Consider the following 102,109-nt stretch of genomic DNA (forward strand, 5'->3'; position numbering starts at 1 on the left):
GGCCATAGCAGAGAGCTGGCCTGGAAGAGGGGCAACCGGGACAGGATCGGTGCCCCGACCGGGACTAGAACCCGGTGTGCCGGGGCCGCAAGGCGGAGGATTAGCCTGTTGAGCCACGGCGCCAGCCTATGGCCTTTATTCTTAACACAATTCACTGCATCATAGCTCTCCATAACTTAATTTTTACTCAGGTCTGGGTAACACCTGGCTGGTACAGTTTATAAAAAGTAGCATTCCCTGGCCACAGGCTTCCCCAGCCTGGCATCCCTTCGGCCAGCACCCACCAGGGGCTCGCAGCCCACCTGTGCACCCGGCCAGCAGTCAACCAGGGGACACTGAGTGCAAACCTGGGCAGACGACCCTGAGGTGAGCGGCGCTGCTTAGCCCACCCTGGAGGCCCCCTGATGCCATCACACCTGTCCGGTATAGGAGGTGGAAGCTCCCTCCTCCTCCACCCCCCCCCCCCCGCAGGGCACTCCAGGGGTCCCTGGGCCAAGGCCAGACAGGCCAGACAGGCCAGCACCCAGGGGTTGCCAGCAGGAACCAGGGCAGAAGGGGAGCTACTGGCCACTCTGCTGTCAGAGGCTAGAGTGGGGTCCTGCTTCCTAGAAGCTAAGGAAAGCTGGCAGGGGGCATTTACCAGAGCTAAAAATCTGTGAATCGGCTTCCCGTAACAGCAATACTGGCAATGCCTGCTCCAGGAGCAAATGGCAGAAGTAGAGCCACAGTGCCCTCTGCTGGTCCATCTGGAAGAGGTCAGAGGGCAGGCTCTGCCCCCAGCAGCGACCAGGGGCCAAGTGCGCGCGCGCGGACACACACACACACACACACACTCACACACGGGCTCCTGAGGCACAGCGTCTGTGCTGTCATCCCGTGGAGGGTCACTGTGCTGAGCAGGCCCCGGAGGTGCAGGAGCTGGAGGAGCTCCCTGCGGGAAACGGAGCTTTTCCCAGGGCCCCAGCCTGGGGCACACGCGGTGTAGGTGTCACAAAGCTCCCGAGAGCCCCTCCTTGGGCTCCAGCCCTGACACCACAAGGGCTCTGCACACAGCAGTGTGTCCGAGGCAGTAGGATGTGCACTAGAGGGCCCTGGGGCTGATGCCAGAACAGGGAGGAAGACCCAGCCCCTCCAGTGAGTGGATCACTCAATCCCCACCCGCCACGCACTCGCTGGAATGTTGGGTCTCTCCTGCGCCACCTCCCCACTCTGAGCCTATTTCCATCCCTGCCAGGTGAGACCCCCCCCACACACACACACACAGGGGCCAGGAAGGCGGGATTTTACAGCATGCCCCAAGTGTCCTGTGTTAGGAGAAGCTCACCCAGCATCCCCTGCACGGCAGGTTCAAGAGGCTGGGGCAACGGGAGTGGCCCTGAAATGCAACAAATTCCCTGCCTCCTTGGACCATGCCACCCCTGGGTGATCTGTTAGTTCACTTCTTCCTGGAGACAAAACATGACTCCACCGGGATATAGCTCAGTGGTAGAGCATCTGACTGCAAACAGGACTCCTGTCCCAGGCCCCTAAGACGTCTGCCCTCCCCACTTCTGGATTTGATGTCACAAGCAGGAAGAGGGAAGGGAGGCGAGTACCTCTCATTTTAAATCACAAGCAGCCAGGGACTTTGGTGCAACGGCTGACAGTGCTTGGGATGCCCGCCTCCCATATCCAAGCACCTGGGCTTGGTTCCAGCTTCCTGCTGATGCACACCCTGGCGGGCCACAGAGGAGGCTCAAATACCCAAGTCACCTCCAAGCGTGTGCTAGCCCCAGGATAAGTTCTGGGCTCCTGGCTTTGGCTTGGCCCAGCCCTAGCTGTGGCAGGCATCTGGGGAGTGAACAAGTGAATGAAAAATCTCTGCTTTTCTGCCTGTGTGTCTCAAATAAATCAAAATGAATAAATAAAACACAAGTTACAGGCACTGAAAGCTAGGGTGTGGTTAGCATTGTTGTCTTTCCCTAGCTGTTACCCTTCATGTCCTGAGCCAAAACATGACAAATCTCTGGGAGGAAACACTGTCGATTTCCTGGAAGGTTCTGGAAGCCCCAGGGCAGAGCCCCCTGCCCTTTCCTGTAAAGGGGGTCCCTGGTAACACTGGCCGCACTGACACCTGCTCTGAAATCCTCCCTGTTGGGCTCCCTCCACCACAGCAAAGGCTGCGGGTCCTACCCCAGGCCCAGGACGCTGTTGGTCAAAGTCCAGAAAGCTACAGAAAGCTCTGCAGCTGCTGCTGTTTGGGCCACAGTTGCTCCTGGGATTCTAGACACTGTCCCTGTTCACCTTTGACATTCCACCCTAAGCCTGTGGGTCTGGGAAAAACCCGGCCCCCCACCCTCCTTCCCCTCCCCCCTACCCCATCACACACCTGTGCCAAGGTAAATACTAGAGTCCAGGGGCTGCTGGGTGCCAACCCCTGCACCCTCCTTCTTCCATCCTCTCTCGGGCACCTGCGTACCCAGGGCCAGTGCCCCAGCCTGTCCTCTTGGCTTCACGTCCCAGAACTTGGGGCCTGCCCCGGGCAGCCTGAAGGCTGCCACGGCCAGGACCGTGGCCAGGAAGACCCCCTATGGAGACGGCAGTGCTGTGAAACTCCTGGGAGCTGGCTGGTTAGCCCGTCGGGAACCACCAGGTGTGGCAAGGAGAGGAGGTGACAACAACAGAGCTCGGACCTGGACCATGTCAGATCAGGGGAGGGGAGGAAGACAGGGTGGTGGTCCCCAGTGAGGGGGAAAGCCCAGAACTGCTTTCTGGAAGGAAAAGAACTGGGAGAGGGCGTGGCCAGTGGGACACGGAGGCAGAGCCGAAGGGCTGCCGGGTATCGGTGTGAAGAGCTTTCAGAGATACTGTGAACTGTGCTGCACTGAACCTGGGGACAGATCACTCTTCCTTATACTGATTTCACTTCCCCTGGATAAACTCCCAGGAGAGGGATGGCTGGGTCGCATGGCAGCTCTGATTTCCGCTTCCTGAGGTATCTCCACACTGTCTTCCACAGTGGCTACAGTCTGTATTCCCACCAACAGTGGATGAAGGTCCCCTTCTCCCCACATCCTCGCCAGCATTTGTGGTTTGTCTATTTCTGTATGAGAGCCATTCTAATGGGGGTGAAGTGAAGCCATTGTGGCTTTGATCTGCATTTCCCTGATGGCTAGTGATCCTGAGCACTTTTTCATGTCTGTTGGCCATCTGAATTTCCCCTCTTGAAAAATGTCTCAACCCAGGTATCATCAACTGAAGACTGCATAAAGAAATTATGGTATATATACACTATGGAATTCTACACAGAAGAAAAAAAATGAAATCCTATCATTTGCAACAAAATGGAATGCAACTGGAAACTGTTATACTTAGTGAAATAAGCCAGTCCCAAAAAGACAAATACTATGTGGTCCTCTGATCCACGGTAACTAACAGAGTAGCTACAATGTCATCTATAGCAGCCAACTGATGCTCTGAGATGCGATGATTTTGAACAGCCCTTGCCTTGACTGACAAGGAACAATGTTTTTCTTGTTTGTTTGTTTATTTGGTTTTGTTCTTTTTTTATCTCTTCTTCATACTAATTGGTGAACTCTCTACTTAGTGGGGGGTGAATCTTATGAGTATAAAAATGAACTGAAAATTGACCTCTGTAAAAAATCAAAATGGGAAAGAAAGAGGGAGGAGGAAGACAGGCGGGAGTATGGCTGGCAAGGAGGTGAGGGGGAGAATCGTTACGTTCTCAAATCTGTATATATTAAACACAGGAAGTTTGAGGCTGGTCAGTGGGGCTGCGGGGCTGTAGCCCTCGGACAGGGAGAATGTCCATCACGAGCTGCTGTCACGGGGCCGGAAGGCGGTCTCCAGCTAACGGGGCATCTCCCGCACTCCCAGCTCCGGGTGCTGCAGGTGTGACCTGGTGGCTTTAAATCACCCCCTCAGAGCCGGCAGGGGAAGGAGCTGGGCCCTGCGGAGGCCGCCCGGGCTCCGGGGTCCAGGCCACCTTGTGTGACCTGAGGCTTTGAATCGCAGCTCAGGGTGGGTGCAGTCTTCCGACCAGAGCTCGCAGAGGAGGGGGTCTGAGCCCCTAAGGAGACCCTCACTATCTCCATGAGCCCCAAGCCAACCAACATCCATATGTGCAACCTCCTGTCCAATGGGCACCCCCAGTAGGATGACCCAGTGAACGGACAAAGCCAGTGTCCTGCTCAGGCACTCTGCCTGGGCTCCTCTCGGACCAGACACTTTCTGTCGCTCGCCAATCGAATGAACGTTTCTGCCTCTTTGCAAATTGTTTCCTGGCTTTTTATTTCTATACTAAGCCAAGGAAAAGAATGCACAAGACTCACTCCGCCCTCCCCCCCACGACTGGTAACAAAGTTGTAGTTCTTAAACAAATAATAAAATAAATAAATAATTTTTAAAAAAAGAGCTTTCAGAGACGGGCTTCCAAGCAGGACCCCAGAGCAGGGCCCTAGGGGAAGGAATTTGGCTTGGGGCTCCAGGGCCCAAGCTGACACAGAGGCTGCAGGGGCACACAGGCGGGGAGTGAGCGCCGCCCAGCCCATGGCCCACTCTGCAGCTCTGACTCCCGTGGGTGCACCTGCACAGGGATCCTCCCACCACCACCCCCCAAAGGCAGGGGCTTTGACCTGTGTCTGTTTTATCCGCTGTGTGCAGACACACAGTAGTCCTTCAGCAAGTCAGCACCGAGTGAGTGAATGAGTAAAGGAAGCATCCAGACTCCGCTGGCCTTGGAGAGGGTCTCAACAAGGGGCCCGAGGACCCAGGGCTGGCGCCTGGCCCAGGCTCGGTGACCCATGCCGACTGTACCCCCACGGCCATTGGCCTGGCCCCAGTCTCAGTGGGAAGGCATAAGATGGCTCTGCAGATGTTTCCTCACCCACACCCACACCCACACCAAGGCCCCCGGCTCTCACCGGACAGAGAAGACGCTGGGCTGGATAGGCACGCAAAAAGAATCGGAGCTGCCTGCAGCCCCAGGGCCCTGCGCAGACCTGGGTGTGAGTTTGCTGCCGTTACCACCAGGAGAAACAGTATTGTCATGACTGTCTCAGTGTGCGGACAAGAGCAGCAGAACAGAGCCCCATTCCCAGAGCGCCGACGGCCTGCACCAGCAAGGGTCCGAGGAGGCTGAACGGACAGGACTTTATTTCTCTCTCAACAGCTCTAAGAGGTGAGGATCAACATTTTTATTTCACAGATGCACAGCACAGGTTGTGAACTCCCAAAGGGTCAGGGGTCAAGTCCACCTGCCTCCCAGGCCAGAACGCTCTTGATCACACCCTACACGGGAGCCTTGAGGAAAGACAGGAACTGGGTCAAGTCCAATGCGTGTGGCCTGGCATACAGTGGGCGCTCTGTCGTCGCAGTGGAACAGGAGGCCAGCAGAAACAAGCGAGTGCTGGGCATCAGGGGCCCCGCGGGCAGTGGGGGTCTCAGGGAGACCCCTTCCCCGGGCTCTTCTTCCCTGCAGGGGGGTCCAGCAGCTGGATGGGTCCCAGGACGACGTCCACCCTTTCCTGGTAGGAGCCCACGTCTCTCTTGGAGCGCACCACGCAGCCCCGGTAGCAGCGGGAGGAGTAGTCGTAGGCCCGGCACACCACCATCTTACACCGCAGGTACACGGCGGGGAAGCGGTTCAGGAAGTGGAAGGAATTGAACCTGAAGCGCACGACGCGGGGCGATGGCTGGGCGTAGGATCGGTAGGTTTCATCCCTCACGCACCTGGAAGGAGAGATGAGCCACCGTTGGCTTTCAGCAAGGCCTGCTCCTGTCGTGACTGCGCTGCACCAGGTGTGGGCCCCCCCCCACCCCCCCACCCCCGCTGCACTGCCTGGCCTCCCCTTTCCTTGCAGAACGAGTGGATGGCGTAGCGCTGTGAGGCGTGCACACAACCCCGCGCGGCTCAGCGGGTCATTACATTTCCAGGTAGACGAGCAGGCCCCATGATGCACAGCAGGTCCGCCGGATCCCACCGTGACCGTGGGCTAAGGGCCCCTAGGGACCAGGTGAGTCGGGGAGGAAGCCTAGGAGTAAGGCCCAGAGACAGGGCAGGCTGCTTTCTGGTCTCAGGACCCGGCTCGGTGACATCTGCACACTGGGCACCCTGTGTCCCCTGTGCTCCTGGCACTCTCTCCCAAGCCTCTCTCTGCTGAGCCACCCCAGCCGGCCATAAGCCCTGTGCTTCCCAATGCTGATGACCCTTGATGACCCTTTGGGACCCTGACTGCAATACTGACCACCTCGCCCTCCCCTCGGCCGGTGTGGAGGAGGCTGCACCTCCCACCGCCCACAGCCACTCCCTACGCTTATGATGGCGGGATTTCCAGTGAGTGGCAGAGGGGACGGAGAGAGCGGCTGTGTCCTGGGCAGATGGCCCAGGACAGCCTGGCTCTGCCTGGATCGGCCCTGACCCTGCCTCCACCTCACTCCCGAACTCCCAGGCTTCCTCGTTCATGGCAGAGGCTAAGCGGGCGTTTGTGAAGGAGGCCCACAGCCTGCTGCCTGCCAGGGGCCCTGCCTGGGCCTGAGCAGCACAGACCCCCCTGGGAGATGGGGAGAACCAGAGGATCCCGAGCCCCCACGGGCAGAGGAAGGGAAGGGGGCTGGGTCAAGGGCTCTTCGACACCCCAGGTTATCCAAGGGGCCTCTGGGCCGGGGACCTGGCTGGTGGCCAGGTGCAGCCAATGCGTCTCTGTGCTCCGGGTACAGTGGAGACTCGTCTACACCGCGTGTACACTCCCTGCCCTCAGCAAACAGCACGATCCTACTTACGGCAAAGCTTAACAGAAACAAGTGTTTGGCAGGGGAGCTCTGCCACTCACTCTGTGTCATGTCCATCACTGCACACAACCACAGCCGGCACCTCGTCACCGGTGTCCTGAGGGATCTGGTCAAGCTCTCTTCCCAACCTTACTGCCTAGCGGCTACTGTGAACGGAACCAACCCCACAGTCTGGGGACCACAGCAGCCTCCACCCTGCCCGCTGGCCTGACACACATTCAAACGGTGACGAGAAGGACGCTGCCTTATGGTGATGGTGGGCCCCCCGGGAGATGTGAAATCCAATGACGACCTTCAACTTCAGGCAGAGCCCCTACCCTGTTACTGGAACTTCTGGAGGCAGTGGCTACTGCGATGCACGTGCCGGGAACACCATCAGCAGAGCCTACAGATGGGGATGAGACCTGTGCACCCTGGTGTCCCAGGGCCCCTTCAGGAGTGCAAAACAGGGCAACCACCTCACCAGAGGGCTTCCTCCAGGGAGGCGGGGCAATGGAGGGCAGCCCAGTCTGGGCACCATCGGCGCCCAGCCCACACCACTGGCCTGACCGGAACCAGGGGCCAGTCCCAGGGGATGGAGGTCACGGGCACCTGCAGCCCTGGTGCAGAGCACTGCAGTGCGTGCCCCCTGCCCGGCAGCCCTTCTTGTCCTCCAGCAGCCTCACAGAGTGCGCATCGGCGCCCCCAGCTGACAGCTGAGAGGCAATGCAGCCAGCACACGTCGAAGCCGGCATTTCCGCCTGGGTTTGCTCCAAAATCAGTGCCTCTCCTACTTCACGTGGGTCTGTTCAACCATAAGCTGCAGCATGGTCACCTGAAGTCTAATCCAGTTTAAGCTGGTAAGCCAATGTACGGGGTGAGCCCTGGTGAGGCACCGAAATCTCCAGACACCCTTCCCGCCCCATGTGTTCACTCGAGAAGACACGCAGGCCGTGCTGCCCTTCTAATCACAGATGTGGTCCAGGACCCAGAGAAAGTGCCTCGCAGGAGGTGGCTCTGCACAGCAAGGAAGCCGGCCAGGCCTCAACACCTAGGAGCTTCAGTGACCCAAAACCTGCACCCCTCAAGCCTTCTGAATCACTCCCACTCACACTCTCAGGGAAAGGCTTGCGTCCATCACATACAGGCAGCCCTTACCCACTCCGGATTAGGTCGTAGGTCAAAGAGGTGAAGTCGTTGGGGTCTGGTGATGCCACACAGGTGTCCACAAATAAGGCAAGGGAGGCGTCAGAATGCAGGATTTCAGCCTGAAGGTACAAATTCTGGTCCAGGTCCACGTAGTAGGGGCTGCTGGTCACGGGGTAGGAGAAGGAGGAGGATGTGTAAAAGGAGATGTTCACGTTGAAGTTGCTGTACTGGACCTCGTTGACCTCGACGGTGTCGTTGGCAATGTACATGGTGTGCACCCAGGAGTCCTGTAGCATCCTGCAGCTCACGTGGATGTGCAGGTCCTTCTTCCTCTTGATGACCCCACTCGAAACAGCGGCTTTGAGGAAATTGGAGTAGCTGATGGTGTCGTTGTCCACCTAGGAGAGGCCGCAGGAGAGCAGTCAGGCAAACGTCACCTGCTAAGGGAGTCCCATTGTCGACTGGGTCAGAATGAGAGGCAGTTGACCCAACAGGACTTCAAGACCCCCTATAACCACACAGTGAGGGCTGATGCCTGCTCCCATGGCTGCCATGACCCAGCAGGACATACAGCTGAACAAGCAAGACCCCCTCCTTCCCCACTCCCTCACTTCCTCTACCAGAGAACGGGACCAGTAAGGACTGGTTGTTGGGCCTCTTGTGGAAGATGGGTGTGTCTGCATGGCCTTGGGCTTGCCACACGACTAGCGGACTTTGGTGTCTACACTGACAGCCTTTCTTTCTGGTTTCATTCCCACTGTTGTTGGGAGCCCTATGGGAGAAAGTCTCATAACTGTTGTGAATGTGTGTGGGCTGGAATCAGTAACCACTGTTTTGTGTTGATTGATGGGTAGCTACTGCAGCTCAGTGGCTGAAGCTGTGGAGCTGGAAGCCGTGGAGATCCAGTTACACCTGCAGCTGGTCTTGTCCACTGGGGAAGAGACTGCTCTCGCCATGGCCTGCAGGAGCAGTTCCCGTGCATCCTCACGCCCCCGTTCAGTGGAACCACCTGCTTCTGTGCCTTTCACCAAGCAGCAAAGTCCGAAGAATGCTGCTGTCTCATGCCTTCTGTCGTGTACACCACAACTTGAGAGTGGCCTGTCCAGGGATGACAGCCTTACACCTGGGGGTATGGGACTGTCCCAAGGAGAGGATGGTGACCACAAGAAGGCCAAGGCGCTGTCCATCAGCTAATGCTGGCCCTTGACCCTCTTCCTGCCCACCCAGCGTTCCAGGGCCACTGCTCCTGGCCCCTTTCAGCAGGAAATCGAGCCCTGGTGACCCACAGGGCTGCTCTACTTCCTTATTCCACAACCACAGGACAGCCGAGCACCAGAAGGCTGAGTGATGTCCCCACTGCCACCCGTGCACCCTCTCAAGGGACTCACTGGTGCTGTCATTGGAGGGGAGGGGAGATCTCCGCCTGGAACCCCCTCCTCGTGACTGGGTCTCAGATGTCAGCATCCCCAGGACACACGCAGAACAAGAGCGAACATCATCTAGGGCGGACTGACTTCCACTGATGGAATTCATGACAACCTCTCTCTCTCTTTGTAACTCTGACTTTCAAAAAGTAAATCTTTTAAAAAAATCTGCAACATCCCAAGCACACTAGGATGCTTGGTCAACCTGGGTGGCGATAGTTCAAAATGCTAACTGCAAGGGGTGACTTACTACGATGCTTACGAAACAAACGTGAGGGGCCTCCCGGGACACAGGCCTCCTCCAAGGCTGAGCACTGTGTTTGCAGTCATATGTTTTGTCAAACTTGCACACGTTGGCCTGTTGATGCTCCTATGTTCTTACCTACCCCAGAAACAAAACATACAAGCTTTGGATTCCACAGAACCCAGAGCTGCCCCAGGGAGCTGCTGTGATGTGAGTGGCAGCCTGCAAGCTCCCTCACTCCGGACACAGCTGGAGGAACTCTGCCTGCTCAGCCTCCTTCTCCTCCTCCCTCCTGTTTGGAGCGGCTGCAGCTGTCACGGCACCACAGATTTGTATCCTGATCACAGTATCATTGCAACTTCGATCCGAGAGGCCCAGATCCCTGGGAGGAAGCTGGGTCAATGGGAAACAGAGCGCAGGAAACCCCAGCTTACCTGTTTGACGGTGCCACAGCCCGAGTAGGGAATCGTGAATATCACCTGGCTTGGCGTTATCTGGCGCTGACACTGGTAGCTCCCATTCCAGCCAGAGACGACGAGGTCCCAGGCAGAGAAGCCCAGGGATTGCAGGTAGGCCCTGCTCACGCTGGCTTGCATGTGGTTCACCAGACAAAGGAGGTCTGATGGACAAGAGCAGACAACACACTTAGCCAGCGACCCCAAGCCCTGCAAACCCACTGGGAGCTCCTCCCGCATAAAGGTGCACATGAAAGACAGCTGAGTGGGATGGAGGCACAGACTCCACTTCGCTGCAACCCTGAGGTACCCCGAGGCTCAGGTCAGCCCCAGTCTCATGCAAGCCCAGAGGGGGCACATGAACTCTCTCCAATGGAGAATTAGAGACAAGATTTTAAATAACTGAAATGCTCTGCCAACTTAACGTTTATCTGCAAAGTAAAGGAACTCTACACTCATATTGTGGAAGATGTCAAGAAATAAGGTTGTTTAAAGCCAGTACTTCAAATCCTGACTGCATAAGAGACCTCGGCCGCCACCCTGCCCAGCCCTTGACCAGTCTACACTCAGTCCACAGTCCACACGACTACTTAAATCATGCCCACGGCTTCCACTGGAAGAGCCTGAGGGTCCCACTCTGCCCATCTTCAGATGGAAGCCAAGGATGCTGGGCCTCAGAACACGGCCAGTGTCTTACACTCCAGAAAGTCCACGGGGCCAAGGCGCTGTCCATCAGCCAGCGCTGGCCCTTGGCCCTCTTCCTGCCCACCCAGCATTTCAGGGCCACTGCTCCTGGCCCCTTTCAGCAGGAAATCGAGCCCTGGTGACCCACAGGGCTGCTCTACTTCCTTATTCCACAACCACAGGACAGCCGAGCACCAGAAGGCTGAGTGATGTCCCCACTGCCACCCGTGCACCCTCTCAAGGGACTCACTGGTGCTGTCATTGGAGGGGAGGGAGTAGAACTCAGCCTGGAACCCTCTCCTTGTGACGCTGCTGTCACTGACAAAGCGAACCGACAGGAAGTTTGAGGAAGAGGTGAAGGAGCCCTGAGCCCCGTCGCAGACCCGAGCGATGAGGGGGGAGCTGTGGTAGGGGCCGTCGAAGACTTCGATATAATCATAGTGGCAGCCGCCTTCCAGCCTGTGGAGACAGAACACGCGGTTTCAGCCTCACACAGTCAACTGTGCCCACAGGGTTTCGTGAGCTTGAAGTGCAGTCCTTGTACTACAATGCCAAGGAGATCAAAATCAGGTGTCCTTTGCAAAAACCAAGTAAATGACTACGGCAAAGACTCCTGGGGCCACCGCAGACACAAATCAAGAGAGAAAATCTTGCTCGGCAACGGCTGTTAGAGAAGGAATCGTGGTCCCCCTCCCCTCTGCAACCCCACTCGTCGTCCAGGACATTGGAAACCCTGGGGTCTCTTCACGGTCAGGGTGGCCACCCGCCCTCTTGGCTTTGGGTGACAGTTTCCACTTGTCACAGGAGGAGGAATGGATAACCTAACCCCGCACTAGACATTCCCTCCCTCCATGGGCAGCCTCTGTGCTAGGCCAAAAATCACTCCATAATGAAGAAGTGTCCCCGGACACACGCCCATCTTCCCCTCCCTGATGGCGGTGCGGCCCCCGTGTGTGCAGTCCTGCACCTGCACACTTACTGGACATCACTGAAGGTCACGGTCACTTGGTAGTTGTTTTGGACCTCAATGTCCCACACACATCTGGCGTTGTTGGGATAGTTCCCAGGATAGAAGGGACTGGAAAAGCGTCCTGACGGTTGGGACAGGAAGCCTCCACAGGAATAACTTGCTGTCGGGACAAAATGGAGATGTGGATACCCCCAAGCTCACAGCATGGCGATTCCCAAGGCAGAAGCCCAACACGCCGCAGCCTGCGCCTGGACCACCCACAGAGGGTGGGGGTTACCCTTCCAGGGATGTTGTGCCTAGGGGATCCAGGTCCTTGCCTCTCTGGCCACCCCTCTGCATCACCAGTGTCACCGAGGACACCCCGTCACCCTGTCACAGGGACAGGGGCCCCAGGAATCTCTGCCACAGGCTCAGCAAGGGCCTGGAACTTACCATTTGAGATGGAGACATTGGGAACAGAAGCTGTTGGCAAAGAAAAGACCAGTCAGTTTTCCTGCATTCTCAGCACCATTGTTGAGGGCTGGCTCACCTGTGCCGGGCTTGGGGCCAGCCCTGAGTTCACAGGAGGGGCTGGGCAGGGGCCTTGCCCTCAGGGAGCTCACAGCTGGAGGACAGAGGGAAAAGCATGACTCCCAACACCCTGGGATGATGCTGAGGGCAAGGACCTCCAGGGAGGGCCAGAGCAAGAGGTCTGGTTCCTGACCCAGACGGCGTGGAGAAGAGAGAGGGAGTTCCGGCAAAGGAACAGCGCCTGCAAAGGGGCCAGGGACGGCTGTGGCAGTGCAGGCACCAGGCAGACAGAGGAAGTGAGTCACGAAGGCCTGGAGGGCTCGCTTCAAGGGCACTAAGGCCAACCTCACATGCGCACTTGGTCACGACACCCCTGGCTGCCCGTGGAGAATGGGCGGGAGAGGCAAGCCTGCACTTGTGCTGCAGCAAGCCAGGGAAGATGAGGAGGCGAGGGTGGGCACAAGGAAAGGCCCTGAGGAGCCAGGCTGTGCTGGGAACGCCAGGTAGGCAGAGGAGCCATTGTCTGCGACTCCTTGAGCTGGGCTGCCAAGTGGGCTGCACTTGGCCTACAATGACCATGATCTGGCATGGGGGGTGGGAGGCACAGGAAGACCTGATGGTGATTTGAGAGACAAATCCCAGGTTGGGGTGACCACCAAAGGACAAAGAGGTGCAAACTGTCCTGGGCCTGGGGAGGCCCAGCCCTGCAGGTGTCCTGGGGTGTCTCAATGAGGACAGCATGGGTATCCCTAGAAAACTCTATCCTCAAAAACAGATTGGCAGATGACAACATCAAGGTCATAAAGAAGAGGGAGCACTAGAAGGAAAAAGATCAGAGATTATTGACAACAAGATCACCATGCTGAACCTGCAAGAGTGTCAAGTAGAGAGCTTCCCTCTAAGTTAGTGACAATCCAGATGGAGAGATGACAGGACAGGCGCCGTGGGAATCCTCATGTCCGGTCAAGAAGCCCTTGCGGGAGTCCCAGGCTTCAGAGCGAGGGAAAGTAACAAACCCCGCAGTGTCAGCCAAGATGGAGGAGGTGGTGCCCGTGGGGAAGACGGGCAGGGACGCAGCAGACAAGCACACGGAGGGCTCACTGACAAGCTGGGCACAAGCCGGAGATCTGTGACTGCAGAGGGAGGGGCACACCGAGCACAGAAGCCCCCAGGATGCCCGGTCCAGGAGTCTCAGCAAATTGACCCCCTGAGCTGATGGTCTCCCTGCCCCACTGTGTGCACACTGCCACTGTCCACCTGAACTCTTCAACCTCCAGCAAGCTGACCCTGCATCCCTCTGCCATGCCTGATCCTCTGGCTGAGGTCACCTCTCCAACAGGATAACGTCACCCCCTGGCCCAGGACAGGCCACCGAGGCCTGGGCAGTCACACCCAGCAGACCTGTACACGGCCACCCCAAGCACTGAGCTGATGAGGACCACAACTCCCCGATCCCTGGGAGTACTATTCTGAGGCTCTATGTGCTTCCTAAACATAGCCTCGGCCAGTAGGCTCCATCCCCGAGGTCCAATCACGCTCCTAACAAGCCACTTTCTCCTCCCTGCCAGTCCTATGCCCACCCTCCCATCCCAGCCTCAGCTCTCCAGAATCCTAAGAGACCACTGACCCGAGAATCTGTTCCAAGTAGAGGCTGCCCACAGCACCCAGGGTCACAGTCACCCAGGAGAGGAGAGGCTTGAACAGCCACCACTCTGAAAGTGTCTGACCATGACCAGGATGCCTGGGACCACTGCGGGTGGGGATCCAGGGAAAATGAAAGGCCTCTGAGCTTCTGCCCCCAGGAGGATGGAGACTGAGCCCAACACTGCTGGCCAAGTCAGCTGCAAGCCAATGCTGCCCTCAGCAGGTGGACTGGACACGCACTGACCAGGCCATGCTGCCTACGGGGAGCCCGACACTGTACTCTGCAGTCGGTTAACCAAGGAAACCCCAGATCCTCCAGAAACCAAGAGGTGCTGGCGCGGCTGCCCTGAGAAGCCTCTCCCTCTGCACACGGTCCTGTCTCAGGGCAGCAGACACAGCCCTGACACCAGGTTTAAGTCGTTGTCATGGCGCATTTCCCGGGAGGGAGCCAGCAGACTGGGCACCCACATGAGCAGACGACCCCCGCGTCCTCGTGGTGTCCACAGTTATGGGAGAGCCAGCCACGGTGGGAACAGCTCCACAGGTTGGGCTCGCTGCCTGAGCAGCTCACGTCATCCAGGACAATCGACCCCGAGCCCTGACCGAACCGGGCACTGGCTGGGGCGGACAGGGCCGTGCCACAGCCCAGCTGTCTGCACACCACGTGAGCGTCATTGAGGTCCCAGCTGTCGTCACACACGGTGCCCCAGGAACCCTGGTACAGGACCTCCACCCGGCCCTCACACCGGTCACTTCCATTCACCAGTCTCAGTTGCAAACCGGATATATCCACTAGAGGAAAGCAAAGGACAGGTCATCCATCCCTGTCTTGAGCATAAGGATCCACGTCATGCTTCACACCTAGAAGACTCTTCTAGATCCAAGGCACCTGAGCTGGTGTCGCCATCAAATGTACACAGAGATTGAACTTTTCAAGTAAAAAGAGCAAGGACAATCTAGTGTCCCAGGACCAAGGAAGCTCCAGTTTTGGGGAGCACAGTTAGGGGGCACATGATCAATGTGGAAGAGACTGCACGTCCTCTCCACTCCCAGCCCTTGGCACCTTCACAGGGAGAGCTGCACAGGGAGAGACGGCAGCTTCAGACCCACCCCATGTTCAACAGCTTGTTGGCATCAGCACTGGCCTGTAGGGGTTCTGGAAAGGGTCAGAGGAGAGCAGGACCATGGTCAGACCCCTCACCCACTCTATTCAGTTCATTCGTCCTCTACTGCAGACAAGGAAACATGTCCTGGCAGGCCCAGCAAGGGCCCCAGGCTTGTCCTTAACTCTTGGACCAGAGGCATTCTTGTGCATATGAGCCAAACCCAAATGGACTTGAGGACCAACACCCAGGCTACGTCAGGCTCTAGTAAGAGCCTTGGGGCTCCACTTTCCACTCCACTAACACAGGGAGACGGAATGGCAGGGCAAAGGCAGCCTCACCATGTCAGTGGCAAGTCCACTGTTTACCCGGAGCTGGAGGGCTAGCACCTGGGTAGCTGAAGGGATGGTTTACCTGTGGTGGATACAGGTGGCGCTGTGGTTGTCAATCCATCTGGAATCGGCAACAAGGAAAAAAGCCAACATTAGACTGGCACAGAAAAGGACTGGAAGAAGAAGCTCTCTTGGTCAGGCAGGTATCATGACAGCACTTGCGTCCTGGTTCCTGCCCACTCACTCCCCATCCATCACCTGGGCAAGGCTCCACCCAAGCTTATCCATGGGCAATGGCTAGGCTGAAGCACACGCTCACCCCATCCCCTCTCTCGGCGAGCAATGTTCAAAACTAGCACACCGGGGCTGCTGTGGGGGTGCAGTCAGTTAAACCACCTCTTGGGTCGCAGGTGTCACCCTTGGAATTCAGGTCCAAATACTAGCTACCCCACGTCGGATCCTGTATGCTGATAATGTGCCTGGGAAGCAGCAGGCAATGCCCCAAGTACGTGAGAGCCTGTCACTCTAGTGGGGCACCAAGATGAGGTTTCCTTCCGGCTTGGGCTCGGTCCACTGCAGCCTGTTGTGGTTGTTTATTTCGTGTACTAGCATATGAAAGATTTTCCAGTGCTCTCTCTGTATTTCTCTGTCACTTCGTCATTCAGATACAAAATTACAATTTTTTTTAAAAAAATCTGCACAACATTTCCTGCTTCCCCACACGGCCTATCGGCCACATAGTGATCTGGCACATGCTCCAGACTCTGAACTGGAGCCACTCGGTAAGGGAAGTGGGAGGCCTGCGGGAGAGACCTGGATTCACTTCTTCCTAACACAGCAGAGCAATTCATTTCTCCAAACATACAGGCGGCAGGACCTCTGCCCCTCATGGGTGGAGATATCAAGTGCGGCACCTGCAGGCGGCTCACAGAGGTGGACAGAGGTACCCAGACTGTCCTGATCTATGAGCAGAAGCTCAGAAGTGGCAGAACAGTCTCAGACACTTCAAGTCAGCATTCGCCACAAAAGGCTCAACATTCCCGGAAGACAGGTCACTTTTGTGAACGTGCCAGGGATGCCAACTAGGAGAGCAGCAATCTAGGGAGTTCAATCCAGATGGAGAGATGACAGGACAGGCGCCGTGGGAATCCTCATGTCCGGTCAAGAAGCCCTTGTGGGAGTCCCAGGCTTCAGAGCGAGGGAAAGTAACAAACCCCGCAGTGTCAGCCAAGATGGAGGAGGTGGTGCCCTTGGGGAAGACGGGCAGGGACGCAGCAGACAAGCACACGGAGGGCTCACTGACAAGCTGGGCACAAGCCGGAGATCTGTGACTGCAGAGGGAGGGGCACACCGAGCACAGAAGCCCCCAGGATGCCCGGTCCAGGAGTCTCAGCAAATTGACCCCCTGAGCTGATGGTCTCCCTGCCCCACTGTGTGCACACTGCCACTGTCCACCTGAACTCTTCAACCTCCAGCAAGCTGACCCTGCATCCCTCTGCCATGCCTGATCCTCTGGCTGAGGTCACCTCTCCAACAGGATAACGTCACCCCCTGGCCCAGGACAGGCCACCGAGGCCTGGGCAGTCACACCCAGCAGACCTGTACACGGCCACCCCAAGCACTGAGCTGATGAGGACCACAACTCCCCGATCCCTGGGAGTACTATTCTGAGGCTCTATGTGCTTCCTAAACATAGCCTCGGCCAGTAGGCTCCATCCCCGAGGTCCAATCACACTCCTAACAAGCCACTTTCTCCTCCCCGCCAGTCCTATGCCCACCCTCCCATCCCAGCCTCAGCTCTCCAGAATCCTAAGAGACCACTGACCCGAGAATCTGTTCCAAGTAGAGGCTGCCCACAGCACCCAGGGTCGCAGTCACCCAGGAGAGGAGAGGCTTGAACAGCCACCACTCTGAAAGTGTCTGACCATGACCAGGATGCCTGGGACCACTGCGGGTGGGGATCCAGGGAAAATGAAAGGCCTCTGAGCTTCTGCCCCCAGGAGGATGGAGACTGAGCCCAACACTGCCGGCCAAGTCAGCTGCAAGCCAATGCTGCCCTCAGCAGGTGGACTGGACACGCACTGACCAGGCCATGCTGCCTACGGGGAGCCCGACACTGTACTCTGCAGTCGGTTAACCAAGGAAACCCCAGATCCTCCAGAAACCAAGAGGTGCTGGCGCGGCTGCCCTGAGAAGCCTCTCCCTCTGCACACGGTCCTGTCTCAGGGCAGCAGACACAGCCCTGACACCAGGTTTAAGTCGTTGTCACGGCGCATTTCCCGGGAGGGAGCCAGCAGACTGGGCACCCACCTGAGCAGATGACTCCTGCGTCCTCGTGGTGGCCACAGTTGTGGGAGATCCAGCCACGGTGTGAGCAGTTCCACAGGTACGGCTCTTGGCCCGAGCAGGACACGTCATCCAAGAAAATGGATCCCGAACCCTGCCCGAAGCTGGCACTTCCTGGGGCTGACACAGCCCAGCCACAGCCCAGCTGCCTGCAGACCACGCTGGCGTCGTTGATGTCCCAGCTGTCGTCACACACGGTGCCCCAGGAGCCCTGGTACAGGACCTCCACCCGGCCCTGGCACTGGTTTCCTCCATTCACCAGTCTCACAGCCAAACGCGAATCTGGTCCTAGAGGACACAAAATGATTGGTGTCTGAATCCTTCTTACAGTGTGGAAGTCAAGACGGTGTAGCTTGTGGGTGGCCCAGTCCACACACCAACAAAGAAGGCCCCTCGTAATGTTGTGAGCCAGGGGCATGGAGGCAGCCTCCTGCCCTCGCGGTCACTGCACTCTCCTCACAAGTGCATCCCGGGGACAGACCCTGCTGGATGCCATATTGGATCCTCCTCGTCCCTCTGTCTGGAATGTTCATTACAACAGGCTTTTCCCTCCACACTCTGACCATTTATGGAAGGCTGCCTTGGACACCAAGGTAGACACTGAGGCTTGGTATCAAAACCTCAACCGGGTCAGGGAGCCAACCGGGGCTGACCACATTTACTGAGAGCTGGAAGAACAGGTGCAGTAACCAACCCCCACCAGCACCCTGCGCCACAGGAGCACCACTCTGTCTCTACCATGACGCCAGCATCCTGGACTAGGTTTGGGGAGCAGCAGAACACAGATCGAGGCCAAGTGCAGCCAGTCATCAGGTGCACAGCTGCAAGCACACATAGCCAGGCTGAGCGACAGCACAGATAAACGCTGCTGTCCATACAGACTATGGGTGTGACCTCTTGGGACAATAACCAGCTCAGAAAAGATCTGCCAGAGGGGGGCTCTGCTGCTCGGCCTGGACACCAGGGCCTGCTGAGACGTCACAGCTCCCTCTCAGAGATGACTGAAGGTGACATAAAGCACCACCTAGGGCAGGACACAAGGTGCACAGAGCATAGAGCTGGCAACGGAATGGTCAGCAGCCCAGACCTGCTACACGTGCCCATGCTCTGCTAGTGTGGGAAGACCCACGGACACCACCGTCAGGGCACCGCGGCGACTCTCCTTAGAAGACCATCCTTGGCCTCCTGCATCCATGCCCACATCGAAGCGTATGAGGATTCCCCTTCTCCCGCACGAGGACCTCTCCACCATGCACTGAGATGAGCAGAACCAGGAACAGACCCGCCTTCCACCTCGGCTGCTCTGAGTGTCTGCGGGGGTCCCGTCTGCCCACAGAAGGGGCTAAGCAGATCTTTCAGCTAAATTATCATCTAGTCAAACTGAGTCAACTGGAGCCAGTGTCGTTCCAGAACCACCAGGAAAACTTGGCTGAGACCAGGGTTATGCTGTGTCTGCAGGAGAAAGTGCAATTTCCCCAAGAGAAGGACCCAGCAAAGCCCGTGGGGCCAGGACCCGACGAGGAGGGGAGGAGAGCAGGCATTGGACCGGAGGAGGTGCAGAGCAGCCATCAGAGTGGGGGGTTAGTGACGAATCTCGGCAGGTGCAGCCCATGTGCCAGAGCATCTCTGAACTTCCTAGGGAGGGACTGCATGGCAGCTGCACCCTAGAGCCTGAAGGCAATGCCATGGCCCTGAGATTCCATGGAGCATGAGCCCAGATGTGGATCCCAATCGGTGAGCCACACAACACCCATCCCAGAGCCACGGCGTGTCTGCCTAAGGGCAGAAGCAGCTTCCACACATACAAGCACAGTTCTGGAAGTGATGCCGGGGACCAGGACAAAGCTTTCTCCATTCCAGGAAAGAAGCCATGGGATGAGGAGACCCACCTGAGCAGACGACCCCCGCGTCCTCGTGGTGTCCACAGTTATGGGAGAGCCAGCCACGGTGGGAACAGCTCCACAGGTTGGGCTCGCTGCCTGAGCAGCTCACGTCATCCAGGACAATCGACCCCGAGCCCTGACCGAACCGGGCACTGGCTGGGGCGGACAGGGCCGTGCCACAGCCCAGCTGTCTGCACACCACGTGAGCGTCATTGAGGTCCCAGCTGTCGTCACACACGGTGCCCCAGGAACCCTGGTACAGGACCTCCACCCGGCCCTCACACCGGTCACTTCCATTCACCAGTCTCAGTTGCAAACCGGATATATCCACTAGAGGAAAGCAAAGGACAGGTCATCCATCCCTGTCTTGAGCATAAGGATCCACGTCATGCTTCACACCTAGAAGACTCTTCTAGATCCAAGGCACCTGAGCTGGTGTCGCCATCAAATGTACACAGAGATTGAACTTTTCAAGTAAAAAGAGCAAGGACAATCTAGTGTCCCAGGACCAAGGAAGCTCCAGTTTTGGGGAGCACAGTTAGGGGGCACATGATCAATGTGGAAGAGACTGCACGTCCTCTCCACTCCCAGCCCTTGGCACCTTCACAGGGAGAGCTGCACAGGGAGAGACGGCAGCTTCAGACCCACCCCATGTTCAACAGCTTGTTGGCATCAGCACTGGCCTGTAGGGGTTCTGGAAAGGGTCAGAGGAGAGCAGGACCATGGTCAGACCCCTCACCCACTCTATTCAGTTCATTCGTCCTCTACTGCAGACGAGGAAACATGTCCTGGCAGGCCCAGCAAGGGCCCCAGGCTTGTCCTTAACTCTTGGACCAGAGGCATTCTTGTGCATATGAGCCAAACCCAAATGGACTTGAGGACCAACACCCAGGCTACGTCAGGCTCTAGTAAGAGCCTTGGGGCTCCACTTTCCACTCCACTAACACAGGGAGACGGAATGGCAGGGCAAAGGCAGCCTCACCATGTCAGTGGCAAGTCCACTGTTTACCCGGAGCTGGAGGGCTAGCACCTGGGTAGCTGAAGGGATGGTTTACCTGTGGTGGATACAGGTGGCGCTGTGGTTGTCAATCCATCTGGAATCGGCAACAAGGAAAAAAGCCAACATTAGACTGGCACAGAAAAGGACTGGAAGAAGAAGCTCTCTTGGTCAGGCAGGTATCATGACAGCACTTGCGTCCTGGTTCCTGCCCACTCACTCCCCATCCATCACCTGGGCAAGGCTCCACCCAAGCTTATCCATGGGCAATGGCTAGGCTGAAGCACACGCTCACCCCATCCCCTCTCTCGGCGAGCAATGTTCAAAACTAGCACACCGGGGCTGCTGTGGGGGTGCAGTCAGTTAAACCACCTCTTGGGTCGCAGGTGTCACCCTTGGAATTCAGGTCCAAATACTAGCTACCCCACGTCGGATCCTGTATGCTGATAATGTGCCTGGGAAGCAGCAGGCAATGCCCCAAGTACGTGAGAGCCTGTCACTCTAGTGGGGCACCAAGATGAGGTTTCCTTCCGGCTTGGGCTCGGTCCACTGCAGCCTGTTGTGGTTGTTTATTTCGTGTACCAGCATATGAAAGATTTTCCAGTGCTCTCTCTGTATTTCTCTGTCACTTCGTCATTCAGATACAAAATTACAATTTTTTAAAAAAAAAATCTGCACAACATTTCCTGCTTCCCCACACGGCCTATCGGCCACATAGTGATCTGGCACATGCTCCAGACTCTGAACTGGAGCCACTCGGTAAGGGAAGTGGGAGGCCTGCGGGAGAGACCTGGATTCACTTCTTCCTAACACAGCAGAGCAATTCATTTCTCCAAACATACAGGCGGCAGGACCTCTGCCCCTCATGGGTGGAGATATCAAGTGCGGCACCTGCAGGCGGCTCACAGAGGTGGACAGAGGTACCCAGACTGTCCTGATCTATGAGCAGAAGCTCAGAAGTGGCAGAACAGTCTCAGACACTTCAAGTCAGCATTCGCCACAAAAGGCTCAACATTCCCGGAAGACAGGTCACTTTTGTGAACGTGCCAGGGATGCCAACTAGGAGAGCAGCAATCTAGGGAGTTCAATCCAGATGGAGAGATGACAGGACAGGCGCCGTGGGAATCCTCATGTCCGGTCAAGAAGCCCTTGTGGGAGTCCCAGGCTTCAGAGCGAGGGAAAGTAACAAACCCCGCAGTGTCAGCCAAGATGGAGGAGGTGGTGCCCTTGGGGAAGACGGGCAGGGACGCAGCAGACAAGCACACGGAGGGCTCACTGACAAGCTGGGCACAAGCCGGAGATCTGTGACTGCAGAGGGAGGGGCACACCGAGCACAGAAGCCCCCAGGATGCCCGGTCCAGGAGTCTCAGCAAATTGACCCCCTGAGCTGATGGTCTCCCTGCCCCACTGTGTGCACACTGCCACTGTCCACCTGAACTCTTCAACCTCCAGCAAGCTGACCCTGCATCCCTCTGCCATGCCTGATCCTCTGGCTGAGGTCACCTCTCCAACAGGATAACGTCACCCCCTGGCCCAGGACAGGCCACCGAGGCCTGGGCAGTCACACCCAGCAGACCTGTACACGGCCACCCCAAGCACTGAGCTGATGAGGACCACAACTCCCCGATCCCTGGGAGTACTATTCTGAGGCTCTATGTGCTTCCTAAACATAGCCTCGGCCAGTAGGCTCCATCCCCGAGGTCCAATCACGCTCCTAACAAGCCACTTTCTCCTCCCCGCCAGTCCTATGCCCACCCTCCCATCCCAGCCTCAGCTCTCCAGAATCCTAAGAGACCACTGACCCGAGAATCTGTTCCAAGTAGAGGCTGCCCACAGCACCCAGGGTCGCAGTCACCCAGGAGAGGAGAGGCTTGAACAGCCACCACTCTGAAAGTGTCTGACCATGACCAGGATGCCTGGGACCACTGCGGGTGGGGATCCAGGGAAAATGAAAGGCCTCTGAGCTTCTGCCCCCAGGAGGATGGAGACTGAGCCCAACACTGCTGGCCAAGTCAGCTGCAAGCCAATGCTGCCCTCAGCAGGTGGACTGGACACGCACTGACCAGGCCATGCTGCCTACGGGGAGCCCGACACTGTACTCTGCAGTCGGTTAACCAAGGAAACCCCAGATCCTCCAGAAACCAAGAGGTGCTGGCGCGGCTGCCCTGAGAAGCCTCTCCCTCTGCACACGGTCCTGTCTCAGGGCAGCAGACACAGCCCTGACACCAGGTTTAAGTCGTTGTCACGGCGCATTTCCCCGGAGGGAGCCAGCAGACTGGGCACCCACCTGAGCAGATGACTCCTGCGTCCTCCTGGTGGCCACAGTTGTGGGAGAGCCAGCCACTGTGTGAGCAGTTCCACAGGTACGGCTCTTGGCCCGAGCAGGACACGTCATCCAAGAAAATGGATCCCGAACCCTGCCCGAAGCTGGCACTTCCTGGGGCTGACACAGCCCAGCCACAGCCCAGCTGCCTGCAGACCACGCTGGCGTCGTTGATGTCCCAGCTGTCGTCACACACGGTGCCCCAGGAGCCCCGATACAGGACCTCCACCCGGCCCTGGCACTGGTTTCCTCCATTCACCAGTCTCACAGCCAAACGCGAATCTGGTCCTAGAGGACACAAAATGATTGGTGTCTGAATCCTTCTTACAGTGTGGAAGTCAAGACGGTGTAGCTTGTGGGTCGCCCAGTCCACACGCCAACAAAGAAGGCCCCTCGTAAAGTTGTGACCAGGGGCATGGAGGCAGCCTCCTGCCCTCGCGGTCACTGCACTCTCCTCACAAGTGCATCCCGGGGACAGACCCTGCTGGACGCCACATTGGATCCTCCTCGTCCCTCTGTCTGGAATGTTCATTACAACAGGCTTTTCCCTCCACACTCTGACCATTTATGGAAGGCTGCCTTGGACACCAAGGTAGACACTGAGGCTTGGTATCAAAACCTCAACCGGGTCAGGGAGCCAACCGGGGCTGACCACATTTACTGAGAGCTGGAAGAACAGGTGCAGTAACCAACCCCCACCAGCACCCTGCGCCACAGGAGCACCACTCTGTCTCTACCATGACGCCAGCATCCTGGACTAGGTTTGGGGAGCAGCAGAACACAGATCGAGGCCAAGTGCAGCCAGTCATCAGGTGCACAGCTGCAAGCACACATAGCCAGGCTGAGCGACAGCACAGATAAACGCTGCTGTCCATACAGACTATGGGTGTGACCTCTTGGGACAATAACCAGCTCAGAAAAGATCTGCCAGAGGGGGGCTCTGCTGCTCGGCCTGGACACCAGGGCCTGCTGAGACGTCACAGCTCCCTCTCAGAGATGACTGAAGGTGACATAAAGCACCACCTAGGGCAGGACACAAGGTGCACAGAGCATAGAGCTGGCAACGGAATGGTCAGCAGCCCAGACCTGCTACACGTGCCCATGCTCTGCTAGTGTGGGAAGACCCACGGACACCACCGTCAGGGCACCGCGGCGACTCTCCTTAGAAGACCATCCTTGGCCTCCTGCATCCATGCCCACATCGAAGCGTATGAGGATTCCCCTTCTCCCGCACAAGGACCTCCCACCATGCACTGAGATGAGCAGAACCAGGAACAGACCCGCCTTCCACCTCGGCTGCTCTGAGTGTCTGCGGGGGTCCCGTCTGCCCACAGAAGGGGCTAAGCAGATCTTTCAGCTAAATTATCATCTAGTCAAACTGAGTCAACTGGAGCCAGTGTCGTTCCAGAGCCACCAGGAAAACTTGGCTGAGACCAGGGTTATGCTGTGTCTGCAGGAGAAAGTGCAATTTCCCCAAGAGAAGGACCCAGCAGAGCCCGTGGGGCCAGGACCCGACGAGGAGGGGAGGAGAGCAGGCATTGGACCGGAGGAGGTGCAGAGCAGCCATCAGAGTGGGGGGTTAGTGACGAATCTCGGCAGGTGCAGCCCATGTGCCAGAGCATCTCTGAACTTCCTAGGGAGGGACTGCATGGCAGCTGCACCCTAGAGCCTGAAGGCAATGCCATGGCCCTGAGATTCCATGGAGCATGAGCCCAGATGTGGATCCCAATCGGTGAGCCACACAACACCCATCCCAGAGCCACGGCGTGTCTGCCTAAGGGCAGAAGCAGCTTCCACACATACAAGCACAGTTCTGGAAGTGATGCCGGGGACCAGGACAAAGCTTTCTCCATTCCAGGAAAGAAGCCATGGGATGAGGAGACCCACCTGAGCAGACGACCCCCGCGTCCTCGTGGTGTCCACAGTTATGGGAGAGCCAGCCACGGTGGGAACAGCTCCACAGGTTGGGCTCGCTGCCTGAGCAGCTCACGTCATCCAGGACAATCGACCCCGAGCCCTGACCGAACCGGGCACTGGCTGGGGCGGACAGGGCCGTGCCACAGCCCAGCTGTCTGCACACCACGTGAGCGTCATTGAGGTCCCAGCTGTCGTCACACACGGTGCCCCAGGAACCCTGGTACAGGACCTCCACCCGGCCCTCACACCGGTCACTTCCATTCACCAGTCTCAGTTGCAAACCGGATATATCCACTAGAGGAAAGCAAAGGACAGGTCATCCATCCCTGTCTTGAGCATAAGGATCCACGTCATGCTTCACACCTAGAAGACTCTTCTAGATCCAAGGCACCTGAGCTGGTGTCGCCATCAAATGTACACAGAGATTGAACTTTTCAAGTAAAAAGAGCAAGGACAATCTAGTGTCCCAGGACCAAGGAAGCTCCAGTTTTGGGGAGCACAGTTAGGGGGCACATGATCAATGTGGAAGAGACTGCACGTCCTCTCCACTCCCAGCCCTTGGCACCTTCACAGGGAGAGCTGCACAGGGAGAGACGGCAGCTTCAGACCCACCCCATGTTCAACAGCTTGTTGGCATCAGCACTGGCCTGTAGGGGTTCTGGAAAGGGTCAGAGGAGAGCAGGACCATGGTCAGACCCCTCACCCACTCTATTCAGTTCATTCGTCCTCTACTTCAGACGAGGAAACATGTCCTGGCAGGCCCAGCAAGGGCCCCAGGCTTGTCCTTAACTCTTGGACCAGAGGCATTCTTGTGCATATGAGCCAAACCCAAATGGACTTGAGGACCAACACCCAGGCTACGTCAGGCTCTAGTAAGAGCCTTGGGGCTCCACTTTCCACTCCACTAACACAGGGAGACGGAATGGCAGGGCAAAGGCAGCCTCACCATGTCAGTGGCAAGTCCACTGTTTACCCGGAGCTGGAGGGCTAGCACCTGGGTAGCTGAAGGGATGGTTTACCTGTGGTGGATACAGGTGGCGCTGTGGTTGTCAATCCATCTGGAATCGGCAACAAGGAAAAAAGCCAACATTAGACTGGCACAGAAAAGGACTGGAAGAAGAAGCTCTCTTGGTCAGGCAGGTATCATGACAGCACTTGCGTCCTGGTTCCTGCCCACTCACTCCCCATCCATCACCTGGGCAAGGCTCCACCCAAGCTTATCCATGGGCAATGGCTAGGCTGAAGCACACACTCACCCCATCCCCTCTCTCGGCGAGCAATGTTCAAAACTAGCACACCGGGGCTGCTGTGGGGGTGCAGTCAGTTAAACCACCTCTTGGGTCGCAGGTGTCACCCTTGGAATTCAGGTCCAAATACTAGCTACCCCACGTCGGATCCTGTATGCTGATAATGTGCCTGGGAAGCAGCAGGCAATGCCCCAAGTACGTGAGAGCCTGTCACTCTAGTGGGGCACCAAGATGAGGTTTCCTTCCGGCTTGGGCTCGGTCCACTGCAGCCTGTTGTGGTTGTTTATTTCGTGTACCAGCATATGAAAGATTTTCCAGTGCTCTCTCTGTATTTCTCTGTCACTTCGTCATTCAGATACAAAATTACAATTTTTTTTTAAAAAATCTACAAAACATTTCCTGCTTCCCCATATGGCCTATCGGCCACATAGCGATCTGGCACATGCTCCAGACTCTGAACTGGAGCCACTCGGTAAGGGAAGTGGGAGGCCTGCGGGAGAGACCTGGATTCACTTCTTCCTAACACAGCAGAGCAATTCATTTCTCCAAACATACAGGCGGCAGGACCTCTGCCCCTCATGGGTGGAGATATCAAGTGCGGCACCTGCAGGCGGCTCACAGAGGTGGACAGAGGTACCCAGACTGTCCTGATCTATGAGCAGAAGCTCAGAAGTGGCAGAACAGTCTCAGACACTTCAAGTCAGCATTCGCCACAAAAGGCTCAACATTCCCGGAAGACAGGTCACTTTTGTGAATGTGCCAGGGATGCCAACTAGGAGAGCAGCAATCTAGGGAGTTCAATCCAGATGGAGAGATGACAGGACAGGCGCCGTGGGAATCCTCATGTCCGGTCAAGAAGCCCTTGTGGGAGTCCCAGGCTTCAGAGCGAGGGAAAGTAACAAACCCCGCAGTGTCAGCCAAGATGGAGGAGGTGGTGCCCGTGGGGAAGACGGGCAGGGACGCAGCAGACAAGCACACGGAGGGCTCACTGACAAGCTGGGCACAAGCCGGAGATCTGTGACTGCAGAGGGAGGGGCACACCGAGCACAGAAGCCCCCAGGATGCCCGGTCCAGGAGTCTCAGCAAATTGACCCCCTGAGCTGATGGTCTCCCTGCCCCACTGTGTGCACACTGCCACTGTCCACCTGAACTCTTCAACCTCCAGCAAGCTGACCCTGCATCCCTCTGCCATGCCTGATCCTCTGGCTGAGGTCACCTCTCCAACAGGATAACGTCACCCCCTGGCCCAGGACAGGCCACCGAGGCCTGGGCAGTCACACCCAGCAGACCTGTACACGGCCACCCCAAGCACTGAGCTGATGAGGACCACAACTCCCCGATCCCTGGGAGTACTATTCTGAGGCTCTATGTGCTTCCTAAACATAGCCTCGGCCAGTAGGCTCCATCCCTGAGGTCCAATCACGCTCCTAACAAGCCACTTTCTCCTCCCCGCCAGTCCTATGCCCACCCTCCCATCCCAGCCTCAGCTCTCCAGAATCCTAAGAGACCACTGACCCGAGAATCTGTTCCAAGTAGAGGCTGCCCACAGCACCCAGGGTCGCAGTCACCCAGGAGAGGAGAGGCTTGAACAGCCACCACTCTGAAAGTGTCTGACCATGACCAGGATGCCTGGGACCACTGCGGGTGGGGATCCAGGGAAAATGAAAGGCCTCTGAGCTTCTGCCCCCAGGAGGATGGAGACTGAGCCCAACACTGCTGGCCAAGTCAGCTGCAAGCCAATGCTGCCCTCAGCAGGTGGACTGGACACGCACTGACCAGGCCATGCTGCCTACGGGGAGCCCGACACTGTACTCTGCAGTCGGTTAACCAAGGAAACCCCAGATCCTCCAGAAACCAAGAGGTGCTGGCGCGGCTGCCCTGAGAAGCCTCTCCCTCTGCACACGGTCCTGTCTCAGGGCAGCAGACACAGCCCTGACACCAGGTTTAAGTCGTTGTCATGGCGCATTTCCCGGGAGGGAGCCAGCAGACTGGGCACCCACCTGAGCAGATGACTCCTGCGTCCTCCTGGTGGCCACAGTTGTGGGAGAGCCAGCCACTGTGTGAGCAGTTCCACAGGTACGGCTCTTGGCCCGAGCAGGACACGTCATCCAAGAAAATGGATCCCGAACCCTGCCCGAAGCTGGCACTTCCTGGGGCTGACACAGCCCAGCCACAGCCCAGCTGCCTGCAGACCACGCTGGCGTCGTTGATGTCCCAGTTGTCGTCACACACGGTGCCCCAGGAGCCCCGGTACAGGACCTCCACCCGGCCCTGGCACTGGTTTCCTCCATTCACCAGTCTCACAGCCAAACGCGAATCTGGTCCTAGAGGACACAAAATGATTGGTGTCTGAATCCTTCTTACAGTGTGGAAGTCAAGACGGTGTAGCTTGTGGGTGGCCCAGTCCACACACCAACAAAGAAGGCCCCTCGTAATGTTGTGACCAGGGGCATGGAGGCAGCCTCCTGCCCTCGCGGTCACTGCACTCTCCTCACAAGTGCATCCCGGGGACAGACCCTGCTGGACGCCACATTGGATCCTCCTCGTCCCTCTGTCTGGAATGTTCATTACAACAGGCTTTTCCCTCCACACTCTGACCATTTATGGAAGGCTGCCTTGGACACCAAGGTAGACACTGAGGCTTGGTATCAAAACCTCAACCGGGTCAGGGAGCCAACCGGGGCTGACCACATTTACTGAGAGCTGGAAGAACAGGTGCAGTAACCAACCCCCACCAGCACCCTGCGCCACAGGAGCACCACTCTGTCTCTACCATGACGCCAGCATCCTGGACTAGGTTTGGGGAGCAGCAGAACACAGATCGAGGCCAAGTGCAGCCAGTCATCAGGTGCACAGCTGCAAGCACACATAGCCAGGCTGAGCGACAGCACAGATAAACGCTGCTGTCCATACAGACTATGGGTGTGACCTCTTGGGACAATAACCAGCTCAGAAAAGATCTGCCAGAGGGGGGCTCTGCTGCTCGGCCTGGACACCAGGGCCTGCTGAGACGTCACAGCTCCCTCTCAGAGATGACTGAAGGTGACATAAAGCACCACCTAGGGCAGGACACAAGGTGCACAGAGCATAGAGCTGGCAACGGAATGGTCAGCAGCCCAGACCTGCTACACGTGCCCATGCTCTGCTAGTGTGGGAAGACCCACGGACACCACCGTCAGGGCACCGCGGCGACTCTCCTTAGAAGACCATCCTTGGCCTCCTGCATCCATGCCCACATCGAAGCGTATGAGGATTCCCCTTCTCCCGCACAAGGACCTCCCACCATGCACTGAGATGAGCAGAACCAGGAACAGACCCGCCTTCCACCTCGGCTGCTCTGAGTGTCTGCGGGGGTCCCGTCTGCCCACAGAAGGGGCCAAGCAGATCTTTCAGCTAAATTATCATCTAGTCAAACTGAGTCAACTGGAGCCAGTGTCGTTCCAGAGCCACCAGGAAAACTTGGCTGAGACCAGGGTTATGCTGTGTCTGCAGGAGAAAGTGCAATTTCCCCAAGAGAAGGACCCAGCAGAGCCCGTGGGGCCAGGACCCGACGAGGAGGGGAGGAGAGCAGGCATTGGACCGGAGGAGGTGCAGAGCAGCCATCAGAGTGGGGGGTTAGTGACGAATCTCTGCAGGTGCAGCCCATGTGCCAGAGCATCTTTGAGCTTCCTAAGGCCGGGACCTCATGGAAGCCGCACCCTAGAGCTTGAAGGCAAAGCTCCACAGCCCAGAGTTTCCATGGAGCATGAGCCCAGATGTGGATCCCAGTCGGTGAGCCACACAACACCCATCCCAAAGCCACCACATGTCTGATTCAAGGCAGAAGCAGCTTCCACACATACAAGTCTCATGTTCCCAAGCACAGTTCTGGAAGTGATGCCGGGGACCAGGACAAAGCTTCTCCATTCCAGGAAAGAAGCCATGGGATGAGGAGACCCACCTGAGCAGACGACCCCCGCGTCCTCGTGGTGTCCACAGTTATGGGAGAGCCAGCCACGGTGGGAACAGCTCCACAGGTTGGGCTCGCTGCCTGAGCAGCTCACGTCATCCAGGACAATCGACCCCGAGCCCTGACCGAACCGGGCACTGGCTGGGGCGGACAGGGCCGTGCCACAGCCCAGCTGTCTGCACACCACGTGAGCGTCATTGAGGTCCCAGCTGTCGTCACACACGGTGCCCCAGGAACCCTGGTACAGGACCTCCACCCGGCCCTCACACCGGTCACTTCCATTCACCAGTCTCAGTTGCAAACCGGATATATCCACTAGAGGAAAGCAAAGGACAGGTCATCCATCCCTGTCTTGAGCATAAGGATCCACGTCATGCTTCACACCTAGAAGACTCTTCTAGATCCAAGGCACCTGAGCTGGTGTCGCCATCAAATGTACACAGAGATTGAACTTTTCAAGTAAAAAGAGCAAGGACAATCTAGTGTCCCAGGACCAAGGAAGCTCCAGTTTTGGGGAGCACAGTTAGGGGGCACATGATCAATGTGGAAGAGACTGCACGTCCTCTCCACTCCCAGCCCTTGGCACCTTCACAGGGAGAGCTGCACAGGGAGAGACGGCAGCTTCAGACCCACCCCATGTTCAACAGCTTGTTGGCATCAGCACTGGCCTGTAGGGGTTCTGGAAAGGGTCAGAGGAGAGCAGGACCATGGTCAGACCCCTCACCCACTCTATTCAGTTCATTCGTCCTCTACTTCAGACGAGGAAACATGTCCTGGCAGGCCCAGCAAGGGCCCCAGGCTTGTCCTTAACTCTTGGACCAGAGGCATTCTTGTGCATATGAGCCAAACCCAAATGGACTTGAGGACCAACACCCAGGCTACGTCAGGCTCTAGTAAGAGCCTTGGGGCTCCACTTTCCACTCCACTAACACAGGGAGACGGAATGGCAGGGCAAAGGCAGCCTCACCATGTCAGTGGCAAGTCCACTGTTTACCCGGAGCTGGAGGGCTAGCACCTGGGTAGCTGAAGGGATGGTTTACCTGTGGTGGATACAGGTGGCGCTGTGGTTGTCAATCCATCTGGAATCGGCAACAAGGAAAAAAGCCAACATTAGACTGGCACAGAAAAGGACTGGAAGAAGAAGCTCTCTTGGTCAGGCAGGTATCATGACAGCACTTGCGTCCTGGTTCCTGCCCACTCACTCCCCATCCATCACCTGGGCAAGGCTCCACCCAAGCTTATCCATGGGCAATGGCTAGGCTGAAGCACACACTCACCCCATCCCCTCTCTCGGCGAGCAATGTTCAAAACTAGCACACCGGGGCTGCTGTGGGGGTGCAGTCAGTTAAACCACCTCTTGGGTCGCAGGTGTCACCCTTGGAATTCAGGTCCAAATACTAGCTACCCCACGTCGGATCCTGTATGCTGATAATGTGCCTGGGAAGCAGCAGGCAATGCCCCAAGTACGTGAGAGCCTGTCACTCTAGTGGGGCACCAAGATGAGGTTTCCTTCCGGCTTGGGCTCGGTCCACTGCAGCCTGTTGTGGTTGTTTATTTCGTGTACCAGCATATGAAAGATTTTCCAGTGCTCTCTCTGTATTTCTCTGTCACTTCGTCATTCAGATACAAAATTACAATTTTTTTTTAAAAAATCTACAAAACATTTCCTGCTTCCCCATATGGCCTATCGGCCACATAGCGATCTGGCACATGCTCCAGACTCTGAACTGGAGCCACTCGGTAAGGGAAGTGGGAGGCCTGCGGGAGAGACCTGGATTCACTTCTTCCTAACACAGCAGAGCAATTCATTTCTCCAAACATACAGGCGGCAGGACCTCTGCCCCTCATGGGTGGAGATATCAAGTGCGGCACCTGCAGGCGGCTCACAGAGGTGGACAGAGGTACCCAGACTGTCCTGATCTATGAGCAGAAGCTCAGAAGTGGCAGAACAGTCTCAGACACTTCAAGTCAGCATTCGCCACAAAAGGCTCAACATTCCCGGAAGACAGGTCACTTTTGTGAATGTGCCAGGGATGCCAACTAGGAGAGCAGCAATCTAGGGAGTTCAATCCAGATGGAGAGATGACAGGACAGGCGCCGTGGGAATCCTCATGTCCGGTCAAGAAGCCCTTGTGGGAGTCCCAGGCTTCAGAGCGAGGGAAAGTAACAAACCCCGCAGTGTCAGCCAAGATGGAGGAGGTGGTGCCCGTGGGGAAGACGGGCAGGGACGCAGCAGACAAGCACACGGAGGGCTCACTGACAAGCTGGGCACAAGCCGGAGATCTGTGACTGCAGAGGGAGGGGCACACCGAGCACAGAAGCCCCCAGGATGCCCGGTCCAGGAGTCTCAGCAAATTGACCCCCTGAGCTGATGGTCTCCCTGCCCCACTGTGTGCACACTGCCACTGTCCACCTGAACTCTTCAACCTCCAGCAAGCTGACCCTGCATCCCTCTGCCATGCCTGATCCTCTGGCTGAGGTCACCTCTCCAACAGGATAACGTCACCCCCTGGCCCAGGACAGGCCACCGAGGCCTGGGCAGTCACACCCAGCAGACCTGTACACGGCCACCCCAAGCACTGAGCTGATGAGGACCACAACTCCCCGATCCCTGGGAGTACTATTCTGAGGCTCTATGTGCTTCCTAAACATAGCCTCGGCCAGTAGGCTCCATCCCTGAGGTCCAATCACGCTCCTAACAAGCCACTTTCTCCTCCCCGCCAGTCCTATGCCCACCCTCCCATCCCAGCCTCAGCTCTCCAGAATCCTAAGAGACCACTGACCCGAGAATCTGTTCCAAGTAGAGGCTGCCCACAGCACCCAGGGTCGCAGTCACCCAGGAGAGGAGAGGCTTGAACAGCCACCACTCTGAAAGTGTCTGACCATGACCAGGATGCCTGGGACCACTGCGGGTGGGGATCCAGGGAAAATGAAAGGCCTCTGAGCTTCTGCCCCCAGGAGGATGGAGACTGAGCCCAACACTGCTGGCCAAGTCAGCTGCAAGCCAATGCTGCCCTCAGCAGGTGGACTGGACACGCACTGACCAGGCCATGCTGCCTACGGGGAGCCCGACACTGTACTCTGCAGTCGGTTAACCAAGGAAACCCCAGATCCTCCAGAAACCAAGAGGTGCTGGCGCGGCTGCCCTGAGAAGCCTCTCCCTCTGCACACGGTCCTGTCTCAGGGCAGCAGACACAGCCCTGACACCAGGTTTAAGTCGTTGTCATGGCGCATTTCCCGGGAGGGAGCCAGCAGACTGGGCACCCACCTGAGCAGATGACTCCTGCGTCCTCCTGGTGGCCACAGTTGTGGGAGAGCCAGCCACTGTGTGAGCAGTTCCACAGGTACGGCTCTTGGCCCGAGCAGGACACGTCATCCAAGAAAATGGATCCCGAACCCTGCCCGAAGCTGGCACTTCCTGGGGCTGACACAGCCCAGCCACAGCCCAGCTGCCTGCAGACCACGCTGGCGTCGTTGATGTCCCAGTTGTCGTCACACACGGTGCCCCAGGAGCCCCGGTACAGGACCTCCACCCGGCCCTGGCACTGGTTTCCTCCATTCACCAGTCTCACAGCCAAACGCGAATCTGGTCCTAGAGGACACAAAATGATTGGTGTCTGAATCCTTCTTACAGTGTGGAAGTCAAGACGGTGTAGCTTGTGGGTGGCCCAGTCCACACACCAACAAAGAAGGCCCCTCGTAATGTTGTGACCAGGGGCATGGAGGCAGCCTCCTGCCCTCGCGGTCACTGCACTCTCCTCACAAGTGCATCCCGGGGACAGACCCTGCTGGACGCCACATTGGATCCTCCTCGTCCCTCTGTCTGGAATGTTCATTACAACAGGCTTTTCCCTCCACACTCTGACCATTTATGGAAGGCTGCCTTGGACACCAAGGTAGACACTGAGGCTTGGTATCAAAACCTCAACCGGGTCAGGGAGCCAACCGGGGCTGACCACATTTACTGAGAGCTGGAAGAACAGGTGCAGTAACCAACCCCCACCAGCACCCTGCGCCACAGGAGCACCACTCTGTCTCTACCATGACGCCAGCATCCTGGACTAGGTTTGGGGAGCAGCAGAACACAGATCGAGGCCAAGTGCAGCCAGTCATCAGGTGCACAGCTGCAAGCACACATAGCCAGGCTGAGCGACAGCACAGATAAACGCTGCTGTCCATACAGACTATGGGTGTGACCTCTTGGGACAATAACCAGCTCAGAAAAGATCTGCCAGAGGGGGGCTCTGCTGCTCGGCCTGGACACCAGGGCCTGCTGAGACGTCACAGCTCCCTCTCAGAGATGACTGAAGGTGACATAAAGCACCACCTAGGGCAGGACACAAGGTGCACAGAGCATAGAGCTGGCAACGGAATGGTCAGCAGCCCAGACCTGCTACACGTGCCCATGCTCTGCTAGTGTGGGAAGACCCACGGACACCACCGTCAGGGCACCGCGGCGACTCTCCTTAGAAGACCATCCTTGGCCTCCTGCATCCATGCCCACATCGAAGCGTATGAGGATTCCCCTTCTCCCGCACAAGGACCTCCCACCATGCACTGAGATGAGCAGAACCAGGAACAGACCCGCCTTCCACCTCGGCTGCTCTGAGTGTCTGCGGGGGTCCCGTCTGCCCACAGAAGGGGCTAAGCAGATCTTTCAGCTAAATTATCATCTAGTCAAACTGAGTCAACTGGAGCCAGTGTCGTTCCAGAGCCACCAGGAAAAATTGGCTGAGACCAGGGTTATGCTGTGTCTGCAGGAGAAAGTGCAATTTACCCAAGAGAAGGACCCAGCAGAGCCCGTGGGGCCAGGACCCGACGAGGAGGGGAGGAGAGCAGGCATTGGACCGGAGGAGGTGCAGAGCAGCCATCAGAGTGGGGGGTTAGTGACGAATCTCTGCAGGTGCAGCCCATGTGCCAGAGCATCTTTGAGCTTCCTAAGGCCGGGACCTCATGGAAGCCGCACCCTAGAGCTTGAAGGCAAAGCTCCACAGCCCAGAGTTTCCATGGAGCATGAGCCCAGATGTGGATCCCAGTCGGTGAGCCACACAACACCCATCCCAAAGCCACCACATGTCTGATTCAAGGCAGAAGCAGCTTCCACACATACAAGTCTCATGTTCCCAAGCACAGTTCTGGAAGTGATGCCGGGGACCAGGACAAAGCTTTCTCCATTCCAGGAAAGAAGCCATGGGATGAGGAGACCCACCTGAGCAGACGACCCCCGCGTCCTCGTGGTGTCCACAGTTATGGGAGAGCCAGCCACGGTGGGAACAGCTCCACAGGTTGGGCTCGCTGCCTGAGCAGCTCACGTCATCCAGGACAATCGACCCCGAGCCCTGACCGAACCGGGCACTGGCTGGGGCGGACAGGGCCGTGCCACAGCCCAGCTGTCTGCACACCACGTGAGCGTCATTGAGGTCCCAGCTGTCGTCACACACGGTGCCCCAGGAACCCTGGTACAGGACCTCCACCCGGCCCTCACACCGGTCACTTCCATTCACCAGTCTCAGTTGCAAACCAGATATATCCACTAGAGGAAAGCAAAGGACAGGTCATCCATCCCTGTCTTGAGCATAAGGATCCACGTCATGCTTCACACCTAGAAGACTCTTCTAGATCCAAGGCACCTGAGCTGGTGTCGCCATCAAATGTACACAGAGATTGAACTTTTCAAGTAAAAAGAGCAAGGACAATCTAGTGTCCCAGGACCAAGGAAGCTCCAGTTTTGGGGAGCACAGTTAGGGGGCACATGATCAATGTGGAAGAGACTGCACGTCCTCTCCACTCCCAGCCCTTGGCACCTTCACAGGGAGAGCTGCACAGGGAGAGACGGCAGCTTCAGACCCACCCCATGTTCAACAGCTTGTTGGCATCAGCACTGGCCTGTAGGGGTTCTGGAAAGGGTCAGAGGAGAGCAGGACCATGGTCAGACCCCTCACCCACTCTATTCAGTTCATTCGTCCTCTACTTCAGACGAGGAAACATGTCCTGGCAGGCCCAGCAAGGGCCCCAGGCTTGTCCTTAACTCTTGGACCAGAGGCATTCTTGTGCATATGAGCCAAACCCAAATGGACTTGAGGACCAACACCCAGGCTACGTCAGGCTCTAGTAAGAGCCTTGGGGCTCCACTTTCCACTCCACTAACACAGGGAGACGGAATGGCAGGGCAAAGGCAGCCTCACCATGTCAGTGGCAAGTCCACTGTTTACCCGGAGCTGGAGGGCTAGCACCTGGGTAGCTGAAGGGATGGTTTACCTGTGGTGGATACAGGTGGCGCTGTGGTTGTCAATCCATCTGGAATCGGCAACAAGGAAAAAAGCCAACATTAGACTGGCACAGAAAAGGACTGGAAGAAGAAGCTCTCTTGGTCAGGCAGGTATCATGACAGCACTTGCGTCCTGGTTCCTGCCCACTCACTCCCCATCCATCACCTGGGCAAGGCTCCACCCAAGCTTATCCATGGGCAATGGCTAGGCTGAAGCACACACTCACCCCATCCCCTCTCTCGGCGAGCAATGTTCAAAACTAGCACACCGGGGCTGCTGTGGGGGTGCAGTCAGTTAAACCACCTCTTGGGTCGCAGGTGTCACCCTTGGAATTCAGGTCCAAATACTAGCTACCCCACGTCGGATCCTGTATGCTGATAATGTGCCTGGGAAGCAGCAGGCAATGCCCCAAGTACGTGAGAGCCTGTCACTCTAGTGGGGCACCAAGATGAGGTTTCCTTCCGGCTTGGGCTCGGTCCACTGCAGCCTGTTGTGGTTGTTTATTTCGTGTACCAGCATATGAAAGATTTTCCAGTGCTCTCTCTGTATTTCTCTGTCACTTCGTCATTCAGATACAAAATTACAATTTTTTTTTAAAAAATCTACAAAACATTTCCTGCTTCCCCATATGGCCTATCGGCCACATAGCGATCTGGCACATGCTCCAGACTCTGAACTGGAGCCACTCGGTAAGGGAAGTGGGAGGCCTGCGGGAGAGACCTGGATTCACTTCTTCCTAACACAGCAGAGCAATTCATTTCTCCAAACATACAGGCGGCAGGACCTCTGCCCCTCATGGGTGGAGATATCAAGTGCGGCACCTGCAGGCGGCTCACAGAGGTGGACAGAGGTACCCAGACTGTCCTGATCTATGAGCAGAAGCTCAGAAGTGGCAGAACAGTCTCAGACACTTCAAGTCAGCATTCGCCACAAAAGGCTCAACATTCCCGGAAGACAGGTCACTTTTGTGAATGTGCCAGGGATGCCAACTAGGAGAGCAGCAATCTAGGGAGTTCAATCCAGATGGAGAGATGACAGGACAGGCGCCGTGGGAATCCTCATGTCCGGTCAAGAAGCCCTTGTGGGAGTCCCAGGCTTCAGAGCGAGGGAAAGTAACAAACCCCGCAGTGTCAGCCAAGATGGAGGAGGTGGTGCCCGTGGGGAAGACGGGCAGGGACGCAGCAGACAAGCACACAGAGGGCTCACTGACAAGCTGGGCACAAGCCGGAGATCTGTGACTGCAGAGGGAGGGGCACACCGAGCACAGAAGCCCCCAGGATGCCCGGTCCAGGAGTCTCAGCAAATTGACCCCCTGAGCTGATGGTCTCCCTGCCCCACTGTGTGCACACTGCCACTGTCCACCTGAACTCTTCAACCTCCAGCAAGCTGACCCTGCATCCCTCTGCCATGCCTGATCCTCTGGCTGAGGTCACCTCTCCAACAGGATAACGTCACCCCCTGGCCCAGGACAGGCCACCGAGGCCTGGGCAGTCACACCCAGCAGACCTGTACACGGCCACCCCAAGCACTGAGCTGATGAGGACCACAACTCCCCGATCCCTGGGAGTACTATTCTGAGGCTCTATGTGCTTCCTAAACATAGCCTCGGCCAGTAGGCTCCATCCCTGAGGTCCAATCACGCTCCTAACAAGCCACTTTCTCCTCCCCGCCAGTCCTATGCCCACCCTCCCATCCCAGCCTCAGCTCTCCAGAATCCTAAGAGACCACTGACCCGAGAATCTGTTCCAAGTAGAGGCTGCCCACAGCACCCAGGGTCGCAGTCACCCAGGAGAGGAGAGGCTTGAACAGCCACCACTCTGAAAGTGTCTGACCATGACCAGGATGCCTGGGACCACTGCGGGTGGGGATCCAGGGAAAATGAAAGGCCTCTGAGCTTCTGCCCCCAGGAGGATGGAGACTGAGCCCAACACTGCTGGCCAAGTCAGCTGCAAGCCAATGCTGCCCTCAGCAGGTGGACTGGACACGCACTGACCAGGCCATGCTGCCTACGGGGAGCCCGACACTGTACTCTGCAGTCGGTTAACCAAGGAAACCCCAGATCCTCCAGAAACCAAGAGGTGCTGGCGCGGCTGCCCTGAGAAGCCTCTCCCTCTGCACACGGTCCTGTCTCAGGGCAGCAGACACAGCCCTGACACCAGGTTTAAGTCGTTGTCATGGCGCATTTCCCGGGAGGGAGCCAGCAGACTGGGCACCCACCTGAGCAGATGACTCCTGCGTCCTCCTGGTGGCCACAGTTGTGGGAGAGCCAGCCACTGTGTGAGCAGTTCCACAGGTACGGCTCTTGGCCCGAGCAGGACACGTCATCCAAGAAAATGGATCCCGAACCCTGCCCGAAGCTGGCACTTCCTGGGGCTGACACAGCCCAGCCACAGCCCAGCTGCCTGCAGACCACGCTGGCGTCGTTGATGTCCCAGTTGTCGTCACACACGGTGCCCCAGGAGCCCCGGTACAGGACCTCCACCCGGCCCTGGCACTGGTTTCCTCCATTCACCAGTCTCACAGCCAAACGCGAATCTGGTCCTAGAGGACACAAAATGATTGGTGTCTGAATCCTTCTTACAGTGTGGAAGTCAAGACGGTGTAGCTTGTGGGTGGCCCAGTCCACACACCAACAAAGAAGGCCCCTCGTAATGTTGTGACCAGGGGCATGGAGGCAGCCTCCTGCCCTCGCGGTCACTGCACTCTCCTCACAAGTGCATCCCGGGGACAGACCCTGCTGGACGCCACATTGGATCCTCCTCGTCCCTCTGTCTGGAATGTTCATTACAACAGGCTTTTCCCTCCACACTCTGACCATTTATGGAAGGCTGCCTTGGACACCAAGGTAGACACTGAGGCTTGGTATCAAAACCTCAACCGGGTCAGGGAGCCAACCGGGGCTGACCACATTTACTGAGAGCTGGAAGAACAGGTGCAGTAACCAACCCCCACCAGCACCCTGCGCCACAGGAGCACCACTCTGTCTCTACCATGACGCCAGCATCCTGGACTAGGTTTGGGGAGCAGCAGAACACAGATCGAGGCCAAGTGCAGCCAGTCATCAGGTGCACAGCTGCAAGCACACATAGCCAGGCTGAGCGACAGCACAGATAAACGCTGCTGTCCATACAGACTATGGGTGTGACCTCTTGGGACAATAACCAGCTCAGAAAAGATCTGCCAGAGGGGGGCTCTGCTGCTCGGCCTGGACACCAGGGCCTGCTGAGACGTCACAGCTCCCTCTCAGAGATGACTGAAGGTGACATAAAGCACCACCTAGGGCAGGACACAAGGTGCACAGAGCATAGAGCTGGCAACGGAATGGTCAGCAGCCCAGACCTGCTACACGTGCCCATGCTCTGCTAGTGTGGGAAGACCCACGGACACCACCGTCAGGGCACCGCGGCGACTCTCCTTAGAAGACCATCCTTGGCCTCCTGCATCCATGCCCACATCGAAGCGTATGAGGATTCCCCTTCTCCCGCACAAGGACCTCCCACCATGCACTGAGATGAGCAGAACCAGGAACAGACCCGCCTTCCACCTCGGCTGCTCTGAGTGTCTGCGGGGGTCCCGTCTGCCCACAGAAGGGGCTAAGCAGATCTTTCAGCTAAATTATCATCTAGTCAAACTGAGTCAACTGGAGCCAGTGTCGTTCCAGAGCCACCAGGAAAACTTGGCTGAGACCAGGGTTATGCTGTGTCTGCAGGAGAAAGTGCAATTTCCCCAAGAGAAGGACCCAGCAGAGCCCGTGGGGCCAGGACCCGACGAGGAGGGGAGGAGAGCAGGCATTGGACCGGAGGAGGTGCAGAGCAGCCATCAGAGTGGGGGGTTAGTGACGAATCTCGGCAGGTGCAGCCCATGTGCCAGAGCATCTCTGAACTTCCTAGGGAGGGACTGCATGGCAGCTGCACCCTAGAGCCTGAAGGCAATGCCATGGCCCTGAGATTCCATGGAGCATGAGCCCAGATGTGGATCCCAATCGGTGAGCCACACAACACCCATCCCAGAGCCACGGCTTGTCTGCCTAAGGGCAGAAGCAGCTTCCACACATACAAGCACAGTTCTGGAAGTGATGCCGGGGACCAGGACAAAGCTTTCTCCATTCCAGGAAAGAAGCCATGGGATGAGGAGACCCACCTGAGCAGACGACCCCCGCGTCCTCGTGGTGTCCACAGTTATGGGAGAGCCAGCCACGGTGGGAACAGCTCCACAGGTTGGGCTCGCTGCCTGAGCAGCTCACGTCATCCAGGACAATCGACCCCGAGCCCTGACCGAACCGGGCACTGGCTGGGGCGGACAGGGCCGTGCCACAGCCCAGCTGTCTGCACACCACGTGAGCGTCATTGAGGTCCCAGCTGTCGTCACACACGGTGCCCCAGGAACCCTGGTACAGGACCTCCACCCGGCCCTCACACCGGTCACTTCCATTCACCAGTCTCAGTTGCAAACCGGATATATCCACTAGAGGAAAGCAAAGGACAGGTCATCCATCCCTGTCTTGAGCATAAGGATCCACGTCATGCTTCACACCTAGAAGACTCTTCTAGATCCAAGGCACCTGAGCTGGTGTCGCCATCAAATGTACACAGAGATTGAACTTTTCAAGTAAAAAGAGCAAGGACAATCTAGTGTCCCAGGACCAAGGAAGCTCCAGTTTTGGGGAGCACAGTTAGGGGGCACATGATCAATGTGGAAGAGACTGCACGTCCTCTCCACTCCCAGCCCTTGGCACCTTCACAGGGAGAGCTGCACAGGGAGAGACGGCAGCTTCAGACCCACCCCATGTTCAACAGCTTGTTGGCATCAGCACTGGCCTGTAGGGGTTCTGGAAAGGGTCAGAGGAGAGCAGGACCATGGTCAGACCCCTCACCCACTCTATTCAGTTCATTCGTCCTCTACTTCAGACGAGGAAACATGTCCTGGCAGGCCCAGCAAGGGCCCCAGGCTTGTCCTTAACTCTTGGACCAGAGGCATTCTTGTGCATATGAGCCAAACCCAAATGGACTTGAGGACCAACACCCAGGCTACGTCAGGCTCTAGTAAGAGCCTTGGGGCTCCACTTTCCACTCCACTAACACAGGGAGACGGAATGGCAGGGCAAAGGCAGCCTCACCATGTCAGTGGCAAGTCCACTGTTTACCCGGAGCTGGAGGGCTAGCACCTGGGTAGCTGAAGGGATGGTTTACCTGTGGTGGATACAGGTGGCGCTGTGGTTGTCAATCCATCTGGAATCGGCAACAAGGAAAAAAGCCAACATTAGACTGGCACAGAAAAGGACTGGAAGAAGAAGCTCTCTTGGTCAGGCAGGTATCATGACAGCACTTGCGTCCTGGTTCCTGCCCACTCACTCCCCATCCATCACCTGGGCAAGGCTCCACCCAAGCTTATCCATGGGCAATGGCTAGGCTGAAGCACACACTCACCCCATCCCCTCTCTCGGCGAGCAATGTTCAAAACTAGCACACCGGGGCTGCTGTGGGGGTGCAGTCAGTTAAACCACCTCTTGGGTCGCAGGTGTCACCCTTGGAATTCAGGTCCAAATACTAGCTACCCCACGTCGGATCCTGTATGCTGATAATGTGCCTGGGAAGCAGCAGGCAATGCCCCAAGTACGTGAGAGCCTGTCACTCTAGTGGGGCACCAAGATGAGGTTTCCTTCCGGCTTGGGCTCGGTCCACTGCAGCCTGTTGTGGTTGTTTATTTCGTGTACTAGCATATGAAAGATTTTCCAGTGCTCTCTCTGTATTTCTCTGTCACTTCGTCATTCAGATACAAAATTACAATTTTTTTTAAAAAAAATCTGCACAACATTTCCTGCTTCCCCACACGGCCTATCGGCCACATAGTGATCTGGCACATGCTCCAGACTCTGAACTGGAGCCACTCGGTAAGGGAAGTGGGAGGCCTGCGGGAGAGACCTGGATTCACTTCTTCCTAACACAGCAGAGCAATTCATTTCTCCAAACATACAGGCGGCAGGACCTCTGCCCCTCATGGGTGGAGATATCAAGTGCGGCACCTGCAGGCGGCTCACAGAGGTGGACAGAGGTACCCAGACTGTCCTGATCTATGAGCAGAAGCTCAGAAGTGGCAGAACAGTCTCAGACACTTCAAGTCAGCATTCGCCACAAAAGGCTCAACATTCCCGGAAGACAGGTCACTTTTGTGAACGTGCCAGGGATGCCAACTAGGAGAGCAGCAATCTAGGGAGTTCAATCCAGATGGAGAGATGACAGGACAGGCGCCGTGGGAATCCTCATGTCCGGTCAAGAAGCCCTTGTGGGAGTCCCAGGCTTCAGAGCGAGGGAAAGTAACAAACCCCGCAGTGTCAGCCAAGATGGAGGAGGTGGTGCCCTTGGGGAAGACGGGCAGGGACGCAGCAGACAAGCACACGGAGGGCTCACTGACAAGCTGGGCACAAGCCGGAGATCTGTGACTGCAGAGGGAGGGGCACACCGAGCACAGAAGCCCCCAGGATGCCCGGTCCAGGAGTCTCAGCAAATTGACCCCCTGAGCTGATGGTCTCCCTGCCCCACTGTGTGCACACTGCCACTGTCCACCTGAACTCTTCAACCTCCAGCAAGCTGACCCTGCATCCCTCTGCCATGCCTGATCCTCTGGCTGAGGTCACCTCTCCAACAGGATAACGTCACCCCCTGGCCCAGGACAGGCCACCGAGGCCTGGGCAGTCACACCCAGCAGACCTGTACACGGCCACCCCAAGCACTGAGCTGATGAGGACCACAACTCCCCGATCCCTGGGAGTACTATTCTGAGGCTCTATGTGCTTCCTAAACATAGCCTCGGCCAGTAGGCTCCATCCCCGAGGTCCAATCACGCTCCTAACAAGCCACTTTCTCCTCCCCGCCAGTCCTATGCCCACCCTCCCATCCCAGCCTCAGCTCTCCAGAATCCTAAGAGACCACTGACCCGAGAATCTGTTCCAAGTAGAGGCTGCCCACAGCACCCAGGGTCGCAGTCACCCAGGAGAGGAGAGGCTTGAACAGCCACCACTCTGAAAGTGTCTGACCATGACCAGGATGCCTGGGACCACTGCGGGTGGGGATCCAGGGAAAATGAAAGGCCTCTGAGCTTCTGCCCCCAGGAGGATGGAGACTGAGCCCAACACTGCTGGCCAAGTCAGCTGCAAGCCAATGCTGCCCTCAGCAGGTGGACTGGACACGCACTGACCAGGCCATGCTGCCTACGGGGAGCCCGACACTGTACTCTGCAGTCGGTTAACCAAGGAAACCCCAGATCCTCCAGAAACCAAGAGGTGCTGGCGCGGCTGCCCTGAGAAGCCTCTCCCTCTGCACACGGTCCTGTCTCAGGGCAGCAGACACAGCCCTGACACCAGGTTTAAGTCGTTGTCATGGCGCATTTCCCGGGAGGGAGCCAGCAGACTGGGCACCCACCTGAGCAGATGACTCCTGCGTCCTCCTGGTGGCCACAGTTGTGGGAGAGCCAGCCACTGTGTGAGCAGTTCCACAGGTACGGCTCTTGGCCCGAGCAGGACACGTCATCCAAGAAAATGGATCCCGAACCCTGCCCGAAGCTGGCACTTCCTGGGGCTGACACAGCCCAGCCACAGCCCAGCTGCCTGCAGACCACGCTGGCGTCGTTGATGTCCCAGTTGTCGTCACACACGGTGCCCCAGGAGCCCCGGTACAGGACCTCCACCCGGCCCTGGCACTGGTTTCCTCCATTCACCAGTCTCACAGCCAAACGCGAATCTGGTCCTAGAGGACACAAAATGATTGGTGTCTGAATCCTTCTTACAGTGTGGAAGTCAAGACGGTGTAGCTTGTGGGTGGCCCAGTCCACACACCAACAAAGAAGGCCCCTCGTAATGTTGTGACCAGGGGCATGGAGGCAGCCTCCTGCCCTCGCGGTCACTGCACTCTCCTCACAAGTGCATCCCGGGGACAGACCCTGCTGGACGCCACATTGGATCCTCCTCGTCCCTCTGTCTGGAATGTTCATTACAACAGGCTTTTCCCTCCACACTCTGACCATTTATGGAAGGCTGCCTTGGACACCAAGGTAGACACTGAGGCTTGGTATCAAAACCTCAACCGGGTCAGGGAGCCAACCGGGGCTGACCACATTTACTGAGAGCTGGAAGAACAGGTGCAGTAACCAACCCCCACCAGCACCCTGCGCCACAGGAGCACCACTCTGTCTCTACCATGACGCCAGCATCCTGGACTAGGTTTGGGGAGCAGCAGAACACAGATCGAGGCCAAGTGCAGCCAGTCATCAGGTGCACAGCTGCAAGCACACATAGCCAGGCTGAGCGACAGCACAGATAAACGCTGCTGTCCATACAGACTATGGGTGTGACCTCTTGGGACAATAACCAGCTCAGAAAAGATCTGCCAGAGGGGGGCTCTGCTGCTCGGCCTGGACACCAGGGCCTGCTGAGACGTCACAGCTCCCTCTCAGAGATGACTGAAGGTGACATAAAGCACCACCTAGGGCAGGACACAAGGTGCACAGAGCATAGAGCTGGCAACGGAATGGTCAGCAGCCCAGACCTGCTACACGTGCCCATGCTCTGCTAGTGTGGGAAGACCCACGGACACCACCGTCAGGGCACCGCGGCGACTCTCCTTAGAAGACCATCCTTGGCCTCCTGCATCCATGCCCACATCGAAGCGTATGAGGATTCCCCTTCTCCCGCACAAGGACCTCCCACCATGCACTGAGATGAGCAGAACCAGGAACAGACCCGCCTTCCACCTCGGCTGCTCTGAGTGTCTGCGGGGGTCCCGTCTGCCCACAGAAGGGGCTAAGCAGATCTTTCAGCTAAATTATCATCTAGTCAAACTGAGTCAACTGGAGCCAGTGTCGTTCCAGAGCCACCAGGAAAACTTGGCTGAGACCAGGGTTATGCTGTGTCTGCAGGAGAAAGTGCAATTTCCCCAAGAGAAGGACCCAGCAGAGCCCGTGGGGCCAGGACCCGACGAGGAGGGGAGGAGAGCAGGCATTGGACCGGAGGAGGTGCAGAGCAGCCATCAGAGTGGGGGGTTAGTGACGAATCTCTGCAGGTGCAGCCCATGTGCCAGAGCATCTTTGAGCTTCCTAAGGCCGGGACCTCATGGAAGCCGCACCCTAGAGCTTGAAGGCAAAGCTCCACAGCCCAGAGTTTCCATGGAGCATGAGCCCAGATGTGGATCCCAGTCGGTGAGCCACACAACACCCATCCCAAAGCCACCACATGTCTGATTCAAGGCAGAAGCAGCTTCCACACATACAAGTCTCATGTTCCCAAGCACAGTTCTGGAAGTGATGCCGGGGACCAGGACAAAGCTTCTCCATTCCAGGAAAGAAGCCATGGGATGAGGAGACCCACCTGAGCAGACGACCCCCGCGTCCTCGTGGTGTCCACAGTTATGGGAGAGCCAGCCACGGTGGGAACAGCTCCACAGGTTGGGCTCGCTGCCTGAGCAGCTCACGTCATCCAGGACAATCGACCCCGAGCCCTGACCGAACCGGGCACTGGCTGGGGCGGACAGGGCCGTGCCACAGCCCAGCTGTCTGCACACCACGTGAGCGTCATTGAGGTCCCAGCTGTCGTCACACACGGTGCCCCAGGAACCCTGGTACAGGACCTCCACCCGGCCCTCACACCGGTCACTTCCATTCACCAGTCTCAGTTGCAAACCGGATATATCCACTAGAGGAAAGCAAAGGACAGGTCATCCATCCCTGTCTTGAGCATAAGGATCCACATCATGTCTCCCACTAAGAGGACTATCAAGATCCAAGGCACCTAAGCTAGTATCGCCATCAATTTTTACAGAGATGGAATGTTATCAGTGTAAGCTAACAGGTACAGGTATACGTGGTGTCCTTGGATACCTGGTACAGGACCTCCACCCAGCCCTGGCAACAGCCACCTCCATTCACGCGCCGCAGTACCAATCCAGATGGGAAATCTACAGGGGAACACAGGACACGGCATCACCCCTGTCTGGAGGTGAGGGATCTAAGGTCGTTCCACACTCGGGAGATTCCAATGCCAAAGGCCTCTTGAGCTGCGTCACCCTTGACTATGTCCAGAATTTGTTCATCACAGGGTACGGGCAGGGACACTGTACACTTCCAGGTTTGAAGCTCTGGTGATGGAAGCACCCAGGGTTTCAGTGGAAGCAACCGGAATGAGCACTCTGCTCCAACTCTGGCACTCATGGGACACAGCTCTGCACAGAGAAATTATTGCACCAGACCTCGCCCAGCATAAGCACCTGGTGACTTCTGTATGGAACTGTCGGGGTCTGCCCATGTCTGTGGACGACTGGATCTCGGTCAGACTCTGCACATCAGGTCTGGTACCTGCTCCTGTCAGGTCTGAAGTCCAAGGCCTCAGAGACAAGCACAAGGTCACCTGGCATCAACAGGGCCTCCAGCTCACACCCCGAATATGTGGAGAGGGACCGTGCCTCAGCCCCTGGACAGGATCCTACTGGACACGGGTCCCGGCCTCAAGGACACGACCTTCAGACACTGTGCCCTCCACACCCCCGATGCCCAGGGACAAGAATGAGGCCCCGCACACTGGCAGCCTCCTCCTCTCAGCAGCAGCTCCAGGGTCCATTCAGAGCCAGGCAGTGAGCCCCAGGGACGGCGAGGGGACACTCACCTGGGGTGGATTCTTGGATGATCGTGGTCGGCCATGTTTCTGTAAAGGGCAACAAGGACAAGGCAAAAGTTACACCTGAAGGAAAAGGGCCAAGAACAAAATGTTCCCTGGACCAGGCAGCTGTCACAACCGTGGTTCCGCTCCAGGCCCTGCCCCTTGCTCCCTGTGTCTGCTCAGGGCTCCTGCTCCAGCTCAGCCATGGACAAGGCCCTGCTGGACTTCCCTGGCCCCTCCAGGTCTCGACCCTGCAATATCTCTGCTCAGGCAAAACACCTTTGCCTGCTCCATCTGCTCCATCTTCAGTCAACAACCCTGGCTGGAACACCATTGTCCAGAATTGATGTACTGAACATGAGAATTGGGCAGGGCAGTGAGACAGGGAAGGTGAGGGTAGCATTGGACTGACTGGTCACCGGAAGCCTCAGATCCTTCTCCCTGCACCCACCTCATCCCCTGGCACTGTATGCCACTCCTGGGTGCAACTGTGGCCCTGCTGCATCTGAGTCGAAAGAACAGGGCCTTTGCCAATAAGGACGGGGGGACTCACCTGGTAGGGGTGTGGTCGTGGGCACGGCATCTGTGACAAAGAGAAGAAGATTAGACACAAAGCACACAGCTGTCACCTGGCAACACAGGCCCCAGAGTCCTGATGAAGTCACATACAGAACTGGCAGTCCTCACGCCCACACCCTTCATTTCAGGGAACTCTGCCCTGCATCCCACTGCCACGGCCTGCACCTCTGCCTCCTGAGGCTACGTCTCCACCAAGGTGTTGTCATCACCTGTGCAGTGTCACCCAGGGCAGGGGCACACAGACACCCCAAGCAGCGCACTGATGAAGACCCTAACCCCATCTTCAGGGTGGGACCATGCTGTCTCCTCCTGGTCTCCTAGATACGCTCTGCAGTTATGCTCCATCCCTAGGGTCCCACCTGTCCCCTAAGGTCACCTGTGCCTCTTCCCAACCTTCCCTGTGTCCTTACCCACTTCCCTCCCTCAGCTTCCTGGAATGCTAAGGGGACGACTGAACCAGGAATCTTTCCTCTGTGGGAGATTCCAGGAACACCCAGGATCACAGGCACACAGGAGAGGAGACACTTTAACAGCCACCACCCCAAAGGGGCTGACCCTAACAAGGATGCCCAGGACAAGTGCGGGAGGGAATTCAGGGCAGGTCGATGAGAAGTGAAAACCTCTTTGTTTCTGGCCTCCCTGCAGGGACCCTGTGCAGAACCTGGTGTCCCAGCCCCCTCGAGGAAACACAGGCCAAGGCTTGCAGCAAGGGACACATCCTGACCACATTATTCCTCCACTGGGGAGGCGGCTGTGACCTCAGCTCTGCTGCTCCTGAGTCACTTTCAGACTCATAGGATGACAGCCGGGTGGGGTCTGAATAGGAAACCTGCTTGCTCTGAATGAGGGATTCTCTGTCATTGACCCCAGAATGAAGGTGTGGGAGCAGGCCCAGGGCCCCTGGGACAAGCATAGCCTGGGGAGCGGGGCACCCACCTGAGCAGATGACCCCTGCGTCCTCCTGGTGTCCACAGTTGTGCAAGAGCCAGCCGCGGTGGTGGCAGCTCCACAGGTACGCCTCATGCCCTGAGCAGCTCACATCGTCCAGGACAATCTGGCCAGGGCCCTGACCAAACTGCGCATTTCCTGGGGCTGACACAGCCATGCCACAGCCCAGCTGTCTGCACACCACCTGGGCGTCATTGATGTCCCAGCCGTCGTCACACACGGTGCCCCAGGAACCCTGGTACAGGACCTCCACCCGGCCCTGGCAACGGCCACCTCCATTCACGAGTCGCAGTTCCAATCCAGATGGGAAATCTACAGGGGGACACAGGACACGGCATCACCCCTGTCTGGAGGTGAGGGATCTAAGGTCGTTCCACACTCGGGAGATTCCAATGGCAAAGGCCTCTTGAGCTGGGTCGCCCTTGACTATGTCCAGAATTTCATTCATCACAGGGCTACGGGCAGGGACACTGTACACTTCCATGTCGGAGGAAGCTCCAGTGTTGGAAGCACCCAGGGTTTCAGTGGAATGACAGGAACCACTGTGCATTCCCACCTCTGTGCACACACAGCACAGAGCTCTGCAGAGACATGATGGCCTCAGATTCTACCCGTGTTCAGGAGCTTGAGGGCACACGTAGGGTCTGAGTCTGGCAATGTGTGTGGATGGCGGGGCCTTATTCAACTATATACATAAGGCCTTTTTACCCACTCTTATCAGGCCTCAGAGACAAGCACAAGGTCACCTGGCATCAACAGGGCCTCCAGCTCACACCCCGAATATGTGGAGAGGGACCATGCCTCAGCCCCTGGACAGGATCCTACTGGACACGGGTCCCGGCCTCAAGGACACGACCTTCAGACACTGTGCTCTCCACACCCCCGATGCCCAGGGACAAGAATGAGGCCCCGCACACTGGCAGCCTCCTCCTCTCAGCAGCAGCTCCAGGGTCCATTCAGAGCCAGGCAGTGAGCCCCAGGGACGGCGAGGGGACACTCACCTGGGGTGGATTCTTGGATGATCGTGCTCGGCCATGTTTCTGTAAAGGGCAACAAGGACAAGGCAAAAGTTACACCTGAAGGAAAAGGGCCAAGAACAAAATGTTCCCTGGACCAGGCAGCTGTCACAACCGTGGTTCTGCTCCAGACCCTGCCCCTTGCTCCCTGTGTCTCCTCAGGGCTCCTGCTCCAGCTCAGCCATGGACAAGGCCCTGCTGGACTTCCCTGGCCCCTCCAGGTCTCGACCCTGCAATATCTCTGCTCAGGCAAAACACCTTTGCCTGCTCCATCTGCTCCATCTTCAGTCAACAACCCTGGCTGGAACACCATTGTCCAGAATTGATGTACTGAACATGAGAATTGGGCAGGGCAGTGAGACAGGGAAGGTGAGGGTAGCATTGGACTGACTGGTCACCGGAAGCCTCAGATCCTTCTCCCTGCACCCACCTCATCCCCTGGCACTGTATGCCACTCCTGGGTGCAACTGTGGCCCTGCTGCATCTGAGTCGAAAGAACAGGGCCTTTGCCAATAAGGACGGGGGGACTCACCTGGTAGGGGTGTGGTCGTGGGCACGGCATCTGTGACAAAGAGAAGAAGATTAGACACAAAGCACACAGCTGTCACCTGGCAACACAGGCCCCAGAGTCCTGATGAAGTCACATACAGAACTGGCAGTCCTCACGCCCACACCCTTCATTTCAGGGAACTCTGCCCTGCATCCCACTGCCACGGCCTGCACCTCTGCCTCCTGAGGCTACGTCTCCACCAAGGTGTTGTCATCACCTGTGCAGTGTCACCCAGGGCAGGGGCACACAGACACCCCAAGCAGCGCACTGATGAAGACCCTAACCCCATCTTCAGGGTGGGACCATGCTGTCTCCTCCTGGTCTCCTAGATACGCTCTGCAGTTATGCTCCATCCCTAGGGTCCCACCTGTCCCCTAAGGTCACCTGTGCCTCTTCCCAACCTTCCCTGTGACCTTACCCACTTCCCTCCCTCAGCTTCCTGGAATGCTAAGGGGACGACTGAACCAGGAATCTTTCCTCTGTGGGAGATTCCAGGAACACCCAGGATCACAGGCACACAGGAGAGGAGACACTTTAACAGCCACCACCCCAAAGGGGCTGACCCTAACAAGGATGCCCAGGACAAGTGCGGGAGGGAATTCAGGGCAGGTCGATGAGAAGTGAAAACCTCTTTGTTTCTGGCCTCCCTGCAGGGACCCTGTGCAGAACCTGGTGTCCCAGCCCCCTCGAGGAAACACAGGCCAAGGCTTGCAGCAAGGGACACATCCTGACCACATTATTCCTCCACTGGGGAGGCGGCTGTGACCTCAGCTCTGCTGCTCCTGAGTCACTTTCAGACTCATAGGATGACAGCCGGGTGGGGTCTGAATAGGAAACCTGCTTGCTCTGAATGAGGGATTCTCTGTCATTGACCCCAGAATGAAGGTGTGGGAGCAGGCCCAGGGCCCCTGGGACAAGCATAGCCTGGGGAGCGGGGCACCCACCTGAGCAGATGACCCCTGCGTCCTCCTGGTGTCCACAGTTGTGCAAGAGCCAGCCGCGGTGGTGGCAGCTCCACAGGTACGCCTCATGCCCTGAGCAGCTCACATCGTCCAGGACAATCTGGCCAGGGCCCTGACCAAACCGCGCATTTCCTGGGGCTGACACAGCCATGCCACAGCCCAGCTGTCTGCACACCACCTGGGCGTCATTGATGTCCCAGCCGTCGTCACACACGGTGCCCCAGGAACCCTGGTACAGGACCTCCACCCGGCCCTGGCAACGGCCACCTCCATTCACGAGTCGCAGTTCCAATCCAGGTGGGAAATCTACAGGGGGACACAGGACACGGCATCACCCCTGTCTGGAGGTGAGGGATCTAAGGTCGTTCCACACTCGGGAGATTCCAATGGCAAAGGCCTCTTGAGCTGGGTCGCCCTTGACTATGTCCAGAATTTGTTCATCACAGGGCTACGGGCAGGGACACTGTACACTTCCATGTCGGAGGAAGCTCCAGTGTTGGAAGCACCCAGGGTTTCAGTGGAATGACAGGAACCACTGTGCATTCCCACCTCTGTGCACACACAGCACAGAGCTCTGCAGAGACATGATGGCCTCAGATTCTACCCGTGTTCAGGAGCTTGAGGGCACACATAGGGTCTGAGTCTGGCAATGTGTGTGGATGGCGGGGCCTTATTCAACTATATACATAAGGCCTTTTTACCCACTCTTATCAGGCCTCAGAGACAAGCACAAGGTCACCTGGCATCAACAGGGCCTCCAGCTCACACCCCGAATATGTGGAGAGGGACCATGCCTCAGCCCTGGACAGGATCCCACTAGACACGGATCCCGGCCTCAAGGACACGACCTTCAGACACTGTGCTCTCCACACCCCCGATGCCCAGGGACAAGAATGAGGCCCCGCACACTGGCAGCCTCCTCCTCTCAGCAGCAGCTCCAGGGTCCATTCAGAGCCAGGCAGTGAGCCCCAGGGACGGCGAGGGGACACTCACCTGGGGTGGATTCTTGGATGATCGTGGTCGGCCATGTTTCTGTAAAGGGCAACAAGGACAAGGCAAAAGTTACACCTGAAGGAAAAGGGCCAAGAACAAAATGTTCCCTGGACCAGGCAGCTGTCACAACCGTGGTTCTGCTCCAGACCCTGCCCCTTGCTCCCTGTGTCTCCTCAGGGCTCCTGCTCCAGCTCAGCCATGGACAAGGCCCTGCTGGACTTCCCTGGCCCCTCCAGGTCTCGACCCTGCAATATCTCTGCTCAGGCAAAACACCTTTGCCTGCTCCATCTGCTCCATCTTCAGTCAACAACCCTGGCTGGAACACCATTGTCCAGAATTGATGTACTGAACATGAGAATTGGGCAGGGCAGTGAGACAGGGAAGGTGAGGGTAGCATTGGACTGACTGGTCACCGGAAGCCTCAGATCCTTCTCCCTGCACCCACCTCATCCCCTGGCACTGTATGCCACTCCTGGGTGCAACTGTGGCCCTGCTGCATCTGAGTCGAAAGAACAGGGCCTTTGCCAATAAGGACGGGGGGACTCACCTGGTAGGGGTGTGGTCGTGGGCACGGCATCTGTGACAAAGAGAAGAAGATTAGACACAAAGCACACAGCTGTCACCTGGCAACACAGGCCCCAGAGTCCTGATGAAGTCACATACAGAACTGGCAGTCCTCACGCCCACACCCTTCATTTCAGGGAACTCTGCCCTGCATCCCACTGCCACGGCCTGCACCTCTGCCTCCTGAGGCTACATCTCCACCAAGGTGTTGTCATCACTTGTGCAGTGTCACCCAGGGCAGGGGCACACAGACACCCCAAGCAGCGCACTGATGAAGACCCTAACCCCATCTTCAGGGTGGGACCATGCTGTCTCCTCCTGGTCTCCTAGATACGCTCTGCAGTTATGCTCCATCCCTAGGGTCCCACCTGTCCCCTAAGGTCACCTGTGCCTCTTCCCAACCTTCCCTGTGTCCTTACCCACTTCCCTCCCTCAGCTTCCTGGAATGCTAAGGGGACCACTGAACCAGGAATCTTTCCTCTGTGGGAGATTCCAGAAACACCCAGGATCACAGGCACACAGGAGAGGAGACACTTTAACAGCCACCACCCCAAAGGGGCTGACCCTAACAAGGATGCCCAGGACAAGTGCGGGAGGGAATTCAGGGCAGGTCGATGAGAAGTGAAAACCTCTTTGTTTCTGGCCTCCCTGCAGGGACCCTGTGCAGAACCTGGTGTCCCAGCCCCCTCGAGGAAACATAGGCCAAGGCTTGCAGCAAGGGACACATCCTGACCACATTATTCCTCCACTGGGGAGGCGGCTGTGACCTCAGCTCTGCTGCTCCTGAGTCACTTTCAGACTCATAGGATGACAGCCGGGTGGGGTCTGAATAGGAAACCTGCTTGCTCTGAATGAGGGATTCTCTGTCATTGACCCCAGAATGAAGGTGTGGGAGCAGGCCCAGGGCCCCTGGGACAAGCATAGCCTGGGGAGCGGGGCACCCACCTGAGCAGATGACCCCTGCGTCCTCCTGGTGTCCACAGTTGTGCAAGAGCCAGCCGCGGTGGTGGCAGCTCCACAGGTACGCCTCATGCCCTGAGCAGCTCACATCGTCCAGGACAATCTGGCCAGGGCCCTGACCAAACCGCGCATTTCCTGGGGCTGACACAGCCATGCCACAGCCCAGCTGTCTGCACACCACCTGGGCGTCATTGATGTCCCAGCCGTCGTCACACACGGTGCCCCAGGAACCCTGGTACAGGACCTCCACCCGGCCCTGGCAACGGCCACCTCCATTCACGAGTCGCAGTTCCAATCCAGGTGGGAAATCTACAGGGGAACACAGGACACGGCATCACCCCTGTCTGGAGGTGAGGGATCTAAGGTCGTTCCACACTCGGGAGATTCCAATGGCAAAGGCCTCTTGAGCTGGGTCGCCCTTGACTATGTCCAGAATTTCATTCATCACAGGGCTACGGGCAGGGACACTGTACACTTCCATGTCGGAGGAAGCTCCAGTGTTGGAAGCACCCAGGGTTTCAGTGGAATGACAGGAACCACTGTGCATTCCCACCTCTGTGCACACACAGCACAGAGCTCTGCAGAGACATGATGGCCTCAGATTCTACCCGTGTTCAGGAGCTTGAGGGCACACGTAGGGTCTGAGTCTGGCAATGTGTGTGGATGGCGGGGCCTTATTCAACTATATACATAAGGCCTTTTTACCCACTCTTATCAGGCCTCAGAGACAAGCACAAGGTCACCTGGCATCAACAGGGCCTCCAGCTCACACCCCGAATATGTGGAGAGGGACCATGCCTCAGCCCCTGGACAGGATCCTACTGGACACGGGTCCCGGCCTCAAGGACACGACCTTCAGACACTGTGCTCTCCACACCCCCGATGCCCAGGGACAAGAATGAGGCCCCGCACACTGGCAGCCTCCTCCTCTCAGCAGCAGCTCCAGGGTCCATTCAGAGCCAGGCAGTGAGCCCCAGGGACGGCGAGGGGACACTCACCTGGGGTGGATTCTTGGATGATCGTGCTCGGCCATGTTTCTGTAAAGGGCAACAAGGACAAGGCAAAAGTTACACCTGAAGGAAAAGGGCCAAGAACAAAATGTTCCCTGGACCAGGCAGCTGTCACAACCGTGGTTCTGCTCCAGACCCTGCCCCTTGCTCCCTGTGTCTCCTCAGGGCTCCTGCTCCAGCTCAGCCATGGACAAGGCCCTGCTGGACTTCCCTGGCCCCTCCAGGTCTCGACCCTGCAATATCTCTGCTCAGGCAAAACACCTTTGCCTGTTCCACGTGCTCCATCCTTAGTCAGCAACTCCGGCACACCACTGTCCAGACTCTGACACTTTTAACAAGCATTAGGAGGGGCTCTGAGTCGGTGAGGGTGGGGGTAGCATAATGACTGGTCACCAGGTTAGCTGGCGCTAACCTGACGTTGGATTCAAGGTGCAGAATATTTCTTGCATGTTCCTACTAAGGGTCAAGGTCTCGGGGCTGGTAGGAGATTCAGAGGTTCTCGGTAAACAAGGATCTCTAAGTGGCCTGAGCTCTACCAGGTCATGAATTCTTCATGAGGAAAAGGACAACGACTGCTCTGCCAGAACCTGAGTCTCTAGAGCTCCAGGTGACTGCAGCTCCTCTTCCCAGCGAAATCCTGGAGGCGCCTAGGACTGTCTGTGTGTTTTCTATCCAGCCCTTTTTCTGGGCAGAGTCTTGGACCCACCCCAAGAGACAGGACTCCTCTTGCAGGAGAGAAGCCTGATGACCCCAGGATGTCCTAGGAGCAACACTGACATATGTCCATCTTTTCTCTACTGATTTCTCTTATCCTATTGCACTGGCTTGTATCTCCAGTACAACACTGAATAGCACTGGGGTTGGAGGGCACACTTGCCTTGTTTGTGACTTTAGTGAAGATTCTTCTACGGTTTCCCTTTGAAGCAAGATACTAGGTGTAAATGTATCCTTTCAAGCTGCTCCAATGAGCACTGACACTTATCTGGACACCTACAAGAATTACCTGGGTGCCAGGGCTTAGAGAGGAGGTCATCTAAGCGCTACTCTTAAGCTACTGCAGTCAGGGGACAGAGGATCTGCTATTGGCCTTACCTAGGAGGTCTCCAGATCTAGTAGAAGGGTGGCCCCTTCCCACACCGCAGGTCCCGACGGGAGCAGCTCCAGGTAAGTCCTGGCTACAGTCTTGTCACATGCATGTCAACTGAACCCCTCTGCCCCTTGCCTCCCTCCCTGGCTGGGCTTGTGAGGCCCTGCTGCTCTTTCTACTGTGTACAGAGACCCAGGAGAAACCACCACAGAGGAATGAGCAGCTTTTCCTCTTGCAGCATGAGCTACAGAACCCCTAGCACCAGGACACGGGGCTCCACCATGGAGTATCTTCAGGTTGGTCTGCCCCCATCTCAGGAGCATGACCCATGGACAGGACTCCTGCTCAGGGCAGAGGCTTAATTCATAAGGCTCCTCCTTAGGAGCCTAGCCCCTCTCCTGCATGCTCTGCCCCACTCTGGGTCAGACATGGACGCATGGATGCAGCCGGGGAAGGAGCCCACAGGGATTCCTCGTGGCAGACATTACCTTCTGTCGTTGTTCGCACAGGAGTCCGTGAGGAAGACAAGGAATCTGCAGGATGAAATGGTTGAATGTCAGCCCTCATTTGAAGGGGAGTGGCCCTTGCTTCCTCAGCTCTGAAACCAACAAGGGCCAGACCAGAGATCCCGAAGGCCCTCCCCATGGCTAAAAGGCTGTGGCTTTTCCTTGTGAAGCCCAATGCCATGCCTGCGATTTTGCCAGCCCCTCTTCAGCACTGGTAAACTGCCATGAGCATCCTCCACCCTGCCACCATCCTCTACCTCCCCTGCTTCCATGGTATCCACCTAAAACCTGGTCCACGAACAGCCCACCCTAGCCACAGTCAGACTCCCAGTAACATCCGGCTGCTTCTATAGCTCACACACACCCCCACGTGGCAAACATTGACCAGTACTGAGCTATTCCTGAGAAGATGGCCCCAAGTTCCCAAAGAGGCATTTCAGAATGCTGGAGTAAAACCGCTCAGAGGCGACTCCCTGGGGGCACCTGTTCCCAAGTGGTGGCTGGAATATCATGGCCACGTGGTGCACGTGGCATTACACAGAGGCCAGTCCACACTGCACTGCACACACTAGGGGATGCCCTAAAGTGGACTGTTCACCCAGAAGCTCCTCTTTGGGGTACCTTCTGGGGAACTTGGAGGATTCTTCGTGGATTAAAGGTCTTGTCGGTGTTTGAACACCTGCCAGCACCAAGCAAGAACACAAGAAATACAGCTTTGGGATTGGATGCAGCCTGGGTTGAGGTAGGGACAACTTCCTTCTCACTAGGTTGTCTTCTGCGTGTCATTTAGTGTGATATAGAGGACATACTGGTCACCTCTGATTGGATCTTGGTGCATATTTAAGTATTAAAGACCTGAGTTCCCCATCCTCCTACCACGTAGAGGATATTTACTTAGATATCCCGGGCCAGGGATGGTCACCATGCTGCTCGCCAAAGCCAGGCCACCAAGCAATGGTGTTGGCCGCCTGCGAAGGGAGCGTGAATTGAAACCTGAGCCCAACACTTCCCAGTGCTAGGACAACAGGCAGATCCCTTAGTGCCTCTGGGCCTGGATGCTTGCGTGTGTGAAAAAGGCCAGGGGCTGCTGCATGGTTCACAGCAGAGTGTGTGGACTGCAAACATGTGTGTGCACGTGCACACACACACACACACCACGGTATCAACCCAGTCAGCACCTGTCCTTGGAGTCACACAGGTGACAGCACAGCGACATTCGCACTACCTGAGCACACGACTCCGGCGTCTTCCCTGTGGCCACACTCATGGTTGTACCACCCGTCATGAGGACAGCTCGACAGATCAGGCTCCCATCCTGAGCAGTACACAGCGCCCAAGAGAATGTTCCCCGAGCCCTGACCAAAATGAGCCCCGCCCAGGGCAGACACGGAACGGCCACAGCCAAGCTGCCGACAGACGACATCTGCATCCTGGGTGTCCCAGCTGTCGTCACACACGGTGCCCCAGTAGCCTTGGTACAGGACCTCCACCCGGCCCTGACACCGGTCACCTCCATCCACCAGTCTCACGGGCAAACCTGCATTGACACAGCGGGAAGTCCTCGGCTTCACGATCGCTGTCCCCCTGGCTTGCCCCGCCCTGCACCCCCCTCCCCCCTGCCTCGGCCACCCCACACTGGTCTCTCCCTCTTCAGGACCTAACGTACCACTCACTGTCTTTGCCCCTTTCTCACTTGGCCTTGGCCCCCTGGAGAACCTCATATACTCTGAGAACTCTGCAGACAGAGGACCCCTGGGTCCACCTGTCTGGTCCTGGCCCAGCCCCGAGTTCCAGACCAACGCTTCTACGGCTCCCTGGATGTCAGCAAAGACCTCTCCATGCTCCATGCCAACTGTGGTGGAAATCTGGGGGTCACAGTTGGTGGCTCCTTCTCACCTCTGTATCTGTCACGGGGCTCACTTCTGCCTCTTACTCTCACTGCCATTTCAGCCGGTTTGACCTCCACTGTCTTGAACCTGGCCTTCTCCAGGTGTCACCCAGGTGACTGACCTCTGCCTTCCTTTCTCTAATCACCTAGACTCAGTGTCTCAGTGCTTTGGGAGTGCCTGCTCCATGCCCATTCCTGTGCTAATGGGATGCACCTCTCCACCCAACAGCCTCCAGGTTTTTTCTTTACTAAGCACAGCTGTATTCCAGTCACTTCCCCGTTCAAAGTGTCCCAATTCCCATGAGGATCAAGTCCAAGATAGTGCTGTCCCAAGGGCAGGCCTCACCCTGCCCTGCCAGCCTCCTCTCCCATGAAAGGATGCCCAGTGTAAAGACGGCCACAGCTGGCAGGCCAATGGCACCATGTCGCCGCCCGACATGGTGCCCCTAAGTCACCCACTGCACTGACTACGTAAGAAAAGTAGGCTGTAGGGCTGGAGGGGTCCCAATGCTGGCTGTGGCTATCTTGAAGTTACGAGAAATCTGTGTCAGAGAGTGAGAGGTTGGACTGGGATGGGGGTAAGGAGACAGGTGGTTGCTATTGGTCCAGGGATGGGGGATGGGCCAAGAAAAGAGGGAGGAAAGGCCAATCTCAGGGTCTTCCAAAGGTGTATTCTGGGCCTCCTTACTGCCCCCTGCTGGTCGCTCCTAGAACTGCATCCCTTGCCTCAGCCTATCTCCTCCTGGGTGCCAGAAATCTGCCCCTTGGGTCTTTCCCAGCCACTGTCCTGGGAGGGGAGGGCCTGGCCTCCACCCAGGCCAGGCTGCAGTGGCAGAGTTGTTGCCCTAAGTGGATGTGCAGATGTCCCTGACATATCAAACTTGGGCACAAAAGTCTGCACACTCTCACTGCACACAGTGGGGAGATGGGCTCGGTTAGTCACAGGTGGGGGAAAGGCCCTTCTCCTGGGTTCAAATCTCTTCCCTGCCACTAGCCATACGACCTAGACACAGAAGCATGGACAAATTAGCTAACTATGCCCTGGTTTTCCTATCTGCAAAATGGGCATAAAAACACTTACCTCAGGGCGGTGCTGGGGAGACTTCATGATAATAGGGTTTATTATTTTTTAGCTAAGCATTTATTATGTGCCAGTGCTTTAAATGTTCTTTTGTATTAATTCATGTAATGTATGAAAATAATTTTGTGCAGGATATTTAACAGGTAATTGTAGATGTTAGTTACCTTCTCAATAACTGCTACTACTAGTGAGAAAAAAAAGTACTGATTTTTTTAAACTATCTCTCCTGACACCAAGTTGAAGCTAATTTCATCTCAAGAGTGACTGGGACATAGAAGGAAGAATGAGAGACGGGATTGGCTGAGTGTGCACCTGGGACATGCCCAGGACCTGGGCACCCACATCTCTCAACCCCGCTCCATCCCTACATTCCAAAAAGCAGGCATTTGCTCTAAGGCCAAGGCTGTACTCAGTCTCAACTAGCCAACTGCACCCAAACTGGCCGGGCCAGCCAGAGAAGGCCCTGGAAGAGGAGTGGAGAACGAGAGGGTCTTACCATGGTAGGTGGTATATGGGATCCACTGGCCTAGAAAGAAATCAGACTCAACTTAGAAAAGAGACAATCTACAGGTTGCAGAACCTCACAATCATGCCAGAGGGCGCTGAAGTTCAGTCTTGGCCTGATGCCTCCAGTGGGCTTGCCAAAACGGAGCTGGCAGACTGCAGTAACTGGGTCGCATACGAAGTACTCAATAATCTTAACAAAATAAAGAAAAATAGAGAGCATGTAAAATAGAGGTGCCTATCTCCTGCTTTATAGATTCTTAGCAGAGTGATGCTCCTTTAATGACACTGTCAACACTAAGGTGTGGCTGGACTTCTCATCCTCAAGTGGGTTTGCGAAAACTGTAGATTCCTGAGCTCTGCTCTCCAAAGGGGGTCTCAAGAGAGGTAGAGGGAGGTGGACCCCAGGGTCTGCGTTCAGGCAAGCGCTCTGCTTCTGACACGCCCTGGAGCTTGAGGCAGAGGCAAAATAAAACCGCAGTGCAGCGTGACTGGAGCCACATGGTCCGTTTACACCACCGCTGAAAGAAGACAAACTGTACTTCCTGCGGCCCTCATGCCACTCGTTCAAATGCCACAAGGCAGCATTTATTCTCAGGATACAAGTAACTATAGAGGGTGAAAAACTCAGTCATACAACATATTGGTTTTGAAATACTTACCAGCTGTGGACACATCTGTGGTAGCAGCAGTAGCTACAAAGGAAGGAAAGAGATCAGAGACGCCTGTGCTGCACCCTGGGAGCCATGTGCTGCACCCTGGGAGCCGTGTCCTCCTGTCCTGGGAAGCCAGCAGGGCTCGGAGGCAGAAGCACAGCCAGCACACACAGAGCAACGTCTACTACCCAAGCCAAGAGCACGGACCTCTCAGCAGGGCTGTGCTGCCTCCCAGAATTCAAGCTCAAACAACGCACCTCCATTTTCACGCGTCAGAAAAAGCCAAACGGTGGAATCAGCACAGTCAGCACTGTGCACCTGCAGCTTCACTTCTGCGGACTCAACTGAGGGCAGCTCAGAACTACTTGGGAAAGAGTCAGCTCTGCTACACATGTACAGATTGTCTTCTTGTCGTACAATTCAGTTATGTAGAATTATACAGCAGAACGTATACATGCCATCTAGAGACGGCTCCAAGTACACAGGTGGATGTGGGTGCACCATGTCATTTTATACGAGGATCTTGAGCATCCGCGGACTTTGGTATCCACCAGGGGGTCCTGGAGCCAGTTCCCATGGAAGTGGAGGAACGACCACCTGCAGCAATGGTGCCTGTGTGGTGGTTAATTCAGTCCCTGATAGAGAGCGTAATGCCCCATAAACCAGAAAAGGAAGTGCAAGTACTGCTCAGGACCTGGCAGGAGGATATGACATGAAGGTGGCTCCCGGCCGCGCCCTCTGTCCCACCAGGTCAGAGCTGGGCACCAGAGATCCTGGCTGCCAGCTAGGGGCGCTGGGAGCCAGCAAACTGCTAAGTTCTTAGCGGTGTAAGGTGCTAAGCCAGGCGTGGTCCCTCCCTCCAGAGATGCTAGCGGAGTGGGATCCTAGAAACAACCACAGGGAGCTCAGCACAAGAAGCCCGGGCTGGCCCAGCGGCCATAGGAGATGAGAGTGGCGCCACTCTGTGTGCCTGTGTGTCCAGGTGCGCACCTGTCCCTGCATGTCTGTGTGTCTGTGTTTGTGTGCAGGAGGGACAGCTGTGAGTGTGTGGATGTGTGTGTGAGAGAGGTATGATCTGTTGTATACAAGTGTGTGAATGTGTGTCTGTGTGTGCACCTTCCTCTCCGTGTCTGTGTGTCTGTGTTTGTGTGAGGGAGGTACAGCTGTGAGTTTGTGGATGTGTGTGTGTAAGAGGTATGATCTGTTGTATACAAGTGTGTGTGTGAGTGTGTCTGTGTGTGTGTGAGAGGTAGGATCTGCTGTATACGAGTGGGTGGATGTGTGAGTGTGTCTGTGTGTCTCCTCTGTGTGTGTGGTATGATGTGTTGTATACGAGTGTGTGTGTGAGTGTGTCTCCTCTGTGTGAGAGGTATGATTTATTGTATACAAGTGTGTGTGCGCACACATGCATCTGTGTGTGTGTCTATTGTGTGTCTCTGTGATGCGTCTCTGTGTGAGTGTGTCTGCATGTATGTGGATGTGTTGAGATCCACGGTATTTGGAAAGAGGTCCTATTTAGCCAGCTGGAGGCAGGCAAGAGCCAGAATGCCAGGCAGTGGGAACAGCATGAGACAGGACCACAGCCAGACGTGACACTACTGGAGAGTGGGAAGTGCAGGTTATCCCAGGAAATAGAATAAAATCATGGGTAGAAAACAGGAGGAACATGTGGGGAGCTGAAACCCAGGGGTCGTCAGGCTGTGGGGAGACACAGCCACAGCAGGGCATGGTCTGGTACCCTTCAAGAGACAGAGGAGGGGGGGGGGATGGAGAGAGAGAGAGAGAGAGAGAGAGAGAGAGAGAGAGAGAGAAAGGCAAATGGTCCTGCTCGCACAGAATCTCAGTAAACGGACACTGCCACTCAACAATCGCCGGGCCTCCCCACCAGCTCTGTCCCGGTCACCACGGTCACCACCGGATGCTCTAAGAACACAAAGCCGGGCCTGAGGGATCCAGCTGCAAATCACTGGTCTAACAGTGAGTGACAGCCACAGGTCTGGGATCCTGATCATCTTGTCTGTGTCAGTTACTTGGCCTGATTCGCTCGGCAAATACTGGTCTCAAGCCAGACACGCCTGCAGGAGGAAGGCACGTGGCGGGCATTTACAGGGGAGCCTCTTCTGCCAGTTTCCAGAACACACAAAGCATGTACTTAACCAACGAGGACAAACTCGAGGCTTCTGATGAGTAAGCATCCCTCTTCCCTGAACCTCAAGGATTCTAAGCCCAAGCAATCATTTCCTCTCCTTCATCATATGTAGTGATTGGCGTGGTCTAACTACAACCCTCTGTCCTTCTCAGTCAAAAGCAAAATCAGAAAGCACTGCTCCTTCTAAACACTTGCCAGTCACCATGAATACCAACCACGAATAGCCCTGGAGGTGGAACAAGTAGCTATCACTCGCCACAGCTGGGTTCGCAGGAGGGGAGGTCGTGAATACAATGAGACGAATACCTTGAGATAGAGCTGGACCCCATAACAGACTGAGTGCGAGGACGACAGTGGAGATGTCCATGGTGCTGGCTTCCTCTGCACCTACGTGGTGTTCCCTTGGTATTTATGGGTTCCTGGGTGAGAGGAGGCGTGTCCTCTGAGGTGGTATAATCACCCTACTGCTGCCATAAATCAATCTGAAGGAAGTGAGGGGCCGTGCTGACGGTCACCGGCTAATCTGAGGGAGCAGCTTAGGTGTGTTTGATTGATCGCTGCTTGAATGACCTGGCCGTGGCCCAACTGCAAACACACCAGCATTGGCGTGTGATTTCCAGCTTCCTCCTAGGGGCACCCCCCAGGCTACCAAGCGCTGCCTGAACATGGGCTTGATCTGCGCCTTGGAGAGTGAATGAATCTGTGGGAAGCAGGATGTGGGCTGCTGCGCAAACACAGAACACCATGCCAAAGGGGAGAGCTCATTTGTCCTGGCCCCTGTGCATACAGCCTGCCTTGGAGGAATGAGGATGACAACAGTGCAGGCGTGACGGGAGAGCAGAGGGCACGAGGAACAAGTCAGTGGAGGCCGCGGGCCTGCCCCAGCTCCAGCCACCGTCCCCTGGGACTCTCACTAACCCCAGAGCACAGGAGCTGAGAAACATGTGTCCTCACACTGAACCACCTGCGACCAATTCACAGGGTTTGGAGTTCTCGCCCTTGGCATTCACGCTGTATGACGCTTGGAGCTGGGCAAAGTCAGGAAGCCTGGCCCCAGCCTCTGCCCACCTTGCAGAAAATGGCATCCCTCGGGTTTGCTTTGCAACCAGCACTCACTTGATGGCATCTCCATCACTAGACTTTGACAATCTCCTGCCAATCAGCCAAGAAGGCTGCCTGGTCCGGTTAGTGAGACACGCTGGGCGGCTGGCATGTTGGTAAGAAGCAGGCAGCTTTGCAGGGCGTCCCCGTTGTCCCGTCTGGCATGAGCAGTGTCCTGCCTCTTAGCTACAACACCAGGACTAGCGGATGACACGTTGACTTCCTGCTGCTAATGAGTAGTGTCCGAGCCTCCTTCTGGAAGGGCACATGAGCCCAGGGCTTGTGTCAGCCACCAGCCAGGATCAAGGGTGCATGCGGCTTCACCCAGATGAAAGTCACTCAAGCTGCAATTTCCCCTGTGACCCTCCAGCTTCTCCTGTGGTTCCTCTGAGGAACACTCACGCTCCCAGCTCTGTTCATTCTCTCACTGCCTCCAACCATGCACAAGTGAACGACACAGGGCTGCACGTCTGCTGGAGAATCCCTCTCAGCAGACACGCATCGGTGATGATCAGCGGGTTCCGAGAGCGCAGGGCTCAGAGTGGTTATGAAGCTAGGTCTGGGACCATCAGGAAAAGTGTTGAGCTTGGCAGAGGAAGGTGTCGGCAGGAGTAGTATCTGTGAGAGAAGTGTCCCTTCCTCACAGATGCCTAGCCTGGTCTTAGAGACAAGGTTCGGGTGACTTGGTCACTCCCTCCCTCGGGCCCCTCCAGGTGGAGAGCAGGAAAGAGCACAAGGCCACAAGGGCCTGAGAGCCTTTTGTTCTGATACCAGGAAAAAGGAAGCAGAGGACACCCGGCTGTCATCTCAAATCCAGCCTGGGAGGGGTCCCAACGTGGGAGATGTGTGGCGTCAGTGGACAGGAGGACGTGGCTATCCTCAGCATGGGGGGAGAATGGGCTGCCTGTGACCACCAGGGGACCCTTGGGCTTCATCACCACGTACCCCAACTAGTCCCCACATGAACTTGGGGGTTCATATGGCCCTGCTCAGAGGCCCTCTGAGGCCAGCAGCTCAACCTCTCCATGAAGCCACCTCTCCCCTCCCACCGACAGGAGCACCTGCTTCAGCCGCATGTCCGGGTGGAAGCTGCCGTTAAGAATGACCGGAAGGGCGGGTGTCTGGCCTCGTGGTTAAAACCCCTCTTGAGACACCGGATCCCATATCGCAGTGCCTGGGTTGAGTGGCGACTCCACTGCCAATTCCAGCTCTCCTGCCCACGCAACACCCTGGGAAGCAGCAGGTGATGGCTCCAGTGTCTGGATTCCTGACACCTGCGTGGGAGACCTAGATGGAGTTCTGGGGTCTGGGATGGCTATAGTGGGCATCTGGGGAGTTAAACCAACAGATGGAAGATCTCTCTCTCTTTCTCCCTCATCCTCTCCTCTGATCCTCTGCCTTTCACGTAAATAAAAGTTCAAGTTAAAATTTGAAAAGAGCAACAGGAAGGAAGAGAGGCCCGCAGCAGCTGGAACACTTGCTGCCTGGGCCCCACTATAAAGAACAGCCCAAGGCACAGGAACCCCGCAACCTCCACAGTGAACCCCAGAAGACACGGCAAGCCCTGGAACCCCAGCACTGGGCCATGGTCTGCAAGGGGAATGCGCTCATCCGGGGTCACACAGGCAGAGCCCCTTCCCCAGGGAGGCCTGAACTCTAACCCAGGTCAGTAGAGCTGCTCAGACTGTAGACGGCAGAGGGCCCCGGGCACGTCACCCACCCGTGCCTCTCTTCCGCCCCGCTACTCCTCCTCCTCACCACTGCCCCCGGGCAGCCCCCATGGGCAGAGCTGAGAGTCCTGATGGAGGCCAAACCTCCCTTCGTGTGCCAGGCGACGGGGAGGCTGCCAGGGTAGCCCTGTGGCTGAGCCATGGCTGACTCCGCAGGGCAGGCAACAGCTCCTTTTCAAAAGCTCCTCTCTACCCACAGACGGCACCCTGGGAGGCTGGGGGAGGTGGGAGTGAGCAGCAGCCAGGGCCTCTCCCACCACCAAGGGGCCTCGCGGTGCTGAGAACCGACAAAAGCTGGGCACTGAGCTCAGAAGCTATGAAGGGGAACTGCAGTCTCCGTCGGAAGCTTCTAGAGCCGTGGTGCGCTCAGGCTCGGATCGCAGGAGCCTGTGTGACCGTGGCACCCTTCAGCTGTCAGTGGACCCCCAAGCCTCATTCTGCCCTGTCCAGCAGCATACCACAGTCGGGAGCCGTCGGCAGCCCACAACAGCCTTCAGCAGTGTGTGTGTGGCAACAACCAGCTGACACGTTTCAGCCCTGCAGAGCAGGCCCTCCCACTCAGGCTGTGAGGGACCCCACCACCACCACAAGCCATCCCTGCCAAGCTTCCAGGACCAACTGAGTCTCGTCATGGTGACCTCCGGGCAGGTGCTGTGCAGCACCAGAACCATTGGGTGCTGTTGGCGGCCACCCCCACTTTCCAAGGTCACCAACACACAGCCTCTGGTGGGGACACTGACTCCATGTCCAGGACAGAGGTCAGAGTGGCAACCAGCTCCCATCAGGATAGGTGAGTTCAAGGTTCACCAGGATACCACCAACCCCAGAATCTCACAGCAACAAACACAGCCCCCAAGGGACCCTTAGAACACAGAAGTCCAGCCGGTGCCGCAGCTCAATAGGCTAATCCTCCGCCTAGCGGCGCCGGCACACCGGGTTCTAGTCCCAGTCAGGGCACCGATCCTGTCCCAGTTGCCCCTCTTCCAGGCCATCTCTCTGCTGTGGCCAGGGAGTGCAGTGGAGGATGGCCCAAGTCCTTGGGCCCTGCACCCTCATGGGAGACCAGGAGAAGCACCTGGCTCCTGCCATTGGATCAGCGCGGTGCACCGGCCATAGCGCTCCTACCACGGCGACCATTGGAGGGTGAACCAACGGCAAAGGAAGACCTTTCTCTCTATCTCTCTCTCTCACTGTCCACTCTGCCTGTCAAAAATAAAAAATAAAATAAAATAAAGAACACAGAAGTCCAGTTGGATCCACTGCATCTTTTTGCAGACTAAGGCTGAAAACCTCACCATGGTCTCAAAGGCCCGCCGCCCACTTGAGGGACGGTCCAGCCTCGGGGCCCTGGCACTGGATAGGAGGGCATCGAAAGGACTACAGACGTTTTGGACAACAGCCCTCCTGGTGACCTGCCCCGAAAGGACGAGAGGGAGAATGTTTTTCATGGCAACGCTAGATTGGGACTGGCATGCCTGGAATCACACAGGCCACTTGCAGTGCAGGGCCAGCCAAGTAAGAAAGTCAGAGAAGCCACGTGCTGCGGCTTCCCAGCCCCTCATTTCCTGCTCAACCCCGCCCTCGGAGCCCAGGAGCCTCCGCTCCTGCATCGGCAGTTCCCCAGGTGACCCTACAGCGCTTCTCCATGAAGACGGGGCGCTGCCTGCCTCTCAGAGCCAGCTCACCCCACGGCAACCAGGCTCTTGGAAATCTGATTACACTAATTATCCTGTCCAGACGTTAATTGGTAAACCAGGAAGGCCACACACTCATGGACAATAGGAGTATACTTTGGCTCCTGAGCTGGTCTGCCTGAGAGACGAAATTATACACCAACAGTTTACTTGGGAGCAAAGAATGAGAACAAGGAAACCGGCTGGCATCCAAAAGAAACTCTTATTGAAATAATGCGCCCTGTCACCGGGCTTCCTCGGAAGGTTCTGCACAAAGACCTGCCCCGGGCCCCCTGACTGCGGCCCTCCTGAGCCCCAGCCCAGGGGCCCCTCGCCTGTTAAGAGACTCTGGAACAGGCCGCGGCCACGTCAGGGCACCCTGAGCCTGGCCACAGCCCATGCAGTCTGTTTCATGATCATTCATGTGCAAGTCGCTTCAGAGGGAGGCGTCTGCTGGTGTTTTTGCTAAGAAACTGGGGCTCAGTTCGTTTAGGAGGATTCTTGTGGTACCAAGGGGGCTGACCGTGAGTCCATGTCTACCCAAAAGGGCCCCCAGCTGCAGGACCCTCTCTAGTCCCTTTCAGCCACAAAAGGACAAGGAGGTAGGAGTGAACAGGAAGCCCAAGGGAGCGCCAGTAGGTGCAACCATCTAGAGAGATGGCTACTGTCAGCCAAACGATAGGACCAAGTGTACCCCACACTCGAATCTAGCCATCAGCCGTGTGGCTCGTGGGTGAGGGGCCGGGCTCCACCGAGGCAGGTGTGGTAGCAGAAGCAGGGTTAGAACTGACTGGGACTGACCGGCAGGCCCACAGAACAAGGCTGCAGGTAAAGCAGCCAAATCTAAGGGCAGCCTCATTGCTGCAGGGGCCTCCGGTGGGCAGAGCCACTTCCCTGCGACTGGACCCGACCACACGTGGAGTGCCAGCCTGGGCCCATCAGCCGCTCCACACACGAAGCCTCTGGTTCTCAAAGTCGGCCCCACACCACCAGTATCGCCTGACACCTTGTTAGAACTGCAGCATCCGAGGTTGCACGCAAGGTCCCAGCTAACTGCATGTAAACAAGCCTGTGGGGGACGCTGAGGCTGGCTCAGCGTGGGGAGCACCTGCGGGGAGCCCTGTCCAGGTGCCAGCTCGCTCCGAGCTGGGAACACACAGATGGGGGAGGCATGGCCCTACCCTCCAGGAACCGAGCAGAGCCAGCAGCCTCAGGGAAGGAGATTTCAGAGGTGACAGTAACTACAGCCGGACACATCAGCCAGCGGCCCAGAGCAGTTGACAATGACTCCTTGCTCTGGTTTGGGTCACTGCCACCATCCGGAGACATCAGCAGGTGAGACAGGTAACCCAGATGGACAGTGAGCGTCTGCCCCATCCTCTTCTCGCCTCCATCTACTCACACGCTTTGCTGACAGTGAAGGCACGGACATCAGTGTTCTCCCCAAGTCCTGGCTTCCATGTCCACCCCACCACCACCACCTGCTGATCATCTCCACTGAAGGAAAACTTAACCAGCACTCGCCGGGGACTTAGCCCAGGAGGAGACGTGGTAAAGGACCAACATCACCTAGGGAGCAGCCGGAATCAGACCATAAATAAGAGCCTTGCTAAGCCCTGCCCACCCCCACCAGAGTGCAAGGTGGAAACAGGGCTGCTGGGGGTCTGTGGGGTGCGACAGCAAGGCCATGGCTGTGATGGAGGAAGACAGCAGAAGGCTGTGGGAGGGCAGGGGTCAGAGACACCAGGGAATGTGATGGTGCTCCCTCACCACCCAGGGGTGGCTTCCGGCAGGAGCAGTACCAGGCTGCGGCCCTGGAAGTTGCCAAGGTCGACGTGTGGCTGTGGGGCTCAGGGGTCAAGGCCGGGGTCAGGAAGATCCCTGGACACAGGGGCTCTTCGAGAGCCATGCTTCCGAACTCCCGACTTTACAGACCCACACACTTGCAAGCACGTCTTACTTCTGAGACCCACAGGAGACCACACCTCTTTGGGTCTGCAGTAGATGAAGGTTGTTTAAAGATGGCTTTCACCACCACGGTCTCATAAACTAACAGATCTTTAGAGAAGAGGTGGGAACGATACAAGTCCACGTCAAGGAGAGCCCATGTCCAGAAGCCGCCTTGTCTTCTCGTTTTGCCCAGACCAGGTTTACCCAGCGGCGCGGACTATGAAGAGCAGCAGGGGTTGGCGGTGGAGACCGGGGAGTGGGGACGCTCCGAGGACAGGACCGCCCTTCCCTGACAGCCCAGGGCCAGCCCCATACCTTCAGGCTGTCCCAGCCCTGCTCCTCTTGTTTCCTCAATGCTTATCCACCTAGAGGGATCTTTTTTTGGCTTAGGCAGTAAGATGATGCTAGGATGCCCATGTCCCATATCAGAGTGCCTGGGTTCAAATCCCCACTTCACTCTTGATTCCAGCTTCCTGCTAATGTGCACCCCGGGAGGCGGCAGGGTTGGGTCAAGTAATTGGGCCTCTGCTACCCATGTGGGAGACCTAGAACTGATGGAGCAAGGATGACTTCACCTACATACAGCAAGCAGGCCCCCATTTCTCTGCCCTGCTGACACAGCCCACCCTGTCTTGGCCAGCCCTGCCCTGCCTGGACTGCTGGACACAGCACTATCTGAAGAGTCCAGCCATCAGCCGGAGCTCCCCCCACCCCTCCCAGCTCTCTCCCCCCAGCTCAGCAGCTCGGCCCCAGAGCCCAGCCTCAGCCCAAACCCCTCCCAGCTCACGCTGTGATCCCGCAGGACCTTTAGAACGAGCCCAGGCTCTCCGTCTCTGAGCCCAGCTTCAGCTCAGACCCCCGAGCCCCTTCCCGCCACTTTGTACTACATGAACCACCAGTCTGTAAGGGAGGAGGCTCCCGCTCTGTGTGCGTTCACCTGGGAGTGAGCCCCTCCCAGGCTTTATTCTGAACAAACCTGCTCTGGCTTTGGCTTCAGGCTCCGTCTCTTCTTTCCTGACAAGGCTGAGTTCTTGGTGTCCAGCTTCAGTCTGGCCCAGTCTGGGTAGTGGTGGGCATTTGGGGAGTGAACCAACAGATGGGAACTTTCTTGCTCTCACGCGCGTGCTCTCTCTCTCTGATAAACCAATAAGTAATTTCAAAATACTAACTTTAAAAACACAAGGGTGATCCCAATGTGCTCCTGGTTAAATAACCCCCAGTGACTGTCAGCGTGTCCAAGCCGACCTGGGCAAGTCTGGGTTCCTGCTTCCCATCACAGGGTCCTGACTGCTGGGGCTCCCTGCCCCTTATGCTGGAAAGGGGACAGGTCAGGTGACATCAAGTGCCCACCGCCCCAAGGCCCTTCCCTGTGCTCACTGTGCCCCCTCAGCCATCATCCAGGGCCCTGGGGTGCTCTGCTCTCCTCTCCTTCTCACCTTCCCCAGGAACATGGTCCTTCCAGGCCAGCGAAGTCACTTGGGACAGAAGGAGAAAGTGAGCCAGGAGGGAGGGGGTGCAGCCGGTGGGACATTTCCTGTGTCCCCGTGACCAGGACAGCAGGGAAGACGGGAGGGTAGGGGGGCAGTCCTGGGCAGGACCCGACAGGGCCCTGACAGGCTCTGGGCAGGGCCACAGCCCAGCTACCCACTCTCTAGTATAGAGAGGCCATTCTGCCAGCCTAGCTCGACTCTAGGGACAGAGGCCGTGGCTCTTGACTGCAAGCTACGAGGGCCAGGTTGGGCAGCACCCCGCCCCCCCCCCCCCCCCCGCCCCAGGGCTGCCCAGCACCCAGGGTAAAGCCTGAGAGACAGAGTAGGTAATGACGCATGGTCCCCTGTGGTCCCAACATGAGCAGTCAGGAGGGCTGCCCTGGGGACACAGCAGCCACCACTGGGCCCTTGCCCTGCCCGGAGCTGGTTCACACAGAGTTCAAGGCTCATCAGCAAGGGCCAGGTCAGCCTTTGTCGAGGGCTTGGCAAGCGGTGTTGAAAACCACAACAAGTGTTGTCACTCTGCGGAAACTGAAACAAAGGGGGAGTTTAAGGGCAGACCGGGCCCTGACAGGCACACAGCATGCAGCCAAAGCAAAGAGAACCAGAGGGCCACTGTGCCGCCAGCGAAAGGGCAGTGCAGCCACCATAATGGGGTGCTTGTGCGTGGCCAGTGAAGGGGGAAACCACGACAGATGGCTCTGTAGAGCTGCCCCAGCCCTCCAGCTGTTTCCTTGAGTGCGAGGCATCGCGCGTACGTTTCCTTCTTCCGTGTCACAGCACCAGGCCCAGAGAGCCAGAGTCTGTGTGCCCATGTACGTGTGCACACGTGTGATGCATGTGCACGTGTACATGTGTGCACATGGGTAGTGTGTGCACACGTGTTTGCACGTTGCATGAACTGTGTGCAAGGGTAGGCATTGTACACGGGTGCACATGTGTCTGTTATATCCTATGTGCATGCATGTGAGTCGGTATGCCTGTGGGTGTGGCACACATGCAACAGGTGCCTGTGGGGCCATATGTGTGTGCACGTGGGGTGCACTGTGTTGTGGGGGGCACTTGTGTATGCACATGGACCGTAATCCACAGGAGGCCCAGTCAACACAAACCCACTTCAGTGGATATAACTGGACAAACATGGATTTTCTATCACCTTACAGGCCACCTCTGCCGGTTGTGATGGGACTAAGTGGTCTACACCAAGGACAGGGGAGAGTGTGGGGCGTCCAGCTTTGCCAGGAGCCAGACCCGGGGGCAGAGAGGCAGAGGGGCCAGGTCCAGAGGAGGCGCTGCTCTCTGTCAAGGTGGAGGTGGAGCAATTGTGCCCTCCACCCACTCTGGGGTCACCCCCAAGACATAGCAGCCTGGATCCTGCAGAGTGGTAGGCACCCAGGGTCCAGTCCTCTCCTCCCAACCAAACTGCCAGTGCTTTGGAAGGCCCGTAGCCCTCTCTTATCTAACCAGAAGCGACCTGGTGAGAGTCGGCCTCCACACATGCTCAGAAAGCGGGACTCCTTCCTCCTGCCTCCCTCCGCGGCACCCACGGGGCCTGCCCTTTCCCCCAGCACCCACACTGGGCTGGACCAGCCCCTAATTCTTCACGTACCTGTCCTTGGGAAGCCAGGGCCCACAGCTTCTACCCCACCCCACCCCCGCACTGCATACCCAGCAGGACCTCAAAGAGCACCAGAGGAGTGTCACACCTTGACGGACCAGAGACAGAAGCCTCAGCCATTCCCGCTCATTGCCAGAAGACAGGTAAACACTGGAATTTACTCCCTTCCCTTGAATCTCAATTGGGTCTCACACCCTATCACCTTTACACCCCCGCATTCTTTCCCAGGTTCCCAAGGCCCTGCAGGGCCACCTGAAAGGCCAGTTCCAGGAATTCCCATCCACCTGCTGCCCCTACCCACCCCCATCCCAAGCCCTAAAACATAAAAAGGCCAGGCCCCTGGGGTCAGGGCCTTCTGCCACGTGTTCCATCACGTGCATGCCAGCAGTGGTCACCCACCACTATGAATGTACTTTCTCTGAATAAATTCTGTCTGGCTGTGATTCGTACACTGCCTCCTCTCTGTTCTGCACCTTTTCGCCACTTGACAGCAGTTTCAAATGCTGAGTCCAGGTAGGACAGGTTGCAGCGGTGAGACCATTCCCAGCCCCCTTCATAAAGGAACAAACGGAAGCTCGAGGCGGTGGCATGACTGTTTCCAAGATCATGATTAATAAATGAAGAGAATGGGAGGAGCCAGGACTCAAACTCACGACTGCCTGACTGCTGTGCACGTCTGATGATGCTCAGGGCCCCCAGGGGTCTTCCCCTGCCTGTACGAGCAGAGCTCTCAGCCATACCCAGGAAGCCCCACATCTGGGCCTCTGTCCCCTCCTGTTCTTCCTCTGCCTCCTCCTCATGGGCCATGCTTCCAAACCTTGGCCAATACACCTGGAGGGTGGTCTTTTTGCAGACACAGCTCTTCTCTCAAGAATGCTCCTGTAGAGCTTGTCTCCTCTCTCACCAGGAAGCAAGAAGAAAACAGAGCTAAACCCTCAGTCGGGAGGGGACACCTAGGTCCTCGCATAAAACATTCTGAGTGTTCTTCATTATCCTGGATAAGCGTTTATCCTGGATAAATATCCTGGATATTATCCTGGATGAGACATAAGACTATTGTTGGATTAATAACCACAGGGAAAGAGGAAGAAGGAAGATGCAGCAGATTAAAAGTGTATCTCAGTTGGAAGACTAACTCCCAATTGCGACAGTTAAAAAGGGAACAAAAACCTGCATGTCAGAAAAAAACAAAGTAAATGCATCAGAAAGAGTTACTTTCTGATATTTCTTACCCATTCAGGAAAGATTTTAGAGGTCACCTGCTCAATGGCCCTTAGTTTCTGAGGAGTAAATTGGGCCTGGCAAGGTTGGTACCTTACAGCTCCCTAGTTCAGGGTCCCATATTCCACCTGCTTCCTCCCTCCAGGTTTCTAATGGTTTCTATCACCTTGCACTCCTTGATAAGCTCTCCTCTGTAGTAGCAACTATAAAGAGAGCTATTAGATAAGTAGAGATAAGGCCAGAGTCTAAAAAGCCAGATTTTTCTATGTTGGCTTCCTGGTTGTACCAGGAAATACCTCCCTTTACCTTGTGGCCCAAAGGTTAGGAAGAGAGCTGCCCAGGTCCAGGAAAGGCAAGAGGCTGCCTTCTACAGGGCTTTGTGTTTTAACTGAACCACAGAAACTTACCCAAGGTAGGCGCGGTCACCAGGCTGCTTCAGGGGTGGGCACTGGTCCCTAGTGGTCCAGATGTCAGCCAGGATGTCACAGCTTCGTGACTGCTCAGCGCCAATTTGCGAGTTACCAGGAGGCCTTTTCAAGGAAAGAGGGGAGGGCTTGCAGGTTTCTAGGGTCAGGGCTAACACCAGGGAACCAAGGGCTTCCGGAGCCCCAGAACCCCGCTCCTGTGGAAGGGAGACCCTAGGATGAGTGAATGAATGATGAATGGTGTATGCTTGTGTAAATGTAGACACGTGCTTACTAATTTGTAATTTGAGTCTTTTGAAAAGATAATTAAATTAGCATTTTTAGATGTTTAAAAAAAAAAGGGGAAAGGAAGAAGATTCTGCGTGGCTGTGGTGCCTGGTTTCAGCTGGATTCCTGGCTCTGGCTCCGGATTCCAGCTTCCTGACAAGGCATGCCTTAGGAGGCCGCAGGTGCAAGCAGTTGCGTCCCTACTGCCTACATGGGAGATCCAGACTGAGTTCTCTACTCCTGGCTTTGACCTGCAGCGGCCCCAGCCACTGCAGGAATTTGGGAGATGAATTGGAAGATAGGAGGGCGCTCACTCATTCACTCTCTCTCCCTCTCAAATAGATAAATTAAAGTTTGTTAACGCCTGCTTCATTTATTTGTAGAACTAAATGTGGCAGCCAGCTGATGAGGTTGCTCAGGGCTGATTCCAAACTCAGAGACCACGGAGCTGGGTGATTACAAGAATCAGCAGAGGGGCCAGCGCTGTGGCACAGAGGGTTACGCCTTCATCTCCAGCGCTGGAATATCAGTGGGGGCTGGTTCCTGTCTAGGCTGCTTCACTTCCAAACCAGCTCCCTGCTAATGAGCCTGGGAAAGCAGTAGAGGATGGCCCAATACCTTGAGCCCCTGCACCAAGGTGGGAGACCTGGAAGAAGCTCCTGGCTCCTGGCTTTGAACCTGGCTCCTGTCATTGAGGCCATTTGGGGAGTGAACCAGCAGATAGAAGACTTCTGTCTCTCTGCCTCTCTCTCTCTGTAACTCTGCCTTTCAAATAAACAAATTAAAAAAAAAAAAAAAAGAATCAGCAGAGATACTTCTCTAAAATACAGCTGTCTGGGCCTCAGATTCTAATACACCAAGATTAGTATAGGGCCTGAGTGTTTTTTTGTTTACACTTCCCAGATAATAGTCTTTAAATTGTGATAAAATATGCACAATTCCCCTATGATTTTGATGCACAGCCCAGCATGGAAAGATAAAGGCTCTGAGCATAGCCACCAGGCAGCAAACCAGGGGAATTTTCAGATTGGTGCAGTAGCAGATTCACGTGGGAATACAGCAGCCCCTCCCCACTCTGTCTGCAGTTTCTCTCCTTGGCTTTGGGTACCCAGAGTTTGAAAATATTAAATGGAAAATTCCACAAATAAACAATTCTTAAGTTTTAAACTGTGTACTATGGGGCCGGCACTGTGGCATAGTGGGTAAAGCTGCTGCCTGCAATGCCGGCATCCCATATGAGCGCCAGTTTGAGTCCCAGCTGCTCCACTTCCGATCCAGCTCTCTGCTATGGCCTGGGAAAGCAGTAGAAGATGGCCCAAGTCCTTGGGCCCCTGTACCCACATGGGAGACCTGGAAGAAGCTCCTGGCTCCTGGCTTCAGATTGGCTTAGCTCTGGCCATTGCAGCCAATGCGGGAGTGAACCAGCGGATGGAAGCCTTCTCTCTCTCTTTCTCTCTCTCTCTCTCTGCCTGGCTCCTTCTCTATGTAACTCTGACTTTCAAATAAATAAATAAATCTTTAAAAAAAAAATAAAGTGTGTACTGTTCCAAGTAGCATGGCAAAATCTCACACTATCCTGCTCCATCTCCCCCAGGATATGAATTGTCCCTTCCCCCAGTGTATCCATGCTGTATCCACTACTCGCCTGTTAGTCACCCAGAAGCATCCTCAGTGGTCAGATGGCCAGTTGTGCTAACGGCAGGGCTTGTGTCCAGCCTCCTTCACCCAGCAGCCTGATGCTGCCTCACTGCATCTCATCATGTAACCACTGTATCATCCACATCGTCCCAAAGGGAAGATATGTACAAAGCAGTAAGATACTGAGAGGGAGACAGACTACAGTCACCTTTTATTACAGTATGCTACCATAATGGTTCTACCATATTATTGTTAACATCTTACTGTGCCTAATATCGAAACTGAAATGTACCGTAGGAGTGTACACACAGGGAAACGTAGAGTTATAGGGACCTTACTGTCTATGGTTTGAGGCACTGTTGCACAGAGGGGCCAGCTGTGGTGGGAAGCAGGTCTGGACTCCAAGGCAGTGGTGCCCAGGTAGCTCACAGAGGACTCTGCTTCCACTCAGCAGGAAGTGGGGCCTGGCAGCTTTCTGAGGTGGGGGAGCGGTGAGAGCTGACAGACAGAAGATAGGATGAGAAATGACAGTGCGTCTCAGGGGCTGCTTGGAAGCACACAAGCCTGTGCGGAGCTCCACCACACCCAGCACATGCCGGAGTCTGGAGAGCTGCCAGGAAGAAGAGAGGATTCCCTGCCTGAAGGAACTTAGATTCCAGCTATGGGAAAAACTCACTGACGCATTGGGAAACAACCAATGAAAACCACTTGGCCACTCTGAGGCCTTTAAACGAGAACTGGCCCTGGAGTCATGGACCCCCAGACCTCAGAAAATGCTGGACTTTAAGAAAACGATGGAGGTGAACACCAAGATCTCGCTAAGCTTGAGTCAGGGGAGATAAGCAAGGGATCAGTAACAGTGAGAGCTTTATGGGACGGTACCTGGCAGTGCCTGGATACCTGCAAGTTGCAATCTTCACCTATTTTATGAGTCATTTTTTTAGGAGTCACAAGTCACTACTTGTTTTGAGTTACTACTCGCATGAATACCTTTTATTTAAATGGAATCACTAATGGGAAGCAGGCTGTGCAGGCTGGGTCTGGCAGGTGGCTGGCGCCAGGTGGCTCTACGGAAGCCCATCGTCTGCACTCAAGGACAGATAAGACTTCAGCCAGTAAGTGAGGGCTTCAGCTCAGCTGCAGTGGACACTGTCAAGGTGACCCCTGATATTTCTGGAAAACATGTCCCCAGATCTTGTGACCAGACCACATCAGAAAACTCTAATGCACAGGCAGATCCACCGCCCAAGTTACAGACGAGCTGTAATTGGAGTCAGGGATCACCGTGTGGGCTTAGATTTTAAGTGGTCTCACCAATAAACTGCCACACTGAGTGATCAATGATTTCCAGATCATTTTTAATTTTATCATGGAGGGAAAAAATGGCATGCTTTTTAAAAGAGGATAAAGTGTTTCATTTTCTTAAAAAGGACAAAATAGACCAAGGTAAAATTCACTTTACGTTTGTTGTAGAATAAATAGTTTTTAAAAAGATGACACATTTGTATGCTTATCATATGCAATGGAGATAAATCATCTCCCAGTATTCAGATGGAAGAAGCTGGCCAGCAGCCATCCCTGCCTGGGCTCCTCCTGCTTCCCAGGGCCATACCAGAGGCCCAGGCTCTCCATGTACGGTCTCAGCGCGCCCGCATTCCCACACCAGCTTCCCCTGCATTGTGATGCTGTGGGGAATCCTCAATCTCCCCACTCCACTCTCCAAAGCTTTGTAGGAGCAGCTCTTCCTGCTTTGGTCCTGCTTCCTGCCTGGGCCAGCTGGCACCGGCAGCATCCAAGCCCCTGGGTATGGTACCCAAGCCTTCACTGGTCCCCATGCAGCCAGGTCTGAGATTGAAAGTAACCAAAGTACTCCAGCGTGGTGAAGGAGACCTGCCCGGGCTTTGCTGTTGGAGCAGGGAGATACCCCACTGACTAAGTCTTCAAGAGACAAAGACAAAAATAAACCTGCAGAGCAGGCATGGAGCACAGTGTATAAAGCCATTGCTTGGGGATGTCCACATTCCATACTGGAATGCCTGCGATGGAGTTCCATCTCCACCTCCAACCCAGCCTCCTAGTGATGTGCCTGAGAGGCAGCAGTGGAGGTCCAAGTACTTAGGTTTCTGTCACTCACGTGGAGACCCAGATGGAGTTCCAGGTTCCTGGCTGTGGCCCAACCCTGGTTGTTACAGGCATTTGGGGGGAAGGGTCAGATGCAAGGGGGCAACACTGTGGCGTAGCAGGTAAAGCCACCGTCTACAGTGCCGGCATCCCATATGGGCACTGGTCCAAGTCCCGGCTGCTCTACTTCTGATTCAGCTCTCTGCTATTGCCTGGGAAAGCAGTAGAAGATGGCCCAAGTCCTTGGGCCCCTGCATCCACGTGGGAGACCCAGAAGAAGCTCCTGATTCCTGGCTTCAGTTCGGTACAGCTCCAACCATTGCAGCCAGTTGGGGAGTGAACCAGCAGATGGAAGATCTCTCTCTTTCATGCTTGTCTCTGTAACCCTCTCTGTTTGTCACTCTGCTTTTCAAATAAATAATTTCTTAAAGGATTTGTTTATTTATTTGAAATAAATAATCAAACGCACTAAGCCACAGTGCAATCTCTCAAATAAATAATTTTAAAGATAAATAAATAACTTAAATTCACATTTTAATTATATATGGATTATGCTTATTCAATACATTGGTTGTATTAGCAAATTCCTATTTATTTATTTATTTATTCAGAAGGCAGAGAGAGAGCTCTCATCGACTGGTTTATTCTGCAAATGTCCATAGCAGCCAAGGCAGGGTCAAACCAAACCAGGAGCCCAGCACTGAATCCTGGCCTCCCACGTGTGTTGCAGAGACCCACCAACTTGATCCACTACCACTGCCTCCCAGGGTGCATTAGCTGGGAGCTGAACTGGGAGTAGAGCCAGGCCTTGAACCCAGGCACTGCAATGTGGGATGTGGGGATCCCAAACAGCATCTTAACTGCTCCGCCAAACGCCCACCCCAGTGAAGCACAATTTTAAGACGACTTAGAAGGTAATAACATGACAGTACTATAAGCGGCTTCCCATCATATTCGGCTTCTACCTATTCCCAGAGGACTTGTGAGTCACGAACCATCCCTGGACAGACTTCCACAGAACTGCTCCTGGAATCCCAAGTGCAGATGAACGCATACTTTTGTGGGAACTCAAGAAATCAGCTACAGGAATTCATCAAGACTTCCCTTGCAATCAAGAAATTACTTCTTAGTTTTTTGGGGAAGTAAACTTGGCTTCTTTTCTTTAAAGATTTATTTATTTATCTGAAGGGCAAAGTTAGAGAGAGAGGGAGAGACAGAGACAGAAAGGTCTTTCATCCCCTGGTTTATTCCCTCAAATGGCTGCAATGGCTGAGCCTAGGCCTGGCCAAAGCCGGGAGCCTGGTCGTCCATCTGAGTCTTCCACATGGGTGGCCAGAACCCAGGAGCTTGGGCCATCATCCACGGCTTCCCAGGCACACTGTCAGAGACACAGCAGCTGGGACTTGAACCAGCTCATCCTGCCGCGCCACAACGTTGGCTCCAACCTGGTTTCTGCAGCACCAGCTTGCACAGAGAAAAGTTAAAAACATGGAGATTAAACTGGCACAAGGGTTGGCCTTGTAACCAGAAACAGAGGAGCACTCAGTCTATTTTTTTTTTCTTTCAAGATCTTTATTTTATCTATTTTTCTATTTGAAAAGAAGAGAGAGAGATCTCCTGTCTGCTGATTCACTTCCCAGACCCCCACACTGGCCGAAGCTGGGCCATGCCAGGCAGAAGCCAAGAGCTGAGAATTCAATCTGGGTCTCCCATGTGGATGGCAGGGCCCCACGTGCTTGAGCCATGACCACTGGACTCAAACCGAGGCACTCTGGTACAGGATGTGGGTGTCCCCACGCAGCTTCCACATTGCCGTACCAAACGCCTGCCCAAGCACTCAATCTTAAGCCCGCAGCAGAGCTGGCTCCACCACGCATTTTCAAGCTGGCTTTGTTTCTGTTGGGAAACTTAGGCATGAGGTTAAATGTCAAGTCACGGGGTCCTAGAACTTGAAAGGACCTCAGTGGACCTTCGAGTCCAGTCCTTCTTCCCCTTCCCCCATTCTACACATGAGAAGATGGCTTCAGAAGGGGCAGCCACAGGCAAAGCAGTAGATCTGACACGCCCACCTCCCTGTCCCCAGCCCTCCTGCTGGAACCCAGCTCCTTCCCCTCTGCATCAGGACAGTCCAGCTGGGGACAGGTGTGCCCAGAAGGGGAAGGGTTGGAGATGCAGACTACGAGGGGGAGGGGCATCTCGCTGGGCATTTTGCTGGGCAAGGTGCCGTGGCCCACTGCATACTGTGTTCTGGGAGGATGGAGCCAGCTGCCTCCTGATGAGAATCCAGCACAGCCCCCACCCCGCCACACCCCGGAACCCCTGACCAAAAGGGCAGCTTATCTCAGCTCTCTCTGTGTGCCAGTGACTGTGGCCGAGGGTGCTGAGGCACTGGGGGCAGCTTCCTGTTGGCCAGCCACAGATTGCCCAACTCCCCTCGGTCATCTCCAGGCAACCAACGCCAGAGCCAGGGACTCTACTTTTCCTAACTTCTTTTCTGGTCTATCTCAACTCTCTCTCTCCAACATGCGAGCCAAGGCTTCAAATCCCCTCATCTTCCCTCTGCCTGGTTTTCCTGCAGTTCTCCTAGCTCACCTCTCTCCAGCTGGGTCCAGGTCTGGCCGCCTCACCTTGGAATTCAGACCTGGCCTTGCTGAAGAGCCATGGGCATCCGTCTGCTCCCGAGGCTGGCCTGCTCCCCTGGCACCTGCCTTCTCCGTCCCAATCCCTTTCTTGTTGGAGGCACCTGGTGCGGTCCGCCCACCCAGGTGTCTCTTACGTGGCCTCCCTCTGCCCCTCCCAATCTGTTTTGCTTCATCTCCTGTTTTTCTTAGCTTGCAGCCATCATGACAAGCTTGTGAAATCACACACAGAGCCTCAGGGTGTACACTCTACCGCCCGTGTTAAGGCTGGGGCTTGCTGACTACAACCACCTGCATCACAGAACACGTCTGAGGAATATCTGGCATCTCTTGACAAGAAGGGACCTGCCAAGAAGCCAACAAATCCATCTCTCGGTCTTCCGACTGAAGTATCTCTGGAAACCACACCCCTGATGGTGAAACCTACACATTAAGAAACATTAAATAAACAAGGCTCTGTGTCTGGCTTATGTCACTTAGCATAATGTCCTCCTGGCTCACCCACGGTCTGGTAAAGCAGATCTCCTTACCCAGGGTGACTGCTGTTCCACTGTGCAGGTACACCGTGCTTTCCTTATCCCTTCCTCTGCCAATGGACACTTGGGTGCTTTCCATGTCTCAGCAATTGTGAATAGTCTGCAACCAGGTGTCTTTACAGAGTGGTGATTTCATCCCCGTGGGGTATATGCAGAAGAGGGAATTCTGGGTTGTGTGTTGGTTCTACTCTTAATGAGAAGCTGCATACTGCTTCCTATAACGATCGCACTAATGTGTATCTCCACCAACAGCGAACTAGAGTTGCCTTTTCTCAAAGCCCTCACTAAGACTTCTTATTCTCAGGACTTCCTGGTAAACCAGACACAAAAGGGAAAACAGCAAAATCTCACTTACACAGGGAACATTCCTTCAAACAGCACTCAAGCAGAGCAACGAGGGAGGAAACGCTGGTTACTGAGGGCGTGGGCAGTGGAGGAAACACAGAGATGTGGCCAAACGCACAAGAGCAGAAGTGCAGGATGAACACGTGCAACACGGCCAACGTTAACATAACTGCAAGGTATACGGGGAGTTTTGTTAAACAGGTAGATTTTATCTGCTCTTGTCACAAAACAGTAACTGTGAGATGCTGGATACATTCTTCTGCTTGACTTCAATAACCGTTTTACTATCTCTGCATCTCAGAGCATTGTGTCAAACTTGCACAAAATGTGTTTATAGGGGAAAAAAGGCATCAAATTCTACAACCCTGAGTCACCCCATGAAAACATGGGAAACAAAGCCCTAAAGCCACGAGGTTAAAGCAATTAAACACTGAAAAAAATAATAAGGGAAAACAGCCATCTCCCGTGTCCCAGCCCTGCTGGGGCAACAGCAGTAGGGCTGCAGAGGCAGGCGGCTGAGTGGCCGTTCGCCAGCCCCACCTCTGATCTGGCTGTGATGCAGCCTCCCCGGATCGGACACGTGTGCACAGCTGTCATGCACCCACTCAGTGGACTTCCAAGAATCACTGCTCCGTCATTTCACCAGCCCTGCCTCTACGAACGCTTCTCACTCCTCCTGCCGCTTCATCTTTCTACTCCAGTTTCTTCTTCATCTTCAAATGGTGGTGCGTCCACATGCAGGAATCATATTTTAATTTCTTGACCATGCCCAGTCCCAGGTAGTCCTATCTTCAAAGTCATCACATAAGAGTGGAAACCATTTGTACTTTTTTTTTTCATTTTTCTTTTTTTTTTTTTTTGACAGGCAGAGTGGACAGTGGGAGAGAGAGAGAGAAAGGTCTTCCTTTTCCGTTGGTGCACCCCTCAATGGCCACTGCGGCCTGCGTGCTGCAGCCGGCACACCGCGTTGATCCAAAGCCAGGAGCCAGGTGCTTCTCCTGGTCTCCCAGGCGGGTAGGGTGCAGGGCCCAAGGAGTTGGGCCATCCTCCATTGCACTCCCGGGCCCCAGCGGAGAGCTGGACTGGAAGAGGAGCAACTGGGACAGAATCCCGACCGGGTCTAGAACCTGGGGTGCCAGCACCATAGGCGGAGGATTAGCCTAGTGAGCCGTGGCGCCGGCCCCACTTGTACTTTAAGAGGAAAGCGGACTGTTCTTGGTGACTGCAGCATGTCCATCCCACTGGCTCACCTGGGCTTCCTTCTGGCTCACCTGGCCTCCTGGAGTTTTTCATCCTCCCTCCTGGCCTCCTACCCCAGGAGCCTAGTGGTGCACAGTCCTTGCCTTTTGGAGAGCTTCCGTTGTTTGGTTTTTTTCTCTTCCATCAGGGATTGGAGGGAAACTGCTCCAGGCAATCATGGAGTGACTGGAGAGGGCAAGCCGTCCTTTTTCTGCTTCTTTCTGATTGGCCTGATTTCGGTTCTAAGCTTATCTCTGAGCTGATCCGGTAAGGCCAAGTGCAACATCTGCAGGGACACAGCATCTCCCCCTCAAGTGGGTAAGGCAGGTTCTTGGAGCAATAGGAAAGCTATTCTCAAAAGCAATGAAGACTGGCTGGTGCTGTGGCTCACCAGGCTAATCCTCCGCCTGCAGCGAAGGCGCCCCGGGTTCTAGTCCCAGTCGAGGTGCTGGTTTCTGTCCCGGTTGCCCCTCTTCCAGGCCAGCTCTCTGCTGTGGCCCGGCAGTGCAGTGGAGGATGGCCCAAGTGCTTGGGCCCTGCACCCCATAGGAGACCAGGAGGAAGCACCGGGCTCCTGGCTTCAGGATCGGCACAGCGCGCTAGCCATAGTAACCATTTCAGGGGGTGAACCAACGGAAGGAAGACCTTTCTCTCTGTCTCTCTCTCTCTTACTGTCTAACTCTGCCTGTCAAAAAAAAAAAAAAAAAAAAAAAAAAGCAATGAAGACAAAACACTCAAAACAATGGACACCCACAATCAATTATTCACAGCAACCTATAACACCACCACTACCCAAAGACATGTTTGTAAGTAAGAAACACACTGGAAAGAAGTTACCAAAATGCCAACAGCCATTACGTTAAGATGGTAGAGTACAGACATTGAATACTTCAGATTTTCCCAGAAAAAAAGGTAAAGCATTGAGATTAGAAACTTAATAATCAAAAAAAAAAAAAAAGTGCACCATTTATTGTGTCCACATCAACAAAGGAGAAAAAGAGAACATTAATGAACAGCATCAATCTGAGTGAAGGCAAGACAGGAAAAATCCAAACAAAAAGGGAGGGCAGCAGAAAATGTAAAGATGTTTAAAACAGATCCAAATATATAATACATCACAGTAAATGCAAATAAATTAAATCCACTTCTTATAAGAAACAGAGTATCTATTTGCATTAAAAAAAAAAAATCAAACTATGGGGCCCGATGCTGTGACATAATGGGTTAAAGCCCCAGCCTCCCACATGGGCATGGGTTAGAGTCCTGGCTGCTCCACTTCTGACCCAGCTCCCTGCTAATGTGCCTGGGAAAGCAGCAGAGGATGGCCCACATCGTTGGGCTCCTACATCCATGTGGGAGACCCGGAGGAGGCTCCTAGCTCCTGGCTTTGACCTGGCCTACCCTGGTCAGGCCATTTGGAGAGTGAAACAGTGGATGGAAGACCTCTCTCTCTCTGTCTCTACCTATCTCTGTAACTCTGTCATTCAAATAAATAAAATAAATCTTTTTTAAAAAATCAAGCTATATCCTGTCTATAAATCACAAAAACAAAATAACATAGAAATATTGTAAAAAGTATACCATGCAAATATTAACTGAAAGCTTGCTTGATTATTAATTTATCGCAATACATAATTTATAGTGAAAGGATAAAGAAGAATGCTACATAGGTAACAGAAGAAACCTTCCACCAAAACCCAATACATCACCAAAATAATCTTGAAACATATTAAACAAAAATGGATGCATAGTTTTTTTTTTTCATAATATGTTTTTTCATGAACATTTTGAAGATCCCTCCTATGCATGGATTTTTTTCAACCCAAAATACATTTGTGTTTTAATTCCATTTCCGATAATCTTTCAAAGCATTCTCATAGTTTATAAAAGACTGATAATTCCGGTAAATTATGACAGACAGAAACTTTGACACTGTGATTCCACTGCCAACTTTCTCTTATCGCTCCAATAATCATTTACCCATGAGTATCATGACCAAATATCAAATGCTACTGGAAAATTATTAAATAACCTGGAATGCGAGACTGGAAACTTGTCAATGGGTGATAGCTTAATTAAAGTACAAAGAAAACAGTTCTTGACTTTTTATCATATCAGTTTTTAAAATGGCAGCATCCCATATGGGTGCTGGTTCCAGTCCCCGCTGCTCTACTTCCCATCCAGCTCCCTGCTAATGTGTCTGGGAAAGCAGCAAAAAAGGCCAAGTGCTTGGGCCCCTGCACCCACGTGGGAGACCTGAATGGAGTGCCAGGCTCCTGACTTTGGCCTGGCCCACCCCCAGCCGTTGTGGCCTTTTGGGAAGTGAACCAGAATCCCTGAATGGAAGATATCTCTCTCTCCCCACCCCCAACTCTGCCTTTCAAATAATTCTTTGAAAAGAATTTTTTTAATGGCAGCAGACTTGGGGGACAAGAAGGTCACTAATATGTCCCACAGCCTCTGTCCCAAAACTTGTCAGCTACTGACTAGTGGCTTGGTCACTTGGGAACGTTCGAAGACCGTGTTTCTCGTCTAGCATTTCTACAGAACTTGAAGAATGAAAGGCTCAAACACAACACTGAGGAACACCGCACAAACCACATGCTGTCTAGCAGAAGCATCCAGTTAATGGGATGCTCTGCCTGTCCTTTCCCACCGTACTCTGACCAGCAATGCTGACTGCCCTGACCGTGGTCTCTGTTAAACTCACATCCATGCCCGGCTCTGACTCAACTGTACCCTAAGCTTCTTAACTCTTCCTCTGAAGAAAGGATCGGGAGAAAGCTACTCCCCTTTCAATGCCTTGCTTAGTCCAATGAAGCTGTGATCATTGCCATAATAAAATGTATCTTTACTTAAAATATGCATTTAGGGGCCAGTGCTGTGGCACAGCAGATTAAAGCCCTGGCCATAAGCACCAGCATCCCATATGGGCGCTGGTTCTAGTCCCGGCTGCTCCACTTCTGATCCAGCTCTCTGCTATGGCCTGGAATAGCAGTAGAAGATGGCCCAAGTCCTTGGGCCCCTGCACCAACGTGTGAGACCTGGAAGAAGCTCCTGGCTCCTGGCTTTGGAATGGCGTAGCTCCGGCCATTGTGGCCATCTGGGGAGTGAACCATTGGATGGAAGACCTCTCTCTGTCTCTACCTGTCTGTAACTCTTTCAAATAAATAAAATAAATCTTTTTTTAAAAATATGTATTTAAAGTCTTGATCCAAATCCATCAACCTTGTGGTTCGAGTTGGCTACTCCACTCTTGCAACCCAGCTTCCTGCTAACATTCCTGGGAAGCCATGCACCCATGTGGAAGACTGATATGGAGTTCCAGGTTTCTGACTTCAGCTTGGCCCAGTCTTATTATTGCAGGCATTAGATGGAAGATACTGCCCCCCACCCCTCTCTGCTTCCTTCCCTCCCTCCTTTGTCACTCTGCTTTTCGAATAAATACATATTTTAAAACTTTTTAAAAAAAATAAATCTAGGGGCCAGCACTGTGGCATAGCTGGTAAAGCCACCTCTTGCAGCACTGACATCCCATATGACATTCCCCATGGGTACCAGTTCAAGTCCTGGCTGCTCCACTTCCAATCCAGCTCCCTGCCAATGTACCTGCGAAAGCAGTGGAAGATGGTCCAAGTGCTTAGGCCCCTGCACCCACATGGGAGACCCAGAAGTCACTGCTGGCTCCTGGCTTTGGAGTGAACCAGCAGATGAAAGAGAAGTCTCTCTCTCTCTCTCTCTCTCTTTCTCTCTCTCTCTGTCTCAATAACTCTACCTTCTAGATAAATAAATCAATCTTTAAAAAAAAATCCATAAGCCACCTCAAGAAGAGTTCATAATACATTAAGGTGTCATGGTCCAAGATTTGAGAATCTTGGTGCTAGGGCTGCATCATCAATGGCCTTCACAACGCTTCCTAACATGCAACACTTTGCTTCAGCTTAGGCTAGCTCCTGGAAGAAAAAATGAATAGTTAATCTGCAACACTGATTCCACAAGGATTTGTAGGGTCCTGACTCCTTATCAGGTCCCAGGCCAGGCACTGGGTTCAAACTGAGTAAAATAAGGTCCCTGCCCTTGAAGAGTTTCTGATGCTACAGGAAAGACCCACCTGAGCAGGTGGTAACACTACAGCGCAGCAAGGTGGCCACGGAGGCGATGGCACTCTAGGAGAGACCTCCTGCTGGACTAAGCATCAGATCACAAAGGCGATGTCAGGGCCAAGTTGTTAAACAAGAGCAAGCAGTGGGAGGCAGGGTGCGGAGGGCATTCAAGGCAAAGGGATTACCGGAGCACAGGCATGACGATAAGAGCAAGCAGGAAGAGCTGGAAGAACAGAAAGTGCAGCACAAAGCAGATGAGCTGAAGAGCAAGATAGGAGGCCGCAGAAGCAAACAGGGGCCAGGCCATGACCTGTGTGCACCTGTGGACAAGCAGGGACGCTCGGCGTCACCACCCTAGTCTTTGTGGGTCTGGAGGTCCCCGGTTGCCCACCTCTTTTACCTTCTTTGGACTCTGAATTCATTCCGCAGTCTTGGCCTGTGTCTCCTCTGCCACCAGACAAATCTTCCAGAAGCCGGAAGTGCCCATGGCCTACAGGATGGGCTCCCGAGTTCCACATGCAGGGCCCTCCCCAACGGCATCTGGTCTACCTGCCTCTCCATAAAACTTTCTCCTCCTGACATGTGTTTTGCTCATAGGACTCGCTCTTCTCAGGCTCTTCTCATTGCTCCCTCATCAATGCTGCTCCCCATCCAAGACTCACTCTACCTCACCCCTGCAGTGGAGGGTGCCCGATCACCTGGCGTGTCCTACATGCCACCTGGTGTTTCCTACACACCACCTGGCATTTCCTAATTGCCACCTGGTGTTTCCTACTCTACCTGACGTTTCCTACACACCACTTGGTGTTTCCTACACTCTACCTGGTGTTTCCTGCACTCCACCTAGCGTTTCCTACATGCCACCTGGTGTTTCCTACACACCGCCTGGCGTGTCCTACATGCCACCTGGTGTTTCCTACACACCACCTGGTGTTGTAGATCTCATGTTTACTTCTCATCTCCTGAGTCAGGGAGCTCTTTCAACAAGGCCAGGAGCCAAGTTCTCTGTTGTTGAAAGGGAGATTCTGGGTTGTTAGACGATGGTATGTGAAGGCTTGCAACACACCAAGACGTCTTCACTTGGATAAAACACAGGAAAACAGACAGGACCTGTTTCCTCACTATAAGACTCACGCTGGCTCCCTCATGGACAAGATCACCTCCCAGCTCCCCAGGTCTGTCAACAAATGCTGATACCCATGAAGTTCTGGGTCATGGAACAGCAGGACACGAAGAACAGCCCTTAAAGCAGCAACACAACTTTACAAAGGGGACTTTCCCCTTGCGCTGCAGGAGCCTTGGCATTGTTGGAGTCCACTGTATATATATATAAAACTACCAATAAAAAAGCACTAATGAAGGGCTTACATTCCAAGTAACCAAGACGCTCATTACAACAATACCGTAACTGAATGCTGTGTTCTTTTGAAATGTGTATACATTGTGAAATAGCTAAAATGAGCTAATTAGCATACACACTACTTACTTTTTCTGCCATAAGAACACTTAAAGTCCACTCTGTTGGCATTTTTCAGGAATATAATGTGTTGTCATTCACGGTCGTTACCATGTTGTGCACTGGCCTCTTGAACTTGCTACATCTAACGGAAAGTGAGTATCCTTCCATCAGCCTCTCCACAACTGCTCCTTTGCCCAGCCCCTGGCCACCACCATTCTACATCCACTCAATGAGTTCAACTTCTAAAAATGCCACATGTGACTGAGATCACACAGGACTTGTCTTCCTGTGCCTAGCTTACTTCACTTAACAGAAGGTCCTCCAGCTTCATCCATGTTGTCACAGATTACAGGATTTCCTTTTTTTAAGGTTAAGCAATATTCCATTGTGTTTACGTGCCATTCTTTCTTTATCCATTATTTGTTGATGGACACTTAAGTCGATTCTGTATCTTGGCTATCATGAATAGTGCTGCAACGTGTATGGGGTGCAAGTGTCTCTTCCACGTGATTTCATTTTCTTCAGACATATATATTCAGTTATAGGATTGCTGGATCATATGGTAGTTCTGTTTCATAAAAAGACTTATGTATTTGAAAGGCAGAGAGGGAGAAAGAGTGTGAGAGAGAGAGAGATCTTCCATCCATTGGTCCACCCCCAAAATGGCTGCAAGGGCCAGGGCTGGTTTAGGCTAAAGCCAGGAGCCAGGAGCTTCATCTGGCTCTCCCACATGGGTGCAGGGGCCCAAGGATTTGGGCCACCTTCTGTTGGGAGCTGAATCAGAAGTGAAGCACCCATATGGGATGTTGATGATGCAGAAGGCAGCTTAATCCACTGTGCCACAATGCCAGCCCCAGTAGTTCTATTTTTAATTTTCTGAAGAAACTTCTGTTTTGCACAATGGCTGAACTATTTTGACATTTATGCTAACAGCATGCAAAAATTCCCTTTTCTATCCATTTTTTCCAACACTTATCTTTTTTTTTTAATGTTTATTTATTTTCATCTACTTGAAAGGCAGAGTGACAAGAGAGATTTTTGCCTGTTGGTTTACTCTTCAAAAGTGTGCAACAGCCAGGGCTGGGTCAGGCCAAAGCCAGGAGCCCAGAACTGCATCTGGGCCTCCCGTGTGGGTGGCAGGAGCCAACGCACCTGAACTATCAACTGTTGCCTCCTAGCATGCATTAGCAAGAAGCTGGATCAGAAGCAGAGTAGCCAGAACTCTGAAATGAGATGTAGGCACCCCAAGCAGTGGCTTAACCCACTGTGCCACAACACCCACCGCCTCCCTCTCTCTCTCTTTTTCAGTAGCAGCCATTCTAACAAGTGTGAGTTCATATCTCACTGTGGTTTTGGCTTATATTTCACTGATGATAAGTATGGTTCAGCATTTTTTTCATACACATATCAGCCATTTATGTCTTCTTTTGAGAAATATCCAGGTCATTTGCTTATTTTTAAAACCTTTGTTATCTTTGTTGTTATCTTTGTTGTTACTGAACTGCCTGAGCTCCTGATATATTTTGGAATTAATGCTGTATTAGATGCATGGTTGGTGAGTATTTTCTCCCATTCCATAGTTGTCTTTTCACTCTGTTGTTTGTTTCTTGACTGTGCAGAAGCTTTTCATTTGTCAATTTTTATTTTCATTGTCTGTGCTTTTGGACTCAGGTTCAAGAAATCATTGTCCAAACCAAGGTCAGGGAGTCTCCCCTGTATTTCCTTCTAGTAGTCTTACAGTTTCCAGTCTTACATTAAAGTCTTTTTTTATAGATTTATTTAGTTTTTATTTGACAGAATTACAGATAGGGACAGAGAGAGATCTCCCATCCACTGGCTCATTCCCCAGATGGCCACCAAGCCAAAGCCACAAGCCTGGAACTCCACCTGGGTTTTTCCACATGGATGGCAGGGCCCAAGCATTGGGCCATCTTCTGCTCCATTCCCAGGCCATTAGCAAGGAGCATGATTGGAAGGAGAGCAGCCAGGACTTGAACAAACATTCATATGGGATGCTAGCATCACAGGCGGTGGCTTTACCCACTATGCCACAACATCAGGTCTTTCATCCATTTTGAGTTGACTTTTGTATGAGTAAATGATGTGGGATAAGGGTTTAATTTAGTTTATTTTCATGTAGATACCCAGTTTCCCAACATCATTTATTGAAGAAACTACCCTTTCCCCATTGTGTGTTCTTGGCACCTTCTTTGAAAATCAATTGACCATGAATGCACAAATTTTTTCTGGGCTTTCTACTCTGTTCCTTTAGTCCACATGTTTCAACACCAGAACCATGCTGTTTTGGTTCTACAGCTTTGCAATATATTTCAGAGTCAGGTCTCCAGCTTTGTTTCTGTTGCTCAAGATTGTTTTGGTGGGTATGTGCCGCCTTGGCATCTCCTATCCGGAAGTTGTGTGTGTCATCGCTGTTTCCCCGAGCTCTGGGGCTGAGCCACATCCCTGCAGGGGCAGTGAGTTTCACCATGGAGACTTGGGTCGTGGATGGCGGTCCTGTTTCCTTCGCATGCTTTTGCGAGCACTGCAGAGCAGAGCTGAGAAGTCCCACAAAGCGAGTGTGTCCATCATCAGCCTGCTTGGCACAGTAGACTGTGGAAGTAAACCAGACCATCGATTTTATGACTCCCTCCATCCACCTCCTCTTTCAGTTACAATTCTGCAGTTTTCTATGTGTTTCCAAGAGCAAAGAAAATGAATACATCTCCAGAAACACATGACCACTACCACCACCTGTGCTTCATGAGCCAGTGGGCATTCAGAGCCGCGGATGCTTCTGAAAGGAGAAGCAGGGACCTCTGAAGGTGGAGAAAGGAGGAGAAATGCCCCAGATGCTCCTGAGAGGTGATACAACCCTGAGTCGCCAAAGTCAGCAAAAAGCTTCCGTTGGCTTCAGCACCCCCAGGTTCCTTGCAACAGTCCAAGTTAAAACAGTCAGACCTGGACGAACAGGCAAACATGCTGGCTGCAACCGCTCGCGAGATCCTAGAGCAGTTTGGTTTCCCTCATACTGGCCCTGAAAACAGATTTGGTCCCACACCTCTTAAAATTACTGGAAGTGATTGATCTTGAAAATCTGGACAGCCCAGTAGCCACTAAGACTCAACTTCTTAAAGTGCTCAAGGTGATGATTTGAAACCTGCAGCATGGAAAACAAGTCAGTCTTCACAGGGGCAGCTCTAACCTACCAATTTTCACAAGGTGTCTTCAAAGCCAGGTCTTGGCCATGGACCATCAGGCCCCTGTGCTCTGGTTCCACTTATAGGTTTGGTTCAGTTGGACACAATGGAGCAGATCCAAAGACCAGAACTGGATGGCATATGTGCCTGAAGAAAAGTACAAACCATACACTTAGTAATCACGTAGGAGGCTTCTTCTGCATACGGCATGTACATTTCAGAGAGAAAAATACTGAAGGTCTTTAACATAAAAGATTCAGCGTTTAGTGCCAATTTTCTCAGAATTACTGATGGGTAATGACAACTATACTCTTTAAGCACTCCACATGCATTTTTAAAACTACAGAATGTCATTTTAGGTTTCTTCATTTTTTTGTTGGTGTTTGTAAAGTGATGGTTTCCTGTTTTTTGAGGTTATTGTGACTTAGATATATTAATGTTTTCCAGCTGTATGCATATGCTATGAGCTTATTCCTTTATATTTTTAATTCTATTTATTTATTTGAGAGAGGGATGGATCTCTCATCTGCTGACTCACTCCCCAAATGCCTGCAGTGGCCAGGGTTGGGCCAGGCCTGGGCTGGGAGTTGAGAATTCAAACCGGGCCTTGTAGGTTGCCATTATCTGCTGCTCTCATGGTCTGCATTGTCAGGAAGATGGAGTTGGGAACTAGAGCCACGTATAGAATCCAGGTATTCTGATAAAGGATGCAGGCATCAAAGCCGGCATCTTAACCAGTAGGCCAAACACTTGCTCCCTGTTCAGTAATGTATTGTTCCTGCTTGGTTTTATTATTGCCTCTGAGGAGTTCTGATGCGGGCCAGCCGCACCTGTCGAACGGAACCTGAAGGAGGGAGTGGGAATGAAAAGAGGGACAAGGGTGCAGAGAATGGAGCCAAGACAAAAGTCTGATCAAGGCTCGTTTATTCCAGCGTCTCAGTGATATTTTATACATAACCAGCTGCAGCTCAAGGCAACAAAGAAGTTAACAACACAGGCAAGCAACTTATCAGGCTTTTTGCAGCACAATCATAACATAGTTAATTTTAGCGGAGTGTTCTTGTTTGATCATTCTCCTAGAGCATGGGAATAGGTGACTTTTTTTCCTCCCAGGAATTCCACAAGCCAAGACTGACCTTGACTTGTCTATGACTTGTTTATGGGCTGCCTACAGAGTTCCTCATTCAGTATTACTGTGGCTCTATTTACTGGTAGTCTGTTGTTGTTAAGATTTGTATAATAGCAAATAAACCACTTTAAGATGAATCATAAGTTGCCATTTAGTGCTTTAACAATGTCAAGTATTGGGCCACTGGGCCAGCGTTCTGGAATTGCAGATTTTTCCATCACCTTGGAACCACCCACACCCAATCTGGAAATAGCTGAGATCAGGCCCTGCCTCCATTTCCAATCTAGCTTCCTGCTGCTCTACACCTGGGAGATAGCAGATGATCGCTTGAGTACTTGGGTCCCTGCCAACTATATGCAGGACCCAGATGGGGTTCCAGGCTCCTGGCTTCGGCCTGGCCCAGCACCAGCTGTTGGGGAGCTTGTGGGAGTAAACCAAAGGATGGAAATCTCTCTCTCAATCTCTCAATCTCTCTCTGTTTCTTTGTGTGTGTGTGTTTCTTCAATTAAATAAAAATAAATAAGGTTAAAAATAAAACAATGTTGCGCCGGCGCCGCGGCTCACTAGGCTAATCCTCCGCCTTACGGCGCCGGCACACCGGGTTCTAGTCCCGGTCGGGGCACCGATCCTGTCCCGGTTGCCCCTCTTCCAGGCCAGCTCTCTGCTGTGGCCAGGGAGTGCAGTGGAGGATGGCCCAAGTCCTTGGGTCCTGCACCCCATGGGAGACCAGGAGAAGCACCTGGCTCCTGCCATCGGATCAGCGCGGTGCACCGCGGCGGCCATTGGAGGGTGAACCAACGGCAAAAGGAAGACCTTTCTCTGTCTCTCTCTCACTGTCCACTCTGCCTGTCAAAAATAAAAAAAAATAAAATAAAATAAATTAAATAAAAAAAATTAAAAAAAAAAAACAATGTTGGACCAATACCTCCTTATCTAGTTCCAAATTGTTTTAATCACTCTTGTACCACTTAACCAAGAACTCTTCATTTCCTCCTTTCCTCAACCCCTGACAACCACCCATCCAGTTCCTGACAACGGTTTACTTATTCTGGATATTCTGTGTAAATAGAATCATTCTGTGATGTTTCTTGTTTGACATCTGTCATTCAGCATATTTTCACAGTTTATGTTGTGGCATGTAGCAGTTCTTCAGTCCTTTTTGTGTTTATGTAAAAAAAAATATATATAGTCCGGCGCCGCGGCTCAATTGGCTAATCGATTACTCTGCCTTGCGGTGCTGGCACACTGGGTTCTAGTCCCGGTCAGGGCGTCGGATTCTGTCCCGGTTGCCCCTCTTCCAGGCCAGCTCTCTGCTGTGGCCCAGGAGTGCAGTAGAGGATGGCCCAAGTGCTTGGGTCCTGCACCCGCCTGGGAGACCAGGAGAAGCACCTGGCTCCTGCCATCGGATCAGCGCGGTGCGCCAGCCGCAGCGCGCCGGCCGCGGCAGCCATTGGAGGGTGAACCAACAGCAAAGGAAGACCTTTCTCTCTGTCTCTCTCTCACTGTCCACTCTGCCTGTCAAAAATAAAAAAATAATATATATATATAGCACAATTTGTCTATCCTTCCCTCTGTTGATATACATTTTGATTGTTTCCACCTACTAATGTTCTAAGTTTAAATTAACTGCAGCTAAGCTAACCTTTAGTGAATCCACTATGTGTCTATGTTTGAAATAAGAAAGGTTTTTACTGCCAGAAAAAAAAAGATTGCTTTGGTGGTTCCATACAAATTTTAGGAATGTTTTCTATTTATGTGAAGAATATTATTTTGATAGGGATTGCAGTGAATCTGTCACTCAGGACAGCATGAAGATTTTAACAACATTAATTTTTCCAGTTTATCTCTCTATTTATTTGTGTCATTTTCAATTTCTTTATCATCAATTTTTATTGTTTTATCTGAAGATTTTATTTCCTTGAAAGGAGGAGTTACAGAGAGAGAAAGAGAGAGAGATCTTCCATCACCTCATTCACATCCCAAATGGCAGCAACAGCCGGTGCTGGGCCAGGCTGAAACCAAAATCCAGGAACTTCATCTGGGTCTCCCATGTGGGTGGCAGGAGCACAGGTACTTGGGCCATCTTCCACTGGTTTCCCAGGTACACTGGCAGTGGAACAGCCAGGACTCAAACCAGCACCCATGTGGGATGCTGCCGCTCCAGGCAGTGGCTTAACCCCCTGACCACAATGCCTACCCCATCATTATCAATGTTTTGCAGTCTTCAGTATACAGATCTACCTCCCTGGTTAAATTTATACCTAAGTATTTTTGGTAGCTATTATACATAGGATTTTTAAATTTTATTTTTCAGTTAGCCCATTGTTAATAAATATAAATGTTACTGATTTTTGTATGTGGATGCCTTGCTCTTTCCTCAAGTTTTATTTTTTTATTACAGAAACAAAGCAAGAGCACTCGTGTCTACTTGTTCACTGCCCAAATGCCTGCAATAGTTGAGGGCCTAAAACTGGAAGCCAAAAACTCAACCCCAGTCCCCCACATGGGTGGCAGGACCCCAACTACTTGAGTCATCACCATGCCTCTCAGGGACTGCACTAGAGGAAGCTCGAGTCAGCAGCTGGACCTGGGAGTCAAGTACATGTGCTCCCACAGGGACACAGGTGTCCCGGGCAGCACCTTAGCCACTGAGCCAAACACCTGTCCTGGATGTTTCTGCATTCCTAACCTAGAAACCAACAAGAAATAAACTGTGGATTCAGCAAATGTTACTAAAGCAAAACAGACTATAGTAACCACGAAGGAAACATTTTATTGGCGCTAACCATGCCAACCTTGTTAGATTTATGAGGTCACTGAGGAGGATACATTGGAGGTTCAGTGCTCTATATGAGCCTATGATTTTTCTCTCAAAATTTTCTACAACAATTTAGAATGATCAGAAATCATTCCATGGATGTTTGGTCCCTCCGTCACCTGTGGAAACACAGTCTGTTGGTGGATGATGGAGCTTTGTCCATGGGGGAGCAGCTGGGCTAGCTTGCTTAAACTTGACCATAAAGTACTACTCCCTTGAGTTAAGTGCCATAAAACAATTTTCACTACCATATTCTGATCAGAACACCCAGACCTTTAACTAGAGAGCTGGGAAGTCAGCTGAGAGATGTCCACCTCTACTGATGACCTTAATTATGACCTTGGAAGAATGATGGCTGGAGGAAGAAGATTAGAGTCAGGACACCCGGTGAAGGAGAGTAAAGGTCTGGAGAGAAGCAGTAGCTGCCAGTGCGACTTTGCATCCTGCTCAAGTGCAGGCACAGTGCGTTGTCAATGCTCCAGCACTCCTAAGTCAGGGCTTTCAAACCTTGGATCCACAGACGCATGGGCATTAGGGCTTACTTGCAGGGAGCAAGTGTGCATTTTCCTAGGTACAGAGCTCATGGCTTATGTCTGATTCTCACAGGGGTCTGAGGCTTAGAGGTCAATGTTCTCGCCCAACTAGCCCTTAGGAGCAGAGGCCCAAGCGCAGGAAGCAGAGCAGTAAGCGGGTTTTCTGCAGTCATGGTCATCTACGGGGAAGAGAACGAAAACACCAAGAGCAAGGAGCGCTCACGTCTGGCACAGAGTTGCATCCGCTGCCTCCTCTCAGTTTTCCTGCCCAGGGCTTAGAAGACCATCTTAACGTGGTCACACATGCTTTACAGCTGCAGAAGCTGAGGCTTGGGAAAGGTAAGCAACTAGCCTATTAGCACAATGAATAAACAGCAGAGGTCAGATCCCATCCAAGGTTTAGCTGGCTGCAGGGCCGCCTGTTTAACGACTACTCTACCCTTCCCAGGGCCAGACCACTTGCCGCTTCTCACGGGAACCAAGAGTCGTATTATTAATCCAATCCACTTACCATTAAAACCAAATCCAAAGCCTGGTACAAGAAGGTACACAAAGGTGTCTCCTGCAAACTCTGATGTAAAGAGAAAGAAAAGGAAATCCAGACAAGTTCTCAAGACCTCACTGTGCTGGGAGCGCAGACACCTGGTGTGTGTCTATTTCAAAGAACTATTGTATATCTTAATTGCAGGTAAATAAATGGACATAATAGTCTCTGTTGACTTTTCAGGTCTAGCCACTTAATTGTGGTCTGGTCAAAGGAGAGAAACCCAACTTCCCCATCCCCTGCCAACACAGCTTTGCCAAAATTTTTAAGTCAACCTAATTCAACCACAATCTCTCTCATCCACTACCTACCAGGTAACAGGTCCAGGCAAGTACTGGGAGGGGGAGAGTACAAAGATGACGAACACATCTCATCCCTTCTTCCTTGCAAGAAATAAGGATGCATTTCTGTGTAACTGACACAGTCCCCAATATGTGACGCAAATCATTGCTTTAAATACTTCTAAGAGGCCGGCTTGCAGAAGTTTGTTTCAACACCAAAGAACGGTGAAGACCAGAGCTGTCACCTCCGTGGAAGGAGGACCAACACTGGGCTTGGCATGTTATATGCTATGTGTCAAAAACTCACAGGAATTTTAGGAAGCAGCTCTTATTAACCCATTTTACAGTTAAAAATAGAGTTGAGAAAACTGTCTCCAGTGGCACATGGCCCCTAACCCAGCGGTAAGCGAGAACTGCATCTATTCTTCATTGCCTCCACAACCCTCCATGCGCCACAGCCTCCTGCTGAGAACCCCTTGCTGTGAGCTGAAAGCAGGTCCCAGGCCACCTCTTGGTTTACCTACGTGGTTTTCCAAGAAGCATATTCAAAACAGGGATATAAGTGCTAGAGAGGATCACTAGCAACATGGATCCATGACCTAGAAAGGGTTCAATTCGCTGTTCAACCTTTCTCTTCGATGATCCTTTTTTGTGATTTATTTATTTGAGAAGTAGATGGACAGCGTGCCCACCCCCTGTGCATTCCGTAACTGTGCACGACAGCCAGGGCTGGGTCATCCTGACACTGGGAGTCAGGAACGCAAGCCAGGTCCCACACAGGTGGAAGGGATCCCGTCACTGCAGCCGCCACTGCTGCCTCCCTGGGTCTGAACTGGCAGGAAGCTGGAGTCGGGAGCCAGAGCTGGGAGTTGAACCCAGGCACTAACGCCAGCTCCCTCCTCGATCATTTATAAGAAATCTACCATTCATCGTGTCCCACCCCATTTTTCAGGTGCAACTCACATCCTCAAACACAAGCCCACACCCAAAGCTGCAGAAGCCCAGCCCCTCCAGAGCCGCTGATCAAGCTGGTTTCCTTTGTACAAAAGCAGTCATGAAAGTCCTACCAGCCGCCTATCACCCAGTGCCGGGACAGAATCTGCCGTGCCCTCCTCCCAGGGCAGTTAATCATCTACAGGATTCCTTGCAGCTTCTGCAGTGCCAGTAATGAACAACATAAAAATGCCTGGCAGAGATTAGCTTCCATCACCCCCTCCTGTAATAAACAACCAAACTGCTGCCATTTAAGCTATCAAGCACTTGGGTCATGGGGAAACGCCTTGTCCCAAGAGTCGCTTTATCATTATGGATGACCCCGATTCCCAAAAGTGTTCCAGGCAAAGTCCACTGTCTCCTAGTGTTTCAACATCAGGTTCACGCTATCAATAGGATTCTGAGTGTTGCCTAAGATCTGACATGATGTGTCAGGCAGACAGAATAATAAATTTTCATTTTTAAAAGTTATCTAGACTAGCAATGCCATAAAACGCCTAGCACAGTTGCTCTTGATTGCTAATAGAGGGCAATTATACGATATCTTTTCCCCTGATGATTCTGTACCCATCACATTAAAAGGAAAATTAATCACAAGAACCACTCAGTCCAACCTGAGTGTACTAAGCTCTTAGATTTCATAATAATTAAGTTAACAGAACTGTTAAAGTGGTTAATATTTTGTGACGCTTTTGTTCAATAAAGAAAGAGTGCACACTGTTCTCCGATCTTAGGTGACATCAGGTCAAGGGACCTGCAAATGGCCTTAAGGAATCTCGATTTACACTTGGGAAGTTCTGGCACAGGGGAGCTTTGGGCCCTGCACATGGAGACCAGCTGGCCCGCCCCCTGTAGGGCAGCCCTCCCCAGGCAAGATGCCCCCTGCACTGCCTCCCTGGGGCTTCCCCAATCCCTACCGTCAGGAACAGCAACTCCAATAGCTCCTTTTTCGAGACAACGGCTAAGGGACACAGACAAAACCCAACTAAACCTTTGGGAAGCTGGCTAACTTGCTTATCAGTTAAAGGGAAATTAAGTCTGATGGAATTTTAGCATCACTGACATTCATGTAAAAATCCAAGGACTGCTATTTCTAGTGTCATGTACAAAGCCTGCCACGTTTATCTGTGCTCTGCTTTGTATCCTACCAGATTTTTTCTTTGTATAGTTGAGGACCCTCAGTTACCATTCATCCCTGCTGTCGTCCATGATTTCGAGCTGGGACAGCTAGAAATACAAAAGCTCAGTGCGGTTTGCCCAGGGGCAGAGGTGTGCTTTGATTGTACCTGCGGCATTGCCTCCCCTGGGGGCAGTGTGCTCAAAGTTAGGACCGGTGCTTAGATCCAGCTACTGAGTGCAGCCAGAACTTAGACCCTGGCTAGGGAGACGGACCCGGGTTCAGGAGAAAGGAATCACAGCTCGCATTGAGTTTCGTGTGGTTCCTGGAACAGGTGGCCACAAACTCAGTTGTGTAAAACAACACACAGTATTTTGCAATTCTGGGGTCAGAAGTACAAAGGCTGAAGTCAATGTCTCCACAGGGCTGAGCTCCTGCTAAAGACTCCACAGGGGAAGCCATCCCCTTGCCTTTTCCAGCCTCGAGAGGCCACTGGCTTCCCCTGGCTTGCAGCCCCTTCCCTTCAAAGCCCATCACGCCAGCCTGTGTCTACAGCTGTGTCTTCTCTCGCGCTCTCTCTGAGAGTCCTGCCTCCCTTCTCAAAGGACTTCTATGGATCCACTGGGCTCAGCACAGAATCCAGAAGCATCTCCCCCACTCCACAGCCCTAATTCCGTAGCACCTACACAGTCCCTTCTGCCCCAAGGTCACAGATCCCAGATGAGGATGCACAGAGGGAGGGGCCCATTGCAGCCCCCCTCAGACAAGCTCAGATCCAGGAATCCAGGTGACAGGGTTGGGAGGGGCAGCCCTTTAGGCAGGCGTTGGCTTTGCGGAAAACAAGCTTGCCAGGGGAGCCAGTCCATGCTCCAAAGTGGTAGGTGAGAGCTAAGTCGTGAGTCAGAAAACCCGAGGCCTGGGTTTCCTTATAATCATGTACAAATTAACATACAAGGGTACTTCAAAAATTTCTTAAAGGGGCCGGCACTGTGGCGCAGCAGGTTAAACCACGGCATGCGATGCTGGATCCCATACAGAGTGCCAGGTCCAGTGCCAGCTGCTTCCAATCCAGTGCCCGATAATGCTACTGGGGAGGGCGCGGAAGATGGCCCAGGTGCTTGGGGCCCTGCCACCCACGTGAGGGACTGGAATGGAGCTCCCGGCTCCTGGTTTTGGCCTGGCCCAGTCCTGGTTGTTGTGGCCATTTGGGGACCAGATGGAAGATCTCTTCCGCTCTTGCTCTATCTCCCTCCCTCTCCATCTCCTTCTCTCTCTGTCACTCTGCCTTTCAAATAAATATTTTTAAAATTTCACAGAAAATGGATTTAGGTTTGTTTTGGTGCCGAAATATTTTGCAAACCATGCAGAAAAGGGGTCTCCAAAACTTCAGGGAAAATGTGCATTAGGAAAAAACCACGCAGGGACTTCAAATCATTTTTGGCACCAAAATAAACTTCTAAAAACTTTCATTTCTTTCATTGCTTTTATCTGAAAGGCACAAAGCCAGAGGAGAGAGAGAGGTTTCCCATCACTGGTCCACTCCCCAAGCGCCCCCCAACAGTTGGGGCTGCGCCAAGACAGAGCCAGGAGCCCAGAGCTCGGCCCGGGCCCCCTACCTGGCTGGCAGGGACCCAAGCCCTGAGCCGCCGCCTGCGCCTCCCGCGGTCGGCGACAGCAGGAAGCTGGAACTGGAAGCCGAGCTGGGACCGGGCCCAGGCACCCCAACACGGGGTGCGGGCGCCCCGGCAGCAAGCGCACCCCACCCTCGCCCGACACCCTTGAACCCCACTTTCCCGTGCACCGTCCCGAGGATAGGAGGGCGATGCGTGGAGAGCGACACACACACACGCGGAGCAAGGCGCCGACGAACCCCGGGAGGAGACGGAGCCGGACCCTGAAACAAAGATGTCGTCGGCTCACCTGCCCACTGCGGCCCACGCCTCTCCCGGCTGCAAGGAAACAGCAAGAGCCAAACTGGCCATGGAAAAATTCCCGTCCTGCGAGGGACCACAAAAACATCTTGAGGCCAGTCCCTTCCCAGAAGCCGCGGGCGAGGCGCCCTGCCAGCCTCCTCGGCCGTTTCCGCTGGGAAGATCCGGGCTTGGGGGCGTGGCCGGGCCGAGGCCGCCCCGTTGGCGGGAAACCGCCGTTTCTATGGCAACCCCGGCCCGGGCGGCGGCCATCTTGGGCCCTGGCTGAGGTGGCGGCTGCGGTCCTCAAGCAATTCGAGGGCACCGCCTCCCCCTCGGGTTTCCTCAGACACCGATTTCTTTTAGAATGTGGGGTTTGTGAGGAAAGGGATTCGCCCGGGGACGGTTGACTCCGGCGTTCCTCGGTGGCTGCCTGGGTGCACGCTGGGCGCTCAGGGCTTGGCCCTGCCCAGACCCCGACTCCAGTGCCTGGACCGTGGGGAGCGGCGTGGACTCCGTGTCCGGTGAAGGAGCTCTGCCGCAGTGGACGCTCCTGATGGCCGCGGGCCCAGCCACCAGAGCGCTCCCGGAAGCCGGGGCGGACGCCTCTCCTGGTTGCGTAACGTGCAGCCAGGGCTATATGAACAGGTGTTTCGCATCTGGGAGCCTATTTCCTTCGCTCTCGACCGGAAGTCCAGATTGACCGTTTTAACAGCACGAGGCCTTGGCCCTGCTTGCACTCCTGGCTGAGTTTCCCGCTTTGCTCCCACGTCGTATGCTAGCGCTGAGGCCTCCTGCCTTTCAAGTCAGCAGAGGCGGCAGAGGGTGAACACAGGTTACAGACACGGGCATTCCAGCGTCCAGGACAGAGCCCAGGGCGGGGAGGGCTCCGAGGGCGCAGGTGCAGCTCTGCCGGGGGACACGTGGTCGTGTTGAGCGGTTAGAGTTGGCCTGGCTCCGTGTTCTCACAAGCAAGACCCTTGTGGTTGCAAGAAACAGAGACTGCAGAAGCGCTCAAGCAAGAGGGCCTTCACCGTTCGCGTCCAGGGGTCACGGGTGCAGCCCGCCTCAGGAGTGGGTAGGAGGTGGGGACAGGGACCCACCACAGGGACCCAGGGACCCAGAGGAGATGGGGGCTTGGGGAAGGCGGTGTGTGGCAGGTTTAACCTTCCCGGACCTGACATTGACCTGGTCCTTAGCCACAGCAGGATGCAGGGTCACGGTGGCCCGGGGCCCTTTGCATGTTCTGTGTGAACTGGGTGAAGGGCCAGTCGGTGCAGGGTTGTTCTCCAGGCAGAAAGCACCCATATAAGGTCCCTCACACTCGGGCTGTGTGATACTGCAGTCCGGAACGTCCCAGCTAGAACTCGATCCAACTGGGAATTTCTCACCTGACACTGGAAGGGTGAACCATGCATAGGGTGACCAGAAGGGCCAGGGGGTGGGAGCCCACATTCTCGGAAGGCTTCGTTTCTCTGTCAAATGATGGCTGTTTGTTCTAGAGAACAAAGGGCAGGAGAAGGGGTGGGCCTAACTGCTGCCTTTACACATGCAACATGCTCTGGTGCCAGAGAGCTCTGTATGGCCACCAGGAGGCAGGACTGGACCAAAAGAGTGGAACCCACCAGCACACAGCTCTGTGCACCGATAGAAGATTGAATTGCCTTTGCAGCAAAAATTCCACATTCCTGGAAGTGTACATCAGAGGCGGACACCGCCTTGG

General features: G+C 54.5%; 1 protein-coding gene across 1 annotated transcript; it reads right to left on the bottom strand.

Annotated features, from left to right (window-relative positions):
• Nucleotides 1–5,148: 5,148 nt before the first annotated feature.
• On the bottom strand, nt 5,149–77,054 carry DMBT1 (deleted in malignant brain tumors 1). The gene is made up of 40 exons (XM_062215181.1): nt 77,035–77,054; nt 71,902–71,959; nt 70,200–70,350; nt 60,167–60,199; nt 59,497–59,526; nt 56,014–56,058; nt 54,427–54,465; nt 53,414–53,737; nt 52,452–52,481; nt 51,905–51,943; nt 50,894–51,217; nt 49,932–49,961; nt 49,385–49,423; nt 48,372–48,695; nt 47,410–47,439; nt 46,863–46,901; nt 45,573–45,896; nt 43,633–43,956; nt 41,404–41,442; nt 40,355–40,678; nt 38,432–38,755; nt 36,204–36,242; nt 35,155–35,478; nt 33,214–33,537; nt 30,986–31,024; nt 29,937–30,260; nt 27,997–28,320; nt 25,769–25,807; nt 24,720–25,043; nt 22,797–23,120; nt 20,568–20,606; nt 19,519–19,842; nt 17,594–17,917; nt 15,366–15,404; nt 12,127–12,156; nt 11,704–11,854; nt 10,975–11,183; nt 10,020–10,204; nt 7,927–8,315; nt 5,149–5,730 (listed from the first exon to the last, which is right to left on the bottom strand). Exons 1-40 carry the CDS (start codon nt 77,052–77,054, stop codon nt 5,442–5,444), a joined length of 6,930 nt encoding a protein of 2,309 aa, XP_062071165.1. The 3' UTR covers nt 5,149–5,441.
• Between the last annotated feature and the right edge of the window lie 25,055 nt (nt 77,055–102,109).

Source organism: Lepus europaeus, chromosome 17 (genome assembly GCF_033115175.1).
Source record: "Lepus europaeus isolate LE1 chromosome 17, mLepTim1.pri, whole genome shotgun sequence".
In the NCBI taxonomy this organism is placed as follows: domain Eukaryota; kingdom Metazoa; phylum Chordata; class Mammalia; order Lagomorpha; family Leporidae; genus Lepus; species Lepus europaeus.

Excerpts from the sequence above, each read along its gene's own strand:
- DMBT1 (XM_062215181.1), bottom strand. The coding sequence starts at position 77,054 with ATGGAGAGCCTGGGCCTCTG. Across the intron at positions 51,944-52,451 it reads CACGACCACACCCCTACCAG|AAACATGGCCGACCACGATC; the intron begins GTGAGTCCCCCC and ends TGCCCTTTACAG. Across the intron at positions 20,607-22,796 it reads CGCAGGAGTCATCTGCTCAG|ATGGATTGACAACCACAGCG; the intron begins GTGGGTGCCCAG and ends TGCCGATTCCAG.